Source organism: Hydra vulgaris, chromosome 14, assembly GCF_038396675.1.
Source record: "Hydra vulgaris chromosome 14, alternate assembly HydraT2T_AEP".
Classification (NCBI taxonomy): domain Eukaryota; kingdom Metazoa; phylum Cnidaria; class Hydrozoa; order Anthoathecata; family Hydridae; genus Hydra; species Hydra vulgaris.
In genome coordinates, this window is record NC_088933.1 from 17,747,096 (window position 1) to 17,891,274 (window position 144,179).

Below are 144,179 nucleotides of genomic sequence, written 5' to 3' on the forward strand. Positions count from 1 at the left end.
ATGTCATAAAGCAAAGAAGGTAACCAATTTCCTTTGTCAAAATAGAGTGGACATGCTCGACTGGCCTGCTCAGAGTCCAGACATGAACCCCATCGAGAATTTATGGAGTGTCATGTCTAAGAGCATTGAGGGAAAGAAGCCATCCAATTTGGATGACCTGTGGGTATTGTTACAAGGCGCGTGGAACAATATCCCACAGACAACAATCGATGGTCTTTTTGCCTCAATGCCTAGCCGTATGAGGTGTGTGATTAAAGCTTGTGGATACCTTACCAAATATTAATAAAACAATGTTTATTTTACATATGTGTTCACTCTGTATGTAGTATTCAATAATTTAGATAAGAAAACATACATCTCTTAAAATCTCTTTCGTTAGAACCTTTTAAATGTAAAAAATGCTAGATTCTGTCGGATTTGTCCTTACTTTGTGCCGCCACTGTATATATATATATATATATATATATATATATATATATATATATATATATATATATATATATATATATATATATATATATATATATATATATCCTAGCTTTCCAGACCCATAAAATATGGGTCTTTACCATACCTACCTTCTATAACACTTCTGTATTTATCTATTCTACTCCGATCATTTCTATACCTGTTATTTGTTTACTTTAATATTTTTATGTAAAATAATTAATTTTGAAATTGTTTTAAGAGCAAAAAAATTAACATGAGCACCTTTTCTGCATACCTAGAGCTTATAAGAAATTTATAATTTTGTTTTTCTCCTTAACTCATACCATTGATAGCTCAGCGCCATTTTAGAGGATTAAAGACCTCCCCTAATAGATTTTGAATATTTTTCAATCTTGCTGTATTTATAGCAATATTTATAGCAAAATTTTTATTATAATATATATCTATAATAATTATAGCAATATTTATAGCAAAAAATTAATAATACAGCAAAAAAGTTTTCTTATTTTTATAGATTTATTATACATGATTGTTCCATATACTGTTTGCAAACTCAATTTGTGCAAAAGACATTTACACTTACAGACGTTTGTATGCAACGCTATACAAATGGCAGAACTAAGAAGATCTTAACTCATTAAAAACTATAGACTATAAAACGCTAAGAGATTGTCTATAAATTATGCAACGCTTAATTTGTTTTTAAAAAAGAAGGAGATCTTAAGTTCTTTTAGGTGGTGGATTTTCATTAAACTTAATGAACTATTTTGATTTTTTATTTAACTTACGACTCTATGAGGGAAACTTCTGATTTTTTTAATTTTGTTTATTAGTGAAATTTAGTGTTGTGTAATTTATGGACGATCCCTAATCTAAAAGTTAAGCCAAAAAATAATATACTATTTTGATGGTTATCTAAATTCTGTCATTGTTGCGCACTCGGTTTAGAATGTAAAGGTTGACTTTCAAAATTTTAAAACTATAGAATAATCTTTTTTAACGGAAATAAATGCTATAGATCAAATTAAAGGAGAGGTTGACGCAATGCAATTTTTAAGTCAAAGTCAAACTGTAAAACTTGATATATGTTTAAGTATGTTTTAACATTACATAATTTAAAGTTTATGTTTGTTAGATATTTGCATACACTTTTGTTCACATTTTCACAAGGATTACTCAAGATTATTTAACTTTGTCAAGTGCTAACTTTTTATAACATAATATGGCTCTTACTTGTTTTTGATTATGTAGAGAATTAATTAAACCTTAAAAACAAACAAATTATATGCGCCTAGAGTGAGAATTTATGTACAAAACAATTCCCAGAAAACGGGTCTCATATGCCTCCTTGGAGGAGGCATTTGAGCTTAAAAAGTATCTCACTTCTGCTACAGCATGGAGCTCTCAGTGGCAGGTGAACTTTAACTCAGATAAAACTCTTCAGCTAATCCTTATCGAAACAATCTAGATTTTCCTGTATTTATGAAAAGGTGCAAAGCCACACTGTAAACATTGTTAGACCCGCTCTTGCAACCTCCAACCATTGTCACATTGTCGTAATATTGCTTCCCTTTCTCTTTTCTATAAATACTATAATGGGCCCTGCCCTAAAGAGCTAGCATCTCTTGTGCCATCAACAAAAATTCCTTCTCCTGTTACTTGTCATTCAATTAAGTTTCGTCCATTTACTGTGACTTCTCTAAGTGCTCTGTAAATTCTTTTTCATCTAGTTTTTTAACTTGAACATCAGTTTTTTGAAATTCGCTCCCTTCATCTTGTTTTCCTGTTCATATAATTTGCAATCTTTGCAAATTATTATCATAAATTGTTATCTTGCTTTATAAACTTCATCTTTTCAGCAACTTTCAACTCTAATAGTGGTTGCTTGCAGCCATGTTGAAAGTGAAGACTTTTTTTAAAAAAAAAAATTTCAATTTGATTATTTGATGTGATTGATAGGAAAACCACAAATATAAAAGTAAAACTTTCTGATAAGAATGATAGACCAATGTTTTTGCATGTTTTGTTTTTAATCAAAAGCCTTTCACATTCACATCGATGTGGTCAAAATAAAATAAAGATGAAGTTCAAATTGCAAAAACCATGTTTTCAATTTATTTGCAAACACCAATAATAAGAGTCATATTTGAAAAAAAATTAAACATTTATATATTGAAACATTTCATAATTCAGGAAAATGTTATTCAAAAAGTTGAAAATCCACATTATTTATGAAGTTTATTATTCATGAAGTCAAATTTTTTGATAGAAACACTTTCCTGAATTATGAAATGTGCTTAATGCATTATTTTTAGAGGTCTAAAACCGTCTTTGCATTATTTACTTTATAACGACACTGGTTTGGGATACATCAGTTGTATGGCTTCATAGTCTTTTTTTGTGTTTTATATATATAATGACAATAATGAAAAAGTTGTAAATTTAAATGGAATTTAAACCTTTTATAGAACTTTTATAAGTTTTATATATATTTATATATACTTAGGGTTTATAAGGTTTGTGTTGTATAAGATCTTATAACAATTAACAACATAATAGCAAATTTAACCACATTAAATTAATTAAATTAGAAACTAAAAACAACATTAACAATTAAAAACATTTAATTTATAACTTAAAAGTTTAATATACAATTTTAAGTTCAATTTTTTTAAATATTCCAAAAATTTAGATATAATCATATTAGGTATTATCCAATAATATTTTGATATTGAATTTGCTCATGTTGCTGCCATTAATCATGCGTGTTTGCACCAAACTCACAGCAGCCATTACAACCAAGTTAATGTTGAGAATGAGTCACAGCGCGTTTTTAATAAGATGCAAATATCTAACTTAAATTATGTAAACTTCAAATTATGTAATGTTAAAACATATATCAAGTTTAACAGTTTCAAAATCAAGACAGGTTTTCATTTATCATACAAGATAATTTTCAGTTATCATATTTTTTCAAAATAAAGGCAATTCTTTGTCTATTTGTTGTAGTTGTTAGATCTTTAACATATCTCTAGAAACCAATTATTACAGAAACATACCTCTAGAAACCAATTATTACAGTAGTCTTCTCCATTTAAAATTTATGCCAATGCACAAAAAATGCGTTTTGCTGAACTGTCATTTTTAGGTTGGTGTGCGTGATTTAAAAAAATCTTTTTTAATTTAAATTAAAATAAAAAGGACAAAAAGAAAAAAACAAACATTTAAATTCTAAATAAGATTAATAATAATAAAAATGTAATAATAAAAATAAAAATGGCAATAAGTTAAAAAATAAAATAAAAACAGTTTTTATTTAAATTCTAAATAAAATAATTCACACATAAAAGCGTTTTTTAAATTTTTCATAAAAGTATTTGATGAACAAAAAAGATGCCGCAATTTTAAAAAAATACTTTATATGCTTGCCAAAGTTTTTTAGGCGCGTGCAAATAGGCTTGAGCACAAAAGTGCTAGCTAAACAGAGAAGACTGCTATAATTTTATATCTGACAATCTGCTCCACACTAATGAGTCCACATGTCAGCTATGATATATATATATATATATATATATATATATATATATATATATATATATATATATATATATATATATATATGCAGTGGCTTTTGTATTTTAATCCAAACAAACCTCAGTTAATTACTGCTAACAACTTTCTCAATACTGTTGATAACTAAATTGCATTTGAGATGATGTTATTCAAATATGAGACTAAATTAATAATCACTTGCTGAATAGCTTTTTTTTTTCTTATTGTATTTTTGGTTTAAATAAAAGTTTTTATAAAAAAGACTAGGGACTGAAAGTAGCATTTTTTTTGGTACATGGAAAAAAAATGCATGGGATGGAGTTGGTGGTATAATCAAAATAATTATTCATAACCAGTCCTTTTAAAGGTCAATTAGAAATCACATTTAGACACCAAAGTTCAAAATAGTTCAAATAAAAAAGTTATATACAAAAAATTTTTTATATAAAAAGTTTTTTTTAAAGAAAATTTTATAGAAAATGATTCGCTATAACAAAATATATTTTTAAATTTATGTTAAAATTTATTTTCAGTTATTTCTATATTTTTGAAAGTGAAACAGCTGCAACTACACATAAAATAAATATGCTAATAAATTGAGAATGTTCATTCTCAAAGGAACTCCATCATATTATTTCCCACCTCAGTTATGCTATTTAAAAGTAACATCAATAACAATGAGCAATAAACTTAACAAAAGTCATTGAATATTGACATCAATATTGCTGATTGGATATTAATCTGTTAATTTAGTGAATTTTTTCCTGGAAATGGATTTTAGCAGCAACTCTGCTATGTCAGCAGAAAAGTTATTTATTATTTATTTTAGGCCCAATAAAACCAGATATCCAATGATATCTAGTTTTTAGTAATCATACAAAAAAAAAGATAGATTCCATTGCATCATAATATAGATTCCTTAATGCATTACACAAGTTACTACATTAATAAAAATTATTTTTATGACAATTTTTACACTATTTTAAAAGTTTTACACTAACCGTTTTTGTGTGAGCTGTTAAACAACTTTTTTAAACGAAACTTGCTTTTGAAGTCTTTTTGACTTATTAAGTCAATTGATTTTAATCTTGAAAACAAACTGAGATTTGAATCCTAAAAAATTAAAAAATGCTTTGAAACTAAAAGCTATTTTAATTTTTAATTTTTCTAAAACATTTTGAATTTTTTATATTTGAAGTAGAATAGGTTTTTTAACAATAAATAAATAGATAAAAAACTTTTTAGAAAATATAACTTCAATAAATAATTTTACACAAAATATTTTAAGGATATCATAATTCTAGGAAAATATATTTCCAGGAATTCTAAACAAAGCTTATAAAATCATTAGTAATATTTTTTCTAATATTGTTAAAAATAAAGCTTCTTTTTCAAGTTTTTTTTTCTTCTGAAAGTAAAAAGGGATTTATTTTTTTAAAGCAAATCCACCAAGAAGGCCTAGGATTTAGTGGTTACCTCTAGGTAACCATTAAATCCTAAGAGGCTACAGGTAACCACTATTTAAGTTGATACTAGAAAAAGCCTTATAATGCAAAAGAGACATGATGATGAGATTGAGTTCCATACAAAAAGTGTAACCATTTGACAATGTGACAGAGACTTTAGACTAGAGTCTTTAGAAGTCCTAGATAAGAGCTTGGTTGCTAGGGCTGATCAAATTACGTTTATAACATTTCATAAGTTACATTTTTCCAGAAACTTTCACCATAAAACTTCACTTTTCATAACTTGCAACTTGTTGAAAAGAAGGAGGGGATTCTTGAAAGAAGGAGAGATTCTTAAAAGAAGGAGGGGATTATTAAATAAAGGAGGGGATTATTAAAAGAAGGAGGGGATTATTAAATAAAGGAGGGGATTATTAAAAGAAGGAGGGGATTATTAAAAGAAGAAGGGGATTATTAAAAGAAGGAGGGGATTATTAAAAGAAGAAGGGTATTATTAAAAGAAGGAGGGGATTATTAAAAGGATGAGGGGGATTATTAAAAGGAGGGAAATATTAAAAGAAGGAGGGGATTATTAAAAGAAGAAGGGGATTATTAAAAGAAGGAGGGGATTATTAAAAGGATGAGGGGGATTATTAAAAGGAGGGAAATATTAAAAGAAGGAGGGGATTATTAAAAGAAGAAGGGGATTATTAAAAGAAGGAGGGGATTATTAAAAGAAGGAGGGGGATTATTAAAAGGAGGGAAATGTTAAAAGAAGGAGGGGATTATTAAAATAAGAAGGGGATTATTAAAAGAAGGAGGGGATTATTAAAAGAAGGAGGGGGATTATTGAAAGGAGGGAATATTAGAAGAAGGAGAGGATTATTAAAAGAAGGAGGGGTTTATTAAAAGAAGGAGAGGATTATTAAAAGAAGGAGGGGTTTATTAAAAGAAGGAGGGGATTATTAAAAGAAGGAAGGGATTATTAAAAGGAGGGATTATTAAAAAAAGGAGGGGATTATTAAAAGAAGAAGGGGATTATTAAAAGAAGGAGGGGATTATTAAAAGGAGGGGAAGATTAAAAGAAGGATTTAAAATTATTAAAAGAAGTTTTCATGAAAAGTAAGTAGTAAAAGATAATGTTAGAAGTGTCAAGAGCACAATTTAATGCGGTAGTGGTGAATTGGTGAAGCGCTTGCCTCATAAGCGATAAATTTTGAGTTCGATCCCCACCATGTCCCTGGTAGTGCCATGCTCAACTTTTTTCTTGGCACAGCAGCATTGTTTTTAAAGTTCATGTTTCAAAGTTATTGAGTTCCAAGAGGGTTGTAACCTCAATAAAGTAGCCTCCCCAACTGTAGTGACTCTTTTGGAATTAGGAAGGTGAATAACATTTAAAAAAAAGAGTCAATGTAGCAGCACTCCTCACATGTTCTACATATTTGTCAGTTAATGTAGCAACACTTCTCTCATGTTCTACCTATTTGTCAGTCAATGTATCTACACTAAAAAAATAAATAAAAATGATACATAAAAATAGCATAAAACATTAAAAAAAAAAAAAATTTTGCATTACAAAAAAATAAAATAAATAACAGCAAACTTAATGTTTTATGCTGCGTTGTTTATTTATAAAACTTATATGAAATTTGATCTAAACTTGCTAACTTTTCTAAACTAAAACTTAAGTTTTTTTAACTTTTCTAAAATAAAATATAATGTTCTAAAACTTGATTTTGAAAAAACCCAAAATTTAGAACTTGAGATTTAAAAAAGCACCTAAAAAAAAGATCATGTCATTTTCAAGGTTTTTAAAATGCTTTTTTAAAAACCTTAAAAATAACACGAGAATGCTAAACTTCATTAAAGTAATTGGAATATTGAGATTAATTTAAAATAATTAATAACAATGATCACTGTTTAACATCATGTAAAAGAACAAACAATCAATCACTGACCATGCCTTTATCTTCGAGATGCATCTTCTTAAATGAAAGATAACCAACTTGAGCAAAGGCATCATCTGAATGGATTACAATCTTGGTTTCATCTCTTTTTTTCATAAATTTCAAAAAAAAACTATGATATATTGTTTTCAATACAAATAATGTATCAATAAAAACAGTAGTACATACACCTACATTACTATTCTCTTTAGAAATAGAGGACAGTCAAGTGTCATAGTTTCATATTCTCCACCTTCTCCGCAAACATTAAGTTGATAAGCTTCTTTCTGAAAAAATATACGAAATTGCAATAATTTAACACTGTAACAAAAAAATTAATAAAAAAATTAATATTAGGTTAGCAATTAGCAATGCAAATGTAAAATATAAACTGCAAAATATACTAAAACTTGAAAAATTCAAAAGTTATTTAACATACCTTTCATCATAACTTATAGGTAAAAAATCAAAAATTTTGCTTTGTGTTTAATTTTTTTTAAGTTGACTTATTTTTTGAGGATAGAGTCTAAATATAAATGTCTAAATTGTTATTTTTATTACTACTTACTCTCTATATATCTCTTTTTTTATTTATTTATTTTAATTTTAAGCATCTCCACTTCCAACAAGGCTGCAAGCAACCACTATTGGAGTTGGAAGTTACTGGAAGAGAAAAGATGAAGTTTATAAAGCAAGAAAACCAATAACAGACGACTTAAAAAAGATTGCAAATTATAAAAGTCAGGAAAAGAATAAGGGAGCAAATTCCAAGGAACTGATGTTTGAGGACAAAAAATAGACAAATAAAAGTTTTCGACACAGCAAAAGGATGATATAATCAAATGATGAGTAACACAAGAGTGAACTTTAGTAGATAGCACAAGAGGCGCTAGTTCTTTAGAGCAGCACCCATTAGGGTGTGACAACTGCCCCTAAAATATTAATTTTTTACCGTAGAAGGCTGTTCATAATTTTAGTGTTGCATATTGGTCTAAAAAGCTTCCCTGTGAAATTTCATGAAGATTGTTCAATTTTTGTGGTAGCTCTGACATGGCAAAGTTTTCGCTTTTTTTATTATTTTTATCCAACTTGTTGGTATTGTGGGTCAAACAATTTTATTTCTATTATAAATCTTGCTTTTTTTTTTTTTTATATGCTTTTTGCTGTACCAGGTCTTCTTTAAAGTTTAGTAGTTTATGTGTTATGTGGAATTTTATTTATAAAATTTATAAATAAAATTCCGCAAACTATAATTTGTATAATAATATTGTATAGATCATGTTAAATTTTTGTAAAATTTTTTCATTGTAAGTAAAAACACTTTAACTAAGAAAAAAATTTCTTTAACTTTGTATAGTACAATAAGTATTGAAGTTGTTAATATTATTATCATTTTTATATATTACTGCATATTAATGTCATTAATATCAGGTTTTCAGATTAGTTTATTATTTATGAGTGATCTTGAATCATGAAAACTCTTTCAGAAATATATACATATTCATATTTTTTAAGACATATATCATGTATTAGCGCGTGTGATGAACAAAAATGCTGGTGCATTGGGACGAAAAACTTTTGGACACTCTTAATACTAAAGTAACAGATAACCAATTGCCAATTCTTGTGTTTGGAGCTGATGGAAAAAAGCTCCTTGGCGATCCCCCACATTCAAAGTCAACTAAAGAACATCATAGCAAAGGCAACTAACAAACTTCTTACATAACAAAAGTGTAAAGAAAATGTTATTGACATGGTTTTCAATACAACTTCGTCAAATACAGGTAAGTTTAATTGATATAATATAAAATATCTGAAAGAAGACCATACAACTACACTTTAATAATTTACACTTTGCGGAGCAAAACTCACAAAGCAGAGCATTAAAAAAATTGTCATAGTAATTTTACAATAAAATACTTTAAAAGTAGAGGTCAATAATTTTAACAGAAAAGTGAGGGAGGCACTTGAAATACAATGCCATGAATGTGCACCTTCAGATGGCGGTCTGAATTAGGATGACCGAGGTTACATCACAACTTTCTTTTGGAAACCTATGTTTCAATATTTTAATCAAAAGAAACTATTGCATTGATTTGTTTTTATTTTTGTTCTCTTTTTAACAGTTTTATATATATATATATATATATATATATATATATATATATATATATATATATATATATATATATATATATATATATATATATATATATATATATATACTTGATAATGAAGGTATCTATACTCCCTTGAAATATTGTATAAAAATTAATTCCAAAAAATAAAGAGTTACATCCATAATAGAAGTTTTTACTTAATTACACAAACTCATAAGAAGTTTTTACTTAATTAAATAAACTCTTTAAAGATGTCTCTTAAAATTTATAAAGAGGAAATAGGGAAATCCATTTTTATTTTTGAAAACACTTCTGTAACAAAGAGAGTTGAATTCAACTTTTGGGCATATGGCAAGCCCTATCTTCCTACCACAATAAAATATGGTACTTATCTAGGTGAGCTAATTGGGCTGGATTCAAATTTTTGGTTGCGATTTTTTAGCATTTTATAAATTCCTCCATATTTCAGCGCATGACTCGAATAATAGAGAAGATTACCAAAACATGAAAGTGGTTGTCAAAAAACTTCTAGTGGTAAATGAAGCAGCAGAGCGTTGTGTGAAAGTGTGCCATTCCTTTTCTAGGTGTAACTAGGAATGAAAAGCACTTTCAAGATGTTTTTTTTCTTCTGTTGTTCATGAGATTCTCCAAGTATTAGAATCTCATGAACAACAGATTCCAAATCAGCGAAAGCCGTTTTGTAGACAATAAGAAAAATCATAGTTTCTTGTCCTGGAAAATAAGTAATTTCATTTGGCACTATTATACCTTATTACAACCTGTTAAGAAATTTTTTCTTATCATCTTGTACTCTGTATAGCTGTATTTAGGTAAAAAAAGTTTAATAAAAGAAACAAACTTATTTCTTTTTCTGAGCCCCACCATGATACTAAAACATAACACAATGAAAAACAATGATTTTGGGGCTAAATTTTGTAGTTTCAATTTCTGGGTGTTCATTCAATTGTGGATGAATCTTCAAAAAAACTTTGTACACGTCATTTTTATGACTTGATACAATACTAAAATTATGATCAGCATCATACCACAAAGGTAGGGCAACTGTCACACCCTAGTGCCCGCAATAGAATTTATAGAAAAAAGAAAGAGAAGCAACATTACAATGATGTGACAATGGTTGAAGGTTGGCTGCAAGTGCAGGTCCAACTATGTATATAATGCATTTTTGCACCTTGACTAAAAGAGAAAGGGCACCATTCAAAGATCTGCTCCAAATATGGCAACAGTAATCCATACAAAGACATATTTAAGACATACAAGGAATATAAAGAATAGAATCCAGACAAAGAAAGTGGCGAGCACAATAAAGAGATGTAAATCTGCTAATTTTGCAATGAATTTGATATATGGTTTCCGAGAAAGTTCGGAATAAGACCTTCATCCTAGAAGATGAAGGGTATACGACTCATCGATTACATTACCTTTCATAAATATAGGAAGATCTAGATTGTTGCAATAACAATTAGCCGAAAAAAAGGGGTTTTATCTCAGTTAAAGTTCACCAGCAACTTAGAGCCCTATGTTTCGGCAGAAGTGAGATTTTTTTCAAGCTCAAATGCCCCTTGCAAGCAATCAGAGAGTGTTCGCTTCTTATCAAGACAAGTTAGTACCATCAGTATCATTAGTATCATTAGTATCATCATGTATCATCATTATCATCATGTATCATTAGTATCATCATGTTAGTATCATCAGCAAACAATGCCACCTTAGATATAAGAGTGCTGTCCATCGAGGACAGCTTTTATATTATGATTGGTAAGGTATGATTCAATAATCTTAATGACATTACCTGATACACTGTAAGAAGTGAGCTCATGGAGAAGACCAGCATGTCAAGCTTTATCAAAGGCTTTAGAAATGTTGAGAGCAATAGCCTTAGCATCTCCACATTTATCTTATGCACAATAAAACCTATTGGTTATTACTGTTAGCAAATCAGTTGTAGAACAAGAAGATGGAAATCCATATTGATGGTCAGAAAGTAAATTATTAGATTCAAGATGAGATATTAAGTGTTTGTTAATTAAAGACTCAAAAACTTTGCTTTTGACGGGAAGAAGACAAATGGAAGGGTAGTTAGACTAGTCAGATCACTCTCCAGAATTTTTGAAAATAGGGATAACAGATGCCGCTTTCCAGGAGGCTAAAAAACGAGACTCTGATAAGCACTTGCTAAATAGTTGTGAAATTATAGATAAAGAACACTTCTGCAAGACTTTAACAGGTATGTCATCCGGATCACAAACTGTCAATCACTTTAGATATACACAGTTTGAAAATTTTAAAAGTAATACTAATGATATACCCCAAAAAAGATATTTTAAGAGGTGACTCAAGACACATGTAGAGATCCATACCAAGTGGTTTTGAATTTTTTCAAACCATCCATGAGACTTTTTTCCCTTTTAGTTTTTCCACTTTTTTTTTAATTTTTGCTTGTGGTAGGTTTTTTTTTTTCTACAAAATGAGGGTCAAAACTTTGTCTCACAAAAAAATAATAATGGGTCCTTAGACCTTAGAAAATAAAACGTATTTTTATTAAAAATGAATAAAAACATACCCAAGTTTTTTTATGATGATTAACATCTCTTTTGTATCTCTTTTAATGAGTTTTAAAGTTTGAGTATAGAGCCTCTGTTGCTTGTTCACTGTAGAAACCAAGTCCTGTCTTTTTTATTTTGATGAACTGTGGCACATGATGAAAAACAGCATGTATTTTTGGTGCAATGGAAATTGGGAGTTTGATGTAGCTGTCTCTGAATTTTATAACTTTTGTCTCAAAGTCTGGATCCAACTGGGTGCCAAAGCATGTAGTAACCACATCTCCAAAATTAGACAATGTTTGGATGAAGGGAATGGCCTGATTAAAATTGGCAGTATCAGCAAGCTGCTGCAACTTGCCCAAACCTCTCAAAAGCTTCATACAATCATTCCTGTTGAAATGACTACCATGCTATGGCTAAAGTGGAATATTCGATGCTGATGGCCATTCCTTTGCACCAGGCCAATAATCAATCAGATGCTTCACTAGATGATTCACAACACCTAACAACAAATGTAGCTCCATCGGTGGAATAGCTTCTAAAATAAGCTTTTGGTCTGGAAACTCCAACAGTGGAAGATGCACCACATTTTGGAAGAATTTACTCAAATCTCCACCTGAGCTGACAAACTCTTTTTGCTTGCTTCTTATGCCACCAAAAGTTCTCAGGCTTCCACAGTTAAGGAGATTTGATGACTCAATGTCACACCAACCGCAAGGGTGCCTTCTGCTTTGAGATTGTATGCTACACATTATATTGGCAAGCTTCATACCACATGAAACTAGGGAATCATTGGCACACTTTTCTTGAACTTTGATGAGATCAAGAATGGACTTGACATTGGTACAGGTTTCAGGAGTATCTGGTGAAATTCCTACTAGCATTTATTGCTTAACACTTGTAGTTTTTGATGATAAAGATAGCAAATTGAGATATTAGTCTGAAAGTTTTCTGAAGTGGGCTATAAGGCTCATCTTCATCTTGAACCATAATGAGGGTAAAGCTTACTTTCAGAAAAATGTCAGACATTTTTCTTGTTGACATGAATATTTCAATGAGTTTGTTGAGATCCTGACAGTGAACAACTTGACTTGTGGTATTGCTATCACTGAGCTGAATACTTGTGACTGTATGTAAATGATCATTGAGCTTTTGACCTGCTTGAGCAAATTTCTGTTGATAGTTAGGTTCCAAAATTCTGACTAGACTCAAAAGGTTCACAGCAGATTCTAACTTTCTCATCCCATTGTTGGAAAGACCTGTGTTTTACTGAATTTGCGACATACTTAGGGTTGTCAGGGGTTCCTTGAACAGTTGTTGTGGAGCTGAAGATCCTGTTTAAAAGATCAACTTTTAAGCAATACTTCAATATAAGAAAAAACCTTTTACAGACATAGTTTAAAATTTACCTCAAGAGATAAATTTACCTTTATCATTAAGAAGATTCTTAAAAGTAAAAGTTTTCCTCTTGGCTGAATAAGTCGAATGGTACCATTTGGAGAAGAATCCTTGCCTGCCACCCAGGGATGCGGAGTCCCAAAAAGGACTCCGGATTTAAAAGTCACAAAAACATTACTTCATACTAGTTTTTGGTATCCAGGAGCTTAAAAAATATATATAAGTTAATGAGTTACTGATAGGAAAAAATTAAGATTTTTAAGTTAGAGGAATGATCATTTTTTGAACCCGGAGTCCGTAGGTATAATGGCGGCAAGGACTCCGGGACTCCAGGACTCCGGGCTTAAAAACATTAAGTTTCAACTTATTAAATCTCATGAATTTTTTTCTTATAGCAGATAATAAGTCAACAAACATGTTTAGAGCTTCTGGACACTACAGACTTGGAAAAAGTAGAGATATAAAACCGGAGTCCTTTGGGACTTCGCATCCCTGCTGCCACCACTGTTGATGCCATTTGCTCTGCTCCAATAGAATCAGATTTAGCCATTATCCTCAAATTTTCATGGCAAATTCCAGGAGTGCACTGATGTAGAAGCCCCTTACCAAGAACTGACAAGCATTTTGCAAATTGCTTCTCAACTTCTTCATCAGTTTTACCTGCCATACTCTTGGGGTTGCTCAAAGAATATTTCTCATAGGCTTTCAGTTTCCCTATTTGACAGATTAAGCAGTCATTGTAGTCAGTCTTGTTGGTGGCTTTATCAAAACTGATTCAAAATTGAATCAATTTTGTCCTCTTTCCAGTTTTCCAAGTTGAGTTTTACAGTTGTCACAGATTGCCAAAGAAACTCTGTCATCTTTGAAGTTAACATCCTTTAATAGAACTTGTTTAATGCTTGTCATATGGCTTTCTATAAGTTCTCTGTCAGCTTTTCTCATGCAAATGATACAGACAGTCTTTCTGCAGTCTAGATGTGCTTTTGCTGAATTTGGCATTTTCATTTTGTAATTTATCACTTTTTAAAAAGAAAACTGATAAAACATTTTCAATTTCAAAATAAATCAACAAAGTTTTGTTTACATTTTACCGCCATGTCATAAAACATAAAATCTTATGAAACGAAATATCTTATGAACTATTGCTCACAGTGCAAATTTGCATAAAATAAAAAAGTTCTACAAAGAGTTACTATGCATTTGTTATTTCATAATTTTTTTTGTGGGACAAAGTTTTGAACCTAAATTTGTTGAAAAACTTATCATAGTTGAAAATTTAAAAAAAAATGGAAAAACTAAAAGTGAAAAAAGTCTTACGGATGATTTGGAAAGATTTCAAAATCACTTGCTATGGATCTCTACTTGTGTCTAGAATCATCTCCTAAAATATCTTTTTCAGGGTATTTCATTATTATCGCTTTCAGAATTTTAAATCTGTGTACAGAAGCTTGAGTTATACAAATGTCAAGCAATAAATTAACCTGTTTGTCAGCTATATCAGTTAGGATGTGATTAGCAAGAAAAGAGGTATAACAAATTTGCCCTTATTATAGACACTGTTAAAGATTCTCCAGAAGTTTCCAGAGCCTAATTTTGAGATGGAATACAAGATTTTGTGACCTGAGAATAGGGCTTAGGCGTCAGACAAAACCTTTTTACAATAGTTTCTAGCAATAATAAACAGACGCCTGTTTTCTAGTTGTGGGCCTTAATGCCTGCAGAGTCATTGACACTAGAATCAAGCCATTCATTGTTATGAGCATTAAAGTCACGAACAGCAACGATATTGGCTGAAGTATAAAAAGACAGGGCTTGAGTAAAGTGACGCTTAACAAAAGCACATAAAAAAATAGTCTGTGGATTCAAACCTAGTTTCCCAACAATTAGGTGAATTTTCAAATGCAAATGCACAGGCCAAGTATGTTACAACTGGAGTCTTTATGAATTAAAGAAAGGTAACCATCAATACTAAGATTGCAAGATGAGACAGCTGAACTCAAATTAGTCTCACAAAGAGCAAGTAGGTTTAGTGAACTTTGCAAAAGACCACGAATATTAGTGAATGATAGATTTAGAGAACTTGGTGATGACAATGGTTTTTTGTGTTTTATAGTTTTTGATACTTAAGTCATTTTTTAAATTGGTTAAAAAACCTGATTCAAAGCACAAGTAGTATTCCGCACACTATCTAATAGTCCAAGCTATTGCCTCATTACTATTAACAAACTATAAGCTTAAACAAAGGGCTCCAAATGTGGCCTCAACAATGCACACCAAAAGTACAGGGATACCATCTATGTGCAACATGGAACTGTTAGTACTCTGATATTATACAGCTGTTAATGGAATAAGCCTCTCTGAGAGCTACAACAGAGTTCGGGAAACCTGACTACCACCCAACCTCAGAACCATAAAACTGAGTTTTAGAGCTGTACCCTCATTAGAAGATAATAGAATGAGTTGTCTAGTCATAAAAACAGAGACACAAGCAAAACCTATGCAATGAGTCAAGAAGATCCAGGATTTTACATTTTAAACTGGAAACAATGTGTTATAAATACATCTACACCAGCCTAATAGATGAAGGAGTGCGAAGGAGGAGGCCTTTTACAAGACAGAAGCTGGATGCAATTAACATCTGTCCAGGATGAGTATTTTTATCAAGACATCATCTTTAGCCTTTACTCAATCAAAAGCTCCAAAGCAGGAGATTTTTTAGTTGGGGTTTGTTTCTTCTAGCCTCGGCCTAAAAAAAGAAAACCCTAAAAGGCATCAGGGCATGAGACAGGTAGCATTGGGTTACATGATACCAATAGCATGGTAGTCTTGATGATCCTGAACCTGACCTGACCTGAATGACCTGAAAAGTCTCTTAAACTATTTACATATATTACTTATATTAAGTTTATTTATTTCTTATACACTCAGATTAATCTTGATTTCTTTTGATTTCGACATGGGATAAGAAATTAATGATGGAAACAAAATCAACTGAAGATATTAGAATGGCATTGTAATATTGTAACTTTTCTTAAAGCATCAATGTTATAAACTAGAATATTATATTATTATTTATTAATATTTATATTAATAAATAATAATATAATATTAATATATTTTATTACACTGCCACATGGCAGTCTGATTAAAAATATTAATATTTTTAATCAGACATGCCATATAAAAAGAAACCTAAAGTGAATTTAAAAAAATAGTAAAAAAAATAGTATCTTATGTTCTCTCAAAAAAAGCGGATTTAAAAATTTCGAGCTAAAATTTAAAATAAATAAAAATTGAAAAATATATATATGTATATGTATATGTATATATATAAAATGTATGATACAAACGCACCATTTTTAATAAGTGATCTTGCATATCAAAAATATTTTTGCCGAGATGTTTTTTTGGATCCAGACCTATTAAAATTTTTTTTATGGTTTTACAAGAATATACCTAAAGTAAAATTATAATAAAAGTTATTAAAATAACAAACCAAGAGCAGCAACTTTGATTATGATTGCATTGACACTATTATCAATCATGTCTTGTAAAAGTTCTACTTGGTCTTTTTGCCACAAGAATGTCAATGATTGTTTATTTAACCTTGAGCATCTGAAAACATTGTTAAAGTTGCATACATTAATAACTTTTTATATTTTATATACTTGTATAAGACAATACTGTTCATAGGAATATCATTTTTTGTATTAATTTTTTTCTGGACTTTCAGTATTATTTGTTATTGAATACTTGTATAAGGAGTTGCCTTTTTATTCAATATCTTTTGATTTCTTCAATGCAATTTTTGCAAGGCAGTTTTTAACATTGGGCAATGGATATCACTGAAAATCAGCAGCATACACACATGAAATTTCATGAGTGTATAAAAAAATGTTTGCAGATGGATGTTAAGAAACGTTGAAGCCAACATCAGTTATGTATAGCACATGGCAAGCTTGTACTTAAAGTTTTTGATTTTAACAAAGTGAAATCCAACAGTATTGATATATAAAAAAGCAATATTAAAACTGTTATGTTTTTGTGTACCAATATCAAAAAACAAAGTTAAAACATTCACACAGAAAAAAAACTGCATAATTAACAAAAAACAAATGAGAATTTAAGAAATTCAAACAACATGCATTTGATGCATTAAAAATGCATTTGATAATAAGAATAAAAAATAATTACAATCTGAAATAAGAATAAAAAATTATTACAATGGTTTAATAAACAACACAAATTTATGGAGCATTTTTTTTTTGCTGCCGGTACGATTTGAACTAGAATCATTCACAAGATATTAATTTAAAGACTTATTTGCCAAATTTAACAATTCAAAAATAGGACCAAAAAATGACTTTTACTTTCTTAACTTTTTTTAACTTTTTAAATACTGGTACCAGTATTAAACAAAAAGTGTTGTGTTATTACCTGTGTTAGAAAGAGACTGTATTTTGTATGCCTTTACTGTTCATATGGAAACATTTCATATGGCATCTTTATATAAAGAGTGGAAGTTAAAATTTTTGTCAATATCTTTATCAATATTTTGATTTTACTATTGTTGTATTCAAAATTTTTATAATAAATCAAGTTTAGTTGTTGTTGTTACTATATACTATAGCTACTTATACTTTAAAAAAATAAAGAAGAGTGTTGTCCATCAAAGTTGAGTGTTGTCCATCAAGGTTGAGTGTAGATAGTTAATAGCGTTGTCCAACAAGGTTGAGTGTAGGTAGTTAGTTAAGTGTTGTCCATTAAGAATTAAGACATTTTATTATCTACCTATACTTATTGCTACTTATTGTATTTGAACAAAATATTTATACTATCAAATAAAAATAAAATATGTACACATTTTCCACTCTCACACGTTGGTAATTAGAAAGAATAGCACCAGAAGAAACACCATCATAATTAATAGAATCCTAGAAATATCATTAACAAGAAACCATTAAAACTTAAATTCATTGTTTAAGTTTTTTCTTTAAAAATTAACAAAAAATATTTATAAATTTTGCACCTGAATCATGTTTAAAAGTCGATACATATCTTCTACTTCATCGTGTTTATCAATTTTATATATTGAAGATTGACATACTGCTGAGCCTAAAATGGATTGCTGAAATAATGGAACACCTAATGCCTCTGAGTATAATTCGACTACATTGTGTCCAACAGTCTGATACATATAACTGTCCATTTCATCTAAAAACAAACTTAAAATACATCAAAAAATATTTTTTTGTGCAAACATTAAGGATATTAAAAAAATCTATTTTCGACTTTTTAAACTTTTACTTAGTAACAAAGTTAATAATGACAGATTCTTACCAACAAGAGAAGATTTAAGATGGGCCAAAGCAACAATTTCATGACCATGAGCAACACAATGCATCATATTAAAACAGCTATCTTTTCCACCACTAAATTATATTTATTGAATAGATAAATATAGAGAAAAATATTATTAGTTTATTTAATAAAAATTAAAAAAAGTTTAAAAAGCAATCTTTTTAAACTTTTTTTAATTTTTTTTAATCTTCAATTAACCATTTGCCCTTGATGCCCTAATAAAACATATTTCAAAGTCCTTGCAAAGTTTAATAAAGTATGGACCTGCAAAACTGATTGTTATTGATTCTAGGTAAAGTTTTTTAACCTGTACTGTTCTGAGCATATATCTAGTAAAAAAAAACTATAAAATCATTATCCAGTGAAAAAAAATAGAAAATTCAATTTAATTAAATAAATCCTAATAAATTCTTAAAATCTTATTTTATTAAGGTTATTTCTAGAGGTTAATTCTATGTATTTACTAAAATCCCATGCTTTAGTTGGATGTCATCATCATAGTTACAGGACTTGGGCAGTGTTAAACAATTTAAAAAAATAATGATAATCTTCATTAACTAGTTTGATATCTTCTAGAAGTCTTTTGGCTAAAAATTTCAGTTATCACAAATTGACAATTTTATTTAATATTTAATATCATATTGTAAAATATTATTATTGTTAAATATATTTAATACCATATTGTTAAAAATATATATATAAAGATGTTGTAAACAAACAAATACCTGATAAGAGCCACAACCCTCATGTTTCAAAATTTTACTTTATAAAAGGTTTACTACCTAAAATAATAATGTATGAATAAAGCACATATTAAAACATATGCAGATTACTTATAAACAAACTTCATAACTATATAACTCAACCAATCATTAAATGTTTTAATGAATGCTTAAATCAATAAAAAAAATTTAATGATTGTTCATCAGTAGATATTTAAAAGGGTAACTTCATTTTAACAAAAGACAGTTACTTCACCCATCTGTTAAGATTTTCTTCAAATTTTTACAAGTGGTACTTATCAATCAAACATAAAAAAAAGCAAAGTTTAAGTTCCCAACTAAAAAGGGTTCAAAAGTTATGACATTTATAAAATTAGCCCAAAATGTTCTGTGTTTGCAAACATGGATCTTGTAATGATTTTTTATGAATAATTCAAGTTCAAATAAAAAAAAGCTAAAAACTCCTGACCATTTTTGAAGGTCCTAATCTAAATTAGAAATTTTTTATGGCCATTTTTTGATTTTAAAATGGCAAGACAAATTTTCTGTTTCATTACCATAGGTTGCAGTTTCACTGACTCTATAAAATCTAGTTTGTTTTTTTAAACATTATGAAGATATGCCATTTTTAAATTTAAACTAAAATTCACTATTACAGATTAAATTTTTCATTATAGATTTTGAAGATGTACTTTTTCATAAACAATTTAAATTCTATGGAAGGAAATGGCTGAAAATTGGTACCTAATCATTTTTAAAGGTGTCTGAATTCAAAGATGTAGAGATAATAGATCAACTCAAAATTTTTGATGATTGTATTTTGATTTTAAAATGGTCGGATTTTTGGGCTACACTTCCAATCATTTTTTGAGTTGCTCAACTCTTGTTGAGAAATTAGAGATGTTAAACAATCTAATACAAACAATAGTTCTTATAAATCATACATTACATATATACATTACATTTAACCAGAAAGTAAATCTCAAAATTATGTTCATTGTTAAAGTTCATCCTATTTTTAAAAAACTTTTGTTTTATTAATAAAAATGAAATCATGTTAATCTAAAATTACCAAATTATGGCTCTAATTTCTCTTATAATATAAATTTTTGGTTCTTTGCAAAATATGCCAGAACATGAGTAATTGTCTCCGAGACATTAGGAGAAATTATCCCTGAGATGCATTAAATAACCTGATTGTGATTTTGCAATAAATGGACAAGAAGAAGTTTTACAAACTTATCCCACAGAAAATTAAATTCATTTAATAAAAGCTAAATTTGTTATGTTCAGTTTTTTTGTTGTTATCTACTGTTTCATATCCACTGTCAGTTCATTTTTATTACTACCATCATTTTTGTATTGTTTTTCTGGATCATCTTTTTATGATACTGTTATAAAAAACTCTAAGCAGGTTTAATGTTAAGACAACTATTGCATTTGTAAACCATGCAGCTTTTGATTATTTGGTGCAGACAACCATTTCAATAATTTCATGGTAAGACGTTTCTAGATCTATAGTACTCGACATCAATTTCACATTTTGGTATGTTATACCCACAAAAACAGAGCGTGTACTTTTTGGACCACCAAAAATGCACTATTTTGACAGACAACTGCATACCTGAAGACTCTGATTTTATAGTCTGAGTACTTTAACTTGTATGCTGTATAGAGTTTCTTAAGATTACCCCAAAAAATTATTTTTGACATGTTTATTTTTTCCAGTACTAACAGTCTTTTTTACCAAGCATTTTTAATACTTATCACCACAGTAAAAATGTTCTATAATAACCTAGCTGAATCGATGCTTTTCAACCACATCAGGGTATGCAATGATGCATTTTTTATTGCATAATTAATTTTGCCTTTAAAATTTTGCTGTTAGTAATTGCAAGAATAGAAACTATTTCACCACATTTCTGATAGATCAAGATTTTGGGGTCAATATAAAAATTTGAAATTTCTGCCTTCTGCTACATACTTATTCAGAGTTAAAAATTGAATTCAGAGAAAACCAGAATAGTTGCAAGTTTCTTAATAATTGCTTCATTAACTAGATTTACCTTTTTCTTTTCAAATAAAGGCTTCTTGGAGTTTGTTTTTTCATTTAGAGATTTTAGAGGTCAAGTTGAGAAATGTTGTTAAAAATTAATCTTGTTGATTTTATTATAACTTCATTCTCTGTATTATCTTCAATTATTTTATCTCCATCTTGTTCTTTTCTGATTTTTTTTACTTGATGCTAATTTATATCTGCATTAAAATACTTAAAATAGAACTTTGCTGCGAAGTATCTCATAATTGTACTTCTTGATGCTTTCACCATGCAAACTTGAAAAGTATATGTTGTTAAATGACACTAACTTTCTAGTTTAATTCCAGCAGAGCACTGTTGTTTGTTTGCTAAACCAGAGACACTGTATTTCCAAGTAAGAAGTAATATTTATTTAATCTATTATATATTATAATTGAAAACTTTCCTAAACTTTATAAATCACGGACATTACGAGACTATATTTATACATTATAACTGTCACAAAGCTATATTTAGACAACTTAGCAACATTTTGATTAAAAAAATATTTATTTTATAACTTGTAAGATATAAAACTGTTTAAACTTTTAAACGTTGTTGTAATTTTTTTAATAATAGGTTAGCCTAACTAAAAATACTTCTTTATGTACATGTAAAAAAAAAGAAAAATGAACCCAGGAGAGTCTAACTCTCCTGGGTTCATTTGTAATGTATCTCCACGAACTAGTGTTACTCACGGAAACTAAATAAAAATTTTTTTCAACCAGCTCCTACTAGAACTTGAAAAAATTATATATTAGAATTTTAGGTTTCATCGATAAGAAAAAAAAGTGCCCAATTTAATTTTTTATGTAAGCAAAAAAAATAACGAACAAAAACTTTTTTTTACTTACACTAAAAGTAATTAAGCCACGCATGCCCACCAATAGTAACGAAACAGAAATTTTGCCTTAACCATTTTATAATAAAAAAATGATTATTTAAAGTTTTATTTCTGTTATTTTCTTTTCAAATTACCAATATCAGGTACTACTTTTTAACCACTTTCTTTCACTAGAAAATGAATTATGCATTAAAAAGGTACCATTACAAAATTACAAATAGAAGATGTGGACAAAATATAGAATATTTAAGGCTCAATTTACAAGCGTCTTAACTTTTAAACAATTTAGATTTGAAAGCTCAAATTAAACAAATTTTTATGCTTCATTAATACATTATTAGGTACTACTAGTTAAATTTTAAAAAAAAAACCTAAAGGGGTGTCTAAAAATACTTAATTTTTTGTCAAATTCTAGCATTTAAAAGATTTAGTAATTAAGCGGCTATTATGAACCACATGCGCAATGTTTTTCACGGAAGTTTGTTTTTCCACCACGTGCGCAATGTTTTTCGGGAAGGCAAAATGTAAACAAATCTTATATAGATTTTGTAAGGTAGGCATTACTACGCGCGTACAACTAATTTTTTCTTAGTTGTACGCGCGTTAATACACCACGGTCCTTTAGAAGGGACAAGTTAACATACGCGCGTATGTTAACTTGTCAAAAATTTTATTTCCTTAAATGTTTACTGCACTTGCGTACGCAAGTGCAGTAAACATTTAAGGAAATAAAATTTTTGAAATTGGCTGCGGCTTGTAGAAACAAACTTTTTTAGTTGATGACTGTTTATTTATATATATTTCCATATAAATCACCACTTTTAACTCTTTTTACGACTGAAAATATAATAGGCTTATCTTGGTTGCATAAGAAAATAACTCAAATAAGATCAAGTCAACATGCACCAGCGCTGCAGGAAGATCCAGTGGCAGACCAAGATGTTCCACATCAAAAACTGTCGCTATGATCCGCTGTGCAGCCACGAAGGACCCACTGGCATCTTCACAAATTCTCAATGAACTGCCTTCTGATGTGAATGTGAGCTCTCGCACCATTCGGCAACGTCTTGTGGACAATTTCAATCTTTGATCCTATCGCGCTGCATTAAAACCACGACTTTCTCAGAAAAATATTCGTGACTGCCTAAAATTTTGTAAAGCACATAAAAATTGGACCGTGGCAATGTGGCGACGTGTCATGCTCTGAAACGAATCGCAAGTGAAACAATTTGTTACGCATAAAGTAAATGTTCGACGGCCACCAAACACACGCTACAATGCCCGTTATGTTGCTCCAGCGGTAAAACATTGTCCTGCAATTATTATTTGGGGAACAATTACTGCCAGAGGTCAAGCAGGAATCCATCTCATGCCCGTTATGTTGCTCCAGCGGTAAAACGTTGTCCTGCAATTATTATTTGGAGAGCAATTACTGCCAGAGGTCAAGCAGGAATCCATCTCATGCCGCGAGGTGAAACTATGAAAGCTGTTAATTATTTGCAAATAATAAAGGCAAATGTTCCTATTTGGCTCAGAACATGCAACTGCCACATCTTTATGCATGATGGCGCGCTATTTCATCAGGCAAAGATCATTAAAACATGGTTTCAAGAGAATTCCATCAATGTTCTTGCTCCGTGGCCTGGCTTGTCACCGGATTTAAACCCGATTGAAAATTGCTACGTAAAATTGAAAGCAGACGTGGCAAAAACTAACTCGACGTCGACGACAACTTTGAAGGAGGCTATACCGGAGGCGTGGTCCCAATAAGTAACGCCTGATTACTGTGACTCTCTTGTTGCCTCGAAGAATAGAAGCTGTCCTCAAAGCCGGAAGAAGACTTTCTGATGTGAACTACTTGCTGGTTCCTTCGAAAGTGTGTCATTAACTGATGTGAATGTTGCGTTTAATTCAATCATATTATCATTAAATTGAAGTGGTACTATGTTTCTGTCTAAAAACCTTAATGGTCGGATCTTTTTGGCCAGCACTGTATGTATGTATACATACAAATTATATATACATACATACTTTTTATATAAACTCTTAATGTAATATATATATATATATATATATATATATATATATATATATATATATATATATATATATATATATATACATATATATATATATATATATATATATATATATATTGTTTTTTTGATTATTTAATAATAATAAATTTTTTCAAATTGATAGAGATCACTAAAAAAATAAATAATCACAAAATAGATCAATAAATAAATAAAAAAGTAAGATGAAAAAAAAAACAACTTTTTTACGGTACTTAAAGTTTCATGCCGTTTGCGGCACTCATCAGATATATATTTAAATCAAGAAAAAACCGTTCAAAAATACAATTAAAAAACCGTTACAAAATTAAAAAAAACAATGGAATGAGTTCTGACGTCAAATAATAATAATAGTAATAATAATAATAATAACAATAATAATAATAATAATAATAATAATATGGAAAAACATCTTTTTTAATCGCCAGTGTCATATTGGGAAAGAAGGAATCTGTTTCTATGTCTACACTTAGAAACAATCTCACTCCTTTTATTCAATAAATTACTATTTTTATAATAAAGAATTTCATATTTTTCGGTGAGACATAATTTGCAAGATTTGGATGTTGGATTATATGCTTTACATCGCCTAAGAATTTTCCACTTAACTATAGGGACTAAATTAGCTTCTTTTAACTTCCATACATGTTTTGAGAGTTCATTATCATTTTTGTATTTAGAGATGTTAAATGATTTAACGTGATTAATGTATCTTAATTTAAAAGGAGTTTCACTTATCCCAATGTAGGTTTTTTCATTAGAAGATGAATCAAGATTATCTGTTGTAACAGTTGCTTGATATACAATGTTGCTTGTTAAACATTTATTAAACAACGGACAGAGATTTTTATTATAGCATTTACAGTCCTGTTGATTAAGGTTTGTATTGTTGCATAAAATGTATTTGTTGTGCGAATTTATAATAGATTTTGCACTTGGCATACAACTGTAGCTAACTTTGACTGTGTTCCTGTTAAATATTTTATGCAGTTTATTATTATTAGGAAAATGTTTGTCAATAAGTTTCAAAAAACATTTTCCCACTTTGGTGCTAACGTTTTTACTAAATGGAGGGTTAAACCAAATGATGTTGCGGGCTCTGTTCCTTTTTGGAGTTGATATTGTTATAGGATTATATGTTAGACTACATTTATAACCAGACTTTAATAAAGCTTCATTATATAGAGGAATAGTATTTTGAAATATTTCTTTGTTAGATGAATTTGTAGACAATCTAAGTTCAATCGAACGTGGTATTTGTTTTAATATACTCGGCGGGTGATTTGAATCAGCATGGATGTAATTTAATGTATGATCAGGTTTGAAATAAGGTTTAAAAGTGAAGTCACTAAGATTTAGAGTCACGTCAAGGTAGTTAACAATTTCCATGTTGCATTGTATAGAAATCCGTAAGCCATTGCATTTAAATATTTCGACAATATGCTTTTTTATTTTTTCCATTTGAGGGCCGCTTTAATTACTAAAAACTGCCAAGCCATCGTCACGGTATAAACCAACCTCAAGCTTGTTATAAAATTTTCAAATTTGAAAAATAAAAAATATTCCTACCAGCTCACAAACCTCTGCACTGTCGAACGCTCCCATGGAAACATCAAATAAACCACTTGATTGCTTTATCCAAACTTGATCATTATTAAAAAGCAAAGACTTGCTTGCATGAAAAATTAGTGATATGTTTTCTTTATTTAATGTTAGGTGTTGCTTCGCAAAATTGATAGAGTTTTTAAAAAGTGTTTCACTGATCTTCTATCAGTTATCAGAAGGGTAGAAGTCGATAATATCAAAAACTAAAAATTTATAAAGGTGTTTATCTTTAATAAAATTTATATTAAAAATAAAAGTGTTTTTAAAGAATTTGTCTGCCACCGCCTCCCGCCATATATAACAAATAGCGCCGAGATACCTGTGTTGCTTTAGGATCAACTAACATGGTTTTAGAATGCAGTTGCAGAATAGAATAGAATGCAACAATTTTATATATATATATATATATATATATATATATATATATATATATATATATATATATATATATATATATATATATATATATATATATATATATATATATATATATGCAAAACTCTAAAATAAAGATTTTGTTCAATTGTAAAAAGACATTTTGAAACGGTTACAGTAAACTCTTTTTCACTCTAGGTCTTTGCTTTATTTTTATACAGAGATTTTTTTTATACTTTTATCTCTCTGTGCATGCATCAACTGACTGTTATATTTTATTGCAGAAAATCGTACATACATACATTGACTGACAAGTTTGGAGTTATATATGCACACATACAGGATTGTAGTTATGTATATATATGTATATATAAAAACGCTCAAATCAGTACCCACTTCTTCCTCAAAAACATGCAATGTCTTCAAGAAGGAGGGTGTCCCTACTTACACCTCGCCTTAGTTACGGTTTTTTAATATATCGAGGGCTTTGAGCCAAAACGACGTATCTACCCTCAGTAAATGTATGTACTCTCCACTGCGCCTATCCTTATTTAAGTCAGTAGATGTATGTACACTCCACAGTGTGTATCCCTATTTAAATCAGTATAATCCACTGGGACTACATCTAAATCAGTCGATTTATGTATGCAATGATCCACTTATTCTATGAAACTTTGAAAAATAAATTTAAATAATAAACATAACTATAAATAAACAACAATAATACTTAAAAATCATAAAAATAAAACAAAATATAAAATAAAAAATCTCCCCAATAAGGATTTGAACTTAATTACACTAATATCAGTGATTAGCAAGTTTTATTTTTTAACAGCTTGATAACTATTTATTTACTTTGTTTCGACGGAGAAAAGTTAAAATACCTTCTATTTTAAAAAACGAATGCAGGTATTTTTTACTATATTTTGAGGAACAAAAAAATAATTTTAATTAGCTCAAGACCGTATATACATTTTTAAACAGTTTGTGAGTTATATAAATGACCTGTCGTTGACGGCAGACAAAAACGAATTACAATGTCAATTAAAACTATTGCAACCAATTGAAACGTGAAGTGTTGTAATATTGTTCTTGTTAGTATAATTGACCCAGATGTTTTAGCTTACTTTGAAGGTATATTGAAGTTCCATTAATTTTAAAAATGTTGTTTTAAATAGAACATGTTACAGAAATTAGAAATTCCGTTCTCTCAGTGTGTAGTTTAATAAAGTTTGCTACTCCATATGTATGAGATCTGGGTATGAGGTATGAAATCTGTCAATCAATTCTAACAATTTAGAGATTGTAGAACTTAGCAAAATAACGTCATCTGCATATGCAATGAAACTAGTATATATGCCATATACCGTCAATCTTACTTTTGCACTGTGAGACTATTCGTTTAAGATGTCTTTAGTTTAAATGTTATAAAAATGAGGCGATAGAATAGAACCTTGCTGCACTCCTTGAGAGACTAAGTTAATTTGAGGTAAAACCTTGATATGATATATTTGCCGTTTTAGAAAGATATAGCGATGAAATTGTGTGCACTACAGATAATGGTTGGAATTAGAGCTTCTCAAATAGCTGATTCCAGCTGCAAGGATCAAAAGCTTTATTGGTATTTAAACTGCACATTTATAGCGAGGTGTTGTTATTTTTTTAGTGCTGTATAGTTTCACTCAAACTGGTGGAAATGGCTATCTGTTATACTAGAACATATAATTAAAATTAGGTATACTAAAAGTTTAGTAAAGATAGGAACTAATTCTACGGTGATTTTCTGGAGTGTTATAAGATTTTTATATGACTTAAGCAGTGGAATAGTTGTTGAAGTTGATAGATCTCTTAAAATATTTCAATTTGTCAGAATGTTATAGAGCTTCAAAGAGAGTACAAAGAAAAGAATACTGTAATGGAGCTTCAACTTTTACAAAGTTTATAGAGCCACAAAAACAAAAATATTATTTTGAGAGTTTTTAAGGTGTTCAGTATTACTGACTATTAGGGTAATGGTTGATATTAAAAACTTGGTTGTTATTTACTGTTAATTTTATATTTATTAAAAGCTATTGATAGATTTTGATTACATACTTTAATAAAAATTTCGTTATTCCATGCATATTTTGGAATATAGCTATGTTTTTAAGTTGTGCTAATATTATTCTGTGTTATATGTGCGATACTCGTAGCTATTGGTAAGCGATCGTCTAAGTTAAATGAAGAAGGAGGAGGAATTACATTTATAACGGATAAGGATAACTCTTTTAATGCTGCGATGTGATTGATATAAGAAAAATTAAAGAGATTTTTATGCTAGTAGGTGTATGTTGGACCAGCGCCATTGATTATTTCGATAAACGAGAACTAACTTGATTTAATGAAAGTAGAGAGACTTAGAGAACTTGTTGCATTTTTTGTTATTAAGATACTCAGAATTGTAGATCTTTTTAGGATATGAGTGGAAATCTACAGTAATATTACATTCATTTACATATTCATAGTTTTTTTTATAATTGACGCAATAAGATTTTATTTCTCCTTGTTTTGACATAATGTAAGGTAAAAACCAATAAAGATTAGATTTAATCATTTATGTTTAATTTTTTTTGTGTGATTATTAGGTGCTCTCAGAAGTCCTTACGGCCTTAATACAGAGCACCACGGAAGATTACCTTTTAATAGCAAAAATATTTTCATCTTCATAAATTATGCGAGAAGAGAAAATATTTTTGAACAATGAATGCATTTTCTCCAAATGGTTTTCCATATGCCTTTATTTGTGCAGCATGTAAAATTACGGAAAAAAACTAAACTTCGCAAGTGTCTTCAAGATCTTTTTGACTTGCTGATTTATTTTGCCTAACAAAACATAAGAACTGTATATTAGTAAAGTAGTTTGTAACATGCATTTCCTTTGTTCAATCAAAAATAAATATAAACAAATAAATATATATATATATAGTATTTGCGTTAATAAGCTAACTATCATATTAAAAAAGTTCACAACAACGAGGTTTTTTAAAAGGTGGTAGCCCTTGTCATTAAAGATTGTGAAATCAGAGCTGTGGAAATGGCGACTGATAAAAAGGTTCTTAAAGGTTCAATTAGTGAAGTTTAAGATAAAGACAAAGTCACAATTTGCAAGAAAAATGAGTGTGGTGTTTGTGCCAAGATTCTAGGTAGCAAAGACATTATACAGTGTAAAATCTGCGACAAGTGGCATCACTGTAAGTGTGTAGGGATAACAAATGAGTTCTATGAAGTTATTAGTTTGAATGACCAGACACATTGATTCTGTAGAGGTTGTAACTCTGATGGTTTGCACTATACAGTGTTCACTAACGTTTGTTAGGTCGTTTTGTCAACAATATTGTTTATAAACGTTACGTTTTTCAGTAGTTATAAGCTATTAGTAAAAAATCGCATTTATTGTCTCATCTGTTTATTTTATCACTATTCTCTGCCTACTGATTATATGTCTGTATTTTTTTTATCTCTGGCTAATCATTTTTTAATTTATCTGAGTCTGTTTTGTGTGATAGCTTTTGTCTATACTTATCAGGCAAGATTTATATTTCTCATACTATTGGAGTCACCACATTTTCTACCATATTTTCTACTAACTACTTTTATACTAACAACAAACATTCGATGTTTATGAGTGGTATTTACTTATTATATTTATAAGACACATTTCAACCATAAAAGAAACGGTAAGTTACTCATAATTATTAATTACTATTTTCTATTTGCTTTAGTTTATTTCTATACATTATATTGTTTATTTTTGTACATACGCATACATGCATGTGTACACGTTTGTCTATTCTAATGTAAGTGTACATGATATTTATATGTATTAACATATTTGCTTATATTCACACCACGCGCATCCCTTAATACCCTCATGAGATCGTTAAGAATGTTGGAGCTGTATTAAAAACTGGGATAGGGATTGGGATTTTTGGCTTTTGTAGTGTAGTCCTGTTATATTGCAATATTGACTAGCATGACGTAGATTGCAGGCGGTGAGATCTGTTGAAAAGACACGCCCCTGACGAGTGGCATTAGTGCAGGTCTCGAGCTCTCCGAAACGTCATTGGTGATCGCAGTGCATTACTGAAGAGGGGGATTACCATTTTCCACTACTTAATTCTAATTGGTTACCATGGCACCAAAATTCTTTTACCTCTTACACCCACGTATTATAACGCTTTGTGAGCTTTTTATTATGGATTTGTTACATTAACGACATTTATATACTTTTATCTCACACAGGTGATTATCAGTTTTCAGTTTATTATCTAGAGTTCAGACCATAAATAGTAGGACATTTATTAGTCTAATTTTTCTTTTTATATTGCCCGTACTATCATTTTTGATCATTTTTCTTATTATTTTGTTATCTATTTATTTTATTTTATTGTTTTTGTATGGTGCGATAATTTTAGCCATGGTTGCCGTTTATAAACCAGCGGATAGATATTGACTTGTTTAGTCATAGACTAAACATTGTTTCATCATTTGTTTAGGATGACTAGAGCGTGAGTTATTGTTCACCCTATCCCTGAGACCTAACATTTTATTCCTCCTGCAGAATAGTCTTTACATTCATTTATGATTCTCACTCAATGACATCACCTACAATCTACTTCTATTTTCACATGTCCCAGGTCTACGTAACTGTACGGCTCCGTTGGTCATTTTTTGCGACCATTGTGTCGCATAAACAAACAAATTTATTCTTTGTGGCTGGTGAGCCCCGACTTTTTCCAATGTACACTACAACGACAACACGGACATTAGGCTATCCCGCTGGATGTGGTTACGGCGCCCAATAACCTAATGACTACGCTAACACTCACGCACACGTTCATTCAGAAGCTCCACATTGCACGTCGGATCAGCGCTCGCTGACTATGTGCTCGGATCTAAAATCATAGCACATCATTCCACCCCAGCACGGGGCAGTAGCTCTTTTGACTGAGAGCAATGGCTTGTGGCCTTCGGTGACTAATGTGTGCATTTGATCAATTGAAATCAATTCTGTAGGTCTTACGTCTGGCTCTGATGTGCTAGCCCATAAGCGCAAGGAGTGAGTGTGTTTAGCTTTCTATTCACCCGATTTGAAAGTGAACGAAAACATAACGAGACCATACGAGACGACCAAACGGTACATACTAATGCACTACACCATCACACCTGTAGACATCAACAGTCTCTAAAATCAGTATATCAAATATTTGTTCTTTGTTGCATATGTTCAACACTCAGAGTGACTAGAGCGTTAGTTGTTCCTCCCCATACCCCCTTATCGTCTATTCTTCGTTTTTCTACTTCACGAAAGTCTTGCCACACATTTTATATTTTCTTATGATTTTATTTTTTATTCAATGACACCATCTACAATCTGTTTTTTTTTTTCACATCTCCCAGGTCTACGTAACTGAACGGCTCCGTTGGTCACTTTTTGCGATCTTTGTGTCGCATAAACGAATAAATATATATATATAGTATTTGTGTTAACAAGCTAACTATCATATTAAAAAAATTCACAACAAGGAGGTTTTATAAAAGGTGGTAGCCCTTGTCATTAAGGATTGTAAAATTAGAGCTGTGTAAGTGGCGACTGATAAAAAAGTTCTTAAAGGTTTAATTAGTGAAGTTAAAGATAAAGACAAAGTCACAATTTGCAAGAAAAATGAGTGTGGTGGTTGTGCCAAGAATCTAGATAGCAAAGACATACTGTGTAAAATCTGCGACAAGTGGCATCACTGTAAATGTGAAGGAATAACAAATGAGTTCTATTGAGTTATTAGTTTGAATGACCAGACACATTGGTTCTGTAGAGGTTGTAACTCCTATGCAGGTAAACTAATTACGGAAATTAAGAGAAAACAAGACAAAGTTGAAGGTTTTGAACTACCACTTATCAAACATATGGAAGAATGAAAAAAGGAGATGCACAATAAATGTTATCTGGAAGTTTTTATTCAACTAGAAAATTTGATTAAAAAATAAACAACATTTAAAAAGAAAACTCTATTATCCAAAAAATAGACTTTTAACTAGAAAAAAGTATCAAGGTTTAAAGTCATTTCTTAACAGCTAGATAATGAACTAAAGATCAGAGCAACAGATGTTGACAAAATGTTCTACGACAAGAGAAAGCTGATGAAATACAGAACAAGGAAATTTTTTAGTATCAGATATTTACTATACTATTTAGAGTATCAGAAAGTAACAGTATCTCAGCTGATGAACGATACCAAAAAGACGAGAGATATTGCCTTGAAATTTTCAGTGTAACTAGTTCGAATATTGTTAAAAAAGATATAATTAAAGTGATCCGACTTGGTAAATAAGATAAAAATGCATTAGATCGTTTAAGACCATTATTAGTAAAACTAGAAAATCAATGTCATAAAAACCTTGTGATGGAGATTCTAAGTAAACTTAAATATGCAGATGCTAAGTATAAGTCAATCAAAGTGGCTCATGATTTGACAATAAAAGAAAGAGAAGATCTCAAAATTTTCGTTGCAGAGGTGAAGGAAAAAACAGCAAAAGAATTTTTCGGGGAATGAATACATGTGGTAAAAGGCAGGCAAGAACAAATAAAAATCATGAGGCTTAAGAAATCTTTTGGAAATATATAATTGATAGAGTTTGCACAAATAAAATTGACCAAAATAATGAAGCCCTGAAAAATAATGAAGCCTATCTGATTATATTGATGAATCATCGTTAGTATGTTTGTTCTTAAATACAAAAAGTTTGATTAATGAATTTCAAGCAACTGTCTATACTTTACAACCAGATATTATTGGGATAACTGAGTGTTGGGCTACAGAAAGTGTATTGGACTCTGAACTTGAATTAGCTAATTGCATACGTTTTAGGCATGATTGACCAGTCAAAAAGCGAAGGGGAGGTATATTACTTTATATCAAAATAGTATGGCAACTTTGACTCGTAAAGTAATGCCAAAGCAATCAAAAATGCCCTAATGACTCGTAAAGAAGAAGCCAAAGCAATCAAAAGAATAAGGAAGATATTTTCTAGACAAAAGAACAAATCTCATACTGCAGTGGTTAGTGTGAATAAAAAATGCAAATGTTTAATTAGGAAAGCAAAGATTGCCTTTGAGTATATGCTGGCGCGAAATATCAAACATGATTCTAAATTATTCTTTGCTTATGCTAGAAGCAAAACAAAGTCAACAGTTAAAGCTGGAGTGCTGTTAAAAAATGAGGGTGTTAAAATTGATTCAGTTACTTAATTCTCCCTCTCATTTAAGAGGAAGAGAAAGTGTTTTTAAAGCAGATTGTAAAAAAAAGTAAAAAAACACACAATAGACAATAGTAACTGGTTTTATTATGTTACCAGTAAACAAAATTATTTTTACCTTGATTAAAAGACAAATTCCCAGCATTTCTTAATTAAGTTCCGGCGTCTCTCTGACTGTTGACTAATGATTAATAGAGTAAACGTAACATCATATTAAATTTACAAAATTAAAACCATGTTTTAACAGTAAGCAAACTAATCAAGTAATGACAAAGGCAACTAAAAAAAAAAAAAAAGAAAAATTATGTTTGAAATTATAAAAAAATTTAAAACCATTTATGTTATTAACTGTTTGTTTATAAATTGTTGTTATAAACTGTTATTTATCTAAATATTACTTTAAATACATATACTATAAATCACTCAATGTATTACTATAAATAATATTACTATAATTAGAAAAATTTATACTTTACTTTGTTCTCAAGTGTATAAAGTAAAATTGAATTAACAGATATTAACACTGCTTGAAACTGAATTCTTGCAAGTAAGTTATCTGCTCGCTGAGCAGCATTTCTTACATTTCAACATAATTTTGATGTCTCCTATTATTATTTATACTAATAACTTTAAGCATAATATTATCCATTTCAATTTCACTATTATCATTAAACATATTACCAATAATATTATTATTGTTAATTGAATAATGAATAAACGTAAAACAGTCATACAAATTGTGATCTTTTCTCATCAAAGACTATATTTCAACTTAAAATTTATTGTAAAATTGAGGTACACGATTTCAAACCAATGTTGCATGTTCAGGATTGTGCACCAATTATGCCATCTCTTGGGAAAAAAAAGTGAATAAACCTTAGGATCTAAGTTAGCTGACATTCTCAATAAAACTTCTAAACTATTTGGGTAAATAACTTCCCTGGAAGCAGCTGCAGCACTCTCTAACGAATACAGCAACTTCACTATACTTTGCAAATGAAACATTAAAATATGTAAGTAAAGTTGATTGCAATGTTATTTCTTTCAAAAATTTACTGCTGCAAATGGGTCAGAGAAATACAGTTGATAATGTTGGGGGAATATCTTGATCTGGCCTAAGATTACCTAAACAATGAAAAACTTGACCACATTTTTTAAAACATGGCGGCCTACGATTTATAGGTTATACCACATTATCAGTAAATAAAGCAAAATAAAGACATAACTTTCTTAATGATATAACTTTCTTGCAGAAATAGTGAAAATGGAAGCAAAATTACCTTTCTATAATGGCAACATAAAAAATGTGTTTCATTAAGAAATCTTTTAGCACAGCAATGCTGACAGATCTGGATTATTTCTCCTAAATAAATATAATCTAGAATAGTATCTATATATTGTATATATATGTATATAAAATAAATATACATATTGTATATATATATAATATATTTTATATTAGCTCTATTTTATATAAACTTAGCTCTATTTTATATAAAATATATATACATATTGTATATATGTATGGATATAGATATATAGATACATATTGTAAATTTATATATTGTTTTTATATTTTTTCTTTGATAGAGAAAAAGTTATTATTTTGTCCATACAGTTTCCTAATATGGTTAGAAAATATAAACGTCTAACTAATCCACAATCCTGGGAAAAATATTCAATGAAAGCAGCTATTGAATCAGTAATGAAGAAGGAAATGGGGTATAAGAAGGCATCGTTAATGTTTTGTATCCCAACAATGACACTGCGAGGCAGAATAAAAAGACTTCAGCAAGGGAGTTTAGAACTAAGTACCGTAAGATTGGGTGGCTTTGGCCCATTTTGCACCTTAATGTCTATTGCATGAAAGCCACAAAAGTTATTTCCTCAAACACTAAGTACTATTAGAAGTACATAGAAAGGACAGTTAAAACTATCTGTCTCCCATTTGAAAATTATTTATCTATTTATCTTTTAGGTGGTTTAAATGGTGGGTCAAAGTCGCCCTGTGTGTTAGGGTGACTTTGGCCCAACCCTGTAAAAAGGGACTAAAGGAAGCAAAACAACAATAAAAACAACAATATTTAGGCAAAGAAAATAAATTTACAAAAATAAAGTGACAAAAAAAGATTTAGTAACAAAGTTCTTGTATACAGTAAATAAAATATAGGTACAAACTAAACAAGTATAGGTAACAAGTACAAAAAATAATTTAGGTATAAAGTAAACAAAAATGACTAAATAAATGTTTTAAAAAATTTAGTGAAAAAGTTCTGGAACTGAATAAATTCCTCTTTTCGAAATTTTCTTTGGTTCCTCAATAAAATTGACTATTTCAGACTGGGGAAAAAAAAGTTACACTGTTGGTAGTGACCATTTCCAGTTAATTCTATTTTTTTCATAATAGTAATTTCTGCTCCATTTTTTCTTAATTTTTTCAACTGCAAAAAAAAAATTTCGAAAGTTACTTTAAAATTATTCAATAGTTATTACATTAAATAATATTAGTTATTTAAATAATTAGTTATAAAGTTTACTAATTGATTAGCTAAACATAAATAATTCAAAATAAATAAACAAATCTGTCCAGGATTTAATTCTCCATTGCATTTAACAATTCTCTACAAGATTTAACAATTTCTCCTTTTTATAAACATTTTTTGTTTTATCAATATTTTGAAAGTTCTTTTTGCCTAATGCTGAATGATCTAAAGATTCTGTATGACTTTTTACGACTAAACTTACATCTGCAAAAATTAGATAAGAAGTCTCAGTAGTTCCAGTATTTGTACTTGGGCCAGCAAAGTCAATGTCGTTGGTCTCAATTGTATTTATAATACTGATAGGTGTATCTACATTATTTGAATTTAATCTATTATTTTTATTTATAACACAAGATGATATATCTGTTGAACATAAGCTTTTACCTGGGACAGCACATACTTTACCTCGCTTTGGTTTTTAGAACCATCTGAGGAATCATCCAGTGACTTACATAAATGATCTAAAAATGATTGGCTTACTAAACCTACATTACAATATGGTAGTCGTGAAAGCAATCGAGACTTGTCTAATGGAAAAATTCCAGTTTTGCGAAAACCAGCTCTAAGGTTATCATTCCCATGTTCATTTTAGTTGGCAATTAAGCAGTCTAAAAGTCTAGGAAATTCATCTTTAGGAAGAGAAGCAACTCTCCCTCCTTTTCATTTCTCCTTCCATTCACATAATATTTTGCGCCAGTTAATCTTCATAGGTCTAAAGTAGGCAACATCTAATGGCTGCGTGAGATGTGTAGAGTTTGCTGGTAATGCTACAAATCCTATGTTATTGCTTTGACATGCATCCAGTACTGCAATGCTCAAATGTGAAGATACATTATCACCTATAATGACACTTCCTCCTTTAGCCTTCTTAAGTCTTGGAAGAAGTAAAGAGAAAAACCAGTCCTCAAAATATGTTGAGTCAAACCAACCACTTTTTGATCTGTTATAACTTGCTTTTGGTGGCCCATGTTCCATCCATGTATTCCATAACAACTCAGCTTTGTAAACAACATAAGGTGGTAGCAATTCACCATTAGCATTGCCACGAAACATTACAGAGAACGAGTTCTTTCTATAATTATTTATTATATATTAAGATTGGTTTCATCATAATTCCATATATTATCAGGTGATATATTACTTATTTAATAGATTTATAAAGTAGTTATCAATCACAGTCGTTCCTATTTCTGCTCTCTTTCGCTTTATGTTGCTTGCAAATCTTACTGTGTTCTGGATTTCTTTTTAAATAGATCATATCCAATTGCCACCTGGAAAATTATTTTTGAACTGAGGTATAACGACGCCTTTTTTCTCTAAATACCCTTTAACTATGCATCTTAAATCATATTTATCAACAGGAAAACCAAATTCAGATGATTTTATTGAATATGCCTTAAACATGTCTTCTTCTTTTGATGTAAATATTTGCTGACCACAATACTTTTTAGGATATGTCTGTTATATATATATATATATATATATATATATATATATATATATATATATATATATATATATATATATATATATATATATATATATATATATATATATATATATATATATATATATATATATATATATATATATATATATATATTATATATATATATATATATAACAGACAGTTTTATATATAACATATATATAACAGAGAGTTTTTTATTAAACTACCGAAGTTTTAAATTAAACTCATTTTCCAGTAAAGAGATGAAAGTGAAGCAAAGGAAATGTTGATGCGCAAATTTTCAAAATGTGGATGCGCAAATTTTTAAAAGTAAACATCACTTTTTACTTTTGCATTAGTTAATCTCAAATCGGTTCGTAATATCAATTCGTTTCAAAGATAAAGAAAACAAATGAAAAGTAACTATTAAAGTTAAATCTTGTGTACTATAATCAGTCGACTAATGGGTTCAAAATGTTCTTTACAACTAGAAGAAAGTGATATAGATGAAATTCAAAAAGAAACCGGATGTATGTATATGAGCTAGTATTTAAAATAGTATTCCAAAGAAGCTTTGATATAAATTGCATTTAAACACTTAATAAACATTTTAATATATTGAGTTTATTTGTCTTCAAAACAAAATCCATATATTTCACACTAAATCAATGTATATAAAATAATAAATTTATGTATAGATAAATTATGACTAAATAATATTAGGTACGTAACATGAAAATTTTAAATTAGTTAAATACTTGATTTTTAGTTAGAATCATTAGAAACCCCATAAAAACAGTATTTTAGAAATAAAGAAATTATCGAATCGAAAAATTCTACTAAAAGTTACGTGCTTTTTAATAGCAAATTTTTGATATATGGATTTGTTGAAGAAACTGTGATCAAAGTTTAGTATTCTTTCACCTAAAATGTTATAACTTTTCTAGTTCTTGTCTAAATGCTAATAACTTGGTATTAAATAATAATAAATAATGAGGAAATATTCAAAAATTCATTATTTAAGCTACTTAATGGCAAAAAACTACTTTAATGGCAATATTTTAATTCATATTGTAAATTCAGATTTAAATAGAACAATTAATACTGAAATTTACAGAAATTTTATTTATTTTCATATGCTTAAAGGTTAACATGGTTGGAGCAGTCTTTTGTTAAAAACTTAATTTATCTTTTGCAATTTTATCCTAGTTGGTTTTATTGTTATGTTTAATTGTTATAGTGGTTTTATTGACACAATAAACATTGTTTATTTACATTTATTATATTTAATTACATTTAATTTTTGTTATATATATATATATATATATATATATATATATATATATATATATATATATATATATATATTGATATTTGAGTCTGTTTTGTATTATAAAAATAAAACAAAACTCATAGTCGTAAAAGAGTGCTCAATATTAAAAAGATACTTCAAATAGAGCGATATACATATATATTAACGAAGAAAAAACAACTTTTTCTATGGTACTTTAAGTTTCATGCCTATACGGCAATCATCAGCCATTGAATACAAATTCAAAAACAACAAAAACCGCTAAAATTACAAAATACTGTGTAGTGGGATCTTAACGTCGCTAAGAAAAAACAAAATATCAGCTAATCACCGGTGTCAAAAAAAGATAAGAGGAATTTATTCTTGTGTCTGCATTTTGAAATCAACTCATTTCGTTTATTTAACAAGTTATCACCTTTATATGTTAAAATAAGGAATTTTTCGTATAAACAAAGATTGCAAATTTTTGACGAAGTGTTATAAGGATTGCAACGTTTTACAATTTTCCACTTAATTAAGGGTGTAAACATTTTGACTTTTATGTCCCAAATTTCTTTAAACAATTCGGTATCATTTTTATATTTATTAATGTTAAAAGATTTTAGATGGTTAGCATACCGAAATTTAAATGGAGTTTCACATAAGCCAAAATATACTTTTTCTTTGTAGTCAGGTTCATTTGACGACACGGTCGCTTGATAAACGATGTTCTTCGACAAGCACTGATTGTTCATGGGACAGATGGATTTATTGACACAGTTGCATGTTTTTCCCTCATCTTTACCTTGGCTATATAATATCCTGTGATTGTGCGAATTAATGATGGACTTAATGTTTGGCATACATGAGTAGCTTATTTTTATGGTATTTCGATTAAATATCTTACGAAGTTTGTGGCCAACCGGAAAGTGCAGGTCTACCATGTTCAAAAAACGACTTCCTATTTTTGTTGCAACATTGGTACTGAAAGGTGGGTTGTACCAAATTATGTTTCGCTTGTGATTTTTGAATGGGATCTGTTTTTTATTTGAATGGTAGGCGAATTTGCAGATTTAACCTGATTTAAATAATGCATCTTGATAAGGAGGAATGGATTATTTAAATATATTTTTGTTAGAAGAATTGGTTGACAATCTTAGTTCGATAGTTTGAGGAAGGCTTTTTAGTATACTAGGAGGGTGGTTAGAGGCAGCATTTATATAACTGATGGAATTACCAGGCTTGCAGTAAGGTTGGAAAGAACTGTCATTAAGATTTAACGTTAAGTCCAGATAATTAACAATTTTAAAATTACAGCTGATAGATATATGAAGATCATTATTATTAAAAATTTTCACGAAGTGCTTTTTAATTTTTTCCATCTGTTGGCCACTCCGGTTCTTAAACACTGCTAGACCATCATCTCTATACAATCCGAATTCATCTTTATCGTAAGATTGTGATAATTGAAACAAGATAAATATTCCAACTAACTCACAAACTTCTGCGCCATCAAAGGCTCCCATGGTGACATCAAATAAGCCTCCACTTTTTTTAATCCAAGCTTCACCGTTGTTAAATAATAATGATTTCCTGGCATGGTATATTAACTTTTTTTCATCTTGTTTTATAATTAAGTATTTTTCAGCAAAGGCTATAGCGTTAATCAGTAAATTTTCATTAATTGAAGGATAAAAATCAGTTATATCGAAAATTAAGAATTTGTATAAATGTTTTTCTTGAATACTTTGAAACCAATCTATAACGTTCTGTGAGTTTAGCCATTGATTAATGCAAACTTTTTTTCTAAGATCACTATTTATTTTTGATAGAATAACTTTAGAAACTCTACCTACTTCGTTTTTTGCAGGATTTAATAGGCGAACTGTAGGGTTGTTTAAAAAATTATCCTTGTGGTCTTTTAGAGTGATAAAACAATTGGAGGTGCCATTTAGTTCAATTCTGTTGAAAACATCATGATTAGTTAAAAGGTGTTTGCTTTCAATATTTATTTGATCTTTCAGATTTTGGTCAGCCTTTTTATATGTAGATGTAACGGCGTTCTTAAGGAGGTGGTTATACTCTTCTTTGGAAATTTTGTACATATTAGAATATTGTTTATTAGAAAATTGTAAAACGTTGCAATCCTTATAACACTTCGTCAAAAATTTGCAATCTTTGTTTATGCGAAAAATTCCTTATTTTAACATATAAAGGTGATAACTTGTTAAATAAACGAAATGAGTTGATTTCAAAATGCAGACACAAGAATAAATTCCTCTTATCTTTTTTTGACACCGGTGATTAGCTGATATTTTGTTTTTTCTTAGCGACGTTAAGATCCCACTACACAGTATTTTGTAATTTTAGCGGTTTTTGTTGTTTTTGAATTTGTATTCAATGGCTGATGATTGCCGTATAGGCATGAAACTTAAAGTACCATAGAAAAAGTTGTTTTTTCTTCGTTAATATATATGTATATATATATATATATATATATATATATATATATATATATATATATATATATATATATATATATATATATATATATATATATACACATATATATATATATATATATACATATATACATATATATATATATAAGTTTTTTCCATATTTTGTTGACAAAAAGTAAAAATTAAAATGCAAGACCGGAATGTTTTTTTTTTATTAATTGATAGACTGCCTGCCCCAACCAAACCCTCAGTCGATGTAGCAGCACTCTCTTGCGGGTCAGGCTAAAAGATAGTAGATGTAGAAGCACTCCGTTGCGAGTCAGGCTATTTGTCAGTGGATATAGCAGCACTCCCTTGCTAGTCAGGCTACTTGTCAGTCGATGTAGCAGCACTCCCTAGCGAGTCAGGCTAAAAGATAGTCGATGTAGCAACAGTCCGCGCATGATTTACAGTAAAAAAAAAAAATGTTGGACGAAAGTCAAAAGTAATTAAAAGTGGCGTATGTGTTGGCGTAAGAATCACTTTTTCCTTCCGCTCTTCCCAAAGACTACAAACTATAGATCTATATTTATATATATATTTATATATATATATATATACATATATATATATATATATATATATATATATATATATATATATATATATATATATATATATATATATATATATATATATATATATATATATATATATATATATATATATAGTTCAATAGATTGTTGCATTTGGGAAGTACGGAAGGAAAAAAGTGATTCTTACGCCAACACATACATCACTTTTAATTACTTTTGACTTTCGTCCAATATTAGCTTGTTGTCAGAAAGTTAAAACCATTAATTTAATTACAAATTAATCGTTTTTTAAAAAAACCGCAAAAACGCAAATTTAATTGACCAGAATTTTTTTAAAAACATTCTGAATGTTTTTAACAATATAAACAATGTTTTTATTTTTTTTAATAAAATGTTTTTATTTTTATTTTTTTTATAAAATGTTTTTATTATTAATTTTTTTACTGTAAATCATGCGCGGAGTGTTGCTACATCGACTATCTTATAGCCTGACTCGCAACAAAGTGCTGCTACATCGACTGACAAATAGCCTGACTCGCAACAGAGTGTTCCTTTATCGACTGACAAATAGCCTGACTCGCAACAGAGTGCTGCTACATCTACTATCTTTTAGCCTGACTCGCAAGGGAATGCTGCTACATCAACTGAGGGTATGGTTGGGGCAGGCAGTCTATCAATTAATAAAAAGAAAATTCCGGTCTTGCATTTTAATTTTTACTTCTTGTCAACAAAATACGGAAAAAAATTTCTGACAACATATAAGAGTTTTATATATATATATACATATATTTATACATATATATATACATTCTTATGCCAACTAATATGTCACTTTTAATTACTTTTGACTTTCGTCCAACATTTGCGTGTTGTCAGAAAGTTAAAACCACTATTTTAATTACAAATTAATCGTTTTTAAAAAAAAACGCAAAAACACAAATTTAATTGACCAGAATGTTTTAAAAACATTCTCAATGTTTTAAAAACATTCTCAATGTTTTAAAACATTCTGAATGTTTTTAATAATATAAACAATATTTTTTTTTTTTTTTAATAAAATGTTTTGATTTTTATTTTTTTAATAAAATGTTTTTATTTTTACTTTTTTAACTGTAAATCATTCACAGAGTGTTGTTACATCGACTATCTTATAGCCTGACTAGCAATGGAGTGCTGCTACATCGACTGACAAATAGCCAGACTCCCAACAGAGTGCTGCTACATCAACTGACAAATAACCTGACTCGCAACGGAGTGCTGCTACATCGACTATCTTATAGCCTGACTCGCAAGGGAATGCTGCTACATTCACTGAGGGTTTGGTTGTGGCAGGCAGTCTATCAAGTAATTAAAAAAAAAATTCCGGTCTTGCATTTTAATTTTTCTTTTTGTCAACAAAATACGGAAAAACATTCTGACAACCAGTTAGGGGTTATATATATATATATATATATATATATATATATATATATATATATATATATATATATATATATATATATATATATATATATATATATATATATATATATATATATATATATATATTATACTGATTCACTCCCAACAAAGCTGCAAGCAACCACTATTAAGAGAAGACTTTTTGTCAAGACAAGAATATCAAGGTTAGTCATCAGCAACTTTAGATATAAGGTTGTCTAGATGATCATTAATGTAGATAAGAAACAAGACAGGGCCGAGAATAGATCCTTGAGGTACTCCAGAAGTTAATGGAAACGAATGGTAGTGTTGGCCTCGAGGATAACTTTAATGAAGCAGTTGGAAACAATTTGATAATCTTTTCTTTTGATAAAATTTTCTCAAATACACCATATGAAGCAAGCTTATGGAGAATATGAAGAGAAATTTTATATAAATCCAAAATTAAAATTGTAAAAAAATATATCAAAAAACTTACAGAAATTCATGTTTTTTTTTTAATATAAAATTTTCTACAATATAATCTCGTAGAATAGAATCTTGTTGATAATCAACTTTGATTTAGCTTTCCATACAGGATGCAAATAAAAACCATAGTTGCCCATTAATTTAAACCTCTGAACCAAATTAGCAAAATGGGAAAAGTTGAATGTTCCTTTTGCCATAAGATTATGTCTAAAAACTTGAACAACTAAGCATGTTACAAATTTTTGCAAGTGTCCATATATTGTACTGTATGAAAAAGTCTAGATAAATAAATCAAATAATTAGAAAAAAATGGAGAACGAAAAATAAGTTAAGAATAATAAATGAATCAAAAGGTGGTTAGGGAAACTCAGTAATAATAATAAAAATTTTTAAATTTTTTTAAAAATTAAGTTCATTATAGGGCTTTTTCTTATAAGGGCCTACTAGCGATATATATTTTTTTGACAAATATAACAAACAAACAATGTAAGACTAAATTACTACACAATATATAAATGCTCAAAGAGGTAAATAATCTTGATAGATTGCTTATTTCTTTGAGCATTTGAAGTCTGATATTAAATTGTCATGGTATTACATACTAATATATTTACATTATCAAACTTAAAGTTACTTTTTTCTGTTCTAAATACTAATTAAAATTAAAAAGCCTACTTACTAAACATCATCAGCGATACTGTGAAGCAGTTCCGTTTTCTCTTCATAAAATTTTAACCTTTTTAGTTGATTTCTGTCTAGTTAATTTAATTTCTAGAGTAACTCAATAATTTAATTAATTAATTTTTTAATCTTACTGAGAAGAATTATTCACGCGAAACATAAAATTGTTATTAAAAATATTAACTTTTTTATTTATAAAAAAATTTAACTTAAATAAAACTATAGCTAGTGTTAGTTTTATTAGAATCTTGTTAGAATTTTCGAGGCCGGGGACTATTTTTATATCGGAGGCCTTTTTATGTGCCACAGCGTAAAAATAACTAAAAAAAAGATCTTCTTGACTATTTCGAGGCCCTTAACATTGTGGGGCCCAGGACTATAGTCCCCTTTAACCCCAACCTTAATCCAGCACTGGAAATAAGACACGAGTATATAAATAAAAAAATATTAAACTCTTTAATAAGTAAAAGAACATTCATTTCCTTATTAAGCAATTGTAAGATGTTACTTTATGTAAAAAATGTCGCCTAGTTTTATAAAAAAATTGTAAAAGAGCGATGTTTTGAAAATATTTGTTCTAAATGTAATTTATTTTGCTTTAAGTTTTTTTCGCGTTAAAAGTTATTTACTTTTTCTAGTTTTTTTTGAATTGTCTCTAATCGGTCCAAATAATCTTTTTTGCGCTTTTTTTTTGTTATTTGAAATGTTCTCAAAACGACTAAACTATCTGGCTAGTTTTTCGCTACTAAATATTATTCCTGTGGTCAGTTAACGAGAGCGATCGCTCCTGCTTCCCGACCAAGTCTGCAATGATTGATAACTTTTTTCATTTTTATCAAATTGTATTAATAGGCAGGGTTGGACTGGCACTGAGGGGTCTGTGGGTGAGACAGATGGGGCCCTTATAGTAGCAAAAAATTTAGCAAAAATAAGTTAAACCCTTAATCACTTAGTTTTTTTGTTATAAGGGTATAGGAAATTTCTAATAATGTGCATGCAAATTTTCATATCTTTGCTGATGAACTCTGTCCAACAATTTATTCAACATGTTAAAAAAATAAATCCATATGCAAGGTTTTAAAAATATAGTAATTCTGAATTGCAGCATCTCACCACTTTGTTTTCTGCACATTATTGTCATGCTAAAATAGATTATGGTTATGACAACCAAATATGATTTGTATTTTATTATTTAAAAAACAAAGCCATTAACACAAAATCAAAAAATTAAAGATTTTAATTTTAGGTTTATAATTTTTTATATATTTTATTTTAATATAAATTTTTTTAAATTACATATAAAAAAATTTCAAATTTTTTTTTTTATCTTGAATAATATAAATTTTTTAAATTAACCCATTTTACCGAATTTAAAGCTGAACTCTAATTGTATTTTACTATATATTTTATAAATACAAAAAACTAAAATATAATTAATAAGAAATAACTTTATTTTAAGTAAAGTTTCCAGCCCCATTCAATATTTCTGAGCCTTTCTGGTTTGGAATCACTTGCTTCTAATAAGTCAATGCTTAATATTATAAATTTTCTGTATGTCTTAATAAAAGAATCGTTGTAAGGAGGGGGGCCCAAAAATAGTTTACTCTAATTTATACTATTATAATACTCTCTTACCACTAATAAATAATAATTTTAGGCTGCTTTACGATATCTTTGTATATTTTATTAAAGATTTCATATTTTAATTGTAGATGTAAGTACCATATTTATTGTATTGTCTTTGCAAAATTGAGCATACAAACAATAAATAGTTATTATTAATTTGTATTTTATGTGTTTTACATGTGCACTTTGATTTATAGTGATGCCCAAGGCCTTCAAACATGGCAGGGACCCTGGGAGGGGGGGGGGGGAGAATCCACCCCAACCTCCCTGGCTAGTCTGACTCTGTAAGCATCCAAATAACATAAGCATGCATAAGTAACACAAGAGTAAGTATCTAAATAATAAGTTTTATGAGTATATAGTTAAATGGTATAGCAGGCTTGTTTAAATTTAAAAATAATATATATTTTTAAATTTAAACAATTTAAAAATATATATTATTTTTAAATTGTTTAAATATTTATTTTTTCCAAAAAATTGAAAAAAAAATTCTTTAAAAAAATACTGTAATCAGTTTAAAATATTAGTTTTTATTCATTTCATGCTCTGACTAGTCAAGTTAAGAAAAAAGTTTTAAACGATTCTTTGTAGAAATAGAAACAAAATAAAGAAATTAAAGTCATTCCACTGCAATGGAAGATTTAATTTAACTTAATCATAATTTAAAGTAACTTAAAAATTATCTTGTAAAAGATTTTTAGAAAGACTTGGAAAATAGTTTCAAACATTTAAATTTATCGTAAAAAATACATGCCTACATGAAAAAAATTTTTAATATAACATCATTTGTTGATTTACACAAAATGCTTTTATTTTGAACAATCATAATAATTAATATTTTATTTTATTTAAAGCCTTCTTGCAAAAAAAAAAAAAAATCAACTATTAAAAGTTATTCATAGTGTATAAACTTTTTATGTAGCATTTAAGTTGTGTAAACATCAAAACAGTTGTGGTCAATTTGTAAAGAAAAAAAATAAAAATAAGCATGGTCAGTTACAGCGTGCAATCAAATACCATTCCTTTCCAAGCCTGGTATAGTGATAAGTTTTTTTTGATAAGTTATAATTTTTCATTAATGTTGAAAATGATGTCATGCACACTCAAATTCTGTTAACCAGCCTTGAACCTCTTCTTTATCTATTAGGTTAGTGTAAATGTAAACCTGTGTTACATTGTTTCCTGCCTAGGTACTACTCATAGATTTTTGCTTGTGCCTCCTTGATAGTGGCTATGCAATACTTCCTATTATCTTCTAATGAGGGTACAGCTCTAAAACTCATTTTAATGGTTTTGAGGCCGGCTGGTAGTAAGATTTCTTGAGCTCTGTGGTAGCTCTCAGAGAGGCTGATTCCATCAACAGCTGAAAAATATCAGACTATTAACAGTGCCATGTTACGTATGGATGGTGTCCTTGTTAATGCTTTTTGTTTGCATTGTTGAGGCCACAAAAGTAGCCCTACGTTATGACTTTAGATTAATCAACAACTGCATAGCTGGTTGCTTAGTAAGTCATGCTCTATCTATGAAATAGTCAATTTCTCTTTAAACTTAAATCATGCCCTAAGTAAACCAAAGAATTGATTTTAGAATAACTCTTTTTATATAACTTTGACAAATATTTGTAGTTTATGAAGTAACCTTCCATCAGTTGATTCTTGCCTCTTGCAAAATTCACCAGACTTGCTTGCTCTTTGTGAGAGTTATTAAAATTTGGCTGTTCCTTCTTTGATCTTACTATTAATAGGTGTATACATACGCATCAGTTCACCTATTTATCAAGAAATCAGGATTGAATACCTTGATCATTCTTTTATGTGCTTCCGCTTAGCACCTCTTCACTCTATCACCTTTCTCTTTGTTATTCATCGTTCTCACATCATCATGTAATATCTGATCAAATTGTTTATGCCATTTCTTTTTTACTCCTCTGCCAATCTTGCTGTTATTGGTTACTTTAATGCTCATCACACTGAATGACTTAACACTGACACCACTGACCCTGCTGGCACTAAAGCCTATAGTTTCTAGATTTGTGACTGGTTTTCCAGACAATCCTTTACTCCTTGATTTGTGTCTTGCGTGTGACCCTTACTTGTGTTCAGTTTCTGCTTGTTCTCCTTTAAGTGGTTATAAAAAGGTGCTGTCCGATGCTAAACTCCATTATTCTCAGTTCACTAAATCTCATACCTTATCTCAGAAGTAAGGCTCTAAAGGCTTTTTGAAAATCTTTAATAGCATCATTAACAAAAGGTAGATCTAGCATTTCATCACTCATTCATGGAACTGATTTTATTACCTTATATAAGGATAAGGCAGAACCATTTGCAAAGAACTTTTCTTCTAATTCGACTCTTGAATCTTATGGCCATACTCTTTCTTCCATTCCAATTAAACGGGTTAACCCATTTTAAGACATTCACTTCAGCTTCCCTTGCTAAAGTCTCACAGACAGCATTCCCAGTGATGAATCCAGACCTGTTTTGGTACCGTTGGAGCAGTATGGGTGCCCAAAAAGTACTTTTTTATTAATTTTTCTATTGCTTTAATTCTAGAAGATATACCAAGTTTGCTTACAGTAAACAGGTTGAGTTGTTTGAAACTAGATACAAGAAAAAAAAAAAAGATTAAAAGGAGAAGAAAAAGTATAAAAAAGATAAAGAAAAACAATAAATTTATAAATGTTTTTGCAATGACATTTGTAGAGTAAAGGGTTTCAAAGCATGCCCAGTCTGCCACAAAATAAAAAAAATCAGTATGCAGCAAAATATCATGTAGAGTTAATGGAGCGAATCAATAATGATTAAACTTGCAACATCAACCAAAACAAATGCTAAATATAAAAGCAATTTGAATGACAAGGAAAACAATAACATCAATTAGGGATATGTTTTATGTTATTTTGTAATGTAACTTACTGTTTCTGAAAAGAAATTTAGACTTGGTGTATTAATGTTTGTGTTAACCTTAGTACCCCTTAAAAACAAGCATCTACCAAACTAAGTAATGATTAAAAATCATTGTTGCAGCACTGGTTTTAACTAGAGGAGGAGGGGGGCTATCATAAGAACAACCTTACCCCTACCTCCTCATTGCTGAAAAAATAACGTTATCCCCAAATAAACTCTGGGTTTGTCACTGTTTCCTGTCATAGTCTTACAAAACTGTTTTTCAGAACTCTCTCCAATTTTTAAATTATTATTCTCTAAACTATTTACTAAGTGCTTGACCGAGTCTTGTTTTTCTACCTGCTGGGAAATGGCATCTGTAGTTCCAATTTTTAAAAACTCTGGAGATCATTCTAACCTCCCTTCAACTTTATACTCCTGTGTTAAAAAATGTCTTATCTTTTCGATGGCTTAGAACAGGCAGCCAAATCTGATCTCATTTCTGCGGCTTGAATCTGATCTCACTTCTGTAACAGATTGGGGGTTGCAGTGGCTTGTGAGTTTTAACTCGAGCAAAACTCAGTTGTTTATTGCAAACAATTATCTTAATAAAGGAATGTTGACATTCCTTTATTGATGAATGACAACTCTCTCACTGAGTCCACTTCTTTACATCTTTTTGAACTATCCTTCACTACTGACCTCTCATGGAAACCATATATACAATTAATTGCTAAGTTAGCATCTGCTAAGGTTGCTTCTCTCTATTGTGCTTGCTATTTTTTTACTCCTGATTCCATTCTACCTCTACAAGTAACTTATTCACCCTCATATGGAATACTGTTGTCATGTTTGGACTTGTTCTTCAAATGATGCTCTTTCTCTTCTAGACAAAATTCAAAAACACATTTTAAACATAGATCTGGTAAGCTTGAGCCTCTCTCCTATCATCGTAAAGTTACATCTAAAACTCATTCCCGCTTGACTCGTCATTCAGCAAAGTTTCATTATTTACTATATCTGTCCCTGTATGCTCTAAAAACTTTTGTTTGTCTGTTTTTTCCCTTTCACTTCAACCCTTTTTTTTCTAGTAAATTCAAACTTAATAGTGGTTGCTTGCAGCCTTATTGGGAGTGAATAAGAATTTAAAAGAGTTAACTAAATAACGATTATAACCAATTTATAGATTTATTTTTAAATTGTAGTTGTAATTGGCCACACTCTTACGAAAATCGGTTTTTCAAAAAACCAAATTTGGTTTTACGGCTTGTCCCAATAAACGAACCAAATTTGAATATCTAAAAAACCAATTTTTTTTGGTTTTTCAGAAAACCAAAATAATTTGGATTTCTGGAAAACCAATTTGAATATCCAGATAATCAAACCAAGCTGGTTTTCTAGAAAACCAACGCTATTTGGTTTTCTTTATCAAAATTGGTTCGTTTATTAAGACAAGCCGTAAAACCAAAAATTGGTTTTTCAGTAATATCCATAAAATGATATTTTATGTCAAAATTCTTAACGCTTAACACGATTTTTTAATGCATTTATGATTATTTTACTAAACTTGGTTTTTTTTTACAGAATATAAGTAATCGGCCAGAGATTACAATTTAATACAAAAACTAAAGTTTATTAATTTATTACCATATATACTTTTGATACGTATTTATATACATTATATAAATATATGGTGTTATATATAAATCGTATTCTAAATAGAAATATTAATGTACTATGAAACATAATAATATATTACTATATCAATTGAAAAAGAAAAAAATTCTCTATAAAGCAAATAAAAAGCGATAGCGAGTTCAAAAAAATAAACTTGATTTAAAAAAAAGGGTTTGAAACAATGACATTTTTATGTTATTTTTATAATTTATATTAAAAGTTAAAAAAACTGACAATGTTTTGAATGTTGCCAGGAAGTTTACTATTTCGTTCAAAAACGTAATGTTCTAAAAAAAAAAGGTTTTTTGAAGTTTCTTTGGATACGCGATATCAAATATATAATAGGAACAGATGACAAGAGCCAAGCCACAAGTTATTTTAAAAATACTACAACAAATATAAAATATAAGTGTTGACTTTGATTGTAAACTGTTTGAGTTTTTAAATAATAAAAGTTGAACTCAATTTTTAATCAAATAAATGAATATTAAAACGATTTAAATGATATAATGCTATACAATCTTTTAAATGAATATAATAATCAACAAAATTTACTAGCGTCATAGTGAACAAAAGTGCTTCTTTATCACAAAAAATGCTTGGAAGAATTAACGCATGAAGGTTTTTCATTGTCGCTAAAAATAAGAAAAATAAAATAAAAATTACAAAATTAGAGTAATAATTCAATAATTTTAATGTTAAATTAACAATTATTACCATCACTAATCTCATCCAGTACCCCATTGCACAATGTTGTCCATCGAGCTAACAAAGGTTTTTTTAAATCTATCAACTTCTTTATTCCCTCCTTCATTCTACCCAATAATAACAAGCAGTTATTATCAATATCTTTATTTAAGAAAAAAAAAAGTTATTATCAATATCTTTATTTGTAATAGGTCTAGCTGCTGCAAAAAGCTAATAATAAAACAAAGAAAATGACATCACAACGCCATTAAATTAAGTAAAAAAAAGGCTGACTCCCACCCTACCATTGCAAGGGCTATTCTAAAAAAATTTGGGAAACAATACCCAGGAGCTGCATGAATATGCGATTTAGCAGAAAAATATATATTTACAGACTTTGAAAAAAACAACACAGACTAATAAAAAATTAAAGTTCAATAATAACAGAAAAAATTAATCTTGATTTTCCCAGGCCAAGGAAGTAAAAATATTTTTAATAATACAACTAATAGTCTAATTTAGTTTTATTATAATTTCAATTTTGTTAGGTATTTTTAATATAGTTTATGTTTATTTAAAGTATATTTCTTTATAAAAGTAACAAGGCAAATGAAATTTGTTATTTCAAGAATTGTGTGAAGTCGCTATTAAGTTCATATAATGGGCAAATTATAGCTCAATTCAGGAACGCTGTGGTTGCAGACAACAGACAACATTATCAGAGCAATATAAATACAAAAGAGTTCTTTCATTTTGACGTATATTTTAATGCCTCGATTGACAAGACAATCTGGTGAGCCAAAAATTCATTATCAGGGCACAGTTTCGGACACTCATCAACCATGCTTTTTATAACATCTTGAGTTATACCATCGTCCACATTCTATAATACAATAATTAAAATATGGTAAGTAGTTTTTTATAGATTTATGCAAACCGGTTAAATGATACAACAAAATTTATGTATTTTCTCATATAAACATATATGCTGTGAAATCATGCTTACCTTATCACTTGAGTGATGACAGTGACGTTTTGCTGAGCAAAGATTAGTAGCCTCATTCAGCAAGTCAGATTTCCGCTTACGGCCAGAATTAACTCTAGAGTACTTTATCTTAAACTGTGCCACTTGCTCATCATTGAGAAGAGGTTGTCTAGGGCGCTTAAATTTTGCTTTCAACAAATGCACAAGAAGTTCCTGACAATAAAATAAAAGAAAAAACTTCTTTAGCTATAAAATTTTGTAACACCATTGATATTATAAGTTTTAATTATACAGTTAACTACTCACAGAGCCATTGCAGTGATGAGGTTTAAGTGAAGGATACCTTAGAAAAAGCTCATTTGCTATTTCATAGAAGTTACTTGTACTTGGAAATCTATAAAGCATTTTATTTGGTGAAAAGCAATAAATTACTTCATTCAATTTTTATTATTATTGAAATATATTATATGTTAAGAAATATAAAATAGCAGCATTTTAACATTTTAATACTGGTGATAAATAATGTTTTCTTTTAAAATTAGAAAATTCAATTATATGAACTTATAATTTAAACAGCAAACAAAATACTTACAACCCATACTGTTGCCTAATGATATCAAATAGAAAATCCATAATATATTCCTTTAGTTTTGATATTTTTGGATGACTAAAATTAATTTCTTTTCTTTCCACAGCAGCAAGGAGAAGAGGTGGCAATGTAAGTTTATCTGACTGAATACTAAAAATAAAGTCAAAGTCCAATTAAATTATGCCCTTTTTATGTTATAGTAGCGTGAAAGTGTGCATGCATATACAAAGTATTGGCTAAATACATTGTATCAATTTAATTATTGTTTGTTTGTTTAATAATATTAAATTTTAAATAAGATAACATTTAAAGAAAAATAAACATAGTTATAAATATTTACAAATAAAAAAACATAACTTACAAAGGCTCAGAAATAGCTGGTGCCTCGTTACGAACAGGTGACACTGTAAAACTTACATCACAGTTTAACGTAGGTGACGAAGATCTTACACATATAACATTCTTTGATGCTAATTCTTTCTTAAAAAGAATGCTGTCTTTAATTGGAGGAATTTGTTCCTTTAACATAAAATCATTTATTTCGTTAATAACCGAACCATCAATATCTTCATCTGTATAAGTTATATAATGTTATAATAACAATACTATAATATTAAAAAAAAACATAACCTTACTGAATAAATGTTCAAAATGTTTAAATTGGAATGAAAGGTTTGAAAACTATGCATAAATGTTTAATATGTTTAAAATTTAATATGTTTAACATTATTATATATTTGCTGTGCTATTATATTTTTATTATAAAATAGATCAAAGATTGGTACTATGTGTTATATTGAACCAATTCTTGTATAAACCAATTTATATTATATAAAAATTAGATAAAACACTTTTAATTGTCAAAATCAGTCAAAATCAACAAAAAAATTGTTTAGTTTTAATTAGTTAAACTAACAACAGTAATACATATAAATGTAATATTATTTTATTGCCAAACTACGTAAAGTAACTAAAAGTTGTCCATCAGACATTAAATATCCATCCAAGGGTTCATGGGATACTTCTTGTCCAGAAAGAATTACAACCCAAGAAGATATTTCAATCAGATTATAAGCATGGGAATAAAAAATAAAATTTTCACAAGAACACCGTTTTCCACACAAGAGCCATAAACCATTAATATTAAGGATATAAGTGACATAAAAACAGGAGTACCATCATCTAGAATGTTAAGAACAATGAAGTCACCAGTTTGGTAGGAATAATGATTCACTGAAACATTTGTAACTTTCCACATTTGAGTGTTTTGATCAAGTAAAAAGTTAGTTATAAGTTTTATTTGAAGACCATCAGGTAATGAAGTTAATGATATAATAATACCATTTCTTTGATTGTGTTGCTCAATTCTCATAAAATCAACTGAATTTAATTCACAGCACTGGCCCATTTGATGGCGCTTTGAAAATATATAAGTGATATTTTTAAAATTAGAAACAACACGAGAAAGACAATTAAAGTAGTTGTGCTTGGCTTCAAACCGCATGCACCATAAATGTCGCAAAGGTCCATAAAGTTCAATCTGTCTGGGATAATGCACCATGTAGTGCATTTTGGGAATAAAATTTCCTGGCCATATATCCACAAAAGAATTAGCAAATGATGCAATCATATAAGCTAAATGTCCTAGAGAATCTCTTTTAATAATTGGTGAAAATATGATATCAGCTATATTTCTTAGTTCAAGATATACCAACCAGTAAGCAGGGCAATCATCACTAAAACTGGATATGTAACCAAATATTATAATTGGCAGACATCTAAAAAAACACCACAATTCAGATGCTTTTCCAATTATACGACCCTTCTTAGACATAACTGATGCACTTAGAGGCACTGGTTTACTTTTTTTATCATTAAATCCAAATGAAAAATTACATATTTCATAATTAAGTTGCTTAAGAGAAATAATATTATGTGATATTAATTTTTGGATAACTAGTTTCAAAACCATAGAAACTATTCCTTCTAAGAAATCATGGTGGATGTCAGGCGGAAAACTTTCCAAAACATTAAAAAATGGTAATTTATTCAAGTAACATGATTGATTTATTCCATAAACAGATTTGTTAGCAGGAAATTTATTTATTGCATTCAACTGTTGATTGTAGTTATCATCTGTTCTTAAATAACAGTCAGTGTGATATTCTTTTAGCCTCATTGTTTTAAAATGAACTAGACAGGTTCGACACACCCTACCCGAACTAAAACAACAGCGAAAACCTGCTAGTGCATGAGCACCTAAGTTGTCAGCTGAAACTATTGCAAGACTAACTTTAAATGATTGACTAATATTATTAGTTTTTAAAATAATCCCATTGTTGCTTAACTCTATAAGTTCATCAATTAATTGTTTCATAATTTCAGCATAAGATGTTTTCTTTAAAACATTAGAACGGACTAATGCAGCTAAATGAACTTGAGACATTTGAGAGTGATAGCGTGGATGCAAATTTCCAATAGTGTAATAAATACCAATAATTTTATGTTTGCCTCTCTTGGAACCTAGAGGATTAACAGATTCAAACTCATCTATGAACAAATGAATACGAATTACAGTTGGATCAGTAGAAAACAAAGGATGTTTTTTAATAATTTCTCCATCATGGAAATCACTTAAATTGTCTTTATCATTGTCTTGAATTGCAATTTTACTTAAATAATTACCAAATTCATTGAAAACCTCTTCATTTGAAAGTATTTTTTCAAGATTACGTTTCAATTTAATATAATGGAATTTATGAATTTTATTATTTGTATCAACAATTTTAATTTCTATCGGCTCAACCATAGAAAGAGTATTTTTACAAAATTTAACTAGTTGATATTCACTCAAAAAAATGAGAAAAGACATCACACAGAAGGTCACTATAAAAAATACTTTTAAGTGTAGCATCTATTGGCACTGATAAGCACTTTTCAATGACATCGTTGTATGATGTCAAAAAAGTTTGAAACAGTTCTTTAAAATCAGACTCAATGTGAACTTGGCTGGAAACTACATGTTTTTCTCGCAACTTTAGAAACATTAACCCAACACAATATTTTAATTCAGACACAATCTTTAAAAAAAGAGAGTGATTATCAACTACTACATTAGAAGTGTCACAACTTAAAACTAATTCTTCTTTATCAACAACAGATTTGCAATGATTATTACCTTTTTGTTTTAAACCATAAACTTATGAGAACGGTAGACATGTTTACGAAAGCTATTTATATTATAAAATGTTTTTTTGCAATTTGTATAACAGCATTCTACATTAAAGTTAAAATCATGACTGTGAAAAACCGTTAAATGTCTCAACAACTTAGAGAGGGTAATGGTTGTAAGGTGGCAAATAGAGCAAAAAAGTGTATTTTCCATGTTGCAAAATAAGATTTCAAAAAATTATATAATACCTTTAAAAGCACATATATAATTAGTTAGTCCAATTGAATCTAGCCAACTGCAACAATCCAATAAACTCCATAATTTAACGTTTGCCTAAAAAAGAGTTAAATAACTTTGAATTTCAATTTTTTATTAGAGAATATTGGGACAATAATTATAAGATATAATTTATAACTTATAATACATGCAAATTACGGTTTCAAGATATATATATATATATATATATATATATATATATATATATATATATATATATATATATATATATATATATATTATATATATATATATAGCTATATATATATAATATCATATATATATCATAATATGCTTTCATATATTTTCATATGCTAAATATACATGTTTTCATTTTCAAAATTATTGCTCAGCAATATATATATTGCTTTATATAATTTTGAAAATTAAAATGTTTGATAGAGATGTAGTTTATAAAAAAAAGTACATACAGGTAAAAATATATTCGAAGCCATTAGTTTAATAAATTTATCCAACGACTAATCTGACAGTGAAATTAAAGATAGTACACTGAACTTGTCATGAATTCTATAACTAACGAAGAAATGACAGACATTATGTCCTGCGCTTGTTTAAAACTAGTATGGAAGCTATAAGTAAACAACCAATCAAATTTAAAGATGATAGATGAAATTCTGGAAAACCAAAAATTAAAAAAAAATCTGAAAAACCAATAGTTTTTCAAATTTGAATTGTTGGAAAACCAATTTATTTTATTTTCTCTTGCGAAAAACCAAATCATTTTTTGTATATCCCGTAAAACCATTGGGTTTTCTGGGAAACCAATCGATTTTCTAGATAATCAGTGAAAAGCCGATTTTCGTAAGAGTGCAAGATATATGAGCACTGATTGCTTACTAACTTTAATACAGTGGTGAATTTTTTTATAAACAGAGCACTGCCCAAAGCCTTTAATAATAGTGTACTAATAAAAGTCTCTAAAATATTATTTCCTTGGTCATCCATGCTTGATCCAACAATGTTTTCATAAATACTTAATCATAAACACTTAAAATGGTATAAAAATATTGATTTACTGACAGTGAAATTAAAGATAGTACACTGAACTTGTCATGAATTCTATAACTAACGAAGAAATGACAGACATTATGTCCTGCGCTTGTTTAAAACTAGTATGGAAGCTATAAGTAAACAACCAATCAAATTTAAAGATGATAGATGAAATTCTGGAAAACCAAAAATTAAAAAAAAATCTGAAAAACCAATAGTTTTTCAAATTTGAATTGTTGGAAAACCAATTTATTTTATTTTCTCTTGCGAAAAACCAAATCATTTTTTGTATATCCCGTAAAACCATTGGGTTTTCTGGGAAACCAATCGATTTTCTAGATAATCAGTGAAAAGCCGATTTTCGTAAGAGTGCAAGATATATGAGCACTGATTGCTTACTAACTTTAATACAGTGGTGAATTTTTTTATAAACAGAGCACTGCCCAAAGCCTTTAATAATAGTGTACTAATAAAAGTCTCTAAAATATTATTTCCTTGGTCATCCATGCTTGATCCAACAATGTTTTCATAAATACTTAATCATAAACACTTAAAATGGTATAAAAATATTGATTTACTACCCATTATTTTATTTATATATTATTTATTTATATATCATTGAACAGAAACTGTAACTATATAATAAATTGTTTTATTTACATATCTTCTATTGTCTTGTATGTATATCTTTCAATGTCTTATATATATATATATATATATATATATATATATTATAGTATTATTATAAACTTTATTTTTAGTTACTGCAAATCAAATCAAGCGGTTGTATAGCAGATTCTGCAATCTTGATAAGGGAAACAAAGCATTTTTAAGGTTTAGTCTTTATAAAAGTTTACTCCAATAGTTAATTGACATCTAATAAATATCATCATGGTTTTTATTATTTAAAAAGTATAAACCACTAAAAATACTGCTTTACTCAGGATGTTTTGTTGTTGCTGAATCTTTTTTTGTGTGATAAAAACTCTTTTAATTCCGCTATTACTTTAAAACACAAGGAAATAAATTTCTTTTTTAACAACCAATGCATAGCTATAAAAAACAGCAGTTTTTCATGTTTAACATTGTTTTCTCCACAGAGTGGAAAAAGTGAGGCTAATTTTTGTTAAAAAAAAGTCTATAGGAAGGGACTCAAGACACTGTTTATTACTTTTATAACAATATGAACTAGGTTATTCCATACGAAATCACCTAGTTTTTCAAAAGTGCTCTAGGGTGCCACATCAAATTTGCTTCAAATTTTGACCACCTACAGTTTTTATGAAAAAACAAAATCCTGGAAAATTTCAGCTTGATTGAGCAAACCATTCAAAAGTTATAATTCAACCAATATTGTCCAAAATCAGAAAAATTGAGTATTTCGAGCTCACAGTAGATTTTTTTGATTTTTAGTAGTTCTTAACTTTTCAAATAAAAAAGATGATCACCTGAAATTTTTTACAGTAGCAGTTTTCAAATAATTAGAAAAAAAAACTTTTTAAAAAAAGTTTTCAAATTCTTTAAAATAATTTTTTAATAAAAAAACAACCTGAAGCTGACATTTTATGGTAAAAACTTAAAAATGGCCATACAAGAGTAAATATATATATACAAGCCTTCCCGGTAAGCGCGTGCAGTCGTACGCCTTGTTAGTCCACATTTAAAGTAATTTTTTTAGATAACTTGACCACGTTTTTATACAGTAAGCGTTTTGAGAATTTGCCGCAAAATAAACATATAAGCACCTACAAGAATAAAACAGCAATACTCAAAGAAAGGAAACAAGTACTATACAAAGTAGAATATCTAAACAAAAAAACTAAGAAAAAGAGTATAACGAAATAAAAACATTTTTTGATATAGAATTTATTTGCGACTTGTGTCTGTCAGTATATTAAGGAAATACTTTATTATTTGCGCTATAAATAAGGACAATTTTAAAATTTGTTTTTTCAAATGCTTTTGCTAAACTTTACTGTTTTTATCAATGCACAGGAAAGCAAGAAAACTGATTGCTGTTTAGTTGTAAAAAAATTTTTTATTCTTAACAATTTTTCATTTAAAATAATAAAAAATCATAAATACTAATGTTCAAATATAAAATATTTAGTTGTTTTCACTACCCTTATTGAAATAGTCTTCACTTATGTTAGTTTCTCCAAATTGTGCATTTAAACCCAAAAGTTTATTTTCTGATGAACTTTTGTTATCAATGCTTAAAAATCTGCATTATTATATTACTGAACTTTTTTAGCAAAACTTTTAGGAGCTTATTTAAAACATTTTTTTAAGTTTTTAAATACTTTTATTCAAACAGAGCAATCGTTATTTTCATCATCTCTAGTAATTCCTCTTAATGTTGAAAATTGGGCTATGTAAAGGAATCAATTTTAGACAGGCATCAAGTATTGTAAATACATTTAAAAAAGAAACTATGACATTCTTTTATTTAACTTCTTCTTTCATTACAAAATTTATTAATCAAATAATATATTTTATGAATAAATAAAAATTTGTTTTCTGATTATCCTATTATATAAGTATTGAGAAAAAATGTCAAATATAGTAAAAACATTTTTTAAAACTAAAAGATGTGAAAACGAATAAGCGTAAAAAAAAAAATTAACAAAGTTTCTCCTAGTTGTAAAGTACATAACAAATAAGTTTCATAAAAATTGTGAATAAATTGCATATCAAAACTTTTAATTATTGTTATAAAATATAATATGTTTTTTTCCTCGACTTGTATCAAATTCTGTTGCTAAAAATAACAAAAACCCTAAAAAAAAAAATTCAAAAGTTGTATAAAATTTTATAAAAAAAATTATTGCTTTTTTAATTTTTTTATTTTTATTTATTAAATTTTTCTAATTTTATCTAATTAAAATTTGATATTTTGCTACAATTTTGTTTCCTTTTTTTTTATATAGTTTTTTTTTCTCAGTAAAAAAGTTAAGCTTTTTGCTGCAAATTGAAGCGCTTTAAAAGTTACAAAATGAGAACTGCCATGGCCAGTGTGCCTAAATTACTTTAATCGTACAAGGCTTGCAACCGCACACACTTCCCAGTAAAGCTTATATTTTTTATAATATATATATATATATATATATATATATATATATATATATATATATATATATATTATATATATATATATATATATATATATATATATATATATATGTATATATGTATATATATATGTATATATATATATATATATATATATATATATATATATATATATATATATATATATATATATGTATATATATATATATATGTATACATATATATATATATATATACATATTTATATATATATATATATATATATATATATATATATATATATATATATATATATATATATATATATATATATATATAAGACATTATATCTCAATTTTTAATTAAATTTTGGTTTATGAAATATTTAAAATTCATTTAAAACAGGGTAAAAATAGTTAAAATAGTCCTTACATTTCTCAGCACCAGAAATGACTTTTGACTGTAAAAATTGCTTTAACTCTGTATTGTCATATGTAAGAAAATGGTAATAAAAATAATGATTTATGTGATAATTTATTTATAATATATTAAAGATTTATTTTAATTACATTTCTGACTTTACTTGAAAAGTCATAATATCTTTAGTAACAGAATATATATTAAGTAAATGTCACTATTTATTGAAAGTACTGTTTTGTAAAAAATAGTTTGGTGTTTGTCAAAAGATTATGTTAAGTAGTAATTAACACTAAAAACCTGATCTACAAAATAAGAGCCAGGGAGAACCTACAGTTGTAAAATTTGCTACAGCTCTACCATAATTCCATATTTAAATTAAAAGAAAATATCACAAATTTGGAACTTATTTTTTTTACATTTGACTTAATATAGCTTTAAGCTGATTAATTTCTAAATTTTTTTAAGTCTTTTTTTATTTTTGGTATGGGCAATGACTAAAAAAAATTCAAAAACAAATATATTGCAAAAATATATACTCAAATTTGTATTAATTGAAAACTTTTTGAAAATCCAGAAAAACTAAAAGTTGAAAGAAATATCTGGAATTCCGGATATATCTGGAAAAAGTCCCTGAAGATAAGATTTGTCAATTAAAGACTTTAAGTCCTTGCAAACAATAGAGATTATTGATTGGACAATTGTTTAAGAGGTCATTTAAGTGTTCACTAGAGTTTTTAAAAATTGAAACCACAGATGCCATTTTCCAGCAGCAGAAAAACAAGAATCAGTGAAGCGATGAATGTTTTCAGGACCACAAGAATTAAGAATGTTGTCTTGACTACAAGCAGTAGATTTGTTTAGAAGTGAAAAAACTTTAGCGATAGAAGCTAATAGAATCTCTGGAATGAATAGGAAAAGTGTGGCCAAGAGATTTTTTTTTTTTTTTTTGTTATTCACCTCCTCAAGGCCGATAAAGCCACTACAGATGAGGAGACTTCTTAATAGTGGTTATAACCCTCTTTCAACCCTATAACTTCAAAAAAAACACGAACCTTGACGGACAAGGCTGCTGCACGGAATAACAAGTTGAGCGCGGTACTACTAGGGACGTGGTAGTGATCGAACTCGGAATCTCTCGCTTATGAAGTGAGCGCTTTACCACTACACCACTACCACATGATTTTGATTTAAAAGATTTAAGAGATTTTGATTTAAAAGATTTAAGAAAAAAGATTTAAGAGTCCAATAAGTGGCATAGTTCTTTGCAAATAGTTCTGTTTCAAATAGCCCTTAAAATAAGTAATAAGGTCAGACCTATGTTGGACTTACCTTTGTAAACTGCACTGTTCAAGCTGTATACTTTTGTACTTTCATGTTGTTGTATCAGATTCCGTACCCCAAAATATCGTAAGGTACATGTTTTCTGCTTTCACAGAATGGCTAAAATTATCAAAGTTACTAAATGTCCACCTATAATCAAAGTTATAATAATCTAAATAATCTGCCAATAACTGACCTGTTATTGGCAGTTTAAATTGTTATTCTTTTTTTTTCTTTTCTTTCAGTTATCAATAAGACTGCATTAGCAGTCTTACTGATAATTGAAATTCAGGAAGTTAAGTGATATTGTTACTGATTAGCAATGCCAGTGCCGTGCCAGACAGCTGATGCCCCCTCTTCCAAAAAATAAAGTTGGTTTTGGTCTCCACACTATGTATGAAAAGCTGAGATAAAAGACAGAACATGTTAGTATTACTCATTTAACATGCATGATCAGATGATATAGAAAGTTGATTTTTTTTAACTACCTGCTACAAAACTTTATTTATAAAGATGAATCAAAAAGAAGCAGTTTAGTATTACAACAATGCCAATAAGTTAAACTGTTATTAATTGAGATTCAACCAATAGTTTTCAACGAACTTTTGAGTCTGCAAAGACCTCAATAAGGTGGTCACAGTTTATTGTCCAGGCACAGGCACTTTCTGTTGAGAGTATGGCTAGAGAAGACAGCTGGTCTTGCATCATTTAATGAAGCTTTTTTCAGCAGTAATCAACAAAACACGGAGTGCAATTGCAACATTGAGATACTCCTCCTGGAGACATTTGCTGTTGATATAATTCAGAAAATGTATTGCAGTTTTGAGCTTTTCCTCATTTTCCAAAACTAGATAAATAAATCACTTCGACTATCTCCATTTCAAATGGATCTATATATTGTGAAAATTCTGGTACTTCGTCAAAAGGGTGTTGTATGCTTGAAAGAGACTTATCTGATTGAACAGAAATAGAAATACAGCAGCCACATCATGTGTTTGTTGAAAACGCTCCCATACAGACTGTAAAGCTTGGTCCACAAGCACAAAGAAAAATTCAGTTTTGAACTGTGATTGTGGCGTTTGACTACCGCTTTAATTGTCTCCTTCATAATCAAATATTTTATTCATCCTGCTGGTGCAAATTGATGGAAAAATTCTTGGAATGTTTAGTTCTTTACAGGCTGTGGTCTCAGCACTTGAGATTCCATTCTCGATACTTTTCTAAAAATGCCTCAGTTGCTCTGATTTCATTTTCCATGACATCTAGGGAGATACCAAAGGATTGGATCATCTTGCTTGTTTTATTTACTTGGAATATAATGTCATACCAGATGACAATAGACAAAAGAAATGCCCAGTCTGAAATATATGTTATCAACGACCCAGCCTCCTTGGCTGTTTTTCCATCTTTTTTTTCTATTGCATACTCCTCTAGTCTTTCCAGTGCAATCAAAACATTGCCAAAAAAATACCGCAGAGGTTTAAAACAGTTGATCCGACTTTCCCAGCGAGTGTCTGATTGGTTTTTAACAGCAATCTCCACATGTTCTTTCAAAATGCTCCAGCGCTGTGTGGATGATGAAAATATGGTGTACAATCTAGACAGAACACCAATGAATAATAAAGCCCTAGTTGACGACCTGGCACTGTCAACCACAACTAAATTCAAGCAGTGATTAGCACAAGGCACATACAGAGCTTTTGAGTTTGTTTGTAGAACTCGTGACTGGACATTAGAATTCTTCCCTTTCATATTAGAACCATTATCATACAACTGGCTATGACAGTCTGACATATTCAGTTTCAATTTCTTTGATCGCTCTAAAAATGTGTCAAATAGTCCTTTTCATGAGCTGTCACTTACTTGAAGGTATCCAAAAAAAGCTTCCTTTATTGTGACTTCATAACCTGCATCACACTGAGCAAAACGCAAAATGACTGTTAACTGTTCTTGGTTAGAAACATCTGGAGTACAATCCAGATATATTGCATAGTACTAAGATATCATTAGTTTTAGCAGGTTTTCTTTAACTACCTCTTTTGCAATAAGTTGGATTAATTCATTCTGGATTTGTTGCTGAGATAGTGATCATGTGTTTGTTTTTTTGCAATCCTTTTCTGTAGCTCATTCAGTATAAGATCTCTTTTTGCTAATAGCTCAAACAGAATGAAAAAGTTTCCATTGTGTGGTGAGCCAAGTACTTCTTTGGGACCTCTAAATGCGAAATTTCTTTCTGACAGGAACTTTATAATGTCAATAAGTCTTTATAATGTCAATAAGGTGCTTGAGGACATCCCTCCAGAATTGCCTTTCTTTAAGAAAAAGCTGCATTTTTTATTTATCTATGGATGATTTATTATTGATACCCTTTTTAGGCTGTATCCATTGTCTAAAAAAACTTTTGATGGGAAGTACCTGTTTCATGGTTTTTCAACTTCTTTGATAGTCCCTCCCATGTACTAGTTCCACTATGAATCGGACTTTAATTTGTTTCAAAATGTTTACAGTAAAAGCAAAAAAACCTTGTCAGATTTTACCGAATACACAAGCCATGACCGAGGCACAGTTTCTCCATTGTTCATCACACGTTTGTAATGAACTGTTGAAAATCGATGCCTTGTAGCAATGTTGTATGGAAAGTCAATGTCAAACTGTTAAGGGCCACTTTTGACTAGGTCATATCGTTGAGCATCAGAAATTTTTTCAGGCCAGTTGGCTGGGTCACAATCGACAGAAGTAAATGATGGCAATGGTAGAGTGTACACTTTTTCTGCTGTGTTAGATTGATTATTGGCAATATCTAACAGTTCATGAATGACCACATTATTAGAGCAAGTTTTTCCATTGCTGGTGCAACCACTTTGAATAGGTGTGAAGAATGATGTAAGTTTGGAAAGTTTGTTAATTGCATTTTTTGTTGCTTATGCCTCTTTTCGTTTAGTTGCATCTGACTTTAAAGGCTTCGTTATCCAAAATGAAAAGAAAGTTTACATGATTTGCATTCATGATATTAGGCTGTAATAAAATATGTTAAATGTATACAATCTATAAAAACTTTATAGTATTATAGATAAGGTTTGGGTTGGAAACAAAAAAAAATTTTTTTATTGTATACATATTTGTATGCACAAGTATTTTCATATGCACATTATGCACGTATTACAAGTATTTTCAAATACTTCACACAATGTTAACAACAGATTATTTTAATTAATTTTGTTATTTACCACAGTTTTTTGCAATAATAAATGATTTTGTACATTAAAAAATCTAATTTTAGATAAACTCTTATATTATTGGAAAAAAAATGTGTGGTACATAATGAAATTCATTTAAATAATATGTAGAATACATTGAATACAAAAACACCTATATCATAATTTTAGTTTTATCATCATCTCAAAATTTTTTATTGGATACTGCATAGAAGGGCCGCTTCAAATTCATGGACCTCCCCCAATGGGGGGTTTGGGGGGCTTTAAGCATGGCACTGAGCAACGCATAAAAAACACAATATAAACTTGATAGTGTTATAATGGCACTTAGATTAGTGTTTCCAACTCTACACCTACCCATCGCCACCCCTCAGTCTGGAATATTTGAGTTTTTAAATGAGGAATAAAAGTTGGTAAATTTATTGTAAATATTTGTAAAAAGTATATACAATAATTTTAGATTATTTATTTAATAGAGCACATATAAAGCTGTTTCTAAAAAATCTTGGTTCTGAATAAAGATTTTTTGTTTTATTTAGGTGCCCCAAGAAGTCCTTACAGTCTTATCACAGAGCACAGCGGATAAGCATTTAATTGGAAATGCATGCCTTCTTTCTAACTGATGTTGCAAAACTTGCCCAGAGGTGGGTTTGAACCAGGGATCCTTTGTTTCTGAGGCAAGAGCGTCAGAAAAAAAATCATCACTGCGCCATGGCTGCTCATTTTAGGAGTATGAACTCCTAAAATCTTTGTTTTTAATTTCCTAATTTTATTGAAAAGATTTTTAAAAAAAGTTAATGATTAAGCTACATTTTGATCATAGTTTTAAGAACTTTAGGTGTTATGTTTATTTTTTAACATTAAAATATTTATATCTTTAAAACCAGTTGGAATTATATAATGAATTTTTGTGGATGTCTATATTGCATTTATAAAAATACGTGTAATATATGAAATATTAGGTATCTAATAAATATATATCATCGGTTATTACATATAATTTTATAATAACATTAATAAAATAGGATTTAAATGGTCTTAGCGTACTTAACTTGATTGTTTTAACGTTGTCCTTAAAAAAAAACATATTTTCTTATTGATTTTGTTGAATTCTACGCATAACCTTGGTTTATTTTTCAAAATGTGGTTTTATTGTCATAGCACTTGCTACTTACAGTTTTGTTAATAACTGGCCTTAACATAAGGCAAAAATTGAAGTCTTTGGTCTTGAAAATGTTTGCGTAGGCCTTGACCTTGAAACTCTTAAGCCTTGACCCTAAAAGTCTTGGCCTTGTCCTTGACCCTAAAAGTCTTGTCCTTGTCCTTGGCTTTGTAACTTTTGGCCTTGGCCTTGACCTTGTAACCTGTGGCCTTAACATTGGCCTTGGTACTTTTGGCCTTGTTAACAACTCTGGTAATTGTTAGATAATTTTTTATCTTTATGAAATATATAAAAAAATTATAAGTATATATTTATTTTATTAGAGAGTCAAATTTGTAACAATAGATTGCTTTTTGAAAATAATTAAATGTGTTAGTAAATCTGTAACAAATGACTTCTATGTTTGATAAAAATGTTTTTAATGGTTTAAACAACTGGAACAATGTCTTTTAAATCGTATTTTTTTTAAATGAAACAATTAACATGTATTTAAATTATTAAAAAAAAAAAAAAACTTATGATAATACTAATAATAATTTCTTAATACTAATGTGAGAAATATTAATAATGTTACAGTTGTTTATTTAAATAATGTTACAGTTGTTAACTAAATAATTTTACAGTTGTTTATTTAAATAATGTAACAGTTGTTTATTTAAATAATTTGAATATGTCTATGTAATGCATGCGTATACTTATAAATAACTTTTTATTATATATTTACATTTATTTGTTTACAAGTATGCGCACATTTAGCTTATTTGATAAGGTGTTTACTTTGTAAACGGAATGTCTTTCGTTCGAATCCCACACCTTCCCAAATTTTTTTTGTTTTTTTACCTGCCCCCTTCCTTCTTTATTAAATAATTGTAAATAATAATTATTTTACAATTATTAATAAACAATTATTAATAATTGTAAAATAATTATTATTAACAATTGTTTACCAATAACATAGTAGACCAAAAGAAAGGGGATAGGTAGAACTAAGTTCACAGAGCCGAATGTTAGTAAGCAACAGTATCTAAAATTACAAAGTTCTAAAAGATTGCTGATAAAAAACATAGAGGAATAGAAAGGTAACTGTAACATGATCAATGAATAAACTTTTTAAAAACCCAACTTATATTTATTTTATTTTAAAAACAAAACTAATACTAGTGTTATAAATATAAGATACATAATTTCAAAAATATACTAAATGGGTAAATTGTAATTAAACAAAGATTACTGCTTTTCGGTAATCTTTGTTTAATTACAATTTTTATTTTGTCAAAATAATGTATTTTCACTATTTCTTACTTAATCCAAAAAGCAAAATAATATTTTCGGTTTTAAGATGTTATTAGCAGAACTTGTTTTTAACAAATATCAGTATAGTTTTGAAATATATTATCTAAATTATTTTGAAATATATTAAATAAATTATTACGTATCTTATATTTATAACACTAGTTTTAGTTTTGTTTTTAAAATAAAATAAATATAAGTTGGTTTTTAAAAAAGTTTATTAATTGATCGCGTTATTTTTAATCGGTTATAAAAGTTTGGTTCGTTTTATATGAACAAAATTTGCAATAAACTGGTGGCCAGTTTTATTCAATGTTAAAAAAGCAAGAAATTAACAAGTTCACTTAAAGAGTTTAATTGATGAAAAGTTTTTTTCAAAGGAAATCTTTGTACTTACACTATATTGTATAAGATAGAAACGTACCAACTGTTTTTATAATTGATATAAAATTTAAAAAATGCCAAAGAAATGTTGTGTGATCAGTTGTAATGACAACTATAATAAAAAAAAAGTAAAGAAAAGGTGTTTTAGTTACCAATTGATAAAGAAGAACGTGCTCGATGGATTTCTATAATACCACTGTATAATATACTTGATAGTGACAATACTGTTGTATGTGAGCGTCATTTTCCAACCAATTATATAACAATAATTAAGCATGGTAAAATGAGACGTCATGACCCACCTTCACTGTTTACTTTTGTGAAAAAAAGTCTTTTTCCTACAAAACCTGGTCCATCTCGAACAAATAAAACTTTGTCTGAAGGAGAGTATAATTCCGGATGAACTCCATCTTTTCAATCAACAAGATAAAGTAGTCAATTTTGAGCATCTTAAAAATAAGGTTTAAACTGACAGTCTTGATTTTTTGAAAAGCTCTATTTGGTACTTCACCAACAATACATTATGCATAAAGTCTACTGATTTTGAAAAAAATACATCAATACCCAGAGTTTTGATAAAGATTAAGAATGATTTGACCTTTTAAGGATTTCATTGTGGTATAAAAAATACCATCCAAAGTTTATCAAAAAACAGAATAATCAAATTTAAATCAGAATCACAACTTAAAGAATGTTGGAGATATCATACTTTAATGAAATTAAATTTTATTATTGGAGATATAATACTTTAATGAAAAGCAACATAGTTTATGTACTTCAGGAATATTTTGATGCAATGAGTCCTGTTATCATTGGAACAAAAAAGTATAGTCCTGAAATGATTATTCGTGGTTTTGAGTATTATTTGTTATCAAGATCCCTATATGATAGACTGAGACAAGACTACCAGCTTCCAAGTATTTCACTTCTTCAAAAACTTACATCAAAAATTAATTCTTCTCTTGATGATTTTAAGTTTATCAGTGAGATATTTAAAAAAGCGAAGAACATTTATGAAATAAAAATGTATGTTATTAATAGATGTAAAGCCTTCTCTTACATTTTGCTCTGGGTCTTTATAAGGAAAGGCGGTAAACAAACCTGACTCATTAGCATTAACCGTTTTAAATTTTATGTTGGTTTCAATTTATGGTGGTCCAAAATACTTATGTCGTATGTTGCCAGTATTCGAACTCAATGCTAATTTTTTATTTAAGCAGGTGAATCATTTGATTGGTTGTATTCATAAATCTGATGGAGAGTTAATTGCTATCATTTGTGATAACAATCGTATCAACCAGTCTTTTTACTCTAAGTTTAGTTGTAGGGAGCCATGGCAAACAGAAAGTAACATTTTTACTTTGTGACTTTAATAAAGTCAGTGTGAAACAATTGGCTATCTGAGAAAACTCAAACTCTATAGTTCAAAGATGGTGGTGAATTTAAATCAGCATTATGGGCTGATTTAAAACATTTACATGAAACTGAAAAAGGAAATTTAGTTAAACTTTCAAAACTTAATGATGTATCGATAGCACCAAAACCCATCGAAAAACAAAAGGTATCTACTTGTCTCCGTAAATTTTGTGACAAAACATTAGCTGCACTGAAGACATGTTCTAACATAAGTAATTCAGATGGTACCACACGATTTATTGAAATTATATTAGGGTTTTGGAAGATTGTTAATGTTAAAGGACGATATGCAGACGTACATTTTCATGATGATGATAGAGCTGTTATATCTACAGAAAATGATGAAAGAATAACTTTTTTGAACAAAATTGCATGTTCATCGCAGAAAATGACTGGTATTCAAGGTCAATGTCAGTGTCAGCTCACACATGATACAGGGACAGCACCTTGGCATACATGTTCAGGTATGTTTGCTCTTGTCAAATACCTTCTTAACTCTGGATTTCGATACGTGGTACTTGGTAAATTTACAACAGACTCTTTAGAGAAAATGTTTGGGAAGCTTTGACAAGGGTCAGGTGGGACTTATTTTATAAACAGTTAGCAAATTTTAGAAAAAGTCAGAATATTTAAAATCAAATTAATTTTGCAAGTGGGTTCAAATATAGATAAAGTTACAGAAAATAATGCAGGTCATGATTGTGAAAAGTGCAAGTTTTTATTAGATGATGATTCATCAAGTGTTTTTCATAAATTACCTGATCTGGAAGAAAAGCTGGATGTAAATGTTAAAAAAACCCTAATTTACATTTCTGAAACAAGCAAAGGAACAAAATTTTATTATGAAAAATATGGCGACTACATTAAAGAAATTCATCGTGGAGGTCTTAACATACCATTTGACAATGCCTGTCAATGGACCATGTTTTGTTATGCCATGTTTTATCCACTTACTGATAAAGTAAGTGGATGTCAAAAGTCACAAGTCTTTATGTAATACATTTATGTCAATTTCTGATTTTTATGGTTTCAGAATGAAAAAGAAATCTGGAGTAATTTTATATAATATTTTGTTTAAAAACCATAGTATTTTGTATAATCCCAGATCATCAAAAGAACCAAAGCAAAAACTTATAAAACTGTCAAAGTAAATAGAGCTTTTATATTTTTTCATATTTGTATTTGTACTTAATCTAGTGATTTTTGTGAACATATTGTCTACTAAAATCATCTTATTTTTGTCTGCCTTGTACATTCCTTCTAGACACCTATTGTTTCTCAATGAATGTATTATAAACCAATTCTTTTAAATTTAAAATAACTTTTTTTAATTACGGATTTTATCTATTTTGTATCAAAATTATCTAATCTAGTTTCGCTAATAAAACATTTACTTCACAGATTTAACTTATTTATCGCTAAGTAAAGATTATTAAACTTGGTTTATACTTGAAATAATGTTAAAATATGTGTTTTCTCATTCAAAAGAATTTATTAAAAACGTTTATTTAATATGAGACATAAATTAGCTGTATTCTTCAATAAGCCCCAGTTTATCGCACATTTTGTTCGTTTACACGGCCTGTTAATATAAAGATAACCATGAAAATAATGAAATTCTTCTACATAATATTTAACGACAGAGGGAAAACCCAAATAACATTTATAACTCAAGTTTGAAAGAACTTTTTTGTATTGACGTCATTTATTAACTACAAAAGCGCATTAATCAGACCTTTTTTTTTCAAGTCATCGAGCCGGAACTTACCTTCAAGAAAGAAAAAAATGACGTTAAGAATTATAAAGTTTTTCGCTAATATCTCGATAAATAATTTGTTCTGGAAAGTTTGATTAGCATAAAACTTATTTTTCAAGGATTTTTTATGACATGAACACAACTTATCTTGGCATTTAGAGATCACATAACGGTCAAAAAGTAAATAAAAACTTATCCTTTTTTTTTTTAATTTTTAATTTATACAAATAAACTAAACCTACACATACTTATTGCCAAATAAATGTAAATATATATATATTTTTTCAAATTCACCTCCCCAAGGCCCAGAAGGCCACTACAAATGAGGAGGTTACTTAATTGTGGTTATAACCCTCTCTCTACTCTATATCTCCGAAACACGAACAAGGCCGCTGCGCAGAGAAACAAGTTGATATAATAAAAAAAATTATGCATACAAGTATAGGCGTGCATTACAAAGACATATTCATATAGGGACAAAATATACTTGTTACCTTAAAGTTATACAAATATATTTTACAAACAGATAGCACTTTATATTTTTGTCTTCCTCTTTAAAAAAAAAACAATTAAAATATTGGAAAATCATTCTTTTTAAAGTTGACTAAAAACTGTTTTTTTTTTGCTTCGCCTTATCTAATTTTGTTGCTGGAAACAGCAACCAACCTAAAAAAAAACATAAATACAAACAGTACACAAAGTTATTAATTTTTTTTTCTATTGAAATTTATTATAATTTCCTATTTTTTAGTTTTGTATTTGTTGTTTTTGAAACTTAGTTTTTTCCGCAATGTTGCAAAACTTGCAAATGGTCATGACCAAGTTGTCTAAATAAAATACTCATGCATGGACATATAAGACAAAAAGCTGCATATTGACAAGGCTTGTCAAGCAAATTATATATTAAAATATATTTCTATTAACTTTAGTTTTATATTAAATACACTCAAAAAAAAGTTAGAAATAACCTTAAGTTATATCATATATCCTACCTTTAAAGGTTTATCTCATATCCTACCCTATAAGGCAGAAAATTACACCCTTTAAGGTAGAACATTATACCCTTAAAAAAAATTAAGGGTATAATGTTCAAAATTAGTAAAAATGTGATAGCAAGTTTTCAAAATATTATAAAATGTGATATTAGAAGCAAATTTGCAAAATATTTTTAAAATTCATAGTAGAAGCAAATTATCAAAATATAACAATTTATAACAAATTAAAAACAATTTAAAAAAAAGTTGTTTAACAATTTTCATTGCGGTAAATTTATTTTAATTGAAAACTGTCCTAATTAACTATCTTTTTGTAGATACATAAAAAATTTGGAAATTATTTTCTTCTGAAAGTTGACTTTTTTAGAAGCACAAGGTATTGTGGAATTGATATTGGACAAACGTTGCTCAGAAACAGTAGATTTTTTTAAAACACAAGTGATTATGGGATTGATATTCCAACAAAAAATAATTGACAGAATGATATGTTATTCGTGCTTTAGTTGTTTACTTTAATAGTGAGTTTTCTTTTTAAAATGGCAAAGGATTCTTTAAAAATTATTATATCAAAATAAGTATATACTTTTTTCATTTTTTAATTTTCATAATTGAAGCGCATTTTTCTAAATGGAGCCAAGTCACATTTTTGTTGTTTTGAAAAAAATAAAAATAAAAAGTTATTGGGCAAATTATTTTTTGAATGCTTTTAGAAATGCGCTCCTCAATTTTTTAACTTTTTTTCAAAACTTTTTATCTTCACATACAAAAGTGTGATTTTAATGTAATGAAAATTTAATGTTAATCTTTTTTTTTAATTTTACCTTTAGGTGTCATGGATAATCAAAAAATTTTAAAACCTGTCAGACAGCAGTTGACACCTGATGTTGAAGAAACAACTTTAATATCTGCAGGAAACCAAAAATGGATGATGCTGCTTGTTTATCATCATCAGTAACACTCAAACCATAACCTAAAAATATTGAAAGTAAAGACTCTAGATTAGAATATGACATTAAATATGTAAAATATACTATGAAAATACCTATTGATTCAAGTATCGCTTACTAACTGATCCATACCAGCCTCATTAGTCTTACTATTTTAAAGGCAACATTTCTGGAATTGGAGTTATTTCAGGCGTTCTTGGCTATTTCAGTTTACTCCATGGTTATCATATTCAACTAAATTAAAAGGTGCTTTTTACGTATTTTGTGTTTTATTTCCACTACCAGTTCAAAGAGGAATTCAAGAAATTCAAAGTGCATCACTTATCATTTCACAAAGTATAAACATTTTAATGAATGTGCCAAAAACCACATCAGCTCAACATGTCATCGTGGAGCTAAACAAGATGCTGCTCACTTTACATCAGCAATACGAAATCCAAATCAAAATATTTTTTGTCAGATAGATAATTCACTAAAATGAGTTATTGAAGAAAACAGATTTTCACCACTAAAAGATATTGACCCTGCCACGATATCTGATTGTATTATTCGAAATTGAAAAACATTTGGCCTTCTCCTTAATAATCTGCTGGGTAAAGGTTATGATGGGTGCTTCACATTGACTGGAAAAGAAACCGGTGTTCAGGCAAAAATTCAAAGGATTTCCCCTAAAGCCGCCTTTGTTCACTGTGCCTCACATAGACTCAATCTTATAGTTAACTATCTATTTCATGTCTGCAATAGTATTTTTACAAAATACTATTAGAACTATTAAAGCAATTATTTCATTTTTTTGTGAAAGTCCAAATAGATGATCTTTCGTTCCAGATATTCCCCTTCTGTGTAAGACTAGATGACAAGCAAGTGTAAAAACTTTAGAATTTTTTTTCGTAAATTTTTGAAGATATTTTTTTTCAACTGCAAGAATTTTCAATGCACATAAATGGAAGTACGCAACAAGTTACACATCAGCTTGATTGTTCATCAAAGTCCAGGACATTCATATTTTGTCATATTATTTTGCAATACTCAGCCATACTTGGACCAGTTATTCAGGCTCTTCAAGCTGTTCAAGTTGAACTTCTAAAAGTCCAACTGCAAGTTCAAATATTACTCAGTGTTGTAAAACTTCACAAAGGTGAATCCAATATTTATTTCAGGGATATTTTTGAGAAAGCAGTTCAACTGGCACAGAAGATGAATATTGAACTGATAATTCCAAGACAGTGCAAAAGGCAAAGAGTCAATAAGATTCTCTAATCGGCTCTTTAAAGATTTGATTTTGTGAAGCCAAGAGTGCGCAACTTTTTTCTTCCACTCCACTTTAAAGGAAAAATGTTTATGATCAATAAAGTATGCAACTTAGATAATATTGAAACTGAAACTTTGAGTTGGTTTGACTTTTGTTTGTTAACAAAAGTAGTCTAGATTTTATCAATTTACTACCTTTAGTTTTGTTAACTTAACCAGCAACAACATGTACGGTGGAGCAATCATTTTGCACATTGCGTTGTGTCAAAACTTAGGTTAACAATCTCATGCAACAAAAAAGACTAAAATTATAGGTATGTTTGGTATTGATAACAGATGACTCCAGTTCCTGTTTAAAGAATAAATTTGACTTTAAATAAATATTGTATTTTGTATGTACTACGTTTACTATATACATACATTATCAATAAAAAAATTGCTACCGTTATTTATTACAGTGTCCTAGGCATTTGTTTACTATAACAATATGCTCAGTACATTACAGCTAAATTAGAATTTTTTTGCCTTTATTTGATATGCTTATCAGTGCAGTACTCTTTTTGTTTTTAGAGTTTTTAATTATTTCTATATTTTGTCAAACTTTTGTATGGAAGCTCTGTGTAAAGATTATGATGATGCATTGCCATCATAATCTTTTTGTCATGATTCTTTACATTTAATACATTTTTGTTATGTCTAACAAAAAAGTTTTCCACTTTTTTTTCTCAAGTATATATTTCAAAATAATTTTTTTTAAAAGTTAGGGTTAGCTAAAGCAATTTATTATGTTTCACTTGTAAATAGTTAAGTATAAATATGAACTTCAGTCCACAGAATTAAGGTTGGCATTCAACATTCAATTAGTAATTTTTTGCACATCTTAGAATTCAAAAACCTAATTTTATTTGCTATTTCAAATGAATTAAAAATGGAAAAACAATTTATTTAAATTTAAATAAAATAACTAAAATAATAAAACAGTTTTTTTATTGAAATTCTAAATACAGTTGTTAAAATAAAAATAAAAAAAATGTTTTATTTAAATTTTAAATAAAACTGTTAAAATAAAAATGCTATAACAAACGTTTTATTTAATTTCTAATTAAGTAAAGTTATTACTGAAAAAATAATGTTTTATTTCTAAATAAAAAATTATAATAAAAACGGCAAAACAAACTTTGTGTTTAAATTCTGAACAAATTAATCTAAATGCAAACATTTAATTAAATAAAACATTTGTTTTAATGCTGAGTTTTTTAGATTAATTTGTTTATATTAGAATTTAGTTAAGTTCTAAATACAATAACTAAAATAAAGTTTAATTAAGTTCTAAATAAAAATATTAAAACAGTTGTGGCGCTGTGGTTAGAGTTCTGCCTCAGAACCAAGAGATCCGCAGTTCAATGCCAGCTCTAGCCCAATAAGCAACATTGGTAAGGAAGGTGGCATGAACTTTCTCGTTAAATGCTCTTCCGTGGTGCTCTTCTGTGGTGCTCTGTGATAATACTGTAAGGACTTCTAAAAGCACCTTATTAATGTTTTTTTTTAATTCTAAACAAAATAATAGAAAAGAAAGAGGAAAAAACTTTTTGGGAAAGGTTTTATTTAAGTTGTAATCAAAACAATTAAAATAAAAACAAAAAAGTAATCTTTTGTTGAAACTTCTAATAAAATAACATGCATTAATTTAAATTTAGTTTTTTATTTAGCCTACTTAGCTGTAGTGGTTCCCATTAGGGATGTGAAGATATTTCTTTCCTTTTTTTTTATCATTTACATGTATTGAGTAATTTAATATGGTTCTATGCTTTTTTTGCCTTAACCTGTTTTGTAGATTAGGACAAATTATTTTTATTGTGATACCACCTCCAAGGTTTATAAGCTTCTCCTATCTTTATTCACAATTAAATTAGCCTTGTTTATTTTAGAGTGTTCCTTCTTTTAGGTAAGTGTTTTTTTTTTTATTTTTTCTTCAGAAGGATATAGATTCAGCATACATTAAACATTATTAATTTTAGTCGAGATGATTTTAAGCGTATTCCTGAGTTAGCAATTAATCCATTGGGTGAACGAATTATAGAGCTTTTTTTTGGGTAAGATATATATTCCTTTTTTTTACATAAGGTAAACTTTTAATAACTTTTGTAACAAACAAAACGAATTTTGTACCTAGAATTTATTGTTTCCTATTCTGATGCGTGCTTATTTCCTATGCCTTTGCACTTGTAGATGAATTTAAAATTTTATTTATAATTTTACTTTTTTTTTGAAAGAATGAAATAATCTATATGTGAAGAAAGAAGAAAGCAGTTTTTTTTTGCTGAATACTGGTCAACAATAGAAAAAAAATTATATCTGATCTATTTGCTTTATTTACATGTATATCCAGAGCTCGAAGTGAGGCGGGATGGCATCCCGTCACCTTTTTATAAAATATAAACCATCTTGCCACCTTTTTGTAAATCTCTATATATATAACTATGATTAGGCAGAATGGTATTTTTAATTTACCCAAAACCATCTCGTTACCTTTTTTCTCCACTTCGAGCGCTGCGTATATCAATGCTGTGACTACAGAAATGTATATCAATGCCAGGGTGCGACAAATCGACGAATGTGCAAATGTTTGTTAAAAAAGGACAGAAAAACGTCACGTTTCCTTACTTTTACTGAAGCAAACGTTGGTGTTCGCCTAAAATTTTAAAAAATGAACGCATATCTTCAGTAATTTTTTTTCCAAATGTTTATGCAATTGATAGTTTTTTATTTATTATAAAAGAAACATATTTATTGTAGAAAAAAAAGTTACTAAAATTTAAAATGCATTTTCAACGACTTTAAAAGAAATAATGCTAATACTTTCTTCAGTAGCGTTACTTTTAAGTTTAATAATTAAGTAAGCAACTGAATAAAGTAATTATGTTTTCACATTGCTTTCACATACGTTTATAAAAGCATGGGAAATTTTAGTAAATAAATGCATTTGCAATTTCTTTTAAAGAAACCATGCTAAAAAATTACTTTCTTTATAAGTGCGCGTTTTTTTTTAATTTTATTTTTATCATTAAATTAAAGTAATGTTTGCTTGCCCTTTTAAAGTTGTGAAATTTTTTTTAAGATATGCTATTTTATTATTAAATACTCAATATTATAAATGTAATAATATCATATTAAGTATTTAATAATAACTTGATATAATAACTTATTTAAAATATGCTGTGACTACAGAAATGTCTTAATATGTATATCAATGCTGTGCTACAGTAAGGTCTTTATATGTATGTCAATGCTATGACTCCATTAATGTCTTTTTAAACAGAACTTTACTATAAATATTATAAAGAATATTTATTAATAATGTTCTGTAAAGATAAATGCTATTTCTGTAAAAAAAAAAAAATATTTATTTGGCTGAAACATAAGTCCTCTGCATTACATCATTTTTCTTTGCCTGTCGTCACTCTATTTCTGGAGCATCTCCAGAAGACCATAGACCATAGTCTAGTAATAGTCTGCTAAGATACATCTGCTAGTAATAGTTTGTTGTTTCTATTTTAAATATGTTTCTAAAATTACACCATCAAACTTTCAGATTCTTTAAGTTCAGCATTGTTTAAAGATTTAATTTTGGATTGTTATAGCCATAACACATAATAACAGATTTTTCAGTATTAAAATTTATAGGCCATTTTAATATTTTTAACTGATAGACTATTTCCATATTTTTAACTGATAAGCCGTTTTTTTTACATCTGAAAGTATATTTGTATCACCTATGTAAAACTCTGATATTTTCTCAAAAATATTTGGCAAGTTATTTAGAAAAACCACAAATAATAAGGGGCCAAAACAGACTTTTGGTAAGGTATTGAAATTACCATTTTTGAATAATGGTTTAGTATTAACCAATCTCCATTAAATCATTTCACATATTTATTTTTATGACTACTTCATAAAAATAAAATAATTACCATTTTTGAATAATGGTTTAGTATTAACCAATCTCCATTAAATCATTTCACATATTTATTTTTATGACTACTTCATTTACATAGTTCAAAATCTATCCATTCATCTAAAAGAAGAAAAATGTCCTTGAAGCCTACTTTAACAACAGTAATAGCAACAGCAACAACATCAACTTCTGAATCCAAGTCTAAGACAGAATATCGAAAGTCTGAAGATTCAGAAGAACAATCCACCAGCAAGAACTACAGTAAAACCAAAACTGCAACCAAATTAGTAACATCTTCAAAGTTATCAACCAGCAAAACAAAAACAATTTGTTGACAGTTATATCAAGATGGTAACAACATTAAGACCCCTTCGCAGTCTGATATATTCAAATCAACTATTAAAAAAGCTATTAAACTTAAAGAAGAAAAAAAGAAATCACTACATTTGAAGAAGGAAAGAAGAAATCACTACAGAAAACTGGTCACTGTACTTTGATGGTAAACATCTTAGTCACTATTTAAGAATAAACAAAGAGATGTTAAGTTACAAGCACTATATCTACCAGATAGAAAACAAAATACTGTTGTTAAAGGTATAAGCTATTGTCTAATTTATGAAAGAGTATAAAAATGATTGTAGCAGACAATAAAAATGTAAACAGTGGAAGTAGGAATGGGATTATCAGTCAGTTACAAAGGCGTTTTGATAAAAAGAAACTGGAAGAACCACAATTCATTGGTTGTCAACATCATATTTTTGACCAAGTCTTTCATGTAATAATGTTTGAAGAACTTGGAGGAAACAACATGTTGCCCATTATTAAATATCTGTTTATCCCAGAAAATGTAAACAACTAAAAGTACTAAAACAGCACTGTGGCGTGATGATATGAAATTTCTATTTCATTAAACTCATGTATTCTACTTATTTTGAGTAATCTGGATTATTTTCTAAAGTGAAGTTTAAGAAAATATCTAAATTAAATAATGATGGAATCCCCAAGCAGTCCTTTTGCTATTTATTCTTCTACCAGAGAGATGAGACTCACAACTCTACATTTGTAGATTTATCATTTGAGTGTAAAATTCCTTAATTGCTTCAAGAGTTTGTATTAAAATCTAAATCTGCACAGTATTTTCTGGACTTTATTATTTTAGTTTTTAATACTACAAGAACCAAAAACTAAAAAGTTTTGTGCAGAAATGGTTATATGTAGAGATAATTTATTGGTTGCGTTTAGATTTAATTACATTTGTATTTGAGATTTCATTTTTACTGATTTTATTACTGGAAAAATATTGAAAAGTTTTTTTTTAGATTTTAATGTTACATGTTTAATCCTCGATTTTAATATTTTTAGTAAAAAAGTCAGAAAGTTGTTGTTTGAGTTTTAAATGAAGATTGTGATAGAAAGATCAAGACTAAAAGAGATTGAAGTTTTAATTTAAAGGATAGGATACACTTTTCGAACCAAATGAGGAGACATATTTTCACCATGAACAAGCTTATATATCTAGATATGAAGCACTTCAAAAATACTGTTGTGACCCATTTAAAGTCTACAAGACAAAAATTATCAAAGGATTGTGTAAAGTCAACATATCAATAGCAAATCAACTTAAGATCAAATCTGGTCAAAAAGTTTGCACTAACTGTATGAATGAATTCAAACTTGAAAAAATTACAGAAGTTAGTCAAGATGAAGCTGCTGAAGAAGATTTTAGTTGTTTAGACCTTGATAAGACAGTACTTAATAAGAGTGTGTCTTTATTGGAAATATCTCCATTCAAAAATGTAAGTAGGCGCGATAATTTAGAATATGGAAAGCAAAAAGATAAAAAATTGCAACAAGTATAACAAACCTAGTAGCATCAGCATTGGAAATAGACCCAAGAGATACAGAGTCGAAAAAAAAGCAAAAATTTATTAACTGTAATGATTTAGACAAACTGTTAGATACAATAAAAAATAAAATGAAAATAAGTTTGAAGGAAAAAAAAGTTCGGCTACTAACACTAATTCCTGATAGTTGGTCAATTGGAAAAATCTGCTAAACATTTTCAGTTTCAGAATATCTCGTTAAGAAAGCTTGAAAGTTGAAAAATGAAAAAGGAATACTTGCTAAACCTAAGGCTAAAATAGGACAGCCTTTGGAAGATATTGTTAAACAAAAAGTTACTAAAATTTTTATCTAAAGAGTTTATCAGAGAATGTACAGGAAAATAGAATTTGTTTCTGTGCGTTTAAATAATGTAAAAGTTCATAAACAAAAATGTTTAATATTAGTTCGATTAAAGGAACTTTATCTTGAGTTGAAAAAGTTATATCCTACACACAATGTTGGATTCAACAAGTTCTGTAAACTAAGGCCAAAGTGGTGCATCACAAATGACAGCAGTGAAAGTCACTTAGTTTGTGTATGTCTTATCATCTAAGTTGATGATAAGAACATACACAAACTGACTTGAAAAATGTGTTTGAAAATAATGATTTCAACAATCATATCACATACAAACAATGGGTGTCAACTGACCAAACTGCACTTGTCACAGTCCAAACAAACATTATTGAGTTTATTAAAACTCTTAGTGAAACTTGGTATGACCTTTGAAACCACCACTTTATCAAAGAAGCACAATCCTCCTACTTATCAGAGGCAAAAAGAACATTAGATCAGCACACTTGTCTTATTCTTATGGGTTTTGCAGAGTACTATAGTTTTGTGCAAGATACTGTACAAAGATTTTAATGGCAAGCCAATCAAGCTACCTTACATTCATTTGCTGTTTATTACAAAGATGAAAAAAATCAACTCAAATGTCAATGCTATTGTACAATTTCTGATCATCTTTGCCATGACTAAACAACATTTCATTGTTTTCTCACAAAGTTACTCCCTGTGATCAAAATCAAACTACCCACAATCAATAAAGTACTTCAGTGATGGTGCTGGGTCACAGTACAAAAATTACAAATGTCTGTTAAACTTGTTAAATGTACCATCTTGAAGATCACAATATAAATGCTGAGCATCACTTCTTTGCTACATCCCATGGCAAAAGTCCATGCGATGGAATAAGAGTAACTATAAAAAGAGAAGCAGCAAAAGCTAGTCTATGACCAGCAAATGCAAACCAGATTCTTACACCAAATGAACTATTTAGATAGACTGAAAAAAACATTAAAGGTATTAACATATTTTACATTTCAAGTGATGATATCAATAACCATGAAACTTATTTTAACCTAAACAATATAAAGAGATAAGCACAGTCCCAGGCACAAGAAGCTATCACAGTTTTATACCAGGTAGAGAGAAATTATTTTTATTGAAAATCACCAGCAATACTGTCTATGATACCCATTTGCTGAATAATATTAATTTGGCAAAAAAAGATTCTTTAAACTTTGAACCTGGTAAATATATTACATGTTTTTCCGATGATGAATGGTACATAGGGCTTGTGCTTGAGATTTATTATGAAAATCTAAAATGTTAAGCTATTAGGTATCCTTATAAACTAAAAAAGCATTGCACTCAAAATGCTAAAATTATGTCATAAGATAGAGTATTGGTCTTAAAATCTTTTTTGGTTAGGCCTTAAAATCTTTTTTTTATGCTCTGTCAAAAATCCAAAAAAATCTGCTGTAAGCTCCAGGTATTTAAATTTTTCTGATTTTTGTCAATATATTAAATCAATTATAACTTTTGAGTGGTTAGGCCAATCTAGCTGAAATTTTGAGGTTTGTATTTTTTTCATAAATACTGTGGGTGATCAAAATTTGAAGCAAATTTGAGGAGGTACCCTGGGGACCATTAGGTGATATGATATGGATTGACCCTCATCTATTTATGACCCAGGGGCATGGGGTCACAAAAAAGTCATAAATCTATATATATATATATATATATATATATATATATATATATATATATATATATATACATATATATATATATATATATATATATACAACGACTTTTAATTTGAACCTCTTTTCCCCAAAAAAACCTTTGGGGGTACAAGTATGATAGTACAAGCATGTAGGAGTACATTAGCGTTGGTTTTGAAATCTTCCATAATTGTCTGTGAAAGAAAAATCGATTTGAAAATTTAGATTTTTTGGGCTACTGAGAAAACATAATAAAACTGACAAATAAAATAAAACATTTTTTACATTAAAATTGTATATTTTTGTCACATAAGTTACTAATAAAGATAAGCAACTTGGGAAAAGCCAAGTTTGGAAGCTATCAACCGATTGTAACAATAAACGTAACCAGTCAACTGAAAGAATAGCCGGTTGTTGAGAAATGTTGTTTAGCATTCTTTTCACTGATTGGAAGAAAGATTCCACATAATTGTACAAAAGGAATGCTTCGATTGAACTTGCTTCAAGTTGCAGCAAAAGACACAAAAGCAGCAGAAAGAGTAGCTGCTTCTGTGATAGCTAACATGGTTCCAAAGAATAGGAAGGCATCTTCCTGTTACTCCAAGTGAAAAGTATTTTCTTTTTGTGATATATGCTTAATATGCTTTTGTTTAAGTGGTTCTTTTATTACAACATGAAAACTTTATGATATGAGAAACTGTATTATATTGATGTAAACTTTTTTCCAGGGCCATCAAGACAAAAATAACTTTTTCCAGCAACGTAATCCACATTGACTGCTTAACAATTTCCACAAGTTCAAAAACTAAGCTTTCAAACAGAGGGATGAACAAGCTTGTTTAACACTTAACAAAGTAGCTCCCCATCAAGTAGTTGAAAACTTTCAGACACATCCAAAAGTCTTAGCTAAGAATCCTAATGTCTATTTGCGTACTCCAAAGATGTTAAAGCTCTAAGTTCAGATTGTTTTAGTTCAAATCAGAGGTCCTCAATCAAAGAGCTTATCAAGGTGAGAATTGATGGAGGAGGAGGGTTCCTGAAAGTGTCTCAAAGGTTCTTGAATCAAATGCTTCTCCTTGACAAAGAAACCTCTCTTCAAGGACTCAAAAGTCAAGCATCAACTACTGGTGGCTATCGCAGCAAACCTCTCTGAAAATTATGACAATGTAAAGCAGATCATGGACAAATTGAGATTGCCCTTTGTGTTGTCATTTCACATAAAGCTTGCAAAGATTGTTTGTGGTTTGCAGTCCTAATTAAGTACTCACTCTTGTACCTGGTGTGACATTGAGTCAAAGAATCTTCATCAGAGTGGTGAGCTCCAAACATTTGACTCCATTCAAACTGGTTATACAGGCTTACAAGCAGCAGGTGTCTGAACAAAAAAAGCCAGGGACCTTCAGAATGTTGTACATGTGCAAGTTACCTGAAGGAACACTTATCATGGACTCCATTCCACCCATGGAAGTTTACTTGCTTCTTGGTGTTGTTAAACACCTCTTAAAGAGTCTGTATCTGCAATAGAAAAATGCAAGAAATGATGAGCATTCAACAAAAATCTTTTCACAGGGGGGGGGGGGGGCAATTTGCAGGCAATAAGTACAAAAAACTTTTACAAAACATTGGCTTGCTTCGACAATTTGAGGAAAAGCATGCTTGCTTGTTAGCATTTCCATTCATTGACATATTCAGAAAGCTTGATACAGTTGTTTGTGCTTCCTTTGGAAATGTTCTTTAAGACAACTATCGCATCCTCATTAAAGAGTTCACAGATTCCTACCTCAAGCTTCCAAACACTTGTGTCACTCCCAAAGCACATTCTGTCTTTTTTCACTGGGCATCTATTAAGAGCAAGCAACAGAATCACTTTATCATGGCTTCAACCAATACTGGCAACGGTTCAAAAGGCCCAATAATGATACAGACTATCCTAAGAATCTTCTAAACTGTTTGATTGATTAAAACAGCAAGCATTCTTTTTAACTTCTTTGTAGACAGTACTGTTTTATAACATATGATATGTAAGAAATTACCCTTCAACATCAATTTTTAAGAACTATATTTAATAAGAGTAATCCTTTTTTTTAAGTTGCTTGATCTGTTAGGCTAGAATCTGATTTTTTTAAATTTTATGAAGAAAATGAATACTGTTTTGTTTGTTGTTATTTCTAAGTTGTGAGTACGCTGCTTATTTATAGAATAAATATGTTAGAACAAGTTTCAAATGTTCTCAATAGAAAATGTAACTCATTTGTTCAGAGCAATAAAATTGAAAGTTTCAAATCAATTTTTCTTTCACAGACTATTGTAAAAGATTTCAAAACCAACTCTAATAAGTATACTCCTACATACTTGTACTATCATACCCCCAAAAATTTTTCTCAGGAAAAAAGGTTCAAATTAAAAGTCATTTTGTGACACAGTGATATATATATATATATATATATATATATATATATATATATATATATATACACTTATATAAATATATATATATATATATATATATATATATATATATATATATATATGTATGTATTTTTAACATCCTGCTGTCGTCCAACTGTTTTTGCTTTTCTAATATACATACATGCATACATTTTGGTTTGGCAAAATGGCAGGGTGCACCCCAATTTTTTAAGGGTTTGACAGATGGTAAATCAAGATTTTAATTTAATACATGACTTATAGTTGATCTGGAAACATTGTGCAATTTAAGAATATTTTGTCGCAATGCCTGTGAAACATAAAAAATTTGCTTTTATTACTTTTCCATTTCTCATTTATGAATGGAGTGCTCTTTTAGCATTCTTCCGAACCATGGTTTAGGCTTAATGTTACTAGTTGAGTTTCCTTATGTCAAGATACAGCTGGTTCTGATTATTTCCAACAAAGTAGCAAAGATTTTATTAGGTAGGTGAATCTGCTTAAAATGATTGGTTTTTTATTCAGCCTTGAAATTACTGTTTTACTTTTTTACTTTAATTTTTTTAATTATATATGTCTAAATCATAATACATCACTATAATTTTTACATTTTTAAAAGTTGCTTTATAAATATGTATTATGGTGTCCTAACCATTACAATTAGAATTTCAATATTAAAAAAAAAAAAGGGTAAAAAAATTACAAAGTTTTGAATAACAATGGTCTTGTTTATTGTTACTTTTGATGCAAGACTGAAAAAGAATGAACGCGATGGAAATGTTGTTGCGATTTTAAGAATTCCCCTTAATTGCTGGAAATGTTCATTTCTGAAAATGTCAAAAATATTACAAAAAAAAATCATAAATGTTGTGGTTTAAAAGCTCCATAACTTTTAATCAAATAATTATATGACAATAGATTTGGTATTTTTTGAAAGTAAATATTTAGTTCTAACTTATGGTATTTGTATCATATTTTATATCTTTGTAAAGTATGTTAAATGTGGAGATTTAACTATTACCTAAACATCTCTATTATGACATTTGAGCAAAAAATTTAACTGCTGTTTTGATGTTTATTGAAATTTTATATATATATATATGCTTTCCTATATATGTTATGTATATAACATCCATAGAACTTTAATAATATTTTATTTTGTATTTTAAAAAGTTTGAAAATATTTAAAACAAAACAAAACAATAAATGTGCAAGTAAGAGCATTTGAACTATTGTGTTGTACTTCGGAAGCACAATGAGCAACCCCTTTGATCGCTAAGGCACACTAATCTGCCAAATATTAACACTATTTAATATAGACGGCAAATAAATGCTATAAATTAAAATTAAGAGAGATATTGCCACAATTTTAAAATAAAAACAAAACTTTATAAAAGTAAAAATATGTATAAAACTTCAAAAATGTTTTAATTTATATTTTGAAAAATTGAAAAAGATTAAAAAAAAAAGTATGCCAACGTAATGATTTGAACAAGGGTGAATCAATTCAGAAAAGCTGCAACCTAACCACTCTCACCACTAAGTGCTACGACTCTTTCTCACCATTAAGTTAAATGTAATGGGTGTCGTGAGTTAAGTGTAAAACACTCACAAATGGGTAAACGCAGTTAACCGCTTTATTAAAAAACTAATATGTTTTAGTGAAGTTCTTATACTGGTTATTTAGACTTATAGAGTTTATTTTAAAGTAATTGTCAAAATATTTGAAAAAATCTTTAATTACTTTTTTATCTTAAAGACACTCTCAAAAACTTGACGGTGAATAAATGTTATTGCGTATTTATGTAATACTTATTTAAGCGTTCTTTTATTTTAAATGTTTTTTACTAATTTTGTTGTTTATGTAAGTAAAATATGGCATAACACAAAAAATATCAAATTTTACTGTTAAAAAAAAAAATTAATTGTATTTTTGCTCAAGCTTTATTTTTTAAATGCACTAAATGTTTTTTACTAATTTTGTTGTTTATGTAAGTAAAATATGGCATAACATAAAAAATATCAAATTTTACTGTTAAAAAAAAAAATTAATTGTATTTTTGCTCAAGCTTTATTTTTTAAATGCACTAAATGTTTTTTACTAATTTTGTTGTTTATGTAAGTAAAATATGGCATAACATAAAAAATATCAAATTTTACTGTTAAAAAAAAAAATTAATTGTATTTTTGCTCAAGCTTTATTTTTTAAATGCACTAAATGTTTTTTACTAATTTTGTTGTTTATGTAAGTAAAATATGGCATAACATAAAAAATATCAAATTTTACTGTTAAAAAAAAAAATTAATTGTATTTTTGCTCAAGCTTTATTTTTTAAATGCACTAAATGTTTTTTACTAATTTTGTTGTTTATGTAAGTAAAATATGGCATAACATAAAAAATATCAAATTTTACTGTTAAAAAAAAAAATTAATTGTATTTTTGCTCAAGCTTTATTTTTTAAATGCACTAAATGTTTTTTACTAATTTTGTTGTTTATGTAAGTAAAATATGGCATAACATAAAAAATATCAAATTTTACTGTTAAAAAAAAAAATTAATTGTATTTTTGCTCAAGCTTTATTTTTTAAATGCACTAAATGTTTTTTACTAATTTTGTTGTTTATGTAAGTAAAATATGGCATAACATAAAAAATATCAAATTTTACTGTTAAAAAAAAAAATTAATTGTATTTTTGCTCAAGCTTTATTTTTTAAATGCACTAAATGTTTTTTACTAATTTTGTTGTTTATGTAAGTAAAATATGGCATAACATAAAAAATATCAAATTTTACTGTTAAAAAAAAAAATTAATTGTATTTTTGCTCAAGCTTTATTTTTTAAATGCACTAAATGTTTTTTACTAATTTTGTTGTTTATGTAAGTAAAATATGGCATAACATAAAAAATATCAAATTTTACTGTTAAAAAAAAAAATTAATTGTATTTTTGCTCAAGCTTTATTTTTTAAATGCACTAAATGTTTTTTACTAATTTTGTTGTTTATGTAAGTAAAATATGGCATAACATAAAAAATATCAAATTTTACTGTTAAAAAAAAAAATTAATTGTATTTTTGCTCAAGCTTTATTTTTTAAATGCACTAAATGTTTTTTACTAATTTTGTTGTTTATGTAAGTAAAATATGGCATAACATAAAAAATATCAAATTTTACTGTTAAAAAAAAAATTAATTGTATTTTTGCTCAAGCTTTATTTTTTAATTGCACTAAATGTTTTTTACTAATTTTGTTGTTTATGTAAGTAAAATATGGCATAACATAAAAAATATCAAATTTTACTGTTAAAAAAAAAAATTAATTGTATTTTTGCTCAAGCTTTATTTCTCCTGTGTAAACTGACTTACACACGTGAGGGAGTGGGCAAGGGCAATTGTTTATATGTATATATATATGTATATATATATATATATATATATATATATATATATATATATATATATATATATATATATATATATATATATATATATATATATATATGTACATATATCTATCTATATATATATATATATATATATATATATATATATATATATATATATATATATATATATATATATATATATATATATATATATATATATATATATATATATATATATATACATATATATATATATGTATATGTACATATATATATATATATATATATTGATATTTAAGGCTGTTTTGTATTATAATAATAAAACAAAACTCATAGTCGTAAAAGAGTGCTCAATATTAAGAAGATACTTCAAATAGAGCGATATACATATATATTAACGAAGAAAAAACAACTATTCAATGGCTTATATTCAATGGTATTCAATGGCTGATGATTGCCGTATAGGCATGAAACTTAAAGTACCATAGAAAAAGTTGTTTTTTCTTCGTTAATATATATGTATATATATATATGTATATGTATATGTATATGTATATATATATATATATATATATATATATATATATATATATATATATATATATATATATATATATATATATATATATATATATATATATATATATATATATATATGTATATATATGAAGGGTCCAGGGGAAAAACGATGAGATAACTAAAAATCTCATTTTGAGATATGAGCAAAAGAAACTCTCTCAACTGATAAAAACGTGTGCGTATATTTTTCTGCGTAACGCATGTGTATATATATGTATATATTTATATTTATATATATATATATGTATATATATATATATATATATATATATATATATATAATATATATATATATATATATATATATATATATATATGTATGTATGCATGTATGTATGTTTATATATTTAAAGAAATATATACATATGCACATATATATACTTATGCATATATATATATACATATAATTTTAATTTTAATTTATTTTTTAAAAGTGAAAATCATGCAACTGAAATTGGTGGTGAGGATGGTATCAACTTCAAAGCTTTTATGAGAGCTCTTGCTCGTTTTCGATCAATCTCGTCACACAATCATAATCCGCTAAACACAAGAGAACATAAGTTAGAATGTAAATTTTCTATAAGAATTTGTTTTATAATTGTTTATATTTAAAGTATAACAACAAATAAGGCTTACATTTGATTAAAGTTCCATGTTCTTTAATTTATTATTTAAAAAAAATAGGAGGTAAACTTTTTTACTATTTAGATATGAAACAAAAAAGCAATTATTTACAATTAAATGTCTATTCTGGCATTAATTTGTTTTGCAGATCAGGACAAATCATGACTATTTTTATTGTGATACTACCATTAGAAAGATTACTATCCTATTTTTACTAAGTATATCAATTCTTACCCATAGATTTAACCCATAAATTAGGGGTTTTACCTCAGATTTTTTCTTCTCCAAGGTAAGTTGTCTAGGCTTGTTACCTTGACTAAAGATCCAGGTGCTTGCACTGAAGCTTGGTTTAACATTATGACTAAAACTATGTAATTTAAAAATTATTTTAATTAAAGAATTGCATTAATATTGTTGGTATTATTGCAATTCTTGGTTTTAATAAAGATGTTGCACAACATAAGTATGTATTGCACAACAAAAAAGTGTTGCACAGCAAAGTAAATTGCAAAGGAAAAAATTTCAAAATACAATAAATATAATAGGATTTAATATGTACTAATTTGAAATTGAATTTTCAAAGTTCTTTTAGCATTTTTAAAGGTTTAGAGTTTTTTTTAGTTAATTTTTTAGTATCATGGCTGTAGACAAGTGGGGGCTTGAGGGGGTCATTTATTGTTTTTGTTGCATCCCTAATTAAATATATTTGTAAACAATCAAAAATATTTATAATAATAAATTAATTTTAAAATATTTATTAAAAATATTTTTTTTTTTAATATCAAAAGAAAAATAATTTGCAATTAAGCTAATAATAAAAGTAAAAATGCCACAAAAAAATTTTAACCACCGATTCTACGCTATCGATTCCATATATATATATATATATATATATATATATATATATATATATATATATATATATATATATATATATATATATATATATATATATATATATATATATATATATATATATATATATATATATATATATAAAATAGAACTCGTTGACTAGAAGTCATTAAAACATTGTGTTGAACTCGTGTTTTAAAAAATTTAAAAAAAAGTAAGACACTTTTTTTTAAGTTTATTTGTATTTCATTTTTTGTTTCTTTGTTTTGTAGTTATTTGTAGTCGCTTTTAAGCTTGAGAAAATCTTTCAAGAATTTATTATTTATAATTATATATTATTAGATATATAATTATATATTATAAATATATAATTTTTATTATAATTATTAGATAAGATTTTTTTATATCAGTTTGCATAAAAAAGTGATGGCAATCTTGTTCTAAAATCATTTGTATTATTAAAAGCAATTTTAATGTTAAATATGCATTTTTTAGTTTCAAACTAGATAAAAAAAGTTTCTTATAATTGCATAACATTAAATAACAATGTTTTCTATGATTTACTTCAGTGATATGACTTTAAAATGGAAATTATCTGGAGCAGAAGGCAAGCATTTTAAACGACTAAAGGAATTAAAATTGACTAAAATGATTGGAAGGGGCAGAAATTTAACCGTTACTTCTTTTTATGCAAGAACTGTCTCTTCTCTTACCACTGCCTCTACTGTTAAGACTACATCTTTTGCTAGCCCTGCAATCCCGCAAATATTGCATTTTTTTATTAAATGCTATTTAACTACTGATGGTTTCAAGAGTCATTTTACTAAGAATTAGTAGCAGTAGTGACAGCATCTATTGCTGATCCTGTAACTACTGCTATTAATTTTTCTATTGACTCTGCAAAATATCTACTTTTACTTTAGCATCATCTATTAGCTTTGTGTTAATATTAATTCTTCGTTTACTAACTTTGTCAACAAAAACATTAACTCCACTCCTTCAAAGTCTACCAAAAAATAAGTAATAGTCTGCATCAATCTGTGTTACTTTTTCCAAAATGTACATGTGGTAGTCAGAAGCGATCATTTTATGAGCAATGGTTAAATGTATTTCTGTGGTTGCATTACAACAAATTTAATGATACAGTTTTATGCTACTGTTGTTTGGTAGTGGAAATGCATAATTTATCATCTTCAAAATGCAGCTTTAAAATGCAGCAAATGTATTTACAAAAACTGGATTTTCTAATTGGTTTACAAAAAAATTACAAAATTTTCTAGAGGGTGTACAAAAATTCCAAAAGCATCAAAATATTCTCTCCCATCAAAACCCATTGGGAAGATAATAGTTCTTTCAACATATTCTTTCAACAAAGATATTGGTGAACTTCTCAGCAAAACTCATGCAGAGAAAAAAAAGGAAAACAGAGCAATCTTACTTCAATGCAATGTTAGAAAAAAAATAGAGAAAATAAAAGGAAATAATCAGCAATATTCAATTTCTTGCCAGGCAAAGTATTGCTCTTTGTGGTGATTACAATACAAATAAAGATTTTAAAAAACTTAATTCAAACTTTTCTTAGTTACTTAATCTCAGAAGTAAAGATAATCCTACTTTAACAAAGCAGATGAGAAAGTCACAAGATAAATTCACAAGTGCAACAATCCAAAATGAAATTCTGCAGATAAGGGGTCTAACTATACTCAGAAGCATTACATCCAATGTTTCTGGAAAATGGTTTACTATTATGGTACATGAAACTACAAATCAGTCCAATACTGAACAAATGATGATTTGATTTCAATATGTAAATGAAGATGACTTATAAGTGTACGAAGAGTTAATTGGACTTTACAGTATGGAAAATATATCTGCTGAAAGTATAACTGCAACTATCAAAGATGTTATTATGCAAATGAATCTTTCAATAAATAATTGTTGCGGTTAATGTTATGATAGTGTCAGCTTCATGACAGGTAGTATGTCTGGAGTTGCAAAGAGAGTAAGTCACTTTGAGCCCAAAGCACTATATTCCCATTGTTATGGTCACACTCTGAACTTAACAGTACAAGATACTCTCAATGCCATCGTCATTATGAAAAATGCTCTTAACACTGTTCATGAAATTACAAAATTGATAAGAAAAGTGTCCCAAACATGAATGTCTTTTCAAAAAGATAAAAAAAAAAATTCTCCCTAGGACACCTGATATTCCTGCTTACTCTGCCTGACATGCTAGACAGTAAGAGCAGAATTATTTTATTTCATATCTGAAAACTATAAAGATTTACTAGTAGCATGGAAAGAAGCTAAATTTGAGACAAAGGACAGCGAGATCATCACTTAATTAGGCAAGACTTCTTTGCATGATTTTTGCAAAACAATTTATCAAAAAGTTTGAAAAAGTCAACACTTTCAGCTAGTGAAGGTCAGAAAGTTGTTAAATAAACTTTGATTACATTGAGATCTATCCGGTCTGAAAATTCATTTGAGCTATTCTGGAATCATATTGAAATCAAAAGAAAATAGCTTCCAATGGAATAACCTACTTTGCCTCATCATAACAAAATACCTTGTTGTTTTAAAATTGAAGAATTTGCATTAATAGTACCTGAATTTTCTAGTTTTGATTTTTTCAAGAGGATATATTTTTATATAGAAATAGCAATTGGCAGTATTGAATATAGATTTGAACAACAAGGATATTTAATCCTTTAAAAGATAGAATTAGTACTTATAAATGTTTCATCGGAAGATAGTTTAATAAATATAGAAGTCATTGCTTCTGCTACAGATTTGAATGCTTCAAGACTCCGTGCCCAATCGCAAGTTATGCATGAATCTACTACTCAGCCATTGGGCGCTCTACAAAAACTCCTTAATTATGTTAGGTGCGATATGAATGCTGTTGCTAAAAATGTTATTGCTATTTATTTTAATAATTCTGACTGCTGTGAATTGCAAATTGAATAACACATGCACTGGATTGAGTATATTTAAGGTGAAACAGCACATGATTTTTTATTCTTATGCTTTGTTGCATTTTACAGAGGAGTAAATAACGGTTATTTACTCCTCTGTAAAATAAACACATAAGCAATTACACATAAAACCGTACAAACACATTAACAACAATTATCCACTTTAATTACAAACCACTAGATGTCATGTAAAATTTAACATAATATAATCACATCTTGTTAACAACATCAGTATTCAAAATCCAAGAAATACGGATAAAACAACCCCACAATTAATTGTATGTATAAAATAGTAGAAAATCACTAAACAAAATGTTTTTTTCATTTTACACAGTTTTTTATTAATAAAGACTCATCAGAAATGAATGATCAAATTAATAAAACTTCAATCTATACCAAAAATTAAATTGCAGGTAGTCGCAAATGTCTTAACTACTGTAAATTTTCACACATTTGTGGAATTGGCTGACAGTATTATAAAAAGAATTCTTTACAAATGATTACTTATGCTTTTTTTTTTAAATGTTTTTCAAGAAGGGAATTTAATGTAAATATTATTTGAGCTCATTTATTTTTATAGTTTTTTAGAAGAAACTTATTTTCATGCCTACATTTATAAATTAATTCCGATTTTTTGTTTAATAAGCATTCTTGGTTAACAGGTGTAATTATTTCAAAAATTTCTTGTAAGCATAGTATGCATTTTTTGGAAATATTGTTATATGCAGGCGCTGTTTTAAGGGTAAACCAATTTAGTATAAAATCATCAATATTTTTACCTTTTAATTGCCATATATATTTTGACATGGTGTCTTTTGAATATTTTTTATTTTTAAAAGATTGCTTATGATTGGCAAAATGCCTTTTCCATTCACCCTCTGTTATGCCAATATATTGTTTATCAGGCACATTCTTAGAGGAAACAACCCATTTATATACCACATTTTTTGATAAACAACTTCCACTCATTGGACAATTATGTTTTTGTTTACAATTACAATTTTCTGTAGTTTTTTCATTTAGGGTTTCTTTTTTGTTTAACAAAGCATTATTGTGACCTTTTATAATTGTTTCCATATTTTTTTTGCAACTGTAGCTAATTTTAATTGTATTTCGATTAAAACTTTTATGTAATTTATTAGAGGGCAGGAAATGCTTATCGACCAATTTTAAAAACACTTTTCCTATGTTAGTGGAAACATTTATGCTATATGTAGGTAGAACCAAATTACATTTCTAGTTCTATTTGGCTTTTTTGTATTCTTTTTTTCAGGGTCAAATTTTGGTTCAAAATTTTTAAAATCACGTTTTTTAGTATAAGTAGTAATAGTATAAAATTAGTATATAATATAAAATATATTTATATTCATTTATAAATATATGTATATATATACATATATATATATATATATATATATATATATATATATATATATATATATATATATATATATATATATATATATATATATATATTACATATATGCATATATACATAAATATGTTGTTAATCAGAAACAAAAATAAACTAATAATAATAATAACAACAATAACAACAATAAAATAATAATAAGAAGAATAATAACAATAATTATAACAATATCAACAACAACAACAACAACAACAGCAACAACAACAACAACAACAACAACAGCAACAACAACAACACAAATAAAAATAGTAATAACTAGTAAAACAAAATTAAAATATTTTTTTATCACCTTTTTTATTGCAGCAGTTTAGTAATTGTGAATGTCTAATTTTTTCAACTTTTGGCTAGTACAAGCAGAACATTTATTATAATGAGCCATATGTCTGGGAAAAGATTATACAAATAGTATTTTAATACTTTTGTCATTCCAAAAGAAAGACAATGTGTCTAAAAGAAAAGACAATGTGTCTGAAAGAAAAGACAATGTGTCTGAAAGAAAGACAATGTGTCTGAAAGAAAGACAATGTGTCTGAAAGAAAAGACAATGTGTCTGAAAGAAAGACAATGTGTCTGAAAGAAAGACAATGTGTCTGAAAGAAAAGACAATGTGTCTGAAAGAAAGACAATGTGTCTGAAAGAAAGACAATGTGTCTGAAAGAAAGACAATGTGTTTGAAAGAAAGACAATGTGTCTGAAAGAAAAGACAATGTGTCTGAAAGAAAGACAATGTGTCTGAAAGAAAGACAATGTGTCTGAAAGAAAGACAATGTGTCTGAAAGAAAAGATAATGCATCTGACTCCCTTATTTTTGACTGGCATAAAAAGAGTATTTTTTTATCAGTTAAATTCATTATGCTACTAGTAAAGTTTTATTCATTAAAGCCATCTGAAACAAAGCCATCTGAACAAAGTTATTTTAAGGTTTGTTAAATTTTTTGCTCTTTTTTTTTTCATTTAATGTTTTTGTTATTTTTATTATTTTGAAATATATATAATAATTTTCATCACTGTTTTTACTGTTTAATAAAAAAATTATAATAATAATGACAATTAATAAGAAAATTATAATAATAATGACAATATTAATAATTATAATAACTATAATAATAACAATATTAATAATATAAAATAATAACAATAATAGTAATAAAAATGATATTATTATATAATTATGTAAAAGTAACAAAGAAATTAAGACAAAATTTAAAATAGCGATAGTTTTATATAGGCTGTTCTTTTTTATACTAGAATAATAATTTTTATTTTAAATAAATAACTTTTGATTTTAAATTCATTATAAAATGTTATGTTTTTTATTTCTAAAATTTTATATTAATTTTTATTTTAATTATTTTACATTTAAAATAAAATATCAGTAAAACAGATTGTTTCTTATATCATAGTTAGACAAAATTTATTATTTGTAATGATTATCATCTATTTACATTCAATTTTGTTAAAGATAATGGCTAACAGGGATGTTTCAGCAGTCTGGGATTATTTCACTGTTGCTCATGGGCGGCCAGAAGTTGCTGAATATAATATGTGCAATATTCAAATTAAAACAGGTGCAACTGGTGCACCATCTAAAAATTTTTCAACAAAGTCATAAATAAAAACATTAGAAACTGAAAAAAGAAAAAGAAAGAAAGAGAAGAAGAAAAGACTAAAGTTTATGTTTTAAACAAACAAACTTTTTGTTTAAAACATAAAGTTTGCACCAAACAGTTAACTCTAAAAGATTTCTTAGGAGTGCATTTAAAATGGTCTTTTGATAATCCTGATCAAATTAAAGGAGAATTATTGTTAGTCTATTGGCTTTGTGATGCTTTTATTCCATATAGAACAGTTGCAAATGATCAGTTTTTAAAATTTATTACCCATCTTTCAAAAAAATTTAAAGTTGCATCAGAAAAATATATTTGGACAAAGCTGATTCCAAACATCAACGAAAGAGTTCAATATGCAGTAAAGTCAATTCTGAATGCCACATACGCTATCACTACTGATATTTGGACTTCACCAAGTAATGACTCTTTTATGTTATATACTGCTCATTGGATAACTAAGAACTTTAAAAAAAAATTGCTGTTCTGAGATGTATTCCATTTAAAATATCTTATACAGGGTGGAATATTTTAGAAGCTTTAAAAAACATCTATAAAGATTTTAAGAGTTTAAGCAACATTCACAATGTTATTAAAGACAATGCAAGTACAACAAAACTGCTGGTTTTGAAAGCATTGGCTCAATATACTAGCAGAGTGGCGTAAAAACTCAATATACTAGCAGAGTGGCGTTAAAATAATGTTGACAAGGTAAATATAATGCTTGAAATTAAAAACCTGTAATATTGCTTATGTTATATTGTGATATCTTTATCTAACTTTAAAAAACAGGCTATTAAACTTGCTGAAGATGATATTGAATTAGAAATTTGCTCCGAATCAAAGGTAGAATATAAAAAAATATAATAATAATAATTTTATAAGTTCATACTTTTACTTTTTTAAAACCTCATTCATTTAGTTGATGCCAAGTGACTGGGATCTTATTCCAAAAGTTGTATCAATGCTCGGGCCGATAGGTAATGCCCGCAAAGTATTAGAGAGTGATTTTGCTCTAATTTCGGATATCATTTCTTTGACCAAAAAACTCAAGATAGAGCTTAATAGTATTACTCAAATAGGAATTGGAACCTTGAAAGAAGTTTTACTTGAACAAATAGCACAGTAAGTGTAGTACTTTTTTGTATAAATAAAATAATAAATATGAAATAAATAAGTTATTAGATATAAAATTAAAAATGCATAAAAATATTTTTTTACAAAAAACACCAAGGTATATATTAATATTTTTTTATTACATTATTTTGAGTTGGTTGTTTGATAGCGCTATGATTTTTTTTTTAAGGTATGTGGAGGGAAAAAATGATTGTTCAAGTTTTCTAAATATTGAAGAAAATAATGTATTGTCAATAGCTACATTACTTGTTCCGAGGTACAAAACTGCAGGTTTTCAAAATAAATTTTTTTCCAAAAGAGCGTTTTTTGAAGACGATGTATTAGATGATGATGAAAGTGATAGACTCCATCTAAATGCAACTGAATCTGCTAAAATTAAGCTTAAAAGGTATATAAATACGAAGCAAATAGATGTTGCGGAAGATCCATTGTCATATTGGAACTCTATGAAAAGTGAGTTACCAATGCTAGAAAACCTTGCAAGTATATTTATGTTCACCTTCAAGCTCAACTACAAGTAAACGTGAGTTAAAAGTTTCAAAATCAATACAAAAAGAACATATATGACTTAAAACAAAAAATCTTGAAGCACTTCTTTTTTTAAAATACAATTTAAGAGCACTTTCATATACTACATCTTTAAGTGGGGCTCCTGGAGACTTTGTACCACCTAATTCAAACTATTGTGATGTATAGGATCCTGAATCTTCAGACTCCGACAAAGAAACATAAATTGTCAATAAAATGGCTAATTTTTTACTTAATATTGTAAATTTTAATTGTAAATTATTGCATTATAAGTATAATATTTAAAAATGTATTTTAAAATATATTTAAATGTAATTATAAAATATTTGTGATTTTCCTATAGTTTTTATCTTTCATAATAAATATATATATATATATATATATATATATATATATATATATATATATATATATATATATATATATATATTTTATTTAACTTTTATAGCTTGGAAAAAAGAAACAACAACAGTAAAAAAATTGTAGTTAAAAAAAAAAAAAAAATCCTAGCCCCGGCTCATAACCCCTGCTAGAACTATTGTTTAACCAAGGCCGGGTTTGTAAAAAGACCCAAATTTGGCCGGGGCCCTGGTTGTTAACTACCTTTCGATACCAATATCGCGTGGTCTCGATATCGATACTGTTAAGTATTGCATTGAGACCAAACGATACCAACATTAATGATTTTTGCGATACCAGTATTACATGGTTTCGATACCGATACTGTATGGTATTGCACTGATACTGTATGATATCATACCAATACCAGACAATAAATCAAGACTCGAGACCAATTATCTAGTGTCTACTGATGGCAGCTCTACCCAGAAATATTTTAGCTTTGGCTCAGCTCCATGTAAAGTCACTAGCTCCTGATAGCTCCAGAGCAGCTCCAAAGCCCTTGGCAGCTTTGGTTTTGATGTATTCTAATTGAAACCACTATTGGTAAGACGTAGTGGTTTTTGAAAAAAATATTTGGAAAAAATAAATGCTTTATATTTCTGGCAATTTTTTAAAAAGAATTCACTGCATCATAAGGCTTCAGTCACTGCATCATAAGGTACATAGCAACCTTATGAGGATAACCTCATAAGATTGCTAAATTTATTCAAAAACATACAATCAGGAAAAAGGTTTTTCTTCCTTTGTTGATGTCATTGTAAAGCTGATGATTTCAAACAAAGCTGTTTAAAAAACAAAGCAAGTATCTCTGTCCAAATCTACAATTAAAAATTGAGGCTAAACTTAATAAACTGCTATTTTTTGCAGTTGTGCACCAGCTATCAAAAAGAAAAAAATTGTTTTCCTATGCTTTTGCACTATGAGAGGAAATGAAAAAGTTTTTATCACAATAGAAAAGTGATTTAGTTGATTTTTTTTTTTTTTTTTTTTCAATAGGTGCCCCAAGAAAACCTAAGTGCATTTAACCAGGAAGTTAACGCCTCCTTCCTTACCGTTACGCAAAAATCTGATGACTTTGTTGCACAGCTGGCCTACATTTGTGATATATTCACTATATATTGTGAATAAGTTACTTTAAGGACCTGTTACCACTCTGTTTTAAGCTAAAGCAAAATTAAAATCATTTCAAGAGAAGCTGATGTTTTGGCACAGGCTGCTTAATCAGAAGAAAGTGCTCCATTATTTTTATAAAAAAAGTGAAAAGGAGGAAAATAAGGTTAAATGTCATAATATATTATTGTCATAATAAGAATCTTAATATATTACTGATTAAGTATAAGTATTATATTAAGTGTTATAATATAATGCATAATTTATTATTTTTATTGCATTTGATTTTATTACTTTTTTTTTTTTTTACACATAATTTTTTTGTGTATATTTAATATATAAAATATTAAGTTTAATGAGACAAAACCAAACAGTTATGTTGTATGATATTCTACAGGTTACTTTTTGTTAATTTAGATAAAAAAAGACTTGAACATTTGAAATTTTAATGTTTTACTGTTTTCCTATCATTATTCTTTAAAAAAAGTTTTTTTTAATGAAAACAACTTTAAGCACTTTTATGGAAGCATTTTATAATTTTTTAGAATTTGAATTAAAAAAATTTTTTAAGCTACCTGATTTTGTCTTTTTTCAAAGTCTCTTTTTTTTGCTTTGTATCGCATTTGTAATTTTCCTTTTTTTTAATATATTTTAGATGCATTTCAAATGTATGATATTCATAGAACTGGAGGAATTACAAAAGACAATATTACTCATGTATGAATTAAATACTTTATGAACTTACTAAATTTTGTTTTTATATAAACTTCATTGACTTTAAATTGCAAACTCGTGTTTTAGGATTACCATTTTTTTACATTTATTTAAATAAAGTTTTTTTGCTTTAAGAGTTTTTTTTTGGACTACTCATCCCTAATGGCTTTCAAGTTGAGACAATGTTTAAAGAAATGTCTCTTTTTCAATATTCTTCAAAAAACTAAATAGATTTGATTAGAGCATCACATTCTTTATTGTAAAAAGTTTTTTTAATCTTCTATTAAGCTATGTTGTTGAACAGAATCAACAAGAGCTGGAACCTGTTGTTCAAAATGTTGTACACTGACCGTGTTGACTTCTTCGAAGCATTTCTCTTTGCGAAGATGATCTAAACTTTTTGCCTGTCAATTCTTTGCATAAACCTTGCCTTTCAGAATGCCTCAGAAATTTTTGATTTGGGCAATTCTGGGACATTTGAAGGATTGTCTTCCTTTTAGATAAAATTGATCTTGTTAGGCCTCCAGTTAGGAAATGACTGATTTTGCGTTATGCGCTGATGCTAGGTCTAAAATATTATCTGAATTATCTAAATAGTGCTCTACAATATTTGAATTATCTGAATAGTCTCTACAATAAACGGCATTATCTGAATAGTCAATATCTCTTTCGAATACCTCGCTTAAATAGATCGTTTTATTGCAAAGATCGTATTAAAAATGGCATAAAAATTCGCAATTTAATGTAGAAATGACATTAAGGTAGAACAAGTACAGATTAAGCAAATAGATACTGTTATTGATATTATCTGTGTTGATATTATCTGTGTTGATATTATCTGTGTTGATATGATTTTTGTATCTCAGAAACTCAGTCTAATAACTTGCTATCGTCCACCTTTTTATACAATAACAGATGTTGCTTATCTTGAATTTAGGATTTCAATTATTTATAATTTGTGCTACTCTATGTCTCAGGATTGGCTAATCTATGTTTCACCAAATGAAAAGTGTGGTAGTATATTCTAGTATAAATTTGTTAAACGAACTTGGTTTTCACCAATTTGTTAAAGAATCCATGCACAAAATGAATCTTTTTGATGTTGCATTTTTTAATAACATTTCTCTTGTAAGTGATTTATCTGTCAAGTGTCCTTTTAGCACTAGCGACCATAACACAGTCCAATTTTCTATAAATACAAATGATTTCACCAGTGTGAAAATAAATAAGAATCTTTATACAACTTTCTTAATGCTGATGTTAAGGGTCTTGAGTTATATTTATCAAAAATAAATTGGAATTTTGAGTTTTCTTTTGCTTGTACAATTGAGGACTAATGGAGCATTTTTCTAAGGCTTTTTGGTACTGATATTAATGAATTTGTAACTATCAGGAAAAAGTATTATAACAAAATGAGTAATCACTATCCATAATACATAAAAAATCTTATGCCGCAAAGCGGCATAAGATTTTTAATGTATTTTGGATAGTGATTACTCATATAGAATTTTAAGTTGGATAGTGATTACTCATATAGAATTTTTAGTTGTTTAAGCAGTTATAGCTGTTTACAACTGCTTGGTTTGGATTCTCTAGAGGATTGGAAACATGATTTAGTTACATGTTTCAAAACTATGCATAATTTGGTTTGTATAGATAAAAGTTCATTTCTTGAGATTACCAATAATAAATATACCCGTGGTCATATTTATAAGATTCCCAAGCAATGATGTCAACTCGACATTCACAAATATTGTTTATCTCAATAAGTTTTGAACATCTGGAATAATCTGAATAAGCTGTAAATGCAGATAATATTTGTATGTTTAAAAATAAAATAAAATCGTGCAATTTTGAAAAACACTGCTTCTATAAAGTAAATAAATGAATGAAATCTTGAATGTTTGTATTATAAATTATATTTGTTCAATATGTACATTGTTTATATATGTATACTTATTATTTATATTGTTTATATATGTATTGTTTATATATGTATACTTATTTAAGAACATCTGTGTCCATTTATTGGATCTATATGTCCTTTAGAACATGTATTTTTTTAACTTGTTCTAATAAATCTTTTTCTATCTACCTACTGGTTGATTGCCATGCCGCTTGGGAGGAAGAAAGGTTTTGAAATGCCGTGCTCTGAAAAGCAAAGCCAAACAAGCAGTTTTTTCTTGTATTTAGCTGTTGGGTTATACTTGACACTTGTCATGACCAGTAATCTGGTAGCCGGTACTTTTCTGAATTTTCTCAGCCAAGATGGTTTACGCTCCAATATAATGGCCGGATAAAACTCCTCATTTTCAACTTGCCAGCTGTTAAATAAAATTCTTATATAATTTTCTATGATACTCTTTCATAGTTATACTAAATATCTAAGTTGATATTAAAAATCTTGTTCAAAAGCCTAAAATTATGTATTAGTTTTATAATGAACAAGTATATCAACTGTGTTACATGAACTGGGTTATTTCAACTGAGTTATTTCAACTGGGTTTGTTAGCTTGAGAATGACGTCAATAAACTTATTAAGTGAATAATATAATAATACATTATATTACACATGAACATTAACTGATCACATCACCATCATGTGATGATGCTTGTGTTGATGAGATATAAAGTATACATTACATCAATTAAATATAAGTTTAAAATATAAATAAACTTTTTTTTTTCCTGATTCATATTAAAAGCATTTAAATTTATATTTTTAAATTTACAGATTTAAAAACTTTTTTGTCTTTAAAACTTTCTTATGTTAAGTTTTTAATGTCTTTAAACATAACTTGTGTCCAAGTGCTTATCTTAGTACATACTCTCAGGTATTTAAATACAAACTGGGATTGGATTAAAAATAGGTGGGGTGGAAATTTTTGTCCAGAAGATTTTGTCTGCAAACGTAATAAGCAGGGGCTTATTTAAAAAAGAGTCTCCAGAATTTAAATAAATAAGAGGGCAGATGAATTCCCCAATGCATAAAAATATCCCAGATGTAAACGAAAGACTTTTAAAACTGGTTTCATTATTAATTTGTATTGAGTAATATTAAAACTAGCAGTCTGGACCAATATAAGACGGATCTTGGTAAGTCTATTCTACACCAAACATTTTCCTATATTAATTCCTTTCTCCAATATTTTTTAGTAACTGTTAGAAAAACTATACATATGTCTATCTTTTAAAGTCATGAATAAAAAAATAATTTATAACATAATTAACTTTAAAATTTTTAAGCGCTTCAGTAGTTGTTGTGCAAACTGTTATTTATCAGTGGATCGGATATTAGTACCCGAAACAGGTATTCTAAATAAAATTTAAAATTTTAACTATGTTGATTAACTATAATATTAATTAATCAACATATTAAACACATATTCTTTTGAAATAACATATTCTTTTGAAATATGTGGATTAATTATAATCGGTATAAAAAGATTAAAAAACCTTTGGCATTAGACTTAAAAATATGTGAAATAATGAACTTACCATGATGCGTATAATATGGTCGTTTTATTTCAATAATTTTTAGTAAGTTGTACAAAATTTAAGTCTGTCAAATCTTTGTTTTGAGTCAAGGCCTTCTTAAACAGGCTGCCACAGCTCATTTTCCATAAAATTAGTGAAGGCCGACTTTTTATGGAGAAGTATAGTTTCGATGAGGATTTTGGTTGTTTGATTTAAACTATTATAGTTAAACTTGTGAAATGTCTAATAAAGGCTGCGTTTATGATTGCTCCTCAAATTACAAATAAAAAATAATGTTTATGTTACAATGTATAGATTTCCCTTTAAATCTGAGGATCGCGAGTTATGGATTAAAAAACTTCAAAATGGAAACTTTGTATTTACAGATTATAAATGAATTTGTGCTCAGCACAAAGATGCATAATTAAAATAAGTCAAAGGTTTTAGTTTTGTTCCAGTGCATCCTCCATCAGTCTTTAAAGCTATACCAGTCTCTTGTATTCCAATAGTGTCTAGAAAATGAGGTGTCACATTCATGAGATGAAAAAGAAATAGTTTACTTGATAAGTTCGAAAACTTCAAAAAAATTGACGCTATTTAATTTAATTCAATCGTAAAAAAATTTAAAGTCAATGATAAATAACTGCAAAGAAAAAATTTATTTTGTTGAAAAAGAAAAAAATATATCTTTCATATCATATGAACATTGTGAACCAGTACCTAACTTTTCAATATATATAACTTTAGAAGATTCTGGAGATTTATTTTACTAGATATAGCCAACTTTTACAAATTAAACTGTCTTTTTAAACAAAGGAATTATTAAATATTACTCTCAACTGGAGAATGCTGTTAGTTATATTATTTATAATGAAACAGATTGTAAGCAAGCAAGTTATATTAGGCATCAAGTAGCTTTATTAAATAAAACAAACAGTACACCATTTTCTTTAGAAACATTTCTGATGCATTGCATCTTTATATAAAATCTTGTTTGGTATATTTTGATCTCGTAGAGAAGCTTGTTTTGCCAAGTGTATGAGAGTTACGATGAATGACAAACAAAATAAATAAACTTGAAGATACTGAATATATAAAGATGATATTAAAAAGTTTCAGGAATTTCAAAATACTGCTTTAACCGTTAACAAAAAAAGCTGTGTCACTAAACCAATTGAACGACAAAATGTTGGATTAGTTCTCAAAGTTTTTTTTGATGAAACGGGTGCAGTATGTGTAAAATTTCCTGAAGCTGAAGATACTGCACTTTTTATTAAAACAGTTGTCAAGTTGTGCCTTATTGTCAACAGTAAAGCAAAAGGTCTAGATATTAGATTAAATGATATTCGAAGAAAGCCTATTACTTCAGTCAATGATTGGCAAATTAGATTTCTTAGAGAACTATATTTCTTATTTTGCTGAAAATTTAAAGTGCGTAAATTCAAAATTGAGAGAAAAAAAAGTTAACAATGGATACTGCGAGTGGTTTGTAAAAAACTTCTGAAAAATTAGCAGGCTGTGCCAAGTATATGTTGAATCTTATGTATTGTTAGGACATATGCAATCAGATGCACTAAAAAAACAGTTTGGGAAATATCGGCAAGGGTCAGGTGGCACATATCTGATAGCTGTGCAAAATGTTATTCAAAATTTTAAAATTGACAAAACTAGAAATTTGCTAGACGAGCAAACAGATTTTACAATATTTCCTCCTGCTCACCACCACTGTGATAAGTGTGAGCTTGATGTGGAGTTTGATATGTCAATATGTGAAAATTGTGAAGATCAGTTGCCAAATGAATGTAAACAAGGGCTTTTATATATTGCAGGTTTATTTGCTTACAAACTTCCAAAATTACATTCAATTTTAGAAGAAACAGAGACCTTTGATATGTTTCAAAAATATGGAACTTTGATCAGTTCTTTGAACAGGGAAAGACTAAGAGAACCTTCTGATAATTTAGTCCACTTTGTTATTCATTGTTTTTTTTATATTTGAAGTGACACTTGTGAATCTTTATTCACACGTGTCACTTCAAATATAAAAAAAACAATGAATAACAAATTTCACCATTGCTGTGTAAGAGAGGATTAATTGACATTTTTATTAACTGCAATAGTAAATTTCAATTGCTTGTTCGAACTGTTAAAAAAGTTTGCTGCATTTTAACAAACATTTTTTTAAACAATTATTGTAAAAAACACTCTAAAGATTTTGGGAAGGAATGTTTAATAAAACAAGCAAAACTTTCAACTTCAAAATAAAATACTTTGAGTCAAAAAAGTCAAAATAATTTTAATAAAGTAAAGTTATTATATTTGTTTATTTTTATCAAAAAATTTATTATTTGTATTACAAGTGTTAAACAGCTAAAACCAACATAGTAATAAAAAAGAGATTTTTATCTAAACTAAAATTTTTATTGTAATTAATTTATTTATAAACGTATAGAAATAAGTTAATTACAATAAAAATATAAAGCTCTTTATTTGTTTCTGAAATTTGTTTACAAAAGCAAGGATAAAAAATAGTTTCAACCTTAAAAAAGGCAGCCTTCGCTTTTTTCGGAAAATGAGCTGTCACAGCCTGTTTAAGAAGGCCTTGTTTTGAGTTAATGATTAATGGTAATACTTTATAACTTCTTATTGTGAAATTGTAAACTTCTATGTAAAAAAAAAGGGTGCAGACTTTTAAATTTTTTTCTTTATTGAGTTTCTATTATTTTTTTATTAAATTTTTTTTCAGACATCCATACAATTTTTATTTGAAAATCTTTAAAATCAGGGAAAACTCAGGGAATATTTTTTTATTTTTTATTTAGCTTAAAGTTACTTTTGAGTCTTTATCATTGTTGCAATGGTTTTATAACTTATAATATATAGTAACTATATATACATCTTATAGTATCTTTCTGTCATTAGCAAGAACTTTGAGACTTTGGTCAACAAATTTCTAACATACCGTCTTGAGTCAAATAACTTGCTATCAGACAATCAATATGGTTTTAGATATTCTTGTTCTACAAAGGCTATTGCTCTTGACATATCTAAAACTTTCGATAACCTATGGGATGCTGATCTTCTCCATAAGCTTCATATGGTGTGTTTGACAAGGTTTTTGAGGATAACAAATTATTTCATTCTAACCACTTTATCAAAGTCATCTTTGAGGGCCAACACCCTTCTTCATTTCCAGTAATTTCTTAGGTACCCTAAAGTTCTATTCTTGGATCTTTTTTGTTTCTTATCTACATCAATGATCTTCATAACAACCTTACATCTAGAGTGGCTTTATTTGCTTACAACTCAACTTTATACTTCTGTCTTAAAAAAAAGTCTTCTCTTTTTAATTGCTTAGAACAGAAATCAAATCCTCAATTAGAGCTTGCAATACTGATTATATTATATTGATTATAGTCTACTTAGATTGTCGTTCACTACTGACCTCTCATGGAAATCATATATATGATTGATTGCAAATTTAATATCTGCTAAATTTTTGCTTCTTTTTGCTGTACTCGTCATTTTCTTACTCCTAATCCAACCGTCGGAATTAGAAAAAATGAGGTGACCTCATATATATCATATACATATCATTTGATCTCAAACTGTTAAAGGTCGGTATCAGGTCGGCAAAAAAAATTTAATGCAAAGAGGTTACCATACAACATAAAAACAAGGTCGGCGATTTTTACCAGTTAGGTATTATTTGGAATTGCCGAATGCCGGCTGTAATACCAATTCTGTACCTTTACAAATCTCTTACACGCCCCTGTATGGAATAATATTTGGGCTGGTTCCTTCTAATGATGTTCTTTTTCTTCTAGCAACGCCCAAAGCATGGTAACGTAGTTGCATCTGCTTTATCTGCCAAGGTTGAACCTTTCTCCCATCCTTGTAAGGTTGGTTCTCTTTCTCTTTTCAACAAATACTATCATCGTCGCTGCTCAAAGGAGCTATCATCTCTAGTTCCATCAAACAATGCTTATTCTTGCTTGATGCATACAATCTATAGTTTTTTAAGTCTTCTGTCAATTATTTCCTGGCTTTTTAACTTCTTTGTTTTCTAATAACTCCCAACTTAATAGTGGTTGCTTGCTGTCTTGTTGGAAGTGTATCAGAATAAAAAAAAAAGAAAATATGTTTAGTTAAATGTTTAATTAAATATAACAATATAAGACATGATTTCAGAAAAAAGCTATTATTAAGAAGACTGGTTATAACACCATATTTATAAGATTGGTTAGGAAGTGCTAAAATTAAATTGAAATCTCAATAACTGCTAGACGTTTAGTCAAAGACGATATGTTATCAAATAACTTTTAGTAACGAAATTTCGAAATTTAATGTAAAATCAACCCATAATAGATATAGAAGCTGCTTAAGTTCAACCAAATAATAAAAAAGAAGCAAGTCAATTGGCAAAAAAAGTTGTTAGCGATGAAATAAAAAAAGTTGCAACAAGACGAGGTCAACTGAAAAAAACTAGTGAAATGTTGCAGTTTGATTTTGTAAAATTTATTGAAAAAGCCGAGGAGAAGCAAGATTTATGGTTAATATCTATAGCTAACGATATGAAACAAAAATTAAATGAGAAAAACGTAGAAATTAAGAAATTAGAGCTAGCACTTGGTATCTTAGAGCTAATGAGAAAATTGCTAAAATAACTTTATCCATAATAGTTTTAATGTAAAGTTTATGTTTTGTAAATAAAACACATTACTTTGTTCACAACTGATACAAACTGTTATTTTTGAATATATTTCTTATACTTAATGAATTTTAATTTTTTTCTTTTTTTAAACTACTTTATATTAATAAAAATTTTTCCTTTAATGGATTACTATCAATGAAGTAAAAAGAAAGTTAAATCTAATTTCTTAAAAATTTCTGATAAAAAATATTAAGGGAACATGTATTTAGTTGCGAAAGTATTACATCCTTTAACATTAACAGGCAATATTATATACTTTTCACATCCCAAACTCGGAGAAAAAGTACTTGAAAACAGGGGAAAATCGGGGAATACTCTGGAAAAATAGATTTCTAAAACTGCCATGAACCCTGAAAATATGTGTTAAACGAGCAGACTTAACTAATTAACTAAGCACATAATATCTTAAGAATCTTTATTGTGACATATGCGCAAAATATTTCTACTGCTGTTTTAAAAATTATTTCCCTTTAGTTTGTTATAGTATATAATATCTTTACATATTCATGTTATGTATTTAACATCAATAGAATTTTTAAATGTTTTATTTTGTATTTTAAAAAATTGGTAAAGATTTCACTAAGGGGTCGTCCATAAATTTCGTCTCTTTTTCGTCAATTTTTGACCGTTTATGATAACCCCCTCCCTAACCTCCCCCACCACACGTCACAAAATAGTCGTACGCTCGGTGTAGTTATGGCAATTTTAAAATATTATAGCGTCTGTATAATATTTTGTTGACTATGAAATATTTCCGTTAAATGATCAGGTCTGTGAATTATAAAAAGAGGAAAAAATTTAAAATGAGAAATTTTGTGGAATAATAAAATATAAATATTTGTAGCAAAAAAACCCAGACCAAAGATTCTTTTTTTTTTTTTTAAAAAGTCTTATTAAAATCACAATCCCTCATCCAAATTTGAATAAGATTTTATATAAATACGTTTTTTAGGTAAAATGAACACCATAGTTTAATTATATGATCTGTTCTGATCGTTAATTTGCAATATTCCATAATTATAAGCACTTTTTTGGTCGGAATTCTAGTATTTTTTTTTAAAATTGATAGAAATATTGTATTTTGACAACTATATATAGTTAATATACGTCAGAACTGATTAGAACTAGGATCTATAGTAGGTTAATGCACTTTTTCAAAAGATTTTAACTAAGTTCATGTCAACGCCTATGAACGAAATTGGTCTGAAGACTCCAAAATGGTGTTCTTTAGATTCACTATTAGGGGTAGTAGAAAGATTTTGAAAATTATATGAAAAAATAAAAATTCTTTAAATATAAAAAAACCCTGAAGCGAAAAAAAATTATAACATCTAAAGCTCTTGTTTGGACCTAATATGCTGATAAAATCATGCTAATTTCAAATAAAAGAATTCTAATAATTTGTAAATCGCCTTTACTATATCAAGCGAGTCCTCACAAAATCACTAACCTCCACCCCACCTCCTTACAGTGTGACATAATTTATGGACAACCCCTAAGGCGTATTGTTCTAAAAATGTTCCAACACTATTTAATAAATAAAAGACATTATAAAACTACAAAGAAATGCTATAAATTAAAATTAAGGAGATGTTGCCCCAATGCAATTTTCAAGTAAAAGTAAATATATATTTTAGCATTATATAATTTGAAGTTAACATAGGTTAGATATTTCCATACACTTTTGTTCACATTTTCTTAAACCAAACGTGCTGCGACTCTTTCTCGCCGTTTACTCGGGTGTAATGGCTGCCGTTAGTTCTATGCAAACACACACGAATGAGTAAAGGCAGCATCAGTTTAAAAATTTAAATAAAAATATTATAGGATGTATTGATCATTATTACATTTTTAGGTTTTATAAATAATTATAATTGATTTGTTTTCAGTTTTTCAGATGAATTTTCTTTTTTTCTTGATAACAAGTAAAATTATTAAACAATAATTTGGGAGGAGGGGGAGGAGGGGGTAAATAAAAAAGTTAAAAAATGAAAATTAATAAATTTGTAACGTTTTTTTTTGATAAAGCTTTATTTAATTAGATATTAAAACTGATGGTTGGCGCTAATAAATCATCTGATCAGTTGACAGCAATTGCTGATAGAATATTACAAGAAGCAGGGAATAACGATGGAGTTATTACTTTTGAAGAATTCTCCAAGGTTTATTTGTTTACCTACGCAAACTTATGTTTTTCTCTTTTTTCATAAAAATCATATTAAAAACAGATTCTAAATATATTTTTAAAATCAGGCTGAAAATATTTATTTTTTTTACTTTTTGATTATGTTAAAAACAGATTTTTTTTTCTCATAGGTAAGGGATCGTCCATAAATTACGCAACGCTAATCTTATTTAAAAAATAGAAGTTGGAGATCTCTTTGCGCGGCGGTTTTTATTCAACTGCGTAATTCGTTTTTATTATTTTGCGTAATTCATTTTTTTTAAATTGCGTAATACATGGACGATCCCTTATGTTCAAAACAGATTTATTTTGGCATAGATAATGTTAAAAACAATTTTTTTTCTCATAGATTATGTTGAAAACGGATTTTCATACAAAAATGAGCATCAGATTTTTAGCAAAATAAAATGGAATAATCAATCAGCAATTTTTATGATAACTGTATATTATTTGAGAAAACATTTCTTTGATATTTTGGTGGTTTTGATCAAATTTCATTGCATTTCTTCAACTTTTTTTTAGACCGCATTTTAATTTTAGAAAAGAAAACCAATTAGTTGGAAATAAAGATTTTAAATTAAGTCTATAATGTATTTATAATATATAATATTATTTCTACTATATAAAACATTCTTAATATTAATTCTACTATATAAATCATTTTTATTATTATTTCTACAATATAAAACATTCTTAATATTAATTCTACTACATAAAACATTCTTATAATGGGTTATGCGACAATTTGTCAATATAAAAAAAGCAAAATTCAAATGTTAGTGGGCTCTTTGCATAATATCATGAGTTATTTACGTAACGAACCTTTACATTTATTTATATATGAAACTATATAATGAGTTAATACAATGAGATTTCGAACCAAGCTAATTAAACTTCATCTTTATCTCAAAGTACACTTTGTTGTAATATGCACGTTAATAGCTTTCTTTTATAGTCAAATGATTTTAATAGGGTTAGATGTTGTGATAGCACAAAATGAGGGTATAATTGTTGCAAGTTAACTGGTCAAAAATATACTTAGCTATGTTAAAAATGTCTTGTAATTTTTAATTTTGGTGTTCAAACAATTGCAAAACAAATAACGTGTTTAGAATAGTTATTTAAAAAATAGCAGATTTCATGAAAGATTAAAAAATTAGCATATGTTAGAAGTGTTTTTTCAATGTAGTTTTGTTAACTTGGTAAATTTGGCTTAAGTTAATGTTGCATTCGACTTATTCGTTATTAACAATCATAATTTTTTAGAAATTGTTTCCTTATTTAACGATAATGGTAAATTATTTAAAAATTTTAAATAATTGCTAAACCTTATAACACTATTAGCCATAAATTAGAGTTCCGTATTTCACTAGTTATAATTAATAAGTATCGTGATTACCATTTAATTAACATGTTGTCTCCTTAAAATTTATTTTTTAATCCTAATTATATGTAAAGGCTCGCTGCTTTATTTTTAAAATAATGTAATATATTGATGATCTTCTTAGAAAATTTTGATTTCATTAGCATTTATTAACTCAATTAATAAAACTCGAATATTTTTTTTTTGGAAATGGTATTAATAAAAACACGAATAAATTAAATAGTAAAAAAGTTACAAAACGAATAAAGAGGTACAGCATGAAACTCCAAAATCACGGTCAAGAATCTCTAAAAAAACACGTTAAAAAACTATTTTAGTAAAATGTAAATGATGAGATAGTCATTGGTTACTTCGAAACTAAACAGTATCTCATTGCTAAGTATCTAATAATTTAAACATCGCATTTTTGGTTGTTGCACATAATTTAAAGCGTTAAAATAAAGCATATCTGGTCGGCCAACTATAAAAACACAGAGAGAAACGTTTGTTAATTCGCTTAACGTTTATTAATTGCTTAATAAAACATAACAGAAAATTATCATCAAACGCTCTCTGCCATAAGTTTAACAATGCTTCTAGAATAAATGTGAGTGAAAGAACTGTTCGTAGAATTTTTCTGAGAATTTCCTAGGCCAATCAATAAAAAAATTAGCCTGATTGCAAGTGGCGAAATAAATGTTGAGGTAGATATGCGAAAATGTCCTCAATCACTGCTGCAATCACCTCAGGAAAGATTTGATTCGAATTGTGCATTAAAACGAACCAAGCAAACAGGGCCGCCCTGAGTAGATCTTCCGGAGTAAGGTGGGGTGGGGAGAAGGGTGTATGTATTTTTTTACCAACTAGAGACACCAAAAAAAAATATCAATATTTGTCCTCAATATTTGCATTTTGCCAAACATAGTTCAAAACTTGCTCAAAATGTGCTAACTCAAATGCTTAAATGACAGCTTTGGGGAGGGGAGGGGGGACACCCACCGTTCGGCACAGCTCTTCAAGCAATTGGTATCAAAAATTTTTTTTGTTTTTAATTTCCATACTGCATATATACTAATAAAATTAAAAAACAAATTAAATTTTAGCTTTCAATTTATTTTAGAAATAATGTTTGATGATAGATGAATGTTGGAAAAGTGTTTCCCATAAGAAGCCATCGCCCAATGCATGCGTTTTCTAAAATGTCTTCTTAAACGTTTTCTAACTGCGCCTTTTAAAGGAGGTAAATAAACTCTTCCTCTTCCTCTTTTTCTATGCATTACGACGTTTTTTTAACATATGTAAATTTAGTTTTTTTACAAATGTTTTTACGACAAATTAACTGGGCGGAAGAATTTTATCATAAAAAGAGTCAGGAAAATAAGAAAGCGTTCTTATAAAATCAGCTTTAGCTTTAGGGTTAAATTTTCCACGTCTAATTCTTTTTCGTTTTCTTAAACGTTTTCTACCCGCGCCTTGTAATGGAGGTAATTAAACTCTTCCTTTTCCTCTTCTTTTACATAAAGTCTTTTTTATTTTACATGCGCTGCAACAAAATATTTTAGGCATTGCATTGTTTTGAAGATAATCCTCTATGATGACATGAAGCCTCTATGATGACAATTATGATGACGACGGTGTCCGCTTCTTCTTGTACGCCTGCGAACCATTGACAGAAGAATAAAAAAATAACAAAATTTGATTTTTAAGATTTTTTTAGAAATGAATACTCTTTTGCTTATAAAAAATACAATACAAATAGGGTTCGTTTAATAAAAAGTAAAAATGTTTTATGTTAAATTTAAGATGATTTAAATTTGGTAGGAACATTGGTTATTTGTGATTGGTCTGATACCCCAGTTTCTACAAGTGAAGCTGGATATTGAAGATACATAGTAAGTACACCTCTAAATTGATCTGTAAATTGAACAATGATTTAAAATGAATTATTTCCTGCGATTACGGCGGGAGGTTTATTGTTGACGAAATTGAAATCGCTAGTGGTGTCGAGGACTAAAGGTTCTGTAGTGTTAGTAGAGTTAAAATATCGACTAGGATGTCTCAAAAAACTGTCATCGTCACTATTATAATAATCTGCAAAATTATTAATATTAAAAGTAGAGGGTATATTTCCTTTACACCAAGAAACATAACTTCTCCAAAGTTGCCATTGATTGTGTTGTTTAGTTAAATCGTATTCACTAGTGTCACCCGCTGAATTAACAAATGTTCTTCTAAAATTATAAAGAGTAACTTTTTAAATTATATTACATTACCATTTGTAATTGCTGCATATGATTTTTAATTTGATTAAATTGATCTTTAGGATTTATTTTTGAATCTTCCATCATTTTTTGATCTAAATTGACTAAATTTTTATTATATCTTCCTTTAGCGCAAAAGAGACTCATTTTTTTAAAATAGAGTGAGAGAAAAAAAAAAAAACCTTTTTTTCTTTTTATATTTTTTATCAACAATAAATAAAATTAAAAGATATTATTTTATAGTAATCAATCTAATTAATTGTAAAACGGAACCATTTGGATCTTTAACGTGGGATTAAAAAAAACGCTTACACTGAGATTGCTAAAGGTGAGCGGTTCAGATTTGGAATTGAGAAACGACCATCTTGTTTGTTTCCAATCGTCCACATCATTAATATCAAAGGTGGACAATTGCCCTTGAATGGAAGTATTACGATTTTTTGTAAAATCTATATTGGTGGTAAGTTGAGTAGGATTGGTGTAATCAAATAAATTAAAAAAAGCAACAATTCCAGGAACATAAGATCTGTTCATATACATTCCACATTGGTCAGCTTGATCGCATTTGATAAAAATGTAAGCGTCTGTAGCAGAAGGAAAATTGGAAACACTGATATTAAAATTACTAATTTGAACGAGAGTACATCTTAAGAAAGCTAATTTTTTTTTTGAATTTTAAAATCAAGAGTCATGGCGTTGGTCATATTTTGATCCACTTGCATAGTAAAGGGATTGATTTGTTGAGATAAACTGTTTTGATCTCTTTGTAAAAGTAAAGTATAAGGTATAGGATTGTTTCCAATAGGCTGATACATTTTTAAAACGATATTTTGTAATGGTAAACTGTCTGTCCAAGCTTGTATAATACTACCGTCGCTCTTTTTTTGATAAATAAATTGACCGTTGAGCAAAGTGCAATAAAATACCAACTCTGTTGGTTTATTTCTTTGTAAAATGGCTTTGACACTATTTAACCATGTTTTATAACTCGGTGTACTAGCTCTTTCAAAACTAGTTGTAGTGAGAAGAGATACTTTGATGGTGTTTGAAAAAATGGTTTTACTTTGTTCACAATATAATAAAACTTAAGTAAAGGTTTCTGCGTTATATTTACTGATTAAAGAGTTGCCGCTTGGTAATATTTTCTAAACGTCGTCAGGTAAGTTTGAAGATAAAACTTGAAACGGACTACATTTCGTTTCGGGAGTACCAATAGTTAGATTATTTGTATATTTAATATCATAATCTGAATAGGAATTACTGATCATTGCAGAATAGGCATTCCCTATCATAAGTAATGTGCTAATTTTAATTATAGACGATAGTTTTCTTTGGAAGGATGGTAAAGAAAAAAAAAAAAATAATTCGATGTTCCGTCTATAGGATCAGGAATGCATGAGGGAACACCTTTTGCTTTATTTGTAAGATTTTTTTTTAAAATGTTAAAATTGGGTCCTGCATAAGTATGATCGGCAAAGATTATATTATTTAAATTGAGATTAAGTAAATTGTTTGACATGTTTAAACTTTCGGTAAAAATATCCATTATTTTTAATTTTCTTTCAGGCCATATGACATGATCGACGTTAAAAAAAGGTAAAGGTAATGAAGCTAAAGGTATATTTTTTAAAGTGCAACGATAATATTTTCTTTGCGATGTAAATTTAAAAATTGATAAAAACTTGTTAATAATTCTGTAGCTTCTACGCCTAAGTTATTTGCGTCGACGTAGAGAAATTTTGTTGCTAGAGGACCACTTGCAAAAGCAGCTTTAACGATATCTGCAAATTGTGGTAGCACTATTTTTTCAGTGGTATAAACTCCGGGATAAAAGGGATTTTTAGTGTCGACGTGATCATTCCAAATTTTCCATAAAGCGTTGATACGAACATTCTCTGTGTAGGGTGTGGCTTCAGGGGGTAAATTTCGGAGATCTGTTTCTACATTATAAATGTTACCTTCTACTGGTATGACGTTAGTGTTGGTTATTATTCTTAATAAAAAAAGCAAATTGCCATGGTACAATGTGTTTCATCTTTGATTTTGTGTTTTCTGCAATAGGTAATAGGTTATTAACATCAACATCTAAATGAGTGTTTCAGTTGAAGCTGGATTTTTAAAGTTTGGTGTAATCATAATATGAATAAAAGGACGAACAAAGGTTTCTTCTATACCGTTTAGAATAACTTGTCTTTTGGGTGAAATAGCAGCTGCATTGTTTAAAAGTGGATGTTTTGCGTAAATTAAAAAACTTTTACTATTGGAAGTACTCGTCGAAAAGTTGATTATGTTGTCGTATATAGATCTAGTAGTAACATAATCATATTGTAATAGTTTTGTAAAATCTTCTACAACGTATGCCCTTGCAGTTATTCTGTTTGAAAAAAAAAAATAATAAGACAAGCCTCTTTCTTGTATGTTCGTGCTTAAACTAGATCGAATAGGTTGTAAAAAAGAAGGATTGTTTATATATTCGTTTCTTTTTTTATAATACCATAACAAATTATAGTTGGTTCTATTATTAAATGCGGAAGCATTGACGCTAAATAAATTTTGTTGAACATTGTTGTTTGTATCTAAAACAAACTTTACCATGGGTAAATCGATTGGAGCTGTTTTGTATCGAAGCACAGTTAGAGGATCAAATAAATATTTGGGATTAAAATATTTCGTTGATGAAGTTTTATTATCTTTATTATAATACTTAAAAAAAAGTTTGAAAAAGTCAAAACTCTATTTAATTTTGAATTATAAAGCTCCAACTTTCTAATAAAAAAATCATCTTGATAGGCGGTAGGCGTCATAACGCCGAAAAGTTTACCTCCACCTGTTGCATAAAAGGTCCACATATAACTCAAATGTGTATCAATCATGTTTTCCATATCTAATATTTCGTAGCAAGGATAGGTGTCACCTGGTAAGGGTATATGATTTGCATACAAAACAACATTTTTAGTAACAAGATAAAAATATTGTATTGGTCTCGTCGGATTAGTAATGATATCGTTTTGAATATCTGATAACATTTTTTTACAGCAGGTTTGGATTCCATTCTTAAACTGTACACATTTTCAGAGAAGGATAGGTTTTCATCTACTCGAGTTAAATTAGTAGGAATATCCATACTCGCTAAATGTAGGATGGTATTATTTTTAAATGTAGGTTTGTTGTTATCGTTAGGAGTCAAGGGTAAACTAAAATCTTTCAACACATTATAATGTACGCTAGCTTTATTTTTATTTTTAATTTCGCTAAAATAATACGTACTATAATCACATTTATTTACATCTAAAACATTATTTTGTTCATATTTTTTTTTCTTTTTTTCTTGCAGTTTTTTCTTCAAAGGTTTTAAAAAAGTATTAACATATTCACTAAAGTTTTTATAGCAAATGCCTTTATCTTCATCGTTAATAGGTGTTAAATCTTCTCGTTTTACTTTGAATGTCGTATTTAAATCGCCTACTACTCCCAATTTATAAATATAAACGGGTAAATAACCTTCTACTGAAGGGTTAGAGCGCTTAGAGACTTTGATAATAATTACTTTTTTGGTAGTGTCCCAATACGAATGATTACGAGTGCTCGATTTGCTAAAGGTGTCTTAAGCGTCTATTTTGTATTTTTTCAAATAATATTCGGTTCCAATAGATAAAGGTTTGTATATTTTTAATTTTTCGTTTTTGTATTCTTTTTCTACACGATGTAACATGTTGAAAAAAAGTCCTCGCCTTTTGCCATCACGGCATTGATCGATTAAACGAAGAGCTTTACCTTTGGCGTCTTCAACGTCCAAATTTTCAGGAGCGATTCCACTCGTTACTCTTTCTTTTTCGTTTAGTTTTTGTTTTATATCTTTGATATAAAAACTCCAATTGTTTTTTTAAAGTTCGCCTTGTTTTCTTAATTTTTGATAAAGTAATTTTAAACGTCCTATTGCTGATTCAGCCAAATATGCTTTTCCATAATTTTTAGAACTAAAATGAAAAATGTTTTGTTCACAACACCGATCTTCCATTTTGTTATTAAAAAATTCACCACCTTGATCGGTTTGTAAGTAGATAAAAGTTTTATCGTCTCTTTTAATATCTTTAAAAATATGACGAAAATTGCTCAGCACTTTATCGGCATTATTTTTTTACTGGTGACTCTCAAATAAACTTTTTTAGACACTCCATCCACCACAACTAAACAAAATTCAGGACGGTGTGGAGCAAAATTTAAATTAAATCTATTCATTTCAGCCAAATCGGCTTGAAAAGATTGTCGAGGTCTGTCGTATGAAAATTGATGAGTTTCGTAAACATAGGGTTTTCTAGGTGCTTGTTTTTTAACATTGACATCGGTTGTTTTCTTAAAAAGTAAGGTAACATGTGACCAAGCTGTTATTAAACCATTTCATTTGGCATAGTTGGCATACTTTCTAAAAGTGTTTTTATTTGTTCATAAAATTTTAAATTGGTTGGATTTTTTTTTAAAGTGTCAAATTGAAGCAAAACTTTTTTAATTTTGGGTACGTCTGTCAAACCAAACGAACGACTTGATATCTTGGTCAGTTGATCTTCTACAAGGTTATCAAAAGCATCTCTCAAGACGTTGTCCATTTTTTAAAAGTCAGGATATTTTGTTACGTCGGTTTTATCTTTTGTTTTTGATCTTGTCTCTATTTTTGATCTTTAAAATTTGTTCACTCATCCATTAACATCGGTTTTATCTTTTGTTTTTGACAAGATCAAAAACAAAAGATAAAACAAAATATCCTGACTTTTAAAAAATGGTAAGTAATTTTAAAGAATTGGCAAAATTTTTAATATTATTATAATCCATTATAAAACATTTTTTTTAAGATATTAAAAGGGAATTTAAACAAACAAGTTGAGAATTATACATTGAACCCATTATCACATTTCAAGTAAACTTTTTTCTTTGATTGTATTTTCCGTGTTGTAAAATTGATTTGATTGGATTTAATACTTTCTAACAAAGCAGTCATTCCTCCTTTAGCAAAAGATTGTTCTACATCTCTTTAAAAAAGGGCTACGTCTGTTACATCTCTAAAAGGTAATGAGGGTACATGATTAAATAAAGTTTTAAAGGTCAAATAAACCATGTTTTCACCAATGGCTCTGTTGGCTAGTGCATTCTCGTCATAGTTATTTTTCATTCGTTCGTAAACATCTTTATTGGATAGTAAATAACTGTTATTTTGAATATATTCTTTAAAAATGTCAAATTTGAAACCTCCAAACATTTTACCATATTGTATACATCTTTGATTAATAATGTCTTTTGTTTCTAATAATATTTCGAAAGCTCTTTTTCCAGCAAAACTTTAATCGCTTATCGATTCACTTTCTATAAAACCAGGAGTCATGACAGTGTAAGGATCTCGAGATAAAGCACCTGCATATATACCTTCAGATGTTAATTTAGTTTCGTTTCAGAAGGGAATGTTGTATCTTTTAATAAAACTCCACAATTTGACAAAAGTAAGTTAATAATTGACTTGATTTTTACACATATCAATGAGTTGTCTAGGTAGATTGGGAATTTTTTCTATAGGTTCGTTTTTATAAAGCTCTTGTAAAATTTCAGCCGAATTGGGTGTTTCGTGAAAAATTAAAAATTTACTAAGAGGAGTCAAATTATAAATTTTTTTATGAGTCGATGGAATAGTGTTTAAAGTAGTAAAACGCGGAAGAGCACTTAATGTAGTTTGAATAGAGCTCAGAGGTGTAGCAACAAGAGAACCATCTTGAATAGGGAATCTTCTTAAATTTCTCATCATTCCTAATGATTCACTTATATTTCTTTGATCTATTTAATTGTTAAATTAGCTTTGTTTATTCAAATTAAAAATGGTTTTAAAAGCGTAAGCATCTCCTCCCACGTTGAAAAAAGTTTTCCATTTTTCTTGATCGCTGATTAAACTTGTAGCCAAATCAATGTAAAGCATAGTATCTAGAGGCAGGAAACTATTAAAATTTTGTTGAAAGCTAATTTCACCAGCGATTTGATTTTTTCGAAATATTTTCAATATTGATGGATCTGCATAATTAAGAGAAGAGGGTAAATCATATCTCTCAATGAGATGAGACAAATCTGTTCTGTTTGTTTCTTCAGATTCAAGATTTACTTCTGCGTTTTGTTGTTCGTCCATTTGCAATAATTTTTAATTAAAAACATCCATGTTATAAGCGTTTTGGGACAACACATTACATAAAGTTAATAAAGGAGAGTCATTTTAAGGTCTATATCTATTCATGTTTCATAAAAATACAAATTATTTTGAAAATACAGTTCTTTTTGACAATAATCAACGTCAAACTGTTGTCTTAATAAATCGATCACAGTTTTTGTAGGTTGTATAGTGTCGAATGATATTAATTTATTAGAATAATAATTTATAATTTCGTGATAAAGTTTAAAACGAGTAGAGTTGAAATATTCTTTTAAAACGTCGTAATTATTATAAACAAAGTCTGATATAGCTTGATTTTTATCTTTCATTTTTTTTTTTCATGATGACTTTTCCGTTTTCGTTAAATTTTGGAAAATGGTACAAATATTCTTTGACAAAGAGTTTATTTTCTATACAAACGTATTCTTGAAAAGCGTTCTTTATGTTGTCTTTCGTGATCTGATAAAAGTTCACATTTTAACATTTTTACAGCATTAAAACGCGTCAAAATTTCTTTCATCCATATTTTAATTTCTTTTTCATCAATGTCTTTTCTTTTATTCATTTTGGGGATAAAAATTTGACCACAACAGCCAACTTTTGTCTCATGGCTTGACGTTTACTCGTTTTGTTTGTATGATTGCGCATTTCGTAATCGTTTTGTAAAATACGTAAAAATTCCTCACTTTCATAATCATTCAGAATCAGAACTGGGTCCACTATCTGATGATTCGTCTGAAGATTCGTCTGAGGATTTGCACCAATTCATATCGTTTTTGTCTTTTAATTTCTTTGAGTAATTGTGTAGCTCTTTCGCTTTAACTCCATTTTCTTTTTTCTAACGGATTTTTTTTCCTTATTTATATCGTTTTATCTTCTTCGTCGGGTTTATTCTCCTTCTCTTGATTATGATTATTATGGTGAGACTTGAGATAGTAATGATTTTTCAATATGTTTTTTTTAAATAAAGTCAAACGTCCGTGTTGATTTGAAGTTTCTTTATTTAACAAATCGCTTATGACGTAGTGATGCATTTTACCGGTAAAAGGAAAATCGCTTTTAAATATTTTTTCAATCTCACTATTGTTGTCAAAAGAAATAATACATTTGTAATGAGAAACTAAATTGTTCCAACATTGACTGGCTTTAGAAGGAACCGAATGATCCGCTATAACAAGCGCTAGTATATTATTGACTTTTTAAACAAAAAGCATTAATATCGTCAAATAAGAGTATCGTATTTAACAAACGATGATCACTATTTTGAATACCATATCTATCTTTTGAAAAACTAATAGCTCTCTGTATCACATAATCTAAATTTTCTAGACTATTTACTGTTAGGATGTCATAAGCTTCTAAATTATTTTTAAAAGAGTTAATAATATTTTTCCATGTTATGTGTTAAGATTCGCTAGGTGCTCTCATTTGTATCACAAACAACATTTTGGCAATAGGAAATTTTCCACAATGTAATAATTCTCTCGCCATGGTCGATTTTCCGCTGTTTGAAGGTCCTGTAATAGTTGTATTTTCAGGATACACATCTTGAGTAGATTTAAAAACATTAAATTTATCTTGCGAGTTGGTTTCTTTGTCTTTGAGTTCGGTTTCGTTTGTTTTTCCTTTTAAATAAAGCTTTTTTCGTTTAATATTTCAGTTATAGATCTGTCATCTTTTTTTTCTAAAGGTTTCTCTGTAGGTTTTTCTGCATACTCTAGTTTTTGTTCAATCGGTTTTTCTTCTTTTTCTTCCATTTTTGTTAATATGAGACAAAAATTTTTTTTTTAAATTTATATTTATTTACAAAAAATAAAATGTACAAAAAACGGTCTAAAATAATTTTTTTATTGTCCATTCTTGGAATGTTATCCAGTGCGTAAAGTAATTGTTTTATTGTTCCGTTACGGTTCCATATTTTTAACATTTAAAAACCTTTGTCTTCGGTATATTTATAATCTGTATCAATAAGATCGAGTTGATATTCGTCCACTTTTAAATATCTTCCACAGGGTTTCCAATCTCGAATTAACCGTCATGCGATTTCTCTTAGTAATATATTGTCAATCATTTTTCCTTATCTAAAAGACAAGTGCAATTATAATGTGTTCTATTGAAATTTTCACAATGTTTACAATCGTCGTCGTAACAACTTTGTTCACATAAAAATAAATATATTTAAGAAAAAAGTCAGTGCAACAAGTTAAAAATTCTTCAGGGATTAATTCGCGTCCTTTGAGAGTAATGAGAATCAAACGCGAAGTATAAAAATCCTTTTTATTTTTAAAATAATGAACTTCCCTATCTGTATTTTCTACTAAATAAAAATTTTTTTAAACCAATTTCTTTTAATTTGTTTTTAAGTTGTTCAGTTGTTAATTTTTGATCGAATAAATTAAACTCTATTTTTTTATTTATTTTATACAAAAAAAAAATTACAAATTTATATTCTTTTTAATATCATATAATAAAGGTATCAAAACTAAATGATTAAATCTCGCCATTGTTTAAAAACGTTCTGATAATTTAATAACATTTTTTTCAATTTCAAGTAATGTTCGGATGTGATCATTACTACAAAAATTTTCCATATTAGGCAAGACTGATAAATTGGCATCTCGAATCGCTTGTAAACGATAATGATCTCGAATTTCAGTCATGACAACGTCGTCAAAAACAAAATTGTTCTGTGTAAACCTAATTGAAAAATCAATAACGTGTGTTTCTATTTTAACTTGTTTGTAATTAACACTCTTTCTATTATGTTCGGTGAGTTGGTTTTCTTTTACCAACGGAAAAAGGAGTTCTCTAAACAATCTTTTAGCTGCAAAATTATCAAAACCGTTGACATAATTTGAAAAAAAGAGTTTATAATAAGGTACTCCTTTAGCTCTATTTTTGTAATAACTTTCTTTTTCGTCGTCTCCGTTGACAATGAACGCTATGAAATATAAGTCCCATTTTTTCTAATAAACCCACAGAATATACAAAAATAATAAAAAACATTCCAAAAAAAATCAGTGAAATCCTGTTTGTTTGTTGCATTTGCATTATTTTCTTATCTTAAGTAAGTTTTTGTACATAAAAAGGGCTTTTGTCGTTAAAATCTTAAGTTCCTTTGCTCACCTTAAGTTTATTTGACCATTTTTTCTATTAAACCCACAGAATCTACAAAAATATTACGAAAGAATCCAAATGAAATAAGTGAAAACCTGTTTTTTTGCTGATTTTGCATTATTTTCTTAATTTTAGTAAGTTTTTGTAGATAAAAAGGGGTTTTGTAGTAATAATCTAAGGTTCCTTTGCTCACCTTAAGTTTGTTTGACCATTTTTTCTAATAAACCCACAGAATCTAAAAAAATATTACAAAAGATTCCAAAAGAAATCAGTGAAAACCTGTTTTTTTGCTGCATTTGCATTATTTTATTATTTTTAGTAAGTTTTGTACATAAAAAGGGGTTTTGTAGTAAAAATCCAAGGTTCCTTTGCTCACCTTAAGTTTGTTTTAACATTTTTTCTAATAAACCCACAGAATCTACAAAAATATTACAAAAGATTCCAAAAAAAATCAGTAAAAACCTGTTTTTTTGCTGCATTTGCATTATTTTCTCATTTTAAGTAAGTTTTTGTACATAAAAAGGGGTTTTGCAGTAAAAATATTAGGTTCCTTTGCTCTCCTTAAGTTTATTTGACAATTTTTTCTAATAAACCAACAGAATCTACAAATATATTACAAAAGGTTCCGAAAAAAGTCAGTAAAAACCTGTTTTTTTGTTGCATTTGAATTATTTTCTTATTTTAAGTAAGTTTTTGTACATAAAAAAGGGTTTTGTCGTAAAAATCTTAGATTCCTTTGCTAACCTTAAGTTTATTTGACCATTTTTTCAAATAAGCCCACAGAATCTACAAAAATATTACAAAAGATTTTAAAAGAAATCAGAGAAAACCTGTTTTTTTGTTGCATTTGCATTATTTTCTTATTTTAAGTAAGTTTTTGTACATAAAAAGGGGTTTTGTCGTAAAAATCTTAGAGTCCTTTGCTCTTCTTAAGTTTATTTGACCAATTTTTCAATTAAACCAACAGAATGTACAAAAATATTACAAAAGATTCCAAAAGAAATCAGTGAAAACCTTTTTTTTTGTTGCATTTGCGTTATTTACTTGTTTTAAGTTTGTTTTTGTAATTAAAAGAGGGTTTTGTCGTATAAATCTTAGGTTCCTTTGCTCACCTTAAGATTATTTGACCATTTTTTCTAATAAACCAACAGAATCTACAAAAATATTACATAAGATATCAAAAGAAATTAGCAAAAACCTGTTTTTTGTTGCATTTGCATAATTTTCCTATTTTAAGAAAGTTTTTATACATAAAAAATGGTTTTGTCGTAAAAATCTTAGGTTCCTTTGCTCACCTTAAGTTTATTTGACCACTTTTTCTAAATAACCCACAAAATCTACAAAAATATTACAAAAGATTCCAAAAGAAATCAGTGAAAACCTGTTTTTTTGTTGCATTTGCATTATTTTCTTGTTTTAAGTATGTTTTTGTACATAAAAGAGGGTTTTGTCGTATAAATCTTATGTTCCTTTGCTCACCTTAAGTTTATTTGACCATTTTTTAAAACAAACTTATAGAATCTATAAAAATATTACATAAGATTCCATAGAAAATCAGTGAAAACCTGTTTTTTTGCTGCATTTGAATTATTTTCTAAATTTAAGTAAGTTTTTGTACATAAAAAGCAGTTTTGTAGTAAAAATCTTAGGATTCTTTGCTCACCTTAAGTTTTATTGACCATTTATTTTAAACAACCCACAAAATCTACAAAAATATTACAAAAGATTTTTGCTGCATTTGCATTATTTTCTAATTTTAAGGAGATTTTTGTACATAAAAAGGGGATTTGTCGTAAAAATCTTAGGTTCCTTTGCTCACCTTAAATTTATTTGACAATTTTTTCTAATAAACCTGCAGAGTCAACAAATATCTTCAAAACGATCCAATAAAATCAGTGAAAATCTGTTTTTTTGTTGCATTTGCATTATATTCTTGTTTTTATTATCTTTTTTTACATAAAAAGTGGTTTTGTAGTAAAAATCATAGGTTCCTATGCTTACCTTAGTTTTCTTTGACCATTTATTTTAACCAACCCAAAGAATCTACAAAAATATTACAAAAGATTTTTGCTGAATTTGCATTATTTTCTTTTTTTATGTAAGTTTTTGTACATATAGAGGGGTTTTTTCGTTAAAATCTTAGGTTCCTTTCCTCTCCTTAAGTTTAATTGACCATTTTTTCAAATAAGCCAACAGAATCTACAAAAATATTACATAAGATTTTAAAAGAAATCAGTGAAAACCTGTTTTTTAGTTGCATTTGCATTATTTTCTTGATTTAAGTAACTTTTTGTATATAAAAGAGGGTTTTGTCGTAAAAATCTTAGGTTCCTTTGCCTTTCTTAAGAATATTTGACCAATTTTTAAAATAAACCCACAGAATGAACAAAAATATTACAAAAGATTACAAAAGAAATCAGTGAAAACCTGTTTTTTTGTTGCATTTGCATTATTTTCTTATTTTAAGTAAGTTTTTGTACATAAAAAGGGGTTTTGTCGTAAAAATCTTAGGTTCCTTTGCTCACCTCAAGTTTATTTGACCAGTTTTTCTAATAAACCCACAGATTCAACAAAAATATTACAAAAGATTCCAAAAGAAATCAGTGAAAACCTGTTTTTTTGTTGCATTTGCATTATTTTCTTATTTTAAGTAAGTTTTTGTACATAAAAAGGGGTTTTGTCGTAAAAATCTTAGGTTCCTTTGCTCACCTCAAGTTTATTTGACCATTTTTTCTAATAAACCCACAGAATCTACAAAAATATTACAAAAGATTCCAAAAGAAATCAGTGAAAACCTGTTTTTTTGTTGCATTTGCATTATTTACATATTTTAAGTAAGTTTTTGTACATAAAAAGGGGTTTTGTCGTATAAATCTTAGGTTCCTTTGCTCACCTCAAGTTTATTTGCCCATTTTTTCTAATAAACCCACAGAATCTACAAAAATATTACAAAAGATTCCAAAAGAAATCAGTGAAAACCTGTTTTTTTGTTGCATTTGCATTATTTTCTTATTTTAAGTAAGTTTTTGTACATAAAAAGGGGTTTTGTCGTAAAAATCTTAAGTTCCTTTGCTCACCTCAAGTTTATTTGACCATTTTTTATAATAAACCCACAGAATCTAAAAAAATATTACAAAAGATTCCAAAAGAAATCAGTGAAAACCTGTTTTTTTGTTGCATTTGCATTATTTTCTTATTTTAAGTAAGTTTTTGTACATAAAAAGGGGTTTTGTCGTAAAAATCTTAGGTTCCTTTGCTCACCTCAAGTTTATTTGACCATTTTTTCTAATAAACCCACAGAATCTACAAAAATATTACAAAAGATTCCATAAGAAATCAGTGAAAACCTGTTTTTTTGGTGCATTTGCATTATTTTCTTATTTTAAGTAAGTTTTTGTACATAAAAAGGGGTTTTGTCGTAAAAATCTTAGGTTCCTTTGCTCACCTCAAGTTTATTTGACCATTTTTTCTAATAAACCCACAGAATCTACAAAAATATTACAAAAAATTCCAAAAGAAATCAGTGAAAACCTGTTTTTTTGTTGCATTTGCATTATTTTCTTATTTTAAGTAAGTTTTTGTACATAAAAAGGGGTTTTGTCGTAAAAATCTTAGGTTCCTTTGCTCACCTCAAGTTTATTTGACCATTTTTTCTAATAAACCTACAGAATCTACAAAAATATTACAAAAGATTCCAAAAGAAATCAGTGAAAACCTGTTTTTTAGTTGCATTTGCATTATTTTCTTATTTTAAGTAAGTTTTTGTACATAAAAAGGGGTTTTGTCGTAAAAATCTTAGGTTCCTTTGCTCACCTCAAGTTTATTTGACCATTTTTTCTAATAAACCCACAGAATCTACAAAAATATTACAAAAGATTCTCAAAGAAATCAGTTAAAACCTGTTTTTTTGTTGCATTTGCATTATTTTCTTATTTTAAGTTAGTTTTTGTACATAAAAAGGGGTTTTGTCGTAAAAATCTTAGGTTCCTTTGCTCACCTCAAGTTTATTTGACCATTTTTTCTAATAAACCCACATAATCTACAAAAATATTACAAAAGATTCCAAAAGAAATCAGTGAAAACCTGTTTTTTTGTTGCATTTGCATTAATTTCTTATTTTAAGTAAGTTTTTGTACATAAAAAGGGGTTTTGTCGTAAAAATCTTAGGTTCCTTTGCTCACCTCAAGTTTATTTGACCATTTTTTCTAATAAACCCACAGAATCTACAAAAATATTACAAAAGATTCCAAAAGAAATCAGTGAAAACCTGTTTTTTTGTTGCATTTGCATTATTTTCTTATTTTAAGTAAGTTTTTGTACATAAAAAGGGGTTTTGTCGTAAAAATCTTAGGTTCCTTTGCTCACCTCAAGTTTATTTGACCATTTTTTCTAATAAACCCACAGAATCTACAAAAATATTACAAAAGATTCTAAAAGAAATCACATAAAACCTGTTTTTTTGTTGCATTTGCATTATTTTCTTATTTTAAGTAAGTTTTTGTACATAAAAAGGGGTTTTGTCGTAAAAATCTTAGGTTCCTTTGCTCACCTCAAGTTTATTTGACCATTTTTTCTAATAAACCCACAGAATCTACAAAAATATTACAAAAGATTCCAAAAGAAATCAGTGAAAACCTGTTTTTTTGTTGCATTTGCATTATTTTCTTATTTTAAGTAAGTTTTTGTACATAAAAAGGGGTTTTGTCGTAAAAATCTTAGGTTCCTTTGCTCACCTCAAGTTTATTTGACCATTTTTTCTAATAAACCCACAGAATCTACAAAAATATTACAAAAGATTCCAAAAGAAATCAGTGAAAACCTGTTTTTTTGTTGCATTTGCATTATTTTCTTATTTTAAGTAAGTTTTTGTACATAAAAAGGGGTTTTGTCGTAAAAATCTTAGGTTCCTTTGCTCACCTCAAGTTTATTTGACCATTTTTTCTAATAAACCCACAGAATCTACAAAAATATTACAAAAGATTCCAAAAGAAATCAGTGAAAACCTGTTTTTTTGTTGCATTTGCATTATTTTCTTATTTTAAGTAAGTTTTTGTACATAAAAAGGGGTTTTGTCGTAAAAATCATAGGTTCCTTTGCTCACCTCAAGTTTATTTGACCATTTTTTCTAATAAACCCACATAATCTACAAAAATATTACAAAAGATTCCTAAAGAAATCAGTGAAAACCTGTTTTTTTGTTGCATTTGCATTATTTTCTTATTTTAAGTAAGTTTTTGTACATAAAAAGGGGTTTTGTCGTAAAAATCTTAGGTTCCTTTGCTCACCTCAAGTTTATTTGACCATTTTTTCTAATAAACCCACAGAATCTACAAAAATATTACAAAAGATTCCAAAAGAAATCAGTGAAAACCTGTTTTTTTGTTGCATTTGCATTATTTTCTTATTTTAAGTAAGTTTTTGTACATAAAAAGGGGTTTTGTCGTAAAAATCTTAGGTTCCTTTGCTCACCTCAAGTTTATTTGACCATTTTTTCTAATAAACCCACAGAATCTTCAAAAATTTTACAAAAGATTCCAAAAGAAATCAGTGAAAACCTGTTTTTTTGTTGCATTTGCATTATTTTCTTATTTTAAGTAAGTTTTTGTACATAAAAAGGGGTTTTGTCGTAAAAATCTTTGGTTCCTTTGCTCACCTCAAGTTTATTTGACCATTTTTTCTAATAAATCCACAGAATCTAAAAAAATATTACAAAAGATTCGAAAACAAATCAGTGAAAACCTGTTTTTTTGTTGCATTTGCATTATTTTCTTATTTTAAGTAAGTTTTTGTACATAAAAAGGGGTTTTGTCGTAAAAATCTTAGGTTCCTTTGCTCACCTCAAGTTTATTTGACCATTTTTTCTAATAAACCCACAGAATCTACAAAAATATTACAAAAGATTCCAAAAGAAATCAGTGAAAACCTGTTTTTTTGTTGCAATTGCATTATTTTCTTATTTTAAGTAAGTTTTTGTACATAAAAAGGGGTTTTGTCGTAAAAATCTTAGGTTCCTTTGCTCACCTCAAGTTTATTTGACCATTTTTTCTAATAAACCCACAAAATCTACAAAAATATTACAAAAGATTCCTAAAGAAATCAGTGAAAACCTGTTTTTTTGTTGCATTTGCATTATTTTCTTATTTTAAGTAAGTTTTTGTACATAAAAAGGGGTTTTGTCGTAAAAATCTTAGGTTCCTTTGCTCACCTCAAGTTTATTTGACCATTTTTTCTAATAAACCCACAGAATCTACAAAAATATTACAAAAGATTCCAAAAGAAATCAGTGAAAACCTGTTTTTTTTGTTGCATTTGCATTATTTTCTTATTTTAAGTAAGTTTTTGTACATAAAAAGGGGTTTTGTCGTAAAAATCTTAGGTTCCTTTGCTCACCTCAAGTTTATTTGACCATTTTTTCTAATAAACCCACAGAATCTTCAAAAATTTTACAAAAGATTCCAAAAGAAATCAGTGAAAACCTGTTTTTTTGTTGCATTTGCATTATTTTCTTATTTTAAGTAAGTTTTTGTTCATAAAAAGGGGTTTTGTCGTAAAAATCTTTGGTTCCTTTGCTCACCTCAAGTTTATTTGACCATTTTTTCTAATAAATCCACAGAATCTAAAAAAATATTACAAAAGATTCGAAAACAAATCAGTGAAAACCTGTTTTTTTGTTGCATTTGCATTATTTTCTTATTTTAAGTAAGTTTTTGTACATAAAAAGGGGTTTTGTCGTAAAAATCTTAGGTTCCTTTGCTCACCTCAAGTTTATTTGACCATTTTTTCTAATAAACCCACAGAATCTACAAAAATATTACAAAAGATTCCAAAAGAAATCAGTGAAAACCTGTTTTTTTGTTGCAATTGCATTATTTTCTTATTTTAAGTAAGTTTTTGTACATAAAAAGGGGTTTTGTCGTAAAAATCTTAGGTTCCTTTGCTCACCTCAAGTTTATTTGACCATTTTTTCTAATAAACCCACAGAATCTACAAAAATATTACAAAAGCTTCCAAAAGAAATTAGTGAAAACCTGTTTTTTTGTTGCATTTGCATTATTTTCTTATTTTAAGTAAGTTTTTGTACATAAAAAGGGTATTTGTCGTAAAAATCTTAGGTTCCTTTGCTCACCTCAAGTTTATTTGACCATTTTTTCTAATAAACCCACAGAATCTACAAAATTATTACAAAAGATTCCAAAAGAAATCAGTGAAAACCTGTTTTTTTGTTGCAATTGCATTATTTTCTTATTTTGAGTAAGTTTTTGTACATTAAAAGGGGTTTTGTCGTAAAAATCTTAGGTTCCTTTGCTCACCTCAAGTTTATTTGACCATTTTTTCTAATAAACCCACAGAATCTACAAAAATATTACAAAAGATTCCAAAAGAAATTAGTGAAAACCTGTTTTTTTGTTGCATTTGCATTATTTTCTTATTTTAAGTAAGTTTTTGTACATAAAAAGGGTATTTGTCGTAAAAATCTTAGGTTCCTTTGATCACCTCAAGTTTATTTGACCATTTTTTCTAATAAACCCACAGAATCTACAAAAATATTACAAAAGATTCCAAAAGAAATCAGTGAAAACCTGTTTTTTTGTTGCAATTGCATTATTTTCTTATTTTAAAAGGGGTTTTGTCGTAAAAATCTTAGGTTCCTTTGCTCACCTTAAGTTTATTTGACCATTTTTTCTAATAAACCCACAGAATCTACAAAAATATTACAAAAGATTCCAAAAGAAATCAGTGAAAACCTGTTTTTTTGTTGCATTTGCATTATTTTCTTATTTTAAGTAAGTTTTTGTACATAAAAAGGGGTTTTGTCGTAAAAATCTTAGGTTCCTTTGCTCACCTCAAGTTTATTTGACCATTTTTTCTAATAAACCCACAGAATCTACAAAAATATTACAAAAGATTCCAAAAGAAATCAGTGAAAACCTGTTTTTTTGTTGCATTTGCATTATTTTCTTATTTTAAGTAAGTTTTTGTACATAAAAAGGGGTTTTGTCGTAAAAATCTTAGGTTCCTTTGCTCACCTCAAGTTTATTTGACCATTTTTTCTAATAAACCCACAGAATCTACAAAAATATTACAAAAGATTCCAAAAGAAATCAGTGAAAACCTGTTTTTTTGTTGCATTTGCATTATTTTCTTATTTTAAGTAAGTTTTTGAACATAAAAAGGGGTTTTGTCGTAAAAATCTTAGGTTCCTTTGCTCACCTCAAGTTTATTTGACCATTTTTTCTAAAAAACCCACAGAATCTACAAAAATATTACAAAAAATTCCAAAAGAAATCAGTGAAAACCTGTTTTTTTGTTGCATTTGCATTATTTTCTTATTTTAAGTAAGTTTTTGTACATAAAAAGGGGTTTTGTCGTAAAAATCTTAGGTTCCTTTGCTCACCTCAAGTTTATTTGACCATTTTTTCTAATAAACCCACAGAATCTACAAAAATATTACAAAAGATTCCAAAAGAAATCAGTGAAAACCTGTTTTTTTGTTGCATTTGCATTATTTTCTTATTTTAAGTAAGTTTTTGTACATAAAAAGGGGTTTTGTCGTAAAAATCTTAGGTTCCTTTGCTCACCTCAAGTTTATTTGACCATTTTTTCTAATAAACCCACAGAATCTACAAAAATATTACAAAAGATTCCAAAAGAAATCAGTGAAAACCTGTTTTTTTGTTGCATTTGCATTATTTTCTTATTTTAAGTAAGTTTTTGTACATAAAAAGGGGTTTTGTCGTAAAAATCTTAGGTTCCTTTGCTCACCTCAAGTTTATTTGACCATTTTTTCTAATAAACCCACAGAATCTACAAAAATATTACAAAAGATTCCAAAAGAAATCAGTGAAAACCTGTGTTTTTTGTAGCATTTGCATTATTTTCTTATTTTAAGTAAGTTTTTGAACATAAAAAGGGATTTTGTCGTAAAAATCATAGGTTCCTTTGCTCACCTCAAGTTTATTTGACCATTTTTTCTAATAAACCCACAGAATCTACAAAATTATTACAAAAGATTCCAAAAGAAATCAGTGAAAACCTGTTTTTTTGTTGCAATTGCATTATTTTCTTATTTTGAGTAAGTTTTTGTACATTAAAAGGGGTTTTGTCGTAAAAATCTTAGGTTCCTTTGCTCACCTTAAGTTTATTTGACCATTTTTTCTAATAAACCCACAGAATCTACAAAAATATTACAAAAGATTCCAAAAGAAATCAGTGAAAACCTGTTTTTTTGTTGCATTTGCATTATTTTCTTATTTTCAGTAAGTTTTTGTACATAAAAAGGGGTTTTGTCGTAAAAATCTTAGGTTCCTTTGCTCACCTCAAGTTTATTTGACCATTTTTTCTAATAAACCCACAGAATCTACAAAAATATTACAAAAGATTCCAAAAGAAATCAGTGAAAACCTGTTTTTTTGTTGCATTTGCATTATTTTCTAATTTTAAGTAAGTTTTTGTACATAAAAAGGGGTTTTGTCGTAAAAATCTTAGGTTCCTTTGCTCACCTCAAGTTTATTTGACCATTTTTTCTAATAAACCCACAGAATCTACAAAAATATTACAAAAGATTCCAAAAGAAATCAGTGAAAACCTGTTTTTTTGTTGCATTTGCATTATTTTCTTATTTTAAGTAAGTTTTTGAACATAAAAAGGGGTTTTGTCGTAAAAATCTTAGGTTCCTTTGCTCACCTCAAGTTTATTTGACCATTTTTTCTAAAAAACCCACAGAATCTACAAAAATATTACAAAAAATTCCAAAAGAAATCAGTGAAAACCTGTTTTTTTGTTGCATTTGCATTATTTTCTTATTTTAAGTAAGTTTTTGTACATAAAAAGGGGTTTTGTCGTAAAAATCTTAGGTTCCTTTGCTCACCTCAAGTTTATTTGACCATTTTTTCTAATAAACCCACAGAATCTACAAAAATATTACAAAAGATTCCAAAAGAAATCAGTGAAAACCTGTGTTTTTTGTAGCATTTGCATTATTTTCTTATTTTAAGTAAGTTTTTGAACATAAAAAGGGATTTTGTCGTAAAAATCTTAGGTTCCTTTGCTCACCTCAAGTTTATTTGACCATTTTTTCTAAAAAACCCACAGAATCTACAAAAATATTACAAAAGATTCCAAAAGAAATCAGTGAAAACCTGTTTTTTTGTTGCAATTGCATTATTTTCTTATTTTAAGTAAGTTTTTGTACATAAAAAGGGGTTTTGTCGTAAAAATCTTAGGTTCTTTTGCTCACCTCAAGTTTATTTGACAGTTTTTTCTAATAAACCCACAGAATCTAGAAAAATATTACAAAAGATTCAAAAAGAAATCAGTGAAAACCTATTTTTTTGTAGCATTTGCATTATTTTCGTATTTTAAGTAAGTTTTTGTACATAAAAAGGGGTTTTGTCGTAAAAATCTTAGGTTCCTTTGCTCACCTCAAGTTTATTTGACCATTTTTTCTAATAAACCCACAGAATCTACAAAAATATTACAAAAGATTCCAAAAGAAATCAGCGAAAACCTGTTTTTTTGTTGCAATTGCATTATTTTCTTAATTTAAGTAAGTTTTTGTACATAAAAAGGGGTTTTGTCGTAAAAATCTTAGGTTCCTTTGCTCACCTCAAGTGTATTTGACCATTTTTTCTAATAAACCCACAGAATCTACAAAAATATTACAAAAGATTCCAAAAGAAATCAGTGAAAACCTGTTTTTTTGTTGCATTTGCATTATTTTCTTATTTTAAGTAAGTTTTTGTACATAAAAAGGGGTTTTGTCGTAAAAATCTTAGGTTCCTTTGCTCACCTCAAGTTTCTTTGACCATTTTTTCTAATAAACCCACAGAATCTACAAAAATATTACAAAAGATTCCAAAAGAAATCAGTGAAAACCTGTTTTCTTGTTGTATTTGCATTATTTTCTTATTTTAAGTAAGTTTTTGTAAATAAAAAGGGGTTTTGTCGTAAAAATCTTAGGTTTCTTTGCTCACCTCAAGTTTATTTGACCATTTTTTCTAATAAACCCACAGAATCTACAAAAATATTACAAAAGATTCCACAAGAAATCAGTGAAAACCTGTTTTCTTGTTGCATTTGCATTATTTTCTTATTTTAAGTAAGTTTTTGTACATAAAAAGGGGTTTTGTCGTAAAAATCTTAGGTTCCTTTGCTCACCTCAAGTTTATTTGACCATTTTTTCTAATAAACCCACAGAATCTACAAAAATATTACAAAAGATTTAAAAGAAATCAGTGAAAACCTGTTTTTTTGTTGCATTTGCATTATTTTCTTATTTTAAGTAAGTTTTTGTACATAAAAAGGGGTTTTGTCGTAAAAATCTTAGGTTCCTTTGCTCACCTCAAGTTTATTTGACCATTTTTTTTAATAAACTTACAGAATCTACAAAAATATTACAAAAGATTCCAAAAGAAATCAGTGAAAACCTGTTTTTTTGTTGCAATTGCATTATTTTCTTATTTTAAGTAAGTTTTTGTACATAAAAAGGGGTTTTGTCGTAAAAATCTTAGGTTTCTTTGCTCACCTCATGTTTATTTGACCATTTTTTCTAATAAACCCACAGAATCTACAAAAATATTACAAAAGATTCCACAAGAAATTAGTGAAAACCTGTTTTCTTGTTGCATTTGCATTATTTTCTTATTTTAAGTAAGTTTTTGTACATAAAAAGGGGTTTTGTCGTAAAAATCTTAGGTTCCTTTGCTCACCTCAAGTTTATTTGACCATTTTTTCTAATAAACCCACAAAATCTACAAAAATATTACAAAAGATTTTAAAAGAAATCAGTGAAAACCTGTTTTTTTGTTGCATTTGCATTATTTTCTTATTTTAAGTAAGTTTTTGTACATAAAAAGGGGTTTTGTCGTAAAAATCTTAGGTTTCTTTGCTCACCTCAAGTTTATTTGACCATTTTTTCTAATAAACCCACAGAATCTACAAAAATATTACAAAAGATTCCACAAGAAATCAGTGAAAACCTGTTTTCTTGTTGCATTTGCATTATTTTCTTATTTTAAGTAAGTTTTTGTACATAAAAAGGGGTTTTGTCGTAAAAATCTTAGGTTCCTTTGCTCACCTCAAGTTTATTTGACCATTTTTTCTAATAAACCCACAAAATCTACAAAAATATTACAAAAGATTTTAAAAGAAATCAGTGAAAACCTGTTTTTTTGTTGCATTTGCATTATTTTCTTATTTTAAGTTAGTTTTTGTACATAAAAAGGGGTTTTGTCGTAAAAATCTTAGGTTCCTTTGCTCACCTCAAGTTTGTTTAACCATTTTTTTTAATAAACTTACAGAATCTACAAAAATATTACAAAAGATTCCAAAAGAAATCAGTGAAAACCTGTTTTTTTGTTGCAATTGCATTATTTTCTTATTTTAAGTAAGTTTTTGTACATAAAAAGGGGTTTTGTCGTAAAAATCTTAGGTTCCTTTGCTCACCTCTAGTTTATTTGACCATTTTTTCTAATAAACCCACAGAATCTACAAAAATATTACAAAAGATTCCAAAAGAAATCAGTGAAAACCTGTTTTTTTGTAGCATTTGCATTATTTTCTTATTTTAAGTAAGTTTTTGTACATAAAAAGGGGTTTTGTCGTAAAAATCTTAGGTTCCTTTGCTCACCTCAAGTTTATTTGACCATTTTTTCTAATAAACCCACAGAATCTACAAAAATATTACAAAAGATTCCAAAAGAAATCAGTGAAAACCTGTTTTTTTGTAGCATTTGCATTATTTTCTTATTTTAAGTAAGTTTTTGTACATAAAAAGGGGTTTTGTCGTAAAAATCTTAGGTTCCTTTGCTCACCTCAAGTTTATTTGACCATTTTTTCTAAAAAACCCACAGAATCTACAAAAATATTACAAAAGATTCCAAAAGAAATCAGTGAAAACCTGTTTTTTTGTTGCAATTGCATTTTTTTCTTATTTTAAGTAAGTTTTTGTACATAAAAAGGGGTTTTGTCGTAAAAATCTTAGGTTCTTTTGCTCACCTCAAGTTTATTTGACAGTTTTTTCTAATAAACCCACAGAATCTAGAAAAATATTACAAAAGATTCAAAAAGAAATCAGTGAAAACCTATTTTTTTTGTAGCATTTGCATTATTTTCTTATTTTAAGTAAGTTTTTGTACATAAAAAGGGATTTTGTCGTAAAAATCTTAGGTTCCTTTGCTCACCTCAAGTTTATTTGACCATTTTTTCTAAAAAACCCACAGAATCTACAAAAATATTACAAAAGATTCCAAAAGAAATCAGTGAAAACCTGTTTTTTTGTTGCAATTGCATTATTTTCTTATTTTAAGTAAGTTTTTGTACATAAAAAGGGGTTTTGTCGTAAAAATCTTAGGTTCCTTTGCTCACCTCAAGTTTATTTGACCATTTTTTCTAATAAACCCACAGAATCTACAAAAATATTACAAAAGATTCCAAAAGAAATCAGTGAAAACCTGTTTTTTTGTTGCATTTGCATTATTTTCTTATTTTAAGTAAGTTTTTGTACATAAAAAGGGGTTTTGGCGTGTAAATTTTAGGTTCCTTTGCTCACCTCAAGTTTATTTGACCATTTTTTGTAATAAACCCACAGAATTTACAAAAATATTACAAAAGATTTCAAAAGAAATCAGTGAAAACCTGTTTTTTTGTTGCATTTGCATTATTTTCTTATTTTAAGTAAGTTTTTGTACATAAAAAGGGGTTTTGTCGTAAAAATCTTAGGTTCCTTTGCTCACCTCAAGTTTATTTGACCATTTTTTCTAATAAACGCACAGAATCTACAAAAATAATACAAAAGATTCTAAAAGAAATCAGTGAAAACCTGTTTTTTTGTTGCATTTGCATTATTTTCTTATTTTAAGTATGTTTTTGTACATAAATAGGGGTTTTGTCGTAAAAATCTTAGGTTCCTTTGCTCACCCCAAGTTTATTTGACCATTTTATCTTATAAACCTACAGAATCTACAAAAATATTACAGAAGATTCCAAAAGAAATTAGTGAAAACCTGTTTTTTTGTTGCATTTGCATTATTTTCTTATTTTAAGTAAGTTTTTGTACATAAAAAGGGGTTTTGTCGTAAAAATCTTAGGTTCCTTTGCTCACCTCAAGTTTATTTGACCATTTTTTCTAATAAACGCACAGAATCTACAAAAATATTACAAAAGATTCCAAAAGAAATCAGTGAAAACCTGTTTTTTTGTTGCATTTGCATTATTTTCTTATTTTAAGTAAGTTTTTGTACATAAAAAGGGGTTTTGTCGTAAAAATCTTAGGTTCCTTTGCTAACCTCAAGTTTATTTGACTATTTTCTCTAATAAACCCACAGAATCTACAAAAATATTACAAAAGATTCCAAAAGAAATCAGCGAAAACCTGTTTTTTTGTTGCAATTGCATTATTTTCTTATTTTAAGTAAGTTTTTGTACATAAATAGGGGTTTTGTCGTAAAAATCTTAGGTTTCTTTGCTCACCTAAAGTTAATTTGACCATTTTTTCTAATAAACCCACAGAATCTACAAAAATATTACATAAAGATTCCAAAAGAAATCAGTGAAAACCAGTTTTTTTGTTGCATTTGCATTATTTTCTTATTTTAAGTAAGTTTTTGTACATAAAAAGGGGTTTTGTCGTAAAAATCTTAGGTTCCTTTGCTCACCTCAAGTTTATTTGACCATTTTTTCTAATAAACCCACAGAATCTACAAAAATATTACAAAAGATTCCAAAAGAAATCAGTGAAAACCTGTTTTCTTGTTGCATTTGCATTATTTTCTTATTTTAAGTAAGTTTTTGTACATAAAAAGGGGTTTTGTCGTAAAAATCTTAGGTTCCTTTGCTCACCTCAAGTTTATTTGACCATTTTTTCTTATAAACCCACAAAATCTACAAAAATATTACAAAAGATTCCAAAAGAAATCAGCGAAAACCTGTTTTTTTGTTGCAATTGCATTATTTTCTTATTTTAAGTAAGTTTTTGTACATAAAAAGGGGTTTTGTCGTAAAAATCATAGGTTCCTTTGCTCACCTCAAGTTTATTTGACCATTTTTTCTAATAAACCCACAGAATCTACAAAAATATTACAAAAGATTCCTAAAGAAATCAGTGAAAACCTGTTTTTCTGTTGCATTTGCATTATTTTCTTATTTTAAGTAAGTTTTTGTACATAAAAAGGGGTTTTGTCGTAAAAATCTTAGGTTCCTTTGCTCACCTCAAGTTTATTTGACCATTTTTTCTAATAAACCCACAGAATCTACAAAAATATTACAAAAGATTCCAAAAGAAATCATTGAAAACCTGTTTTTTTGTTGCATTTGCATTATTTTCTTATTTTTAGTAAGTTTTTGTACATAAAAAGGGGTTTTGTCGTAAAAATCTTAGGTTCCTTTGCTCACCTCAAGTTTATTTGACCATTTTTTCTAATAAACCCACAGAATCTACAAAAATATTACAAAAGATTCCAAAAGAAATCAGTGAAAACCTGTTTTTTTGTTGCATTTGCATTATTTTCTTATTTTAAGTAAGTTTTTGTACATAAAAAGGGGTTTTGTCGTAAAAATCTTAGGTTCCTTTGCTCACCTCAAGTTTATTTGACCATTTTTTTTAATAAACCCACAGAATCTACAAAAATATTACAAAAGATTCCAAAAGAAATCAGTGAAAACCTGTTTTTTCGTTGCATTTGCTTTATTTTTATATTTTAAGTAAGTTTTTGTACATAAAAAAGGGGTTTTGTCGTAAAATTCTTAGGATCACTTGCTCACCTCAAGTTTATTTGACCATTTTTTTAAATAAACCCACACAATCTACAAAAATATCACAAAAGATTCCAAAAGAAATCAGTGAAAACCTGTTTTTTTGTTGCATTTGCATTATTTTCTTATTTTAAGTAAGTTTTTGTACATAAAAAGGGGTTTTGTCGTAAAAATCTTAGGTTCCTTTGCTCACCTCAAGTTTATTTGACCATTTTTTTTAATAAACCCACAAAATCTACAAAAATATTACAAAAGATTCCAAAAGAAATCAGTGAAAACCTGTTTTTTTTGTTGCATTTGCATTATTTTCTTATTTTAAGTAAGTTTTTGTACATAAAAAGGGGTTTTGTCGTAAAAATCTTAGGTTCCTTTGCTCACCTCAAGTTTATTTGACCATTTTTTCTAATAAACCCACAGAATCTACAAAAATATTACAAAAGATTACAAAAGAAATCAGTGAAAACCTGTTTTTTTGTTGCATTTGCATTATTTTCTTAATTTAAGTAAGTTTTTGTACATAAAAAGGGGTTTTGTCGTAAAAATCTTAGGTTCCTTTGCTCACCTCAAGTTTATTTGACCATTTTTTATAATAAACCCACAGAATCTACAAAAATATTACAAAAGATTCCAAAAGAAATCAGTGAAAACCTGTTTTTTTGTTGCAATTGGATTATTTTTTATTTTAAGTAAGTTTTTGTACATAAAAAGGGGTTATGTCGTGAAAATCTTAGGTTCCTTTGCTCACCTCATATTTATTTGACCATTTTTTCTAATAAACCCACAGAATCTACATAAATATTACAAAAGATTCCAAAAGAAATCAGTGAAAACCTGTTTTTTTGTTGCATTTGCATTATTTTCTTATTTTAAGTAAGTTTTTGTACATAAAAAGGGGTTTTGTCGTAAAAATCTTAGGTTCCTTTGCTCACCTCAAGAATAAAAATAAATAATCACGCTTCTCAAGGCTTACCGTGTTACAATTACCTTGTGATGATACAATAATGCTCTGTGGAACACAACGTCTTGGTTGGATGTGGACTGTATTGATGTAATGAAACACTTGTTGTATTTCACTTCTTGTATTGATGTTCTTCGATAAAACACTTTGATAAAACTCACTTTGATAAACTGTCTTGATAATACTGACTGATTGACTTCCATATACTGACTGAATTACATGTTGATTTACATGTCTCTTATATAGTAAAATGAACCTGTGTGAACCTGTTCTGGAAGATTCTAGAAGCTTCTTTTCGATGCTTCTGGATGCTTCTGAATGTTTCTGGATACTTCTGGATGCTTCCAGATGCTTCTTTTGGAAACTTCTAGAAACTTCTGCATGCTTTTGGATACTTCCTTTAATTATTAAAAAACTTACGTGACGTTGACACGGACCAGACTTAAGAAAATGAAACAAACCAAAAAAGTTGCACTTGTTTTGTCCACTGCAAAATGGCACTTGTCAACGAAATTCTGCCTGGGTGCTGTCACCTGTCAGCTGATTGCTCATGTCATGGCATCCTATGACTCCAGACTCCTCAACTGTTTGCTGTGGTAGTATAGTTCGTTTCGTTTTTAAGACATGTAAAAATTAGGAACACTTTTTAGCATTGTTCGATGTTGGTTGCAAATGTTTTATCCAATACTGTATATATATATATATATGCATATATCAGGTTCAGGTTATCCTGCTACTAGTAACATGTAACCCAGTACAATCTGCTTCATGTCCTGCTGCCTTGTAGGATACGCCTTTTTAGGCAAAGGCTAGGAGATGCCAACTCCGATTTAAAACACCCCCTGCCTTGGGGCTCTTGGTTGAGTAAAGGCTAGAGATGGTGTCTCGATAAAAACACTCATCTTAGGCAGATGTTAAATGCACCCAGCTACTGTCTTGTAGAAGGCCCCCTAGGCAAAGACTTAAGGGGTAAACAGATTCTATCAGTTGACCAGCCTCGCACCCCTTCTTCATCTATTAGGCTGGCGCAGATGTATTTTTAATACATTGTTTCCAGTTTAGGATATTAAATGCTGGATCTTCTTGACTCAATGCATGGGTTTGCTTGTGTCACTGTTTTTATGACTAGGCAACTCATTCTATTATCTCCTTATGAGGGTACAGCTCTAAAACTCAGTTTTATGGTTCTGAGGCCGGCTGGTAGTCAGGCTTCCCGAACTCTGTGGTAGCTCTCAGAGAGGCTGATTCCATCAACAGCTGAAAAATATCAAAGTATTAACTGTGCCATGTTGCGCATGGATGATGTCCCTGTTTGTACTTTTAGTGTGCATTGCGGAGGCCACATTTGGAGCCCTTTGTTACGACTTAGGGTTTATTAGTAGTAATGAGGCAATTGCTTGGGCTATTAAACGGTGTTCTGAGTACTATCTATGCTTTGAGTCAAGTTCTTCAATCTAATTTAAAAATGAATAAAGTACCAAAAACTATAAAACACACAAAAAACCATCATCATCACCAAGTTCTCTAAACCTATCATTCACTAATATTCGTGGTCTTCAAAGTAACTTTTCTTCTGTTGAGTCTTATCTCTTGCAAAGTTCACCAGACCTACTTGCTCTTTGTGAGACTAATTTGAGTTCGGCTGTCTAATCTTGTGATCTTAGTGTTGATGGTTATCTTCCTCTAATTCGTAAAGACTCCAATAGTCACATGCTTGGCCTGGGCATTTACATTCGTAAGAATTCACCTGTTTGTCGTGAAACTAGGTTTGAATCCACAGACTATTCTTTCATGTGCTTTCGTTTAGCACCACTTCATTCTGTTGCCTTTCTCTTTGTTCTATATCGCTCTCCTTCATCTCAAGACTGCACTCTTTTTGATGTTATTTCTGATCATATTGACCAAGCCTTCTCTCTTTATCCATCAGCTAATATAGTTGTTGCCGGTGACTTTAATGCTCACCACTCTGAATGGCTTCGCTCTAGTGTCAGTGACTCTGCAGGCATTAAAGCCCACAACTTTTGCCTTTCTCAATCCCTAACTCAAATAGTCAACTTTCCAACTCACTTTCCTGACAACCCTAATCATTTACCTTCTCTACTCGACTTATGTCTTGTTTCTGATCCTAGTCAGTGGTCAGTTTCTCCACATTCACCCTTAGGTGCTTCTGATCACAGTTTGATCTCTTTAAAACTAATATCTCATTCTTCTTCATCACCTGAATACCCCTATTATCGAACCTCTTACAACTACAGTAAAGCTGACTGGGATTCTTTCCGTGATTTTCTTCGTGATAGTCCTTGGGTAGAAATCTTTCAACTTCCTGTCGACAAATGTGCTTCTTACATAACTTCGTGGATTCAGGCTGGCATGGAATCTTTTATTCCCTCTCGACGATTCCAGGTCAAGCCTCACTCTCCTCCATGGTTTTCCTCACACTGTGCTGCTGCAATTGCCAATCGAAACCGTTACTTCCATATTTATCAACAAAACAATTCTCAAGAAAACAGACGTCTGTTTATTACTGCTAGAAACAACTGTAAAAAGGTTTTGTCTAACGCCAAAACCCGCTATTCTCAGGTCATGAAATCTCGTATCTCATCTCAAAAATTAGGCTCTCGTGACTTCTGGAGAATCTTTAATAATATCAATAATAAGGGCAAATCTATAGTTCCACCTCTCTTGTATGGTTTATACTCTGTCACCTCACCTAAAGACAAAGCCGAACTGTTTGCTAAAAACTTTTCATCAATATCATCTCTTGATTCCACTAATTGCATTCTACCTGATATTGCCAACAAACAGGTTGATCCATTGCTTGACATTCATATCACTCCAGCATCTGTATCTAAAGTGATTTCCTGCCTAGACTCTTCTACAGCTTGTGGCCCAGACAACATACCTGTTATTGTCTTGCAGAAGTGTTCTCCAGAGCTGTCGTCTATACTCTCAAAACTATTTAACAAGTGCTTATCAGAGTCTTGTTTTCCAGCCTGCTGGAAAGCCGCATCTGTTATCCCTATCTTCAAAAATTCTGGGGAGCGATCTGATTCGTCTAACTACTGTCCCATAAGTCTTCTTCCTATCATAAGCAAGGTTTTTGAATCTTTAATTAACAAACACTTAATCTCTCATCTTGAATCTAATAACTTACTTTCTGACCATCAATATGGATTTCGATCTTCTCGTTCTACAGCTGATTTGCTAACAGTAATAACTGACAGGTTTTATCGTGCATTAGATGAAGGTGGAGAGGTTAAGGCCATCGCTCTTGACATTTCAAAAGCGTTTGATAAAGTTTGGCATGCTGGTCTTCTCCATAAGCTTTCTTCTTATGGTGTATCCGGCAACATCTTTAAAATTATTGAATCCTTTCTTTCCAATCGTAGAATAAAAGTTGTTCTCGATGGACAACACTCTTCTTCTTATTCTGTAACTTCAGGGGTTCCTCAAGGTTCTATCCTTGGCCCTATACTCTTTTTAATTTACATTAACGATCTTCCAGATATTCTCACATCTAAGGTGGCATTGTTTGCTGATGATACTACCATTTATTCTTGTCGTGATAAGAAACCAACACCCTCTGATTGCTTGGAGGGGGCATTTAAGCTTGAAAAGGATCTCACTTCTGCTACAGCATGGGGCTCACAGTGGCTGGTGAACTTTAATTCAGATAAAACT

The 144,179-nt window shown here is 28.4% G+C and overlaps 2 protein-coding genes and 2 long non-coding RNA genes across 6 annotated transcripts in view; 1 reads left to right on the plus strand and 3 right to left on the minus strand.

The window, feature by feature from the left end:
- LOC100205848 (uncharacterized) overlaps nt 1-22,714 on the minus strand; it is an 84,772-nt gene extending 62,058 nt beyond the window's left edge. The window contains exons 1-10 of one of the 3 annotated variants that reach the window (XM_065818295.1): nt 22,493-22,714; nt 19,565-19,621; nt 18,819-18,910; nt 18,508-18,692; nt 18,339-18,412; nt 16,975-17,093; nt 16,833-16,897; nt 7,589-7,680; nt 7,406-7,499; nt 5,004-5,115 (exon numbers count right to left, since the gene is read on the minus strand). In XM_065818295.1, coding sequence (XP_065674367.1) covers nt 5,004-5,115; nt 7,406-7,499; nt 7,589-7,680; nt 16,833-16,897; nt 16,975-17,093; nt 18,339-18,412; nt 18,508-18,692; nt 18,819-18,910; nt 19,565-19,587 — 856 coding nt within the window. In that variant the 5' untranslated portion in view covers nt 19,588-19,621; nt 22,493-22,714. The remainder of the gene's footprint in view (nt 1-5,003; nt 5,116-7,405; nt 7,500-7,588; nt 7,681-16,832; nt 16,898-16,974; nt 17,094-18,338; nt 18,413-18,507; nt 18,693-18,818; nt 18,911-19,564; nt 19,622-22,492) is intronic. The other 2 variants (XM_065818296.1, XM_065818297.1) reach the window with 2 other exon arrangements.
- Nucleotides 22,715-38,171: 15,457 nt separating this feature from the next.
- LOC100201670 (calcineurin B homologous protein 1) lies at nt 38,172-111,348 on the plus strand. Its single transcript, XR_010643819.1, has 7 exons — nt 38,172-38,353; nt 58,413-58,485; nt 76,877-76,951; nt 89,537-89,670; nt 100,434-100,495; nt 110,726-110,845; nt 111,218-111,348. It is a non-coding gene; the product is annotated as a calcineurin B homologous protein 1 (long non-coding RNA).
- On the minus strand, nt 52,777-53,336 carry LOC124806108 (uncharacterized). Its single transcript, XR_010643771.1, has 3 exons — nt 53,196-53,336; nt 52,910-52,997; nt 52,777-52,816 (listed from the first exon to the last, which is right to left on the minus strand). It is a non-coding gene; the product is annotated as an uncharacterized LOC124806108 (long non-coding RNA).
- LOC136090482 (uncharacterized) lies at nt 53,550-56,001 on the minus strand. Its single transcript, XM_065817183.1, has 2 exons — nt 54,303-56,001; nt 53,550-53,764 (listed from the first exon to the last, which is right to left on the minus strand). Exons 1-2 carry the CDS (start codon nt 55,999-56,001, stop codon nt 53,550-53,552), a joined length of 1,914 nt encoding a protein of 637 aa, XP_065673255.1.
- Nucleotides 111,349-144,179: the final 32,831 nt, after the last annotated feature.

Coding starts and splice junctions, on each gene's coding strand:
- LOC136090482 (XM_065817183.1), bottom strand. CDS start 56,001: ATGGTTGAGCCGATAGAAATTAAAATTGTTGATACAAATAATAAAATT. Junction 53,765..54,302: donor TGGCTCTTGTGTGGAAAACG/GTGTTCTTGTGA, acceptor TAACTTATACAG/ATGAAGATATTGATGGTTCG.